This window comes from Melospiza georgiana, chromosome Z, assembly GCF_028018845.1.
Source record: "Melospiza georgiana isolate bMelGeo1 chromosome Z, bMelGeo1.pri, whole genome shotgun sequence".
Taxonomy (NCBI): Eukaryota; Metazoa; Chordata; class Aves; order Passeriformes; family Passerellidae; genus Melospiza; species Melospiza georgiana.
In genome coordinates this window covers 52,884,421-53,028,599 of record NC_080465.1, presented here as the reverse complement: position 1 = coordinate 53,028,599, position 144,179 = coordinate 52,884,421, and the positions used below count along the sequence as shown (strand labels likewise).

At 43.4% G+C, this 144,179-nt stretch overlaps 2 protein-coding genes, 2 long non-coding RNA genes and 1 pseudogene across 4 annotated transcripts in view; 4 read left to right on the top strand and 1 right to left on the bottom strand.

Annotated features, from left to right (window-relative positions):
• Nucleotides 1-34,763: 34,763 nt before the first annotated feature.
• GRIN3A (glutamate ionotropic receptor NMDA type subunit 3A) lies at nucleotides 34,764-102,475 on the top strand. Its single transcript, XM_058043541.1, has 9 exons — nucleotides 34,764-35,465; nucleotides 59,556-60,160; nucleotides 65,848-66,895; nucleotides 81,607-81,752; nucleotides 83,554-83,669; nucleotides 85,821-85,972; nucleotides 96,719-96,883; nucleotides 97,641-97,714; nucleotides 101,044-102,475. Exons 1-9 carry the CDS (start codon nucleotides 34,764-34,766, stop codon nucleotides 101,378-101,380), a joined length of 3,345 nt encoding a protein of 1,114 aa, XP_057899524.1. The 3' UTR covers nucleotides 101,381-102,475.
• Nucleotides 102,476-105,333: 2,858 nt separating this feature from the next.
• On the bottom strand, nucleotides 105,334-114,690 carry LOC131096243 (E3 ubiquitin-protein ligase BRE1A-like; annotated as a pseudogene).
• A 4,886-nt stretch (nucleotides 114,691-119,576) lies between these two features.
• LOC131096242 (heat shock factor protein 5-like) lies at nucleotides 119,577-124,814 on the top strand. The gene is made up of 6 exons (XM_058044561.1): nucleotides 119,577-119,711; nucleotides 120,117-120,885; nucleotides 121,565-121,912; nucleotides 122,743-122,909; nucleotides 123,906-124,026; nucleotides 124,662-124,814. The coding sequence occupies exons 1-6, from the start codon at nucleotides 119,577-119,579 to the stop codon at nucleotides 124,730-124,732; spliced, it is 1,611 nt and encodes a 536-aa protein (XP_057900544.1). The 3' UTR covers nucleotides 124,733-124,814.
• Nucleotides 124,815-124,893: 79 nt separating this feature from the next.
• On the top strand, nucleotides 124,894-126,977 carry LOC131095881 (uncharacterized). Its single transcript, XR_009115926.1, has 3 exons — nucleotides 124,894-125,380; nucleotides 125,737-125,854; nucleotides 126,232-126,977. It is a non-coding gene; the product is annotated as an uncharacterized LOC131095881 (long non-coding RNA).
• Nucleotides 126,978-144,127: 17,150 nt separating this feature from the next.
• LOC131095880 (uncharacterized) overlaps nucleotides 144,128-144,179 on the top strand; it is a 1,188-nt gene continuing 1,136 nt past the window's right edge. The window contains exon 1 of the long non-coding RNA XR_009115925.1: nucleotides 144,128-144,179. This exon is cut by the window's right edge and continues 186 nt beyond it. This is a non-coding gene — a long non-coding RNA (uncharacterized LOC131095880).

The following is a 144,179-nucleotide window of genomic DNA, read 5'->3' as shown; positions in this document are numbered from 1 at the left end:
GAAACACTGGGCTGGCAGCCGTGCCATGGAATTCACTGCTGCAGTGCCCAGAATTCCTGCCAGCAGAGCCGCAGCTGCTGCTTGCACTCCAAGAGAGCGGAAGAAACACCATTAATTGCATGAATTCTTTAGCGTCTTGCTAATATTGTCAGCAGACCCTTTATGTTCCCTCCAGGATATCTTTTGGGAAAGCCCCAGCTTTTTTCTTTTTTTCTTTTTTTCTTTTTTTTTTTTTTTCTTTGTGACAGATCAGTGGCCTACTTGTCTAATAATTCTTGTCTCAGCAGAATTCACTCATAATTTCCTGAACACAGGTAGATCATGGATCTTTAAAGTTCTGCACAAGACAATAAAGGGACTGATTGCTTTCATTATTATGGTACAGATTTATGGCATCTGATTCTCCAAAAAGGATATCTAGCATAAAAAGAGGGATGTGAAATTCAGTCACTGGTTTATGAGAATAACAAAATACCCAGATTTATTTCTGTGTATACCAAAGCAAGCACAGTAGTGTACTCATGAGAGCAACCTCCTTTCTCTCTCTTAAGCATGGATCTATGGCCAGACCAGACCTTCACTTTGTCTTACTACTTTCCACCTCATATGATGCCTTCGTAACAACAGCTCTAAAGAGGAATTTTCACTTTTAAATGCACCTTTCAAATTTTGCTGATTTAAACTTCTCATCCAATGTGAGCTGCAGTGTCAGTGTGTGAATACTGCTTTGCTGTACCTATTATTAACAGGCATTTTGCTAGTTTATATCCAACACTTGCTGTAGTAAAGTTTAGTTAGGAGAAAAATCAGAAATCAGACCAAAATAAGGAAAATATTTCCCTTTATTAAAAGACTATTTTAAACTGAATTTTCTGTTGTATTTCTTTCACTGTCACAATCAGAAAAAATGTTCTCATAGTTATATCTCTGGATTTATGTTTTCACTTATTTTTTTTTAATTTTAGGTTTTCACCTAAACACCATTCTTCTCTTCATCCAAAGTATATTTGGGGCAGATGAAGGTCTAACTGCTGAATTTTTATCTGATGCTTCTTTTTGCATGTCACACTTAAATTACTCAACCACCCCCCACATACCCACTACTTAAACAACTGAAGAAACATTTACCTTTTATTAAAACTGTCAAGAAAAGTGCTTGGTGTTCTTAAAAACATGAAGAGATTGATGGGATAAGGCAAACTTATTTTTTTGCTTTGTTTGACAATGAACCAGAAAAACTAGACTTTTGACTAAAGCTTTGTGATGTGCAAGTATAAAAAAACAAACAAGCAAACAAACAAAAACAGAGGAAAATAGCTAAAAATTATCAAAGATTAAAAAAAGCTACTACAGACCATCTGTAGGTGAACTACAGAAAAGAATGCGTTTTTACTAATTTATTTTTGTCTTTCCCATCCTCCTTAAACACAACTTCTAAGATTCCTGCATCTCTTGCAACAATGTCCCTTGCTGTATTAATAAATGTATCTGCACGACCTTGCAAATAGAATAATTTATGAATGTGTGTTTCTCTGTTGCTCAGCTACTCAGCAACCCACCTCCTCAGTCTGAGCCCTAATAGCAAAGATTGGAATTAATAAATCCTGATCCTGTGCTCCATTTTGCCTTCTAAGAGCCTGCCGTGTATGCACAGCAATGTCTGAACTTGTTGCAAACAGAGGGGTTTGTTATTTTAATTATGTAATTAGATTTGCCTTGGCCTGGCTGGGACTGAGGATAGTAACTCAGGAAGATAAGGAAGTGCTCTGGGTCTTGGCACATCATAAAGCAGAGAGCACAAAAAAACCCAAATTCTTCTGTGTCAGCTCAGAGTTATGGGCTGCAGGCGTGACTGCTGGGCACAGACACCCTTAGACAAAGGTGGAAACCTCTTATTATCCCCCCAGACAATTCTATTCTCAGCTGCTTTATTCATGGTAAATAAATTAAATTCTCTTTTTTCCATATAAAATCCCTATGCTAAGGGAACCATCCACATAAAAATATCTTTCCAAAAACTTGATACAATTATCTGAGTCTGCAGAAAATCTCTGCTTAGGAAAAAGGTGCAGAGACCAGCGAGATAATTTCACTTTCTGTAATTACCACTTTCGTATCTGTATTCCAGGTACTCCCCCAGAAAGGTGTACATTTGCCACCACAATGCTAATTTCTTGTTGTATAGGAAAGTGTAAAGGTCCATGAGCTCCTCCCTGCCTGAAAGGGTAAGAAAGGCTACTTAACTCCATTAAAGGAACAAAAAAGGTTTTGTTTTCAAGGAGGTTGCCAAGAGCTAAAATTCCTCTTTTTCACAGCTCTTTCCTATTTAACAAAATACGTGATCTTTTAAATCTGCCTTTAGAAGAAGATGAAAAGGTCTGATTTAACTAATAGAAGATCAAAAATTTCCTTTGTCAGTGCGGTACAAATCTGGAGTTCTTCTGAAATTAGAGCTTTTGCCTGGAAAGTTCACAGAGGAAATTCAGGTTACAAAAAAAGCAGAGCAGAAACCATTTCTGACACCTTGTCTCTTCACTGTCACTACCAAGTTAAATAAGAAAATTGAACAACTGTACATTTAAAGAGATCCAAAATCTGATTTTTTAAAAACTAGTTGAACCATACACTCTTCTACTGAAAGAGGAGCCCAACATGGAAGCAGTGCTCAAGGAGTTCATGTAGTTTACTCCTTCTGATTAACAGTTAATATTCTTTTGAAAAATGAAAAAAGAAAAAAGAAAAGCTTCAGTGAAAACAGGGGTCTCTCCAGCCCCCTCTGTGACCTGAGATACTGTTGGAGAAGTAATTTTCCTCTCCTCTATAGTGTAAACCTTAATAGAGCTGCTTTACTTTCTCTTTCTCCTGTCACCTTTTTTTTTCTTTGACAAGGGAGTTGTAATCAGAAGAAAAGCAATATTTCCCCTATGTTTTTCTCTATTTAAGCCTAAAATCCCACCATGTTGTACATGAAAATACCAATACATTCCCCATGCTCAGGAATATTCTCTGAATTTCTTATATTGGAGTCATGAAAAGATAAACATAGAATCAGTAAAACAGTAGGGCTGGAAGGGATTTCAGAGAAGTTATCCAACTGCAACCCTTTGCCTCAAGTCAAGAACATCTTTCAGGGTTTTAAAATCCATATATTAATTGTGATCTATTAAAGCAGACTTCTAAGCCACCAAAAGGGAAAAGTTAAGCTTTTTCTGCATGAAAATATTGCAGATAATGCAGAGTACAGAAGAACACAGCTGCCAAAAGATTGAATATATCTTATTTTGACAAGTCTTTGGTGAAGAAATGCAAGAATATAAAAAATGTGATGGATATAAACTGCTGTTTACAGGCTGTCTTGCCTACTACCCTCATTGTAAACATCAGCAATTTCCTAATGAAAAAGAAAATAATTTACTTTTAAAGCTATATTTATCATGTTTATCTATCTACATTTTCATTACTGTATTACTTCTGAACACCTCTACTACGTGTTTCTGACTGCCTGAATACACACTTAATACAGGAAAATATTCCTTAGAATGTAACTTATACACTCTGTCTCCAGAGAAGCTAGAAGATTTCTTGAAAGCAGGTGTCCTTTCAGAAGGACAGAGGCTATGGATCTGTACACTCAGCTTCTACTTCCCAGATCCCTAGATTTCTGCAGGAGAGTATTACTATTTCCAGGTAGTCCCTTCTCCCTCTCTCCTGAGGTATAATCTGGTAATTTTAGACTCTAAATTTAATCTACAAAATATTACTCTTATTTCTCCTTAAAGCATCCAGAAAAATATATTTCTTAACTTCCCTAGGTAGCTCCTTTTATTGATCACCCATCCTTAGTATAAAAAGTTTCACCCAGCCTCTTACCTGATCTTTTTTTTCTTTTAAACTGGAAGTTTCTTTTAACTTTCCCCAAGTAGAGGTCATGCAGAATGGTTTATTGCTGTCCCTTTTGTGAGTATTTCAGTTCTAAAAAACAGCTACCCTTCTTCTCCCTTCAGCCTCATATTGCTAAGGTGAACAGAGCTAATTCATTCAACCTTCCCTCACAGGCCCTCTTCCATAAATCTGTCCTCACTCTTTGAGTTCCCTCCTTCAGTTTACAAAAAACATCCCTGCACTCCTGTGCCTGCCCTGGGACACAGAGCCTGGCCCTGGCCTCACTGGTGCCCAGGCATTATTTCCTTCTACATCCAACTTTTGATCTTCCTTTGAAGAGGTATTTTAATTAAAAGTGCTGTCCCCTCCTCCATTGTCCCAAACAACACAGCTGCTGCAGACTCAGTCTGTGATCTCTGCTCCTCTGTCACCCAACTTTTCTTTGTTCACTTTTTTTTCTTTTAATTTATAAAAGTACACTGCATTTGCTCTTACTAGATTTCATCTTGCTGATACCATGCACTTTCTGCAATTAATCAAAATCATATTTAATTTTAAACCTATTACCCATCATGCTTGCAGCCTTTCCCAGCCCCACGCCATCTGGATAGGCACAACATTTCCATTTTATCATTTAAGTCTTTAAACAAGACATTATCTCCCTGCTACAATTGACCCTCATGACATCACTTGCAACATCTTTCCAGAATAAGACAGCAAATAGGTTGGCAGGCCCTAATTTTGCATCATGCTCGACTATGCAGTTCATGTGAATGCCCCACAGCACTGTGTCAGGAATAAATCACATTTTCTGTTTCTCTAGCACACAGCAAACTGCGTACCCTGTCAAGAAAAAGTTTTAGATTAGACCTGGTATTGTCATTTATGGGGCACATTTAGGGCTTCAGCCACAGCCCATGGAAGGCTGCAGAGAGTTTTGGAGTGACCAAACTAGCAGGGTCTGAAGTTATTGGCTTGGTCTCTGGAATGGCTTTTGTTTATTTGGTTCTTTGTGGTCCTGTATACTCAACTCCAATTTTTTTCTGCAGTTGAATTCAGAAAACTGAAACATTCTTTGCAGCTGAGACTCAAAAGGAAAGCTCAAGACAAAACTTCAGGCAGGTTCCCCAGGAGCAGGAATTTCAGTCCTTACCTCTCTTCCTCTTCACTCTTCAAAATCCTACTGAAGCTGTCAATACCAACCTGTAGTTCATGTTGTTGCTATGCTGAGTTCAGCTCCACTTTTCTACCTTCTGCTCACACATCCTTCCCACTGGATGGCAATGCAAACCTCAGCCACCTGTATTAGAGTGTGCACACAGACACACAAGCAGATCCAGAGAGTGAAGACAAATTTGAGAGGGAGGAAATTATCAAAGATGTCGTTTACCAGCCCAGCTTCCTGAGTTGTACCACTGAGAGTAAAATTAACCTTCCAACCATTGCATCTGAAACACTCTCAGGCTTCTAAATTCTCCTAGAAATTCTCCTAGGACCTGGATTTAAAAAGCCACAGCACTAGAGTAATGATGTCCTGATCTTCCACCACCAAAACCAGCATGAGAAGTGTCTGGAGTACATTTTGTGGGTTGATACTGTCACTTTCAGAGACAGGTAGCCAAACACTCATCCTGCAGCCTCTCTGTGCTGCACAAAGTGCAGGACAAAAAGGTAAATAAATGTCCAATCCAAAAACAAGCAGGAATTGGTGATTTTTTACACAGTGATGCTCCTGTGCTACTGAAGCAGAAGGACACTTGGTCTCTGCCTGAAAATTCTCTGTTCATCCCTGTCTTCTCCTGGTCTTCCTCATTCCAGTCACCTTAACACAGACCCAGACCCAGCATCTGTCACAAAATTGTGTATCCCTTTCCCCTCATCACTTTGATCCAATTACACTTTGGTGCATAGATAAGAAGCATCAGCAGGAATTGGTTTCTAATTCTGTCACTTGTGACAGAACTGCTATTTACTGCATTGCGTGCAGTAAACAGCTTTGCTTTGTTGCAGCTCCTTTTTATGATGATCTAGAGCTTTATCAACAGAACAACTAAATTCCTGTTCTGTGGCCTTTCTTCATGATCTGAAAGAAAATTGGCACTTGATATGTCTAAAATAAGTTCCATAATGGCAGGAAAACTGCCATTCACATTCAGCGTGCTGAAAATATCAGATAAATGGCAGGCTTGGCTCATGTTAACAAGCTCTGCACTTCTTGTGTTCGTTTCATCTGTGACAAAATTCAGCACTTAGAAGTCATTAAAGCTGCATTGTGCAAGTCAGAAATGCAGACAGATATTCTGAGAGAATTTTAATCATGTAATCACTGTACAAGACATTCAGATGTTGTATGTTCAGATTTATTTATTTATTTATTTATTTATTTATTTATTGTCCTCCTTACAAAACATGTACACAGACAAAATAACCAATTCTAAGAGACCAGCTTTTATTTATGCACCTCGAAGCAGCTGTTTTGAGGGTGGCAGGATGGATGCTGCTATCAGGGACCACATCAAGCCAAAAGGTCATGTCCTAAAGCAGAGAGGAAAAGACACGTTCTGATGGGATATTTTAAAGCTCCAGAAATTTACAAACAGTGCCAGAGGCCTTCGGAGCAGCAGGAGCCTGCATGGCTGTCCCTGGATAAGTCACTCTAGTTGATGGCACTCAGAACAAAGCCTACCTGAAGTGAATGCGGCCATTGTCCTCTCTTGCTTTAACTGTTCCTGTTTATCTGTTCAGTGTGGTGATAGGAAGCACCAGCACTTCATTCCCCCGGACCTGGAGAACAGGGCAGTAGTTCAACATTTCAGGGCATTTCACAGGAGAACAACAAAGCAGAACCTTTAAAACTGCTCACAGAGCCAAAATACAGGGAAAGCAGCAGAGGGGCAGCTGCAGGAGGTCAGGAGGAGCTACACACAAGGTTGCTCAGCACATCTCAGCCTCTCAGCTGCCTGCCCCTCGGTGAACTCTTCAGCTCTTCAATACTGCACCCACAAAAAACATGGGAAGGCAGAGAGGAGTGCAAGGTGAGTAGAAAAATGCCTTGTCTCCTGACATCCATCTCCAGTCTTGTAAAATTTTACCTTTACAAGGAGCAAGGCTTCACTTCTGTTTTAATCTGTCTGTCACCATACAGAAGACATAGAGGTGACATCCCCGGGTGCACAATGAAGGGATGTAAATTAAAGAAGAAGGGATCATGGCTTCCTGCTGGTATCACTTCTGCCACTTCAAGTTTTCTGTGGGTTTTTGAACCTGCCAGTTCAAGGCGAAGTTATTTCTGAAAATTTGATTCCTGAAAGACAAAAACAAAAGGAACACTTTTTCCACAGTAGCCATATTTGAAATTCAGAGCAAACAGAAACTACATTTAGGCGTGGTGAAACGTAAGAGAAAAAGAGAGAATCTTTCATGCTGTCTGCATTTTTATGCTGCAGAAACTGAAAAGACTAAACCCTCTCTGAAAAAGCAAACTCAAAAAGTTCTCAAAATCCACAGCTAAACTTCTCAATAAGCCAAAAAAACCCCAAAACAAACAAACAAACAAACAAACAAACAAACAAACAAACAAAAAATCCCCCAAAATAAACAAATGAACCAGAAAACACCAATGCTAGAAAGCTCACAAATTAGGCTACTTTTCATATCCTTTTCATTTGAACAAAAAAAAGGCAAGTAAGCTTCAGAAGAATCTTGGTTTTCAGAGCTCTCAATCTCCTGCCCCAAAGAAAGGAAGGAGCCCCAACACCAAAAAATTTCTCAGAGAATGTGTAACTTGCAGCTTTTCTTTAAAGCAGTTAAAAGGCCAGCCACTGTATCTGTTTTGAGAGCAGAGCTCCTCAGAAAGGCTTTCTAGGAAAGCTTTGGCTGCTTGCTGAGCCAAAATATGTGGTTTTAACAAAATGGCAGCTGCAACAAAAGCAAGAGCTACCTTGTGTTATAAAAATTACATTTATGAGACAAATTCCTGCTAGGGATCAGAGGGACAGAAAACCAGAACTGGACCCTGGTTCTGGTGGTGAGTTTATTTGGTTTCAGGATTATGGGTGCTTTTCATCCTAAGGTCTGAGTATTTATGAACCTTAACTGATCATTACAACCATTACAACATCCCAATACTATGACAAGGTAATATTATGAGACTCTGAAATATTGCAGGTAAAGCAGAAGTGGTGAAAAATTCCTTTTCTCCTGTGATTTCAGAAGTTATCTTTGGCTCCTGGTTGATATGAGCAGTAAGACAAAGAGACATATTATGTCTGTCGTGGGAGTGTATATCTTTTTTTTTTATCCCTGTCAAAGCACTGCAGAATTTCCTTATAGGACTGCATTTAGCCAATGGCATGGGTTATAGCAGGTGTTAGTTCCATCTTCATTTTCTTTAAACTGGATGATTTTTTTACCATAAGGATTCCTAAGAAGTCTGTTCACATTGTGACAAATGTCAGTGAACATCCATGAGTCACTGCTCATTTGCTCAGGCCAGTGGCCTCTGGCTGTCTCAGCTCCTGACATATTAGCCACATGAGAATATATGTTCCCATTCCTAGTGCATTTCTAGAAACACATCTTTGCCTGACTCTTGTGGTTAACAATCCCACATCTCGTTCAGGAGCTTCATGAAAATCATGGGAACTGAAGGAGAAAAGTTTTTATGTGGAAGGTGTATTTCAACCCTCCAACTTTGTCCAGAAAAAAGCCTAACGATAAATCTAGCCAAGATCTACAAAAAGCATATCTGAAATGAACAGTATGATGTTTTTTGTGTCTATAGCCAAAAGGGTGAGGAAATAAAGGCAGTAAATCTGTGTATTTACTTAAAATCTCATTCAACAGATAGGGGCTCTGAAACAAAGGAAACAAACTGCACCACATTTTTTAGTTTTCATTTTGCATGAAAATCCTGTCTTAAGGATCAGGCTGAAAGAATACAGGAAGTTCTATCTAGCATGCAAAAATGTGTTGTAAATTGACAGTCCAGCTTTTCCACTTAAGTCAGGCATGTGCAGGGTGTTTGTTTAAATAGACTCTAAGAAAGGAGATGCTTCTATTGTGTCTTTGCCTCAGCATGAAATCCCAATGAAGTGTCACATCAGTGGTCAGAAGTTGGTGAACCAAAGCATCTGCCTTGGAAAACTTCCAATAAATACCACCAGAAAACTCCCTAAACCACCATGGCCTTAGTTAGCTTTACCAGGATATCAGCTCAATCACAATCTTTCCTTTCCTTGATTCTTCAGAGTTTTCAACTTGCAGGTCATAAAAACATAAGGTCACATTCTCTTCTTGGTTTCCTTCAAATAACAACCAGTCTCTCTCTTGAGCCCAGTCTGGCATTTGACCTTTCACAACATGGAAAAGGTGACAAATAATTTCCACTGTTTTCTCTCTGAATGTCAGAATTTAATGTTTTCTGGTTTATTCTTTCGTGTATTGCCATCATACTTTGTTTTGCCTGATCCTGACTGAATATATACTGCATTGCTGTTTTCCCATTTGATTTGTTATGAACCCAGAAGAGTTTTCTTCAGTCCAGGTACACTTAATATATTAGGTATATGAAAGCATTTTAAAGTGTAAGAAAGGCATTTGATTCTAATAATAGATGTCACAAACAAATAGGATTTATTGTTTAGTTTCATTTTACTTTGGTTCACTATGAAGAAAATAGGGCAGGGAAACAGCAGACACAAAATTTAAGTCCAAATCTGGATGTGAATTGAGGTTCCTCGTTAACTTTTGCTGTGGTTCCTGATTTCTAAGTAAAATTCTGACACAAAAGCTGTCACCATATGCTTCCAATTGCTCATAGCAAGCTGGACCCAGAATTACCCACACAGGCATGATGTGCATCATTTCCACCAGTTTAGAGACTGCCATGGAACTTCAAACAAGTCATATTTAATTTGCATTAAAATATATTTTCCAAGCAGATCCTGGATTTACCTGCCCCCACAAAAGGAGATATTTGATTAGCAGTGGCAAGGAGGGTGGCAGAGCCCACTTTCCTGCCAGCCTGGATCAGGTGGTGGAGCAGGATCATGACAGAGAACACATGGAAACAAAAGAGTTCCCTGTCATACCAGAAGCGCACAGTTCTCATTTCCAAATCCTTACAGCTGCCCAAGTCAGATCAAAAGCCTAAAGGAAGTAACAAGACCTCAGTACCGTGGCAATCTTTTTTGTAGTCAAAGAAGACACATCCATGTGGCTAAAATACTGTACAGGAAGCATATTTCACATGTAGAATTACTGCTTTATTGTGAGGAATTCACTTTTTTTTCTAACCATGATGTTCTCAGCCAGTTCAGACATGAGGAACAAATATGTAACTGGTTATTTCATGCCCCACTTACTTAGATTTTACTAAAATTGATCAGGATAATGGTATGCTATTCAAGCAAGGAGGAAAAGGAATGCACCTTTTTACTTTAATAGTAAAGCTGGTTTGTCCCCAGATCTGTGCAAGATGCAAAAACAATATTGGATTACTGCACATCCAGATAAATGCTTTTTTGTGGAGACAGAATGGAATTATTAGGTTAGCTTCATTATTCAAGAATGAAAAAGAAACAAGAAAAGTAAAACTGGAATTATAGGCAAATTTTCAAAACCGCTGTTGTTTTAGTATTGCAAAGTGTAATATAACAAGAGAAGTCAGGTTTTCCTGGCATGGATGGTGTGCCAGCTGTATGAGGCATCAGCTAAACCAGAGCAGTGTGACAGTTACCTACAGGTCATTTATTCCATGTTTTCCTTAGCCTGCTGCTGGTGTTGACACAGTTACAAGACTGGAAATATCTCCTTGCTTTCCCATTCAAGGATCTGTATGGATCTGCTAGGAATAGTCTCAGACAGTTCCTCACTAATGCCAGTTTTGATCCTTTTATTTCTCTTACTTGGCCAGCCCAGATCCGCTGATCACCTGGGACTTGGGGAAGCTCAACCACCTGTGAGAGCTTCCAGCATGCAGCTCTTCCTGCTCTTCTGTGCTGCATGGCAGGAGCAATTTGAATAGACTCTGAGAACTCAGGGAATCCTGAGGGAATCACGGAGGTTGGAAAAGACCTTTCAGATCACTGAGTCCAACTATGAACACAGCAACGCCCAGCCTGCCACCAAACCATGCCCCCAAGAGCCACATCCATCTGCCTTTTAAATCCCTCCAGGACAGTTAAAGCTCTCCCCAGGACTCCATTCATTTTGGTCTCACCTTCTCCAGGTGCCAGCATCCGAGCTGGGGTTTATGCAGTTCAGCTCTTCATTCTTCTCACCTGCAGCCTCTTCCTACACTTGGCATAGTACAAGGCTGCAGCACTAACAAGGACTCATGTTTGCACGTGGTTCTGCCTTTCTCATCTCAAAAATTCTTCCTGGGTGTGCTTCAGAGAAAGTATCTTATGAGTGAGAATCATTCTATTTACTCTTAAACCTTACTCTTAAAGCCCACTGCTTGCTAAGAGCTGAGCAGACACAAATGTTTGACATTAAAAAACTGCACTTAATGACAGCATAAATTTTTCTTATGTGTACTAGTTTTTGTCTGCTTTGCAAATTAGCATCCTGGGCAATTGTGCCTAGGCGAGGACAGGAATATTTAGTAGTAATGTTACTAAGCCTTGAGTACCTGATATGGTTTAAAATGTATTTGGCTGGCTATTGGCTGTCTTATCTGACCAGCAGCTCAGGAAAAATGGTAGTGCATCATCACATAGGTCAATGCATTTAGGTGCATCTTATTCTTTAATGTCCTTGCCTGTTTAACTAAGGACTAACTAAGGAATTTCAGTCTTTTGCTATAAAAATGCATGGAATTGTCCCATTATATTCCAGGAAAGTTTAATTATTATTAATCGCCTCTCCATCTCCAATCTGTGAGGCCTTCCATAAATTGCTACAATTCACTAATCTTCACACATTCTGAATACTCTGGCTTTTGGAGGCAGAATCTGGGTGCAGTCAGCACTGACTGATCATAGAGGGCTCCTGCAGCCACAGCTTTCAACATGCTGCCCACTGCCCACCTTTGTGAGGTGATGAGAGAAACCCTTCATTTGGCCCAAAAAGCCAAAACCCTGTCCTCACAGTGCTCTCAAGTAACAAAGAGCAGGAAACTTGTGCCAGGGAGAAAGTACAGAAGTGGAGCATCTTCCAAAAACTAAACTCATGGCACCGGGCAGTGCTGGAAGATTAGGAGGGAGGAAAACAGAACCCATTGTGATAACTTCCTGTTCATTTTTAGTACAGAAACTGCTAATTTAAAAGATGTTTTGTCCTCTGAAACAAGTCCTTCCTAATCCGAACATATTTATAGTAGCCATTACTATCATATTAGTAATATTTTCAAGCCCCTTTTCTTATCATTGTTTAAACATCTGACTCCTCTTGAATATCAAGCCAAGCACAAAATACCCAGCATCCTTCATGAAATATCCCTGTAATGGATTAGAAGAGACAAAAAAAACCCCAAAACTATTGTAGGAGAGACATTATGAACCTGTTTATAACCACATTCTAACCAACTCAAGGAAGAATAAATGGGTCAGTAGAGAAACAACAACAAAACCTCTCAAAGGAAAGAGGGCAAACCTTGAGCTCATGTAAACTTCAGCTTCATTAAAGTCAGTGTATCCAGGCCTGTGTACACCAGGAGAAAATATGGCTCTGGATCTGCTTCTTCTGGTGGGGACCATATGGCAAACCTTCACATGACTGAGCTCTCTTCATAAATGAATGCCTGTGTCGAGCTGACTTTATACACGAGTTTCCTGTTTGTGACTTGAGTAACAGCCATGAATAATTCATAATGGAAAAATACAGATTTACAGTGCTTTTCCATCATTTTGCCACCAGGCTTGTGCTCAGCACACTCAGGCAGTACCACTTCTGGAGACTTTAGTAGGCAAGGCAGCATACTTCTTGTGGAAGAAGTACCTGTTTGGGTAGCACCTGATGTCTGCAATGCCTTTCTCACATAATTCCATGAATTGTGGCAACACAGTAAAGGACGAAATACTGAGAATGAAAACAAGGATGCCAGACCATTAAATCTACTCTGGGGGCAATTTTATTTACAAGCAGTTTTTAGCATAGTGGATGCAACAGGTCACCATCCTCTAAATTATCTGAGAGGTATTTTTCACCTGCTGTCTCACATTCAAGATCACCTATGGCACAGGGCAAACCTCAGCACTGCCCAGAGGGCTTCTCCTCTGCAACAGAACCACTTATTTCACTCAGTTAATCACAGCAGACAGAGCAATTCTCTGTCCACAGACTTGGAATAAAAAAGCAGGAGTGCCCTCCCTGCCTCTCCAGTTGCAGAGAATGGCATTCCCCTGGTGTCCATCCCTTTTGCACTGCTAGCACAGCCAAGCAGTCAACCCCATCTCTGGCTACAACAACTCCACATGCTTATTCTGAATTTTAATTGCAGTTGTTTTGGTGCTTGTCTGTTTGCAAAAAAAAAATAAATTATCTAGATTTGTCAGTGTGCTATATAATGGGAAAGTTTAAATCTTATTTTTCTTTTCTTTTTTTCTTTTTTAAATTTTTTTCTTTTGCTTTGCTTTTGGCTTTGTGGGGTTTTGTTTGTTTATGGTTTTGTTTGTTTGTTTGGGGGTCTTTTTGCTTGGTTGTGTGGTTTTAGGCCTTTTTTGGTGTATGCGTGTTTTTGTTTGATGCTTTAGTTTGGTTTTTTGGGTTTGGGATTTTTTTGGGGTTTTGGTGGGTTGTTTGGGGTTTTTTTTTTTTTTGGTGGTTGGATGGTTTTGTTTGTTTGGTGTGGTTTTTTTGTTTGGTTGGTTCTTGTTGGTTTTTTTAGGCCCTAAGATACTGGCCTTTTCAGCAAAGATCCAATTCTTCAAAATCAATTAGTAATTTTGGTCTCTCCATTTTAGTGTGTCCAACATCAGATACATCAATATTACCTCATTTTCTGAAATAGCTCAGTATTCAGACTTGGAAAATTGGACCTTCAGGTTAACCAGTCACTAATCCTCAGTTCTTATTTTACTCCCTAGCCCCTCGGCCACAAATCTCTTTTTCGATGAGAGCGAGAGAGAGAGACTGGATTTGTTTCTTCAATGACATATTCATTTACCCATCAAAGGAAAAAAAGTGGTGAATCAAGACACAAGAGAAAGAAAAAACCAAGAAGCAGCAATGAACCATGAGTCAGACTTGAGTCTGCAAGGAATGACTGTCTGGAGTTAGGGCTCCACTAAATCCAACCCATCACAGATTTATGAAGAACACCCTCATTTATTGCCTACAGGAATTTTTCTAAAAGGATTTCAATCCAAAATTCAGTTTTGAGAAGGAAAAGGAAGCTGGTGAGTCATAGGGTTGTAATGCATCAACTTTAGCTGTGTGTTCGCAGGATGATCCTACTTTCTCTTGCTGTGGATTAATGAAAGGAACTGAACTGTCCTTAACAACAGCATGTCAGGATGCTGTCACCTTTTTCACCTTCAAAAATTTCCTTAAAGTTATCTTTAAATAATGCTTTGTATTAGACAAATTAAACTAACATAGATGATTAAAAAAAAAAACTACAAAAAAAAAAAAAACAAAAAAAAAAAACTAAAACCTTTCAGATTCTGTTTTATGTCTGGCTCTGTATGATAGAGATCCTGAAACATGATCCATCACAAAAAGCAAATGTGTCTGCCTGAGTCCGACCTTGAAGGAAGAGCTGATGCTCAGAGATCAGCATCCTTTCCCTCCATTTGCCAATGTTCTACGAGGCAAAATATCAGAGAAAAAAACAGATTACATGAGAGACACATGGATATTAGAAGAATTCTGTGCAGTAGCCGTGAGGATTTCCTCCCCCAAAACAGACCTGGGAAATCACCACCTGGCAGATCCTCCCCAGAGGAAGCAGTAGAGTGCAGACAGAGTTTGAAGCAGTTGATCTGAATATTAATAGGCAGACTCCTCCTGCAGTGCCAAATCCAGACCCAATGTGGAGGAAAGAAGGATGGGAAGAAGAATCTGAGATAAGACTTCCTTAGAACAGGGCAGGGTATGAAGGAAATGGAAAACACAGAAAAGTGAAAGAGATTTGGGGTTTATCCTACAAGTTGGAGCTGTTGCAAGAACAAGGAATGAATGACCTTTCTTCAGAGTTCTCAAGAAGAAGGAAAATTATACTGATTACCTCTGAAGGCATTATAACAGCTTATGGACCAAAATTCATGGTGAATATTATATTCTCAAAACACTTTCTGATTCTCTTTGAAGACCCTGGTGTCTCTAGGGTACAATCATTGTCACAGTTCTTCAAAAGGTTAAGGCCAATTATAAGTGTTCTGAAAGAGCTCCATGTTTATGTAATCCACTAAAGCACAGTTAAATGATCCTCACATTTTGTTTGCATCTGTTGCAAGTGAGTGGTTCAGGTGACTTAAAGAAGGACAAGCAAGGGATCAACAATAGTAGGTTTAACATAATTTGCAAAAGCACAAAAAACTTGGATGGTAAAGTTCATTCCGTTACTTAATATATATGGAGAGCCCAAAGAAAAACTAGAATGAAAGCAATCTACAATGATTTATATGGATACAACACCACAAGAAATTAGTGTCAGGAGACCCAAATAAAATTAGATCTTCAGGTAATTACCACAGACCATGCTAAGTACCTTTTTTTCACTATGAACTTTCTAAGCATCAAACTCCAGCTTTAAGACAAGTTCAGTTCTTCCCACAAAAGTGTTTCTGTCAGCAGATTAAAAGGACTCCATGCAAAGAAGCATGAACCAGCTTCCCTTATTCAGAAAGTTTTATTCAGAAGTAAGTTCTGTTCAGGATCTCTTGTATCTGTCACAAACAAATAAAACAATTTATTAGTTTTCATCATCTGATGGTTTATAGTATTGAACTAGCAGAAGCTAAAGGATTACGATGATTTCCACACCTACAGGTGGAAGAAATTACTACAATAGGGATGACAAAAGGAAATAGGAGTCCATATCCTGGTTATTTACTATTCCCAAGAGAACTGAGTTCAGATAAAGGCCAAATAGTTAGATAAAGCTCCATGCAAATTACAACATAATAAATTTCCAAACTTCCTTGTTTTGTTGTTTAGAAGAGAAGAATTCAGCAATCCTCACATATTATAAAAAAAGAGAGAAATAAAAATCAACACAAATTACATGAGTGTCTCTTTAAAAGTTCCCCTCAGACTGGAAAAGAAATCCCACTTCATAACGCATTATCATGATGATTAAAATAGCTAAAACAATTTTATAAGGGGATAAAACCCTATACCCTATACAGAGGATTAGGCCATGGTTCAAAACACAAGGTTTTTAAAACTCTTCCTCTGAACACCTCCTCCCTTGGGGAGGGATTAGAGGGTGATTGAAGCCCAAAGGACTATTCATTTTCCAACTTGTTACAGGGAAAATCACCTGAGTGAGCTGAGGCTTTGGGTCCTGGCTGTGATCAAATCAGCTTTGATGGTATTTCTTGCCTATGAAATAGATACAATCCTGTGTATTTCAGGCCCTGTAAGAGCTAAATTTACTCAAATAACAAAGGAGAACCTAATTCTCAAAAAGCCCTAAATTTATACAAAGTGTATATTTAGAAGATTTCTGACTCCAGTGCTGAGCAAATCGAATCCACCCATCAAACTTTGATTCTGCCAGCAGTGCCTGTGCAGGTGGCTAGAGAAGGACTAAAGCATATGGGTTGGACAGGAGGAGAACACATGACAAATGCAAACAAAAAAAAAAGAAACCCTAGACAAAAAAAAAAAAAAAAAAAAAAAAAAAACCACAAACCAACCAAAACAGGTCTTGGGGATGGTCTTGGGGATTTGCAAGTTTTCTGGGTTTTTTTCTCAGAAGAGGAACAGTTTTGCCCTCCTTTCACTCTTCCAGCTCCAAGAGCTAAAAATTCTGGTCTTCACACGGTCACTGTGCCCTTCACCAGTACTTGTTTCATTCCTGAAGTCAGAAATGCAGCATCTGCTGCTCTTTCCTTGTCACTAGAACCAAACATCTCAGCTAAAAAAAAGGAATCAGGGTGGTCTAGAGGTCTAGATAAAATTGCTTTGCATTTCACAGTTTTCTGTTGCCCACAAGTATTTGCTGTCTTCAAGCTTAGGATAAAAAATATCAGTATTGCAGCTTTCTTAACTGGTTATATGAGGATATATACCTTTTTTTCTCACACTCATTTGTTTTGTATTTCATTTCCTTTTTGATTACAAACTTCTGTTTTCTCAGTATTGCCCCTTAATTCTTGAACTCCGGGGGGGATTCCCCTTTTTAGATTAGATGCTGAATGTTATCCCTTAGCCACACTGACACTAAACTTGAAGAGAGGAAAGTGAAATCATCAGGTCTGGAATATAAAAAGGTTGGGAATGTAAAAAGGTTGGGGAAAAGTATTATAATATGAATCCGCTACAAACCTTTCATAAGGGGGAAATCCTTCCACAAAGTGCCATAAATTAAATAGAAAACTTTTTAGTAAAAAAAAAAAAAAAAAAAAAAAAGCCAACAAAAAAACTTCCAGACTAAAAATCTTAACTCTTCTGGGTACTAAATCAAGAAGCTCTGATGTTCTGATGTTTTAAAACATTTATCTGTTATGAAATTCCAGACATTAATATTGACATTTTTTCATCTGAGTGTCTGAAAGCTGACTTTTAAGCAAAAATCTTTTAGCTTTTTGGAAGAGGTTTTATCCAATTCAGAAGCTGTTGTGAAAAGATGTGAAGTTTTCTTAGGGTTTATGTACTTAGCAGTAAATTCAAAGTGTTGCCTCGTCACACTCTCAGGCATGTAAATTCTGATTCTAGTCTCGTGGCTCAAGGCTTCCTGTTCTTATGATAAACCCTAAACTCATAAAGTAAGAGCAATGCCTAATGTTAACATTTGCAGCTCTTTTCTTGCTACCAAAGCAGGAACCTTCTAAGTCATATTCCTGCAGAGTCATCTTCCTCTAATTAATTTGCCTATTAAATAGGCCTGCTCCTATTAAATAACCCAATATCCACTATTGCTTCTCTATAATGAAGGAAAATATCTTCATCGCCCCAATACTGACACACATCAGTCATTGGTTGTTGTCATGAAAATGAGGGGGAAAATGTCATCTGGGGACATTAGAAAAGCGTTTTTGAGAATTTCAATTCAGTCCTGGCAATCATGAATAGGTGACAGTCTCTTGGTATGTGAGAGCTGCACAAGTAACTCGAGGCACCTTTGGGAATTTGATCCTCAGTCCCTTGAATAATCCAGCACAAGGAATACTCTCTCAAGCAGTTTCTGCTTGAAAATAACGAGTGAGAGAAATACATTCAAGGCATGCAATTTTCCCATTGGTTTCTATGTGAAGATCATTAAATAAAAAGAGAAACAGTGAGGCAAAGGAAAAGCACTGGAGTTTTAAAGAAGACTCTGAGACAGCATGGGGAAAATTGCTTAGGTAAGCCTAACCAGGTCCCAGAATAGGCTAGAAAATAAATAATATTTACATCAGGAATCCAATCTTTTGCCATTTTGTGAAGCAATAAGCTTGGGATCGATTTTGCTCATATATCTTTTATGGCTAACACAATGTGTTAGTAGACTGCAAATATAATTTGTGTGGTGTATTTCAGCCACAGAAATACTCCAGAACTTTTCAGGCATACCTCACAGAGCTGCAAAAATCCACTGTGCACATATTCATCTGTGCAACTTCACTCTCACATCACTTGGAGTAGAATTACTAGCTCGCTCAAGGTTTGCGGAGTGGTATAAAATGGATGTATGAATTTCAGAAAGGACAGAAAAAGAAACATTACTATCTGAGGGGTGACTGCTGATGGTGCTTGGAGGGGGCAGAAAATTTTAAGGCAAAACGCTGAAAGATCTCAGGCAGTGGAGATGTAGACAGTGACAGAACAAGGCAAGAGTGAGAAAGAAACAAGGAAAGGACACAACTGTCTGGCAAGCTCAGCTGCAGCAAGCCTCTACTGTGCGTTGACATACTTTCTATTACATGAGAAAATAATTGCCCACCACCAGGGAGTTACTGAGCTCATCTGAGTTGGGGTAAAAATAAGGCAATATTCTGAAATGCCTCTGAAACCAGAGATTGATTGATTGATTGATTGATTGACTCACTCATATCACTGTTGTTATTTCCACCACTGAACTGCAAAATCTACATGCCACATTCAGATATCTAGATGCAAAAAACTGTCAACACAAAGGAATTATAGAAGAGTTTTGGCTGGAAGGGACCTTTAATGGCCATCTAGCCCAAGCCCTCTGCCATGGGTAAGCACATCTACAAGCAGACCAGGTTGCTCAGACCCCTGTCCAACCTGACAGACCAGAAGGTTTCCAGGCATGGAATCAGCTCTCTGGGCAGCTTGTGCCAGTGTTTCTCCATTCTCTTCAGAAACAATCTAGCCTGGCTTAGATAAAAACATTAGCCTTTGTCCTAGCACTACAGGCCCTACTAAAAAGTCAGCCTCCATCTTTCTCACAGATCCTCTTATGTATTCAATGGCCTCAATAAAGCCTCTCTGGAGCTTTCTCTTCTCCTGTAGGACTTAGCAGCAGGAGACAAAGGCACAACCACCAGTAGGGAGCAAAACTACCTATTCTATTTCTGTGTGAAGAAAAACAGACAGATTAGGGGATGAGTAAATTTTTTTACTCTTTCATATTTGTGGGATTTTTCACGTGACCTTTCTCTGAGCCACATGAGCACATATCAAAGCATCAGGCTGAATCAACCAGAAAGCTGTGCATTTACCAGGTACTGCATGGCCCTTCCTCAAGGAAGCCATTCCAATTAGAAAAGAACTGACCTAAGAGCAAATTTTCCTTTAGTTTGCCATCATAGGTTTGGTTCAAGGTCATCATGGTTTGCAGCATTTGCAAACTCTTGCCCTCTAAAATCTTTATCCCCATCACTGTGAGTTTTCAAATGCAATAGCAGCCCCCAGCAGAGTCAAAGAGCCTCCCCCCCCCAAATGCCATCTGTTTTCCACAACAGTAATGTCTGCTCCAGGAAAACCTGCAGTCTTTTGGAAGCAAGTTGCTTCCAAAGCTTTTGAGAATCTTCTGAATCCCTAACAAAAGATTATTATATTTTCTAAACTCCTGATCCTCACGTGAACATAAAAATAAATCTCCACCTTATTTATAATTGTTGATTGAGTTAGAAACCTGCCCCTTATCTAACAAAAAGAAAAATGGCATTTAAATCACTCTTAATTCATTTGGCTTTATGTTCATTCATTAGCTGAATACACTTTTCACCTGTATTTTTCATTATTCACAGTAAGTCTATTTTTACAAGAGTATTTTGACAACTTTTTAGCAGCAAATGCTCACTGATTTTATGGCAGTCCTCTGCAGAATGTTCAACATTATATGCTTCCCTGGCATGGTACCAGCAGAACTCAATGTTTGCTCTTCCTTCTTAATTCAGTGTATGAATACCATTTGGAGGGTTCTAATATTTAAAACTACCCAGTCCTCAGCAGATGCCATGAATCTGTGGACCACATGGACCACAGGAGAGCAGCAAATAAACCATCATGGACTCTCCCCACTTTGCCTAATTCTGCCAGGACCCTGCTGCTAGTACAAGTTATGTGGTTGGATGACAAGGCCTTCAGCTGGGATAATTTAATGTGTTCCGTGTGATTAAAGCATTACTACACTCATAAGCTTATTCCTCCCACAGCTGATGACTTCTTGCTGGAATAGTCAAAGGGAACCTGGTTTCTACTGAATGCTCATTGGCTTTATATTCAAAAACTCATTTAGGTCTAGTATTACATTAACATATGATTCATCTGTATCCAAGCTAACTTTAAATACACAGAATAAGCTCAGTCACACTCTTTGCTTTCCTTGACTCTTCAGAATTTAACCTGCAGTTCACAAAGACACAATGATCACACACTCTGCTTGGTTTCCTTTGAGTAACACTATGGACAGCAATCTCTGGCTCATGACCAGCCTAGAATTTGACCTTTTTCCACACAGAAAATGCAATATATAACTTGCCCTAAAAATGTATTTCTGTCTTTGTTAAAAATGCTGTCAACGTGACCATTTTCATCACAACCTCAAATTTTGTGGATTAGCTCACAAAAGAATATAAGCATTGAACAAGGAACGAATAGTACTGTTTTAAACAAAAATGTGGGGTTTTTTCCCCTAAAGGACTTTTTAAAGCCAGTCTGGAGCACTGCATAAAAGCATTCATATTTTAGTATGAATAGTGCTTATTTTGGATTATGATTGTTTCCGTGGGTGTTTGGCACCACTGTACCTAACTAACGATTCCTATATTAGGCTAGAGAGATTCAACTTCTTCCTGCAGACAGGTTTAGCTCCTTGACACACTTGCAGTGCTCCCTATCAGCTGTGGGTTGTTACCAAGGCAGGGACAGCACATTCAGACAAATAATTCTGAGAGTTTTAAATTATTATTAGTCATCAGCGAATAACTCATGGCAGCCTTAGTGAATCTTGTTTCTTTCATTTTCTGCAATCAGCTTATATTTCTTTCTGGAATATTTGTTGTTGCCCAAAAAAAAATTGTCAGATGCAGTCTCAGATTGAAGATCTATCAAAAGGAGCTTCTTGTAAGTAGCTGCTGGACAGAATTCAAATTCATGGTAGGTTTCATCAGGCACACAGGGCTCAGGACAACTTTCTTATTCTATTAATTGCAAAACTGTGACTGGAAGACACGGATTTGAGTTAGAACTTATTCATTTAATTAACCAGGGGGGGATTTAGCAGGGAGACTAAGGGAATGTTAGCTTCTTCTTCCACTCTAAGAACACAGGATGCAATTGTGCAGTTTCCAGCTAATCAATATTGTTTAGGACTCTGATCACATCTGAAGTGATTAAATACTTACTTTTTAAAAATGTATTCAAAGAAGTCTAGTGTCCTTATGGAACTTTCTCTTCTTAATTTGGTAGGATATCTGCAGAACAAAGCAAACTCAAGACAAATAAACTTACATTTTTAAGTCATTTCAAGGGACAAAATACGCATAATTCACTCGGTTGGAGTACAAGAACTCTGTTACACACAACTGAATCCACATTTGTAAACAAACCACTAGCTTAGTTTAAAAAAGTCCCAACAAACAAACAAATGCTTTCTCAAAATACTAGCTGCAGAAACCACCTGTTATTTTTGGTAGATTCAGATCATGTCAATTTGTCTTGAGGCAGTTGAATATTGGGTTTCCTGTGCTCACTTTTCTCCACCCCAAAATACATACGATTCCTTATTAGACCAATATTTGATCCAAGTCACATCAGATACTTCTTTTTTAATTATTATTTCTTTAGTGGGTAAATTCCTGCATTTGTCTTCTCCCTTACTTTGACACCTAGCCAAACCAAGCAGCTGTGTACTCCCAGCTTACAGATCCATAAGAGCTATCCCCAACAGCTGGGGACTTTGGGACATTTAACTAATCTGTGTGGCTATATTATATCTCTGCTGTCATCCTTACATATTTATTCAGGTTCAGTTCATGAACAACTTGTGTGCACGTGGGAAATAATTCAGCCTGCAATTAAAGATGCCTCCTCCACAGCAAAAATGCCTCTAAGAATCTAGAACATCTTTCCCATTCATATTGAAATTCAGCAGCTAAAATAATATCTCCCCAAGTGATGTTCCTAAGGAGTTTCCTGCTGCCTGCAGAAAAAGTCTGAGGTAGGAGACCCTGAGCACTTAAATATGATCAGCATTCTGAACAGACTCCAAAATTTTTCTTTCACTTCAGCCTTTGTCAGCTATAAAAATGCTTCTGCCATTAATTTAGGAGCCAATGCCCAGGTGGCCATCTGTTAATGTCACTGACAAACTGCTTGCTCCTGTTGAGTGGTGTCTCACTCCACGCCTGCTCCCACTGAGGTCAATTTGCTGGGGGCAAGCAGTGCACAAATTCAGCAGGATTTGGCCTTCGTTGGGAATCTTTTTATGAAAACTGAGTAAAGGACTCTTCTGGTTTCCTGCCCAGTCAAAACTTTTATGTAAGGTAGAAAGGGATAAAGTTCCTGCAGCACACATTAAAAATATGCTGGGGAAAGCAGCCTGGGTGATTCCTGCCTCAGGCAAAGACAAACCATCTGTGAGATTGATTTTGCTCAAGGACCTGGCTGTACTTGGCAGGTAACTGGGGAGGACAGGGAATCCTGGTGTCTGTCTCAGTGGGGTTGATTCTGGGTGAGAATTGTCTCCTGCCAGGTCTCCAGACCTGGCACCTGGCAGTGCCCATCTCTGCCACTCCACATCTGGGGACCTGAGCGCAACCACGCTGATCAGGAATGAGCTACCAAAGCATACCATGAGGAATGAGCTGCGGCCAAACTGGACACATGCTGCAGCAGTGGAATTGGGGCTGGCTTCAGCAGGTGACAATCCACCACCACACACCACCTCTCCCGCCCTGAAAGACTGCTGGACCCTCCCAAGGGCAAGGTTTAAATCACAGAGTGTCCTGAGTTGGAAGGGACCCACAGGGATCAGGGGGGCCAACACCTCAGTGAATCCCCCAGACAGGGATCAAACCTTGGTGTTATCAGCACGAGACAATCTCAACTCGTTGCCTTCCTTCCTGAGTAAAATAATTTTTATTTCTTGCTCTAACAGCAGCCTCAGACAGAAGAAACAGCCTAAAAATTGCATGGGGGAGGGCTGACTGTGTGAAATGTTTCCTTCTCTGAAATTAAATGCTGGCTACATTGGGACCCACAGGCAGTTTTTAAATGCCCTTTGCAGACATATTTTGAAGTTTCTAGATTTTTTTGCTATAATTGTGGAGATGGAGGTGGCTCAGAACTGCACTAATAGGATGTTTGCATGTACCTTCCCCACTCTAGGTCCTGGTTGCCTTTCCATCCTCCAACTCTTCCTGTGACCCCCAAGTACTACTCAAAATCAGCCTTCTCCCACCCACTGGCACCTGTTGGGTCACAACCTGGCCAAGAGAACCCCAGGTCTGGGGTTTTGAATGCGTTTTGTGAGTGTCCCTGCAGGTACACACATTTTTAAATTAACTTTAAATTAAATTAAAGGCCAACTATGGTACAACTTAAATTGGAAAACATGGAGCAGCCTAGCCTTGCCTCCTGTAATTTTTTTGGCACTGTACTGCAGCAAAAATCCTGTGGTTTTTGATTTTGAAACCGAAATAAGCAATACACTTGTAACCTTTGTGTTCAGGGAATATCACAGAAATGGGCACTGGTAGATTTTTGAGGGTTATTGAAGATGAGAAGGATTTAACAACTACACTAAGTGAAGTAATAAAGTACAGGGGGGGGTTTACAGTGCTTTATTTATTGTGCCTATGTCATTGTCATGCTAAAACTGCACACTGCTCTGGGCATAAAGGAGGATTTTAAAAATAATTGGAAAGCTGTATAATTTCATTGCTGTGGCTGATAAGAGTTGTGAAAGTGTTGTCTTAGCCTGGAAAGCTAAAAATTTCATCATATTGCATATATTTAAACCCTGATGTTTGTCACTTTTTCCATGATTTACTGTGGTTCGGACTGGTTTTCAGCCTGAAAATTACAAGTTATTGCATTCAGTCTGCCATAGATAGACTTCCCCTAATCTGAAATAAGTGTGCTTAGTGTGAATTTTGCTTTGTGTAAAATAGCATTAAATGTGCTACAAACACAAATTTACACAGGAATAACACCAAACTGGAGCCACTAAGAGAAAAAAGAAGCCTCTGATTATCCTCTTACTGTACAAACTCTGCACCTTACTCTTGGATTTTCAGGCAGGAATGGCAATATTTTAATTACAGTAGATTAAATAAATTTGAGTAGGAATTAAATATTCTGGGCATTTTAAAAATAAACTCAGTGGACTTTTATAGAGATGGCCCATAAACTAAGGGAAAGATAGTTGTGAGAAAGTCTATCAAAAGATCAGAAAGTTAATGGTGCATTAGGAAGTGTGAGACCTGGTGTGACCTAAGTGGTGCATAAGGGATGGGAATTGTCCTGGTTTCCATAATGAAATAGGTCTCATTTCAGTCCATGAGGTGTTGGGGGATTTCCCTCCCCTGACTCTCCTTCCCATCCTACAGGGCTGGGAGTGAGCAAGGAGCTGTGTGGCCCTGGCTGCCAGCTGGGGATAAAACACAGCAAGGACAGACCATAATTTTGCTTCTCCATAAGTGAGAGAAGCAGCTAAACTAATCCAGAGTACTGGATCATCAGTAGCCTGCAATCACTTTATTCCTGGAGGCATGTAGCAGATTCACTCTCAGCTCAGTTACAGAAGCTGTGGAAATGACCAGGAAAACTTCTTTCTTCTGGGGGCCTGGCATCTAAACTCTCCACGGTCTTATCAACCCAACCAACTTCTCATATAAAAAACTTTTTAAAATACAGAAGACAAAAGAGTGAGCTCGCTGAAGAGTCTTTTTTTAATAATTACAGAACCAAGGATTAGTTTGGGTTGGAAAGGACCTTTAAATGTCATGTGGTTCTATCTCCCTGCAATGAGCAGGGACTGCTTTATCTTCCTATTCAGTACCTTTAATGAAAAGCAAAAATGCAGGTTTTTTTCCACAGCCCTTTGTCAAGGGATAGGGACACCTAAGCTTCTGATAAACACACACAAAACCATAAGTTCAATATGTTATGATTACGCCTTCATTTCTGATGCTTTGGGGGTTTCTCTGGAGGTTTACACATTAGCATCTCCATCTATAAGAGTTACAACTGACATTTAGCTTTTCTCTAGGTTTGCAAACAAGAGAGGAAAACCTTGACTTCCTTCCTCTTCATCAAAGAGCTCTCAGGTGCTTAAAGCAAATTACCAAGAGGATATTGGATTCAAGATTCTCTGGTGCTGCAAAAGTGGTGCGCTTTTTCTCAGAGGTGTTTGATTCCCAGGGTCACCCATGTGATGAGCCAGAGGAGTGTTGAGCTCTGTGTTTGAGAGCAAGAAATGGAAACTCATAAAAGACTCACAGAGTGTATAAGAGAGCTGAAAAGCCCAGGATTACATCATAAAGCCTAAGCTGTCTCTATTCTTTCTTTTCACATGATATATCTATCCTCTGCTATCCAGCACCACTTTAAAAATACCTGAGCTTGCTCTGAGAGCACACACTTGCACAACAGGAATAATTTGACACCAGCATTTGTGCTTGGAAATTCTGTGAGTGTGTTGTTAAAGGGGACTTGTGTTTTCCAAAACAGACTTTATAAAGATCAGGCTCTGTTTTCATCAGGCAGCCTGTGTAAATTCTTCAGTTCTTAGGTTGCTTCTGGAGTATGACAAAAACCATTTGTCATATTTACATGTCTAGTTGCTTCTCCTGCACCACCTTACCAGGAGAGCATCCAGCCTCACATTATTTAAAGGCTCCTTGGAACAAAAGCCACATATCCAGTTCATTTATTTCCTTCTAAAACCACAACCTTGGGTGAGTGCCAATCTCACTTGTACTTTATCTCATGTGTCAGCATTTTACAGACACTTTCCTTCTGCCAGCATAATCTCCTATGTGAGCCTAATCCCGCCAAATTTCAGAATTATTTGCCCTTCTTAGACATTTTCTTTGTCACATATGTTTTTCTGATACCACTTTGAAGGGGATTTAATTGTAATCTAGACCACAGCAGACAAAACAAATTATTGAAGTGATCAGCAGCCTGCTCCTCAATACCGCAACCAATACAGGACTCAATCCACAGGTGTGGGTACCACGTTTGGCTGGAGGCTAGAATGGACACATTGGAATCAAGGAGGTATCTTCTGCTGTTGGGAGGCTGGGAGGGAGCTCTGCACGAGGTCTGGATCCTCACAGGGACTCACATTTGTTTCAAGGTGGCACTCCTGGCAAGCTGCATTTTCTGCTGCGCAGCTCCAGACAGCGCCCAGAGGCACGAGCAAGCCCACAGACTTCCAAGAATGTGGCTGACTCCTGCCCAAATCCACTTTTGCTTGTACCAGATATCCTCATTAAAGCCAGTAATTTAGGTAAAGGCACCCCAGCTGATTTGAGGAAGGGTTTACAAAGCCAGTTTCTAAAGCAGCAAACAGAAGGGTTAAACCCACCTTGCCTCTACGCTTCTCCAAGGAGACGAGGCAATTTGCCAATTTTGCAGCCCTCAGTAAACTTGACAGAATTGTTTAGCTGGACAAATTGGGTAAATTATTTCTTAAATACGTGCTGTTGTGGCCTTTCCCTTAGCTTGCTTGTTCTGTCTTTTCCTGGGTTTTTTTTCACCACTCTTATAATTCAACTTTGATAAGCCCTTGTGATTTCTTACTATTCTCCCCCTCGTTTACCCCACCTCTAAGCCAAAGGGAGCAGAAGGGGACAAACAGTAAGAAGCCTGTGATCCTGCCAGAGTGATGCAGCAGTGGGGTGCCCTCCCAACCTTGTGGAAATTGAAGCCTTCCCCTGAAAGTTAAACAGTCTTTATTCATCTTTATTGAGTGTTTACACCAAGTGGCCTTTTGAAGCCAACCAGAGCAGTGCAAGGGCTGCACACAGCCTGTAATAATTTTATATTTGCTGCAGAATTCAGAGCAGGGGGGAGATATAATGCAGAGGCACCATGGTGCCAGCAAAGCAGTATTGATATTTTTTTCAAAATTCTGTGTATGCTCTGTGAGGTGTTTGTCTGACCTCACTACTCAAATGACATTGATGCCAGTAACAATTTTGACATTGACTTCAAACAGATTTTTTATTTTTCTCTTCCCACCTCCCTGAATTTTCACAAGCACTAAAAGTGTCATCTTGAAATAAAGAAGTAAAACATACAGGGAAAGTTGCATTAAATCCAGTCTGGTCCTACAAAGTCCGTGGAATGGCATCCTGTTTTCATGAGGGATGTCCTGAGCAGAGCCATGATAGGGGATCTCTTACTAGAACAAAAACTGGGGGAGCAACCTTTATTTTGGGAGCCTGTCTGCTGAAAAAAAATCAGGTAAAAACCTGATGTGCTCGCAGCAAAGACACAAGCACATGAGCACACCAGAACCAGCCCCATGCCCTGGGCCAGGGCGTGCCAGCTCAGGGAATGAGCAGTGGAGATGACTTTTCATCTTCAACAACTCACTGTGGATACTGGGGATAGCATCTTCCTGGCATAAAGCTGGTTCTTTGGCAGGGCTCTGGCCTGGTCTTTGCTTTACCTTCAGGTCTGGAATATCCAGACAGCTCTTCCTGTACAGTTGGTTCCGCAAGACTTCAAGACTCAAGACAGAGCTTTTAAATCCAAGCATCTCCTGGTTCCCAGATCATCACCTGCCTAAGACCAGAATCTTCTAAAGACTCTCTGTGCCTCCCACCATGACACTGCAAACTGTGCTGTGACCAATCCTGTCCACTGGAGCTGCTTCCATCACTGTCACATGAATAAACAAGACAGAAATTTTGACAGAATGGAATAGATTCACAAGTAAAAATAACTAAAGGCACTGACAGAAACTTCACATAGAGGATCAAGGTACTAGCCAGATGTTTACTAATCAACCAAGTCACTATAGTGGTTTCTCTTCCAGTTGTCCCTCTGCCTGGGATTAATTCATCTCCAAGATAAGAACAACAGGGACTATTAAAAACAACGGGCAAGGAGGAAAACATGACTAAGCATCAAACTCAAAGCACACAGCATGAACAAAATATGTGGCAAGTGGGGATCTCAAGAAGGTTTTACAGCTAGTTGTTTAGAAAAATATACACTGCCACCTCAGAGGTGGAGCAATAGAAACAATCGACTGGATCACTCACACTGACAGAGAGAGCAATGCTGTCACGTGCAGCTGAACACTTCCTCCCTCATCCTGGCAGTGGAAACAGGGCTCACAGAGTATTTGTGAGTATTTGTGTCTCCTTTAGGCATCTTCAGTCAGTCCCAGTGGTAGAATGAATCTGTGACTGAGTACTGGTGACATTCGGGGGTTTGGGGGTTTTTTTGTTTTGGGGTTTTTTGGTTTGTTGTTGTTGTTTTTGTTTTTTTTTTTTTTTGGTTGGTTGGTTGGTTTGTTTGTTTGTTTTTTGTTTTATTTATGGGTACTTGGAATGTACTGAGGTCTTTCCATGGTAGCATTAGATTTAGAGAGGAGACTATCAAAGCCAGAGGGGTGGTGAGCTCTGTGACCCTTCCTGTCAATGTTACAAGGTTCCCTGCTGCTCTTGTAGCCAAAAGGGACCACAGAGACAGTGTGGTTGACTGCCTGTTTTCCTCACCCACTTCTTGAGCATCCTCTGACAGGATCAGCCTGTCTGGATTTATACTGCCAAAAGAAACAAAGTAGAAGTTTTGTTCAGGTAACAAAAACTGCCTCGGCCTCTCCTGCAAGGCAGTAAAGTAGCACACAGCCCTTATTGGTGAAAATCCATTTGGCTTCAAAGCAGTTGTTAGGATTTGACACCAGGCCTGCCCTCCAAAGGATTTTTGCAGGCATTAAGTGTTAATACATTAATTTTGGCAGAAAATAAACCCTCTTGCAGATCAGAGGGGCTGGGTGTGCTTGGGCTTCAGTTCTGGTTAAAAGCAATTCCACACCATCAGCCTGGTCACGTTCAGTAGGAACAATCGTGATCACAGATTCACAAATAGTGCAGTTTATTGAAAGAACAGAAATAACAGACTCAGAACTACCATGGATGAACATACCAGCTATGAGAGAACTCTAATAAAAACCATAATATTGTACTAACCTGGGTAATAGTAATCCTACACAGAAGCTTACCAAGAAGGTGTCCTCCCTGAGAGAAGGAAGAACAGAGTATCCACTCATCTGTCTCTATCTGGTTTGTTTTGGGGCTCCCTCCTAGCTAGGTGAAATTTCTACCCTCCTGACAGACAGCCCAAACTTAACCCCCTCCTCCAGTTTCAAACAGCAGGATCAGGGTGGACAGTTGAGTACTTCAGTCACATATGTGATAGCACTTACCTCATGAAGATTATTAGAGAATGCAGGTATGAGAACTTTAAAAGACAGGCAAAAATCACTTTTTGCCTGTGCTGTCCTTCAAATTTTCAGTCACACAGCCTTGTTCTGTTTTTCACATCTTATCTTCACGGGACCTCCCCCCAGAGCCAGCTCAGCCTTTCGTGATGTCAGCCATGCAGATCTCCATCTGCAAAGATAACACAGAACAAGCACAGCATGTGCTGCACACAGGAAGCCTCAGCCCTTCCCTGACTCCTTCAGGATCAGCATCTATCCCACAGTAAGGCTGGAGCAGCCAGTGCACTGATGATCCACCACAGCAATGTGAAGGTTTTCAAACATAAGACTCAACATCCTTAATGCAATTTTAGATATCTGAAAGTCTTTGCAAATTTATTTTTCCTGGCTGGTGAAAGACTGTGGAGGACAGAAAGTAAGGAACATCCAGAGGACTATTTTTTTTTCCCCTTCAAGTGACAATTCAAATGAAAAACATAGCATTTTGAAATCTTGGAAACTGTGTTTAGATAAATTGGAGCATCTTAATAGAAACAAAATAGTCCATTCCTAGTAAATGAAAGGCTTAACTTTATTTGAAGTTGTTTCATTTGAAGTTATTTGAAGTTTATTTTTCCCTCTCATTTTTCATTTTCTAACTATGATTATGAAAATGGTGGGGGGGGAATCATCCCAGGCTGACCCAAAATAAGCCTCTCACCCACTCCAAGGCTAAAGAGACAGTGAGAGGAGTCCTGAAGCTCAGCTCGTGACTTGAGCCTTTCAGAAGATGTGAGCAGCCAAAAAGGAGGGAGATGAGCATGAATTTAAGTAATATCACACTCTGCAAGGCCTTGGGGTTTTTTCTCAGCAACGGGAGCAGAAGAACACACAGCTGGACAGAGGGACTGTGATAACCTATTTCCAAGCAAGCCCAGTTGCTCAGAGGAAAAAAGCTCTGTAGAAGGTCACTGTGATATACACAGGACAAATGTTCTGCAGCCCAGAAAGCAAACAAACCAACCCTACTTCAAAGAAATGACAGTGAGCCAAGCAAGCGGAAAGAGCAGCAAGAGAAATACGAGTGGTGATTTTAATCACATTTCCCTGCTGCATTTTTCGTTGCTGAAGGGCTTTCACCAACTCTAGCTGTGATGCTCAGACACAGATCAAGGAGGAATAAATTTTGTGGCCACAGCTCCCCAGCAATCAATGCCACCAGCATTGCTCTGCTCATGGTTACACAGGGTGACAACCAGCTCAGAGGAGGCGAATCCATTTGCCTGGGTCTGCCTGGTCTTGCTTCAGTTGAATAACTAACACACACACACACACACACACACAAAAAAAAAAAAATAGAGCAGAATGGACATTTCTATGGCACCGTGAGAAGGTGAAAATGAGGGAGGAGTGTTGAAGGCAGCCAGTCCTCAGCATGAAGTTGAAAAGTCAACAACTCTGTCAAAAATTATATTCTGTATTTTATTCAGCTCTGGAAGAGGGACTGCAGTACTTCTGAAAAGCACGGTGCAACTGATAGCAGTCTCCAAGTATTTTATTAGACTAAAACAATTGCGCTCTTTTGCACATGAATATTTATGAAAAAAAAAAAAAGGCAGAAAAAATAATGACACAATTTTCCAAATATATAAACTTTGGTGACATTTATATCCTTTCTCAGGGCACTTTCTGGAAATATTCCAGCCTTTCACAGAGCACTACTTAAGGAGTACTTAATGTCCTCTGAAAAACAAAGCCTGTGTTCAAGGAATTTTTTATATCAGGGACATTGCAGAGAATTTTATTAGCAGAAATATTTGAGCAAAGAGTAAAAATAAACACAAATGTCAGAGAAGACAAATCCGTAATTTATTTATTGCTATAAATAATGAAGCTGAAAAGATACTTTCAAGATGAAGAGCCGTTTGAGTCACAAGCATTACCAACAAAAGTTTGACCACTCTGTACAGTTCAGGTTTCTAACAGTGACAACTTGCTATGACTCGCTCAAAACTGAATCCAGAGCACAAATTCTTTACAGCCATAATCCCCAGAGTAGCACTGATGACCAAAAAAAATCATAGCACAAGCTGGTCATAAATTATCCACAAATGAAAAACAAACAAGCAAACAAAAACCCCAATAAACAAAACAAAACCCAAACAAATTAAAAACTGACTAGAAAAATGGCAAGCAAACAAGAAGAAAAAAAAATATACTGAATGATTTCATTTTTCTAATTGGTTTCTAGTGTAATTTTCAGAGTTCTCTCAATAATAAGGCTGATTAGCTTTTCTGAAGCATGTGCTTTTTTAAATTAGTGTCACCTGTGCCCAAGAGCCAGAGGAAGATTTTCTCATATAACAAAGCTTTAAATGAATGACAATTTAGGACACAGAAGAGTCACCATTTCTTATAAAAATAATTCCCACATGAAAACTAGTAATTATCTAGCTACAGAACAGAAAATTTATGTGCTTACCAGTTATTTTTTTTCCAACCTGACAAGCAGGATGCAGATAAAGACAAGACCTCTGGAGCTGTACAAATCTCAAATGATCTCCTTCTCACTACCTAAAGGTAACTCCTGCGGCTCAGGAAAAAAGAAAAGTTTTCTACACACTGTGTGTGAGATTTACTATACCCAAAGCCAATTCTCCCAGCCAATAATTCCTTATTGCTAACAGAGGAGACTTGGAACACCTGTGTTAACACAATCCATCCATTCCTTCAAAGAAAATGAGGAAAAGTGACAGGAAGAAGCCAGGCTGACCAGACAAGAAACAAAAATGTGATTACAAGGTTAAAAGAAAAAAGGAAAAAGAAAAGGGGAAATAGGAAATTGTTGCTAACTCAGACAAACTATCAGCTCACCCCTACACGTGGAACATGGTGCACTCTCGCCCTGCAGACCACCATGCTCTCCTCTGTACTTTTCCATGCTGGGAACCAATTTTGAAACCTTGTACCAATTTAGAGAGAGCAGCACGACAGAAGCACGAGCCTTGCAGGGCGCTGGGGTGAAGTCAGTGTGCTGGGGATGAGGACATGAAGGGGGAAAGGACTTAGAGACAGAGAAACAGCAGCACGACTGCCCAAGACCTGGGTAAGACCTTGCTTTGAAGACTTTGTACACCTCTGGTGACCCCTGCTGAAGAAAGATGAATTTAAATCAGGAAACACACAGTTCAGACGTATAGGGAGGCAGTGACCACCTCTGTCATGTAGCATGATGGGAAGTGTTTATTTCGATGCAGATTTTGTGTATATCAGTGGAAGAAAAACCAAGGGGGGACAACAGATTTTTTTCAGCAAGGGTAGTAAAACATTTTCAGAGTTTGTCCAGAGATGTGGTGACTGCCCCATCCCTGGGAGCAGTCAAAGTCAGGCTGAATGGGGCTTTGAGCAATCCCATCTACTTGAAAATGTTCCCCTCATACCAGGAGGGTTTGAGTAGATGGCCTTTTAAGGTCCTTTACAACCCCAACCATTCTGTGATTCTATTGTTTTCTTTTTCTTCATAAATATCTCTGAAGATACACCTCAAAGAAAGGGGAAAGAAAGTTAATATCCAAAGAAGGTCTTAAGTTAAAACACTGGGTCAGGGTAAACTGCTGGAGGAGGCGCCGAAAGACCTCTAACACTCCAGGAGTGAATGTCTCAAACCATCCTCCCATGCAGGGCGCTGCACTGCACCCAGGACTCAAACCCAGGGGAGAGAAGACAGCAGTCCCACGGGCAGAAAATGCACCCCGGTGTACTCAAGCTGGCAGCCTCCGCCTCGCTGCCGAGGAGAGCCGTGAGGTGATTTCCACCGCGTGGCCGAGGAGAGGGATTCCTCTGAGATCCCTGCGATCCACCACAGGAGTGGAACGCGTCAATGCCCCAAGCACAGGATCAGAGTCTCAGCCTTGGGGTCTGCACGGCTCCGACAGCCCAGGATTAAACCCATCTACCAAAACTAAAACAAGGACGGGGACTTGCCCTGATCCTTTCAGACACGCACACAAACGCCCATCTCAGCTCTGCCCTGTTTTCCTTTAGGTCAAGGGTGTCCTGTCCTAAAAGCCATGTCAGGCAGAGCCCAGGGTTTGCGGAATCACGATCTCGGGTCCCACATGTCGGAAATCGGTTCCGTTTGAAGCAGCAGCGCACGGGAAGGCACCGGGCACTGCCAGCGCTGCTTTCCACAACAAGCGGCAGCGGCAAACACGGCTCCCCCTCCATCCGAGGGGGGACCGAAGCCGCATCTTCAGTTCGCAGCCCTTGGGACACGAAAAACAGCTCCGCCGCTCCGGCGGGGAGAGGGGGGCGCCCCGCGGCAGCACCGAGGGCTCCGGAGGGGCCGTGCCAGGACGCTCCCCGGGGGTGCAGAGGGGCGGCCCCCCAAGCCCCTTCCTCCCCTGGGCGGCCCGGGGAGGAGCCGAGCGGGGCCGGCGCTCGCCGTCCCTCCCGGCGGGAGCGCAGCGCAGCCCAGCGACCGCCCGCAGCCGCACCGGCAACTTTGCCCGGCTCCGGAGCCGGCGGGGAGCGCTCCGAGGGCTGCGGGGGGACAAGGGCAGGGGGCTGGCGCGGGGAGCCGGGCCGGGATTACGGGGCGGAGACGCTGCGAGGCGGGGAGCGGAGCCGGGAGCGCGGAGCAGCGCGGGGAGCCGGGCAGGGGCGCGCCGGGGGGCGCGGAGCGGGGAGCGCGGAACGGAGCGGCGCAGAGCCCGCCCGGGCTGCGGAGGGGGGAGCCGGGCAGGGCAGCATCCCGCTCCCGGCGGGGCAGCGGGCGGGGGTCGGGTGCCGGCCGGCCCCGCGGAACCGAGGGGGGCGGTCCGGGGGCTGAGCCTCCCCGCAGCCCCGGGGCGGGGGCGAGGCGGCGGCGGCCCCATGGGCGGCGGCGGGGGCGGCTCTGCGCGGGGCTCGCCCGCCGCGGCTGATGCCGCTGTCGCCCGCCCGCGGGGCGCTTGATGCGGGCGGCGGGGCCGGGGGAGGCGGCGGCGGCAGCAGCGGGGGGCTCCCGGCCATGTGTCGGCCGGGGGTGCGCGGGGTCCTGGGCCGGGCGTGCCTGCTGCTGCTGCCGCCCTGCGCCCTGGTGCTGGCGGCGGTGCCCGGCTCCGCGTCCCACCCGCAGCCCTGCCAGATCCTGCGGCGCATCGGGCACACGGTGCGGGTGGGGGCCACCCACCTGCAGCCCCGGGCCGCCCCCGCCGCCGCCGCCTGGCCCGGGGAGGCGTCGGGCGGGCGCCCCGAGGGGCCGCGGGGCCGGCGGGCGGGGGGCGGCGGGGCACAGCGGCGGGCGCCCCCCTCGCCGCGGGACGCGCTGCTGCTGGCCGTGGCCAACCTGAACGGCGTGCCCGGGCTGCTGCCCTACAACCTGTCCCTGGAGGTGGTGATGGCGATCGAGGCGGGGCTGGGCGACCTGCCCCTCTTCCCCTTCTCTTCAGCCAGCGCCTCCTGGAGCAACGACCCCGTCTCCTTCCTGCAGAGTCTCTGCCACACCGTGGTGGTGCAGGGGGTCTCAGCCATCCTCGCCTTCCCGCAGAGCCGTGGGGAGATGCTGGAGCTGGACTTCATCTCGGCGGCGCTGAGCATCCCGGTGGTCAGCATCGTGCTGGGCGAGTTCCCCCGGCGGAGCCTGGTAAGGCGCCGGGGACACGGGGAGAAAGCGGGGGCAGGGGAAGGGGACGGGCGTCGGGGCCGGGCAGGGGTCTTGGCAGGAGGATTCTGACCGAGGGAGAAGCGCTCGGACCCCGGGGCCGCCGGCATCTCTCTTCGGTCCCTCCCTCCTTTCGCACCCTGCTCCGCTTTAGCCCCAGGTGGCCGGGGAGAAGCGTCCTCTCCGTGGAAAGGCGGGCAAGAGCTCGGTGGCACAAGCGAAGTTGCTAGCCCGAAGCCACACACTGCGATTAGTTGCAGAGCCGAGAGCAGAAGAGGGGTCCGGGACATGCTTTGCATATCAAGAAAAGGTTGTTAAGGGGGAAAGAAAAAAAAAAAATCAAACGGAAAAAACCCCGAACGGCTTTCAGAATGTTTGTTTTGGGTCTTAATGCTGTGGTCTGTGTACGGGCACTGCAGGTTGGGCACCAGGTGACACTTCTCTGGGAAGTTGTTCAGTGTGACTTGACTTTGCATCGAGCTGAGCTAAAGTGCCAGGAATTTCTGTAGTCCAGTTTCACCTCTAGTTCATGCGTTGGTACTAGATCAGATTTTTGCCAATTCGAGTTGCCTAACTAAAGTAGTGGAAACTGCAGCCCCTCCTGTTTGCTTGATTTTGTAGCACAAATAGTATAAATGGAATTCTTTGTGTTTGACAAAACTCTTAGGCACAAGCAGAAGTAGCATCAGGAGCTAAACTTTCTATCGTACAAAGACATGTAACTTAGTGTCACACACTCTGGAGGAAGGTGATAGATACAGTATTTTGGAACTGCACTTGATGTCAGGAATCATCTTCAGGTAAAAGAGCTGGAAGAAAATGCTCTGTTCTGTAAAGCCTGTGCAAAGGAAGTCATAAGTAAAATGGTACAGCTGCCTTTTAAGTACAGGATAAATAGCTGTTTGATGTAAAAAGAGGTAGCTCAACTTTGCTTTCAAAATATCATTCGAAAACACAAGTGAATTTGCTTTGCAAAAACAAATACAAACCACAGTCTGGATCTAATTTCTATGGTTTTGGGGGGTTTTTCAGCTTTTGTGTGTTTGATTTTTGACAAAAAAGGTAGAAAAAGTCTGCGTTAGGTAGTTCCTAGTCTGTAACTGAAGATGTGACTGCTGTATCCTGGTCTGAATCAGAATTGTTGGAGTCAGAAGGGACCTTAAAGAGAATCTCATTCCACCCCCTTCCACACCTTCTGCCAGACCAGGCTGCTCCGAGCCTTATCCAGCATGGCCTTGAGCATCTCCAGAGATGGGGCAGCCACAGCCTCTCTGGGCAACCTGTGCCAGGCCTTCATCACCCTCACAATCAAGGATTTCCTCCCAATATCCCATCCAGCCCTGCCCTCTGGTATTTTGAAGCTTCTGTCCCTCCTCCTGTCACTCTGTGTCCTTGTCAAAATCTCCTCTCCAGCTCTTTTGCTGCTCTTTAATTCAGCTAGGCTTCTCTACCTCAGCAAAACCCACATAACTCAGATCTCTCTAGGTTTAAGTAGAAACTCGGGGGTAATCAGTGCTGCTGAATTCTGCTGTTGATGGTGCCAGTGGCATCCAAGTTTGCTGTTGCATCTACCAGCCTTGCAGCTGCAGGCACAATGGTGCTGGAGGCAACAGCCAAAGCTCCCTGAGGGCCAAATCCTGAGCGCAGGATTTGCTCTGGCTGTTAGCATTATTTTATCTTCCATCTCAGAGAAGGGTCTAAGTTCACCCAAAGCTGCCTGAGTTCACAGGATGTGTTCAACACATGCAGCACAGGGTTAGATTTCCTTGCTGCTTTCCACAGATTTCAAAGCTCCTGCTTAACTTTCAGATTGTTCTCAGTGTGGAGCCCGAAGGATCAGTCTGTCCAAATCACGGCTTTGTTCTTAAGCAGACTTTAACTGGCATCGTCTTCAGTGACAGTGCAACCAGTGCCTGGCACTGCACCTGTGCTGCACGGACTCCATTTTTCTTTTGGGCTGAGTTTTAAAAGAATTAATTTTCAAGGATCTATGGCTTTAAAAAAACAACTCAGCCTTGCTCAAAGGCCAGCAGGCACTTGCATTCAAGTGTGCTGGTCTATCATGGTTGTCTTGGAAGGGCTGACATCTTTCTGAACACTGTTTTTTTCGTATCTTCACTTATTACATACCATTCTTAGGCTAATGCTGGAGGCAGTGCTACAGCAGCCTTGCCTTGCATACTTCTAGAGTTACAGGATTTCCAAGAGCATTTTGGACCCAGAAGTCCCTGGAGTTGTTGGCAGTCTCTGTGGCAGCCAGGAGTTTTGTGTTGCTCACGGTCCCACACCAGCACTGACATGAGATGAACACGCCACAGACCTGTCACCTTCCTGTCTCTCTAGAGCTGGAGCTGCATATTGGTTCTTCTACTGACTGGCCATCTTGGAGGAGGCAGTTATACATGACATCGTTGTGGACAGGGCAGATTTGATAGGCCCAACATGCAGATATCCAGAGAAGAAAAGAAGACTGATTTCTAACCCTGCTTCTGACTTGGCATCCCTGGGATCACCCCTCCTGCTGATGCTTGGACAGAGCATCTTCCCTCCCACAAAATCACTGCAGCATGCCCTTAGGAGTGCCTGCAGATATCTTCCTTCCACAAAGTCACAGGAGCAGACCCAAAACTTGTTTTGCCCTTGGAGGGCATTTTGTACTGTGTTCACGTGAAGACCATGCATGGCAAACATAACAAACCCAGTATTCACTAGGTGCTTTGTCATACTGCTTCTCCTTAATATTGAAATCCTTTATTAGGGTGATCTTAAGGTAGTAATGTCTAGCAAAGTCTCATTTTCCACACTACAACAGGACAGAGCATACACATGTAATGTCTTGTACTGCTGCTGAATGTTAATGTCATTATTTCATGCAGAAGTTTATAACAGGCAAATGTTCACTGTAATTGAAAAGCAAGTTGATCTTGGAGCAAATCTCCTCTAACATGGAAAAAAGCAATAGAATAAAAGGGAAGGTAAAGATCCAGAAATTAAATACATTTCAACAATACTGCCTCTTGTCTCTGTGGTGTTTGATGACAGTAATATTTCAGACGTGTAACATCAGAAGAAATACACAGCACCACAGATGGGCAGCTACAGTCACGTAAGATACCTAGACAATGTTTTCAAAAGTTCTGTCGTTGCTCAAACATATTTAAAAATCAATTTCTCATTAAATTCTACCACTCTGAGGATAAAAAAAGAGAGCAAAGTCTTTCCCCATGCCATGAACGATCACAAGACAACAGGCACCACAAGGTGTGGTACTGCACTCCTTCTCCCACAAAGCAACAGCGTATTCTAAAGGTTCAGGAGTGTGTTGGTTTCAAGGGAGGCTACATTGAGTAAAATGTGACACACTTTTTTCATTTTATATCTGTGATTTAATTGTTAATGTACACTAACAATATATCCAAGTGCTTTTGTGACCTGAAAAAATGCTGTTTACTTTTCCAACTTTACTGTCATTTCAGTAAATTTTCACACTCAATGAGCAAAAGTAACAATTTAACACTGTCATTCAGCAAGGGGAAAAAAATAGTGCTGGATTTCTTCACTACTAACACAGATGCAAATTGCAATGAAACTTTGACAGCTCATTATTTTGGAGAAGGCATCTTCATAAGCACTGATGCCACTGAGGCAAGGCTTGTCACCTTATGTATGTTTGTATCAAGAGAAGCACTTTATCTTTTGTTTCCAAGATTGCCAATGTCATTAATAATTTTCCCATGGATGGAACAGGGAAAAGATCCAGAGAACATGAAGCATAAATAAATTCAGTGATATTGCTTCTAGTAGTACAGCTCAGAGCTGAGTCTGGGAAGAATAGCCCGTAATATCCATTTTGTTGGTGATAGTATCAGAAACACAGGGGAGGTCATTTTTGCAGCAGTGTTCTCTGAATTCAAAGGAGTATTTTTAGTGGGTTTCAGATAAATCAGGACCTCTGATGTCTGTTAACATGAAAAGGAATCTTCTCAGAGTAACTAAACTGAATAAAGTAATTGCAGATCATCAGTCCCTGCCAGTCTGTGCTTTACCTAGTTTCTTAAAGGAACTGAAACTGCAGTGCTACTGATTACTGCTATGACTTCAGAAGGGGCCAAAAGAATAAATAAGCCAAATCAAAGTTCCAAATTAAACTGAATTTTCCAGTAAAAAGCAAGCTCAGCCTCAGAACAGATGCTGTCAAAAGATACTGCCTATAATATTTAATTTTTTGTTTTTAGAGGAATTAAGTGGGGTTTTTTTAACAGCTTCCTTATTTATAGATATATCAGACCAGCCTGGATGAGGAATTGCAGGCCTTTTTGGAAACAGACAGGAGTACCACTGTGAATACACTGTCCTCAGAAGTCATAATGACTGCAAGACACAGACTATGCATTGCAGTGAGGGCAAGCAGAAATTACAGCAAAGGGACAGAGATGTGGGAAAGCTTCTGCCCTACTAAATGCCCAGAGCCACTTTTTTTCTTTCCTTCTCAGAGACAGAGTTTCATTTTTGCAGAAAAGTGGGTTTGATTTTGGAGAAAGTTTTAATAATTCCATTTTCAAGGGAGAGAATGCAACACACACATTTGGCTGCAGGCTCTGGTCATTCAAACTGCCTTAGTCCAGATATTGGGAGCTTGTGCTAGTTTCTGTGTAGATGAAGAATATGTGTTCAGTCTTTCTCTGTGGCCAGCGACCCTCCTGACCCGACACTGAGTAAATAGTGTGTGGCACTTGCCTTTTGTGTACTTCAGGAGGGTTTATGAGAGGGGTCTTGAGAGGAATCGAGGACAGAAATTGAGAGGATGTGCAAACAAATGCCCAGTTGCTTCTCTTTCAGCCAGAGACCCCAGTGATATTTCCTCTATCAAAAATCTTTGCATGGAACAAAGAAAGGGAGAAAACACCCAAACTAGTCTCTTTATTGGAGTTAAAGAGTTTAAGATACAGTTAATCAAACCTGTAGAAAAAATCCCTTTTCAGAATGCAGGGAAGTGGTGAGAATGTTTAACTTCAGTTCTCCTCAGGTTTCTTAATTTTAAAGCCCTTGGCGACAGAAAGAGCCAGAAGTCTGCTGGGATAGCACTCATTCAGAGCTGGCCAGTAACAAGATTTTCTCATTCCTTATCTCATGCTGATCCTTTGATGCAGAATAGCTGAGTTAACATCAAATTCAGTGCCATACATGATATTTATTTTGGGTTTGGCTCTTTTTTTCTATTCTGGGTGTTCACAAAACAACGTCTTCCTTGCTGCTAGGTCTTTCATAACACACTGCACAAACTCCTGTCAGTGATGAGTGACTAAATTGTGACAGCGTTAAATCATTGATTGTTACTTTGCTGAAGGACAGGCATTATCAGAAGAAACATCAAAGAATACTTGGCTTAATCCACTAAGTAAAAATTATAATTTTGCCTAGAATAGACAAATTTAAAGACAACCTGTTGTCAGATTCTATATGAGTACATAAATTACTGTACTGAACAGATTGTTAACAAAGAAAAGTAAGTTGGAGTATTTAATATAATTTCCCCCAAGTATTTGTTCATGAAAGCCAGTGAAAGTAGAGCTCCAGAAACTAGAAATCAATAAAAGATCTTGTGATTTGTTATTAAATTTATTTATTGTGATTAAATTCACACACTACCTTAAAAAGTTCTCCTTTAGGGTATATTTAAGAAATTGTTTACTATTTAAACCCATGAAATATTGAAAATACATAATTTTAGGACTTAAGACTGTGCTGGATCTAGTTACTGCTGGATCTGAGTTTTAAGCCCTCAAACAAAGTGTTTATATTGTGTTGTATTATTTTCCTCTCTGGATTCCCAATCAACTTTTAAATGTGAAAGAAAACCAGGCATAACACATTGAGAATTTAACATATTTATTGTAATCAGCAGAAAACTAGAAAAAGCAGTTTCCTTTAAAAAAACCTAAATTTACCTTCCAACAAAGACTTGGACTATAAAGGCATGTTTCTGTAGCCTTTCACTGAAGGGCTTTTAAAGAGTGGAAGGGTTGTCTTCTCAATTTGATGAAATGAGAGTGCATCAAATCTCACACCAATACAAATAACTGTGCATTGCAGAGTTTGTTCTGAAGAGCTGAAAGCACCCAGAGAAAAGAGGAGGAAGAAAACAAGAAAAGGAAGCAAGAAAACTGGAAACGTCATGTGTCAGTGATGCAGGGGAAGAGAAGGAGAAAATAAGCTGAACTGAGAAGAGAAAGATGTGCCCTTCCCTATGTCTTTATATTTTGTGGTTCTAGCAGCAAAAAACAAGGGAACTGAATTTTGTAGGAAAGCACTGGATAAAAAGCTGGAATCACCAAGCACAGAGAAGAATGGCTTGCCCAAATCAGAGTTGAATTCACTGGGCTGGCTTGATCCCTGGCTAAGAATAGTTACTTACAGTGAGTAATGCTTGCCCAAAAAAGCATTCCCTCCCCCCCAAAATGCATTGTCTCTCTTGCAGATTTCTCAGGAAACTGATTAATCCGGCATCTAGGATGCAGTGATGGGAACAGGAATTAATGTCAAATGTAGATAATGGTTTATTGCTGTTGCCAGAGGGATGTCTTGCGGAAGGTGTGAGGCCTTGGTGTATTTACGTGTGATTAATGGAAGCCTTTTTGCAAACTTCATGCTGAGAGTTATGATTAGAGTCCCTCATGATGGTCTGGGACCCAGGGTCAGACCAGTTAGGATTTCAAAGCACCAGGTTACTGGGATGCATGCAGCATTATACCAGTAGGTACCCAACAGGGATTTCCTAATAAATGGGAGCAGGTTCAGGCACAGGGATTTAAGGATTGGAGCTCTGGACATTAGTGACTGTACTTTACTTCTGCTCTGGCCCTGAAAGACTCCACATTTTCCCCAAAACCCTGTCAGTCAGCCAAATTGGTTCTCACCACCACAGGGAAAGGATGTGCAGATGGTGGAAGTAGCAGGAGAACTGGGAGAAGTATTTAAGCTTGAGTAGGCAGTGCTGATGGATGATTCATTTATTAAGGGAGTCACACTCGAGCAAAGCTGCTTGTTCAAGGAGCTCCTCATCAGTGTGACTCAGAAGTTCACAGCCTGGCCCCAAGTGCTTCACAGCTGTCACAGCAAGCTGATAACACTGCTCTTGGTAATATTCTTCATGGAGGACTGAGACAGACATACCACAGCCATTGTAACGTTGCATGCTGCACTTGTGGGGCATTGCAACCAAAAGTTTGTGTGCAGTTGGCCTTGAGACTTGGACTGGGCTGCAGACAGAGTTCCAGAGCATCTCTGTGTTCAGCCTTGATGTTCACCCCTCAGACCTGAGCTCTGTGTGTCATTTCCCTGCAGTGTGGGTCCATGCAGGCACTGATGAGCATCTTGCATCCCTGGTGCACAGGAATGCCCTGCTGGTACAAGGAGAAAGCAGGTGCCATCCCCCCTGCCAGGCTGCCATCCTGTGCCTCTGCAAGCTCTGAGTGCCTTGTCAGTGAGTGGGGAGATGATGCTGAACCTGTCATATGCTCCCTGCTGCAAGAATGGTGAGGTGGGGGAGCCCTCAGAAGCTGATGGGAAGGTTTCCAGTTGGCAGCAGTTTGGAAAGGTCTGGTGTGCAGTTTAGTGCTGGATAATTAACTTTTATCTGAAATGTTTCGTCCTGGGTGGCTACAGGCTGCAGATGAGGGGGTGGAGGAGGAAGGCACAGGTGGGCACAGGTGCACCCTCAGCTGACACTGAATCAGAGGAAATGGGGAAATTACTGTGGTCACTCAGTTCTTATTATTATACAGGAAAAATCAAACACTGGGGAGCTCAGAAGAAGCAGCCACCATTTTTTCCTTTTCTTTCTACGGTATTTTTATTACTCTTTTTTCACTCACTTTCATCTATGATGATCATTTCCGGAGCCTGTTTTACAATGTGGAAAGTATTTGAAGTGGATTATAAAAATCTATGAATGTGCTGCACAGGCATATTTTAAACTCTTAGTATTTCCCTGAAGGCATGCTATCCCACTTCCAGCTTCTTTAAGACTGTGAAGGAAATTATTGCCCATGCTGTCTATATGACATTTTACAAGACTTTCTAACTCGAGACAGAGTCAAAAGACAAGACAGATCTTCAAGCATCAACTGAGATTTTAAAATGAAGTTTTGCATTTTTTGCAAAGAAAGAGCTATTAGACATAGCAAATAATAACCAGAAAGAGCAGCTGAATTATGCACCAGCCTCTCTCAATGATGATACTGATAAAGCAGTTGCATTACACTGATTTTAATGGCATACTCACTCAAACTGGCTTAAAAAGATCTTTTTATTTTGCAAACCAGATGAAAAGTTGGTATCATAGAGTTCACAGTTTGATAATTTTCCGGTGCTATTTTAGGTGAAAGCATAATTATTTATCACTTTCTGAGTGTGTAAGGCTCACTCATACATAACTGCTTTCTGTAAGGCAGCAGTTGTTTTTAAGAATTTTCTGCACTCAATGTAAGTGTCAAAAGAGAAAAAAACAAATCTGACCTCTATTTGGAGCTGCCCTCCTTTGAGAATACACTGAAAGTGTTTTAGCTGTGATTTACATTGTTTTAGTGTGCTAATGCTATAGAGCTGATTTTACCCTGCCTTAGATGGGCAACAAGATGAAAGGTTTATGTGCCTGGGTTTCTTCTCCTTAAGTTTTGTGTGTGATAGGTGATGAACTACAAAAGCAACAAATGGATACCCACTGACAGCCTTGAGGCAAACACAGGTAAATAGTTACAGCAGAAAGCAGTGGTATTTTTTGTTGAAGTGTCAAGGCATGACAATTTCAGATGTCTCATCCTCTGTCCCTAGAAGTGTTGAAGGCCAGGTTGGATGGAGCTCTGAGCAACCTGGCCTGGTGGAATGTGTCCCTGCCCATGGCAGAGGATTGGAATGGAATGCTGTCCAAGTCACTCCCAACCCAAATTATTCTGTGGTCTGTGAAAGTGTCTGCTGCAGAGTTCATGACCGGGGAAATGGTAAAACATAGCATAAGTGTTTCTTCCTCAGAGATAATGGGGAGAGAAAAAACACCTATTAATCACCTCTATAAAAGTTCCTATCTCAATGTGGCAGTACAGAAATATCCTGGGTAGCTGGTATGGTTAACAATACTCCTGTGGCATCTGATTAGGAATCTTACATCAGCAGTCAACACAGGGAAGGCAAAATTATGATTATTCAGTCATCCTTATGATCCTCTTTTTATATACATGAATTATTTACAGAGTACAGGGTGCTTACAAGCTTGTTAATTAAAACCTCCTTTTTCACTTCAGTTATACCCCTAAGATTTCTTCCAAGCATGTCATTCTTCTAAAGACTTTTATTTCATGTTCATTAAGCCATATTTTGTTTAATGTTTTCTTCCATTATCTAAACTGAAAATCCCTTAGTGTGGAGTACTCTTGGGAAAGGATTCCTTCACAATGAGAGTTAGTTTTTTGAGAGATAGATGAGTGGTGGGTCTGTTTTGGATATTGATGCCCAGAATCCCCAGGAATGCTCAAATATTTTTTTCAGGTGCTCTGTTATCTATCTACTCTTCCATTTTCAGTGTGGCATGCTCATTTCATCCTCTCTTTATCTTGCCCACTGGTCTTTGTTCTGAGGTCCTGTTTTCCTCTGTAGGATACTACAGATCCTGAACTTACAGAGTCTGTGAACTGCAGGAAAAGACTGCAAGGCTCTATTGTGATACAAATGATCAGCAACATAAATTGCTCATCACTCACTGTTCATCTGCACTGAAGAGCACCAAAAATAAGGCACTTATTTATAAATAGCTCAGCCTGCTGGATTCCAGTGAAACACAATTTTGTATCTTCCCACCATTTTGACAGTGCATATAAATATGTAACATGCAGTTATGTGGAAGTGAGCTGTGCCACGATGTCCTCCTGGGGTGTTCACAACCCTTACAGGTTTATAAGTGGCAAATTTAGACCCATGGTGGGATGCAGCAGTACCACATGATTAGCAGAAGAAAGATGCTCTGTTTGACAGGGAATAGGAGCTTGTTGACCAGCTCATACTGCCCTTGCATTCCTGCCCAGAACTGTACTTTAAGAGGAAAATGAAGTGAGAATTCACAGTGAATAATACATCTGATATAATCACAGACATTTTATTTCTCTGTCTGAAAACCACCTGAAATTTCTGGAACAAGCCAGAACAAAGGAATGGTATCCCAGAGTATCCCAGAGCCTTACAAAACATCTATGGGAGTACTACCTTTCACTTCACTAGCTTTGAGTAAGGACCAGTTTGAGATACAGTTTTGGTTGTCTAACTAAGCCCATGATTTTTTTTTCCCAGTCCAATAAACACAGGAATTGGTGATATACATGGAATCTGGAACTTGCAAATATGTCAAGTGTTTGGTTTTGCTGTGCATTTTCTATAAGCATTTGTCCTAGTGTAATTTGATTACTGAAGTGTTCATGAAAAGGGGAAAATGTTCTTGTTGAGGAGAACAAAAACAGCTGAAGTGAATATTTTCAGTTGTATGAGTGCTTGCATGCTGTTTCTGATGCAATTGGCATGATTCTTAAAAAAAAGTATCCAGACTTCATTTAAGTGGGGTATTGTTTTGCTTTGAATGAGGAACTAGTCCAATAGGATCTGTGGTTTGTTGCTGTGATAATAAAAATATATTCATAAGCAAGCTTCGGACTTCTGTCAACTCTAACCTTTAATTTTACCTGAATTTGTCTTATTTTCACCAGAGAGCTCCCACTTTGCCTAAAATCCTATAGAAGGCAATTCACTAACTATGATCAAGAATAATTCAGACAATCCATCTTTTTGTGGATCCATATTATGCAGCACTGTGAGAGCAAATGCATGTCTTCCGAGAGTCATACAAAATTATTACAATTTTATTGGAGAATAATAAGCAGCAAAATGGCTTATTATTGTCAGTAAGATGAGGAGAAATGAGTCTGCAGTCTGACCACTGAACAGGGGACTCAAAAGGGAAATTCATTCCTCTTCAATACAGTTAAAATCACAGGAAAGTACACTGGACTGAGTACTGGAATAGCTGCTGGTCTACCAGTCCCGGCATGAAGAAGTCCAGTGTATTCTTGGGCTTTGTCAGAAGTCTCCTCTGGAAGATTAAAAGTTGCCAGGGAATTACCCATGACATGTTTCCTGTCTATAAGCAATGACTGCCCAGTGTGACACTGATGTGGCTGCCACTGAAAATGTTTTGTGGTGCTGTGGCATCCTTTAACAGAAGATCCTTGTTTCTTGAGTCTCCCTTTGTTGCTTTTATTCTCACTGCTGGCTGTCTCTTTCACTCCAGTTTGCCACATACCTCACAGAGCACTTCTGGGGTATCAAAGCTTTTTGCAAAAAAATTCTATTCAGGTTATAGTTTTTCACTTTCTTTAGTTCCATCCCAGGTGACTGAAGTGTGTAATTCTGCACATTGCTCTAATAACTGTAGTACATTCCCCATCCCTGGAAGTGTTTAAGGACAGGCTGGACAGGGCTTGTAGCAAGCTGATCTAGTGGGAGAAGTCCCTGCCCTTGGGACTTCCAATCCAAACCATTCTATGATTCTGTATCTTATGCTGACCAAGACTTGCACTCAAGTGCTAACATCATGTAAGCAACGAAAGCTGAAATGTAGAAAGAAATAAAATCCCGACATTGCTGTGTCTTCAGGGAACATACTTTCTTTTTGTGGCAGTTTTTGCTGGAGGTTCTCTCTCCCTGAAGCAGTGCCGTTTCCTGCAGAGAGAGCGACAGCAGTTTGCAAGCTCTTGCCAAACTCTTAGGAGTGGTGATCTGTCATCCCTTCCTCTCAGGTTGTCTGGGGGAATTAGATACTCCTCTGCAACACTCCCCCTTGTTCGGAGCGTTAAAAAGAATCGCGGTGCCAGAAATAGTCGCTGCGAATTCCTTGTCCCCAGGCTTTGGTTCACCAGACTCTGCCGAGTCATCATGGATTATTTGCATGGGGATGGAGAGATGCAAGCATCTTGCAGAGATTAGTGAGACGTGACGCTCCCATATTTTGTCGGAGGCGCTTATCTGTGTTAAACTCCCGGGGTGCACCTCATTTTCTCTGGTTCTTACCCTCTCCTTCAGGAGGATACAATCACCCACTCAAGGAGCAGAAATAGTGCATGACTAACTATGTCACGGAACAAATGATTAACACTAAGTAGTTTGTGCAAGCTGTTTGCAAACAATCCACGTGCTGACAATTACGCTGGAGCAATTTTGTGAATACCTAACTCAGTGCGTTTTGCATAACTCAAGACTGGCTCCCAGATCATTAAATTCATAACTTCTGTCTCGTTTGCTAAATTCATGAATGTCATTATTTCTTCGAGTCCGTAGAACTTGTAGTGTTAGACTTGACTGTGTTTATTAGTCTTGGTAACACCGGACTGGCGAAGCTGTCGGAGCGATGGTGGCTCTGATGACTGAGGAGCTGTTTAAGAGGAGTAACAGTTGCTGTGTTTCTAGAGTTTCTAAGTCACTTGCAAGTTAACTTACAAGTTTTTAAGTGCACAGGAGGGCAGGCTATGCTGGCATTACTGATCTGATGCTCTCAGATTCTCAGTGACACTAATAAAGATGCTGTTTGCCCCAGCTACACCCGGAAGACCCACAAGCCCGAACACTGGCTGCCCAAGTGCATCAAAACACTCTCAGAGTTCATTTCTGAGAGCTGAGAGCCTCTTTGCCAGCTGGAATAGTTTATTAGCTGTCTTCAGGGTCAAAAAGCTGACTTGTAGAGAGCGTAGCATCCATGGATCAGGGCAGAGAGAGCTGAGCCATGAGGAAGAACGGTCTTGTACCTCTGTAGGAGTCTCAAGCACAGACAAGAGTTTGTTGATCCATTTGGTTCAGAATGTTTGGGAGCCTTTTGACTCTCAGAAATGTGCAGCCCAAGCAGATGCTAAAGCTCTTAATAAGGTAACTAAATGCCCAATGTTCTTGGGTAATTGGTGCTTTGCAATGAGTGTAGTGGCTTTTCAGCTGTCACAGGGTTTTTCAAACCCTATGTAATTCTAAGGAGGAGGTACATTAATTTTTAAGGGAGATTATAAGATATTATTTCATAATAGGAAATGGAAGCAGTGGAAATTTTAAGGAATTTCAACAGAGAAGATAAAACCAGTATCAAAGCTAGATTTCGTAGGCCTTTTTCATAATTTGCATGCTGCAAGGCATTCTTCCCATCCCTAACATCCAGGCTATTAAATTGTTGCTGTTACTTTCATTACTTTCTCATAATCAAAGCCAACCCCTGTTAACCTGCCACAACCTTTCCCCTCAAACAATGTAAGGTATCAGTACACGTAAGTTTTTACATAAATAGGTAGGTTAAAAAACTTTGTTCACAGAGAAGTTAAATTGGTATTTAATTATGTCTCAACAATTTGTCCACATTCTTCTGACTGTCTTTTTCCTACAAGTGTATTGAACTTGCCTGCCATGAAAGGCCTTGCCTGGTAAGAGCAGTATGCTGAGTTATTTATGGATGGACACATTGCTTAAAGCCTCAGTTACCACTGCTCCACTGAATCTAAACATGATTCAAAGGAGGGATTAATATGTATGATTCATATTCCATTATGACTTACAAATCTTGTGCAGTCACACATTCTTGGTCCAAATGACTATGATAGGTGCAGAGAGACCAAACTGGTAGCAGTAGTCATGCAAGTATTTGTGTGTAGTAGGGACGTGAAGGTGTTGTGTATTTTCTGTCAGGCATTTAGATGAGCCCAGAAGATTGAGTCACAAGTAGGAGCTGTAAATGCTCACTTGATGATCTTGCACATTGTAAATTCAAGAGTGAGACAGGGATGGCTGATAGTTTTTGACACATTCTCCCAAACCTTCCCATAATACTAGCTGTAAACCACTTTCTGTCCTCTGAGGCACCTACTACAGCAAGATCTTGTTTCATGGCTGTATCCAAGACTCTTTTGGAATACTGTGGACCATTAGTAACTTCCCTTTAAACTAATGAGGAAATCACAGTCACAAAATACCCATAGACATGGGGTCCTGATGAGAGGATTTTCAGTGGAATGCTGGAAGGACACACCAATGCACCAGAGCAGTATAATGGTGCAAATACCCAAATTATTTAACAACACATAAAACAAATGGCCGTTACTTCCCATAGTTTTTATATATTGAGGCAGTTGTGTCTAGCACAGCAAAGAAGTGGAGATTTCGGCCTTAGATTTTGCTTCTGGCAAAGGCTTGGTGTATTACTTAATCTGTTTTTTTCCCCTTTTTCCCTCTGATCCGTGGCTGTGTAAAAGTCTGTGGAGTATTGCTGCAAGCCTTAGGATGGGTGAGAAGCCTGGTGGTGGTGTGTTCCCCAGGGGCCCTGTGTAGGGGGTTATCCCCGCGTTACAGCAGGGTTTGCTCACTGAGATTAGGCAGGGATCTCAAACTGGATTGCTCAAGTTCTATATTCAACAGCCAGACAGTGCCTCTTCTTCCTCCTCCTCCTCCTCCTCCTCCTCCTCCTCCTCCTCTCCTGTGTGCCTGGTAACGGGCTCTGTGCAGTCACACACTTTAGTGGGTCGTTGCTATAACACTTTATTGGAAACTCAAATGCTTCTGCCTTTGGGGGCGGGCGGTGGGCGCCTCTTGATTACGGGATCTTGCCTGATTTTGTGGTTTGCATGCTCAGAAAAAGCAATTCCAAAACAGGTCCACAAAACTTCTACACGCTGGCTTATCTTTCAGGATTTTGTTTGTTTGTTTATGACAGTATTTTAAGTCAGTATTGGGAATTAAAAGTAGGGAGCAGTGGTTAAAGCATTTGTAGTGGGTAGAAGCCACTAGGCTTTGGTGCATTTTCAAAAGTTCAGATTTCTGTCTTGTGTTGAAAGGTAGTAAGTCTGCGGCTGAGGACCTAAAAACACCACAGCTCCCAGTTTATTTGGGTTTGCCCCCTGCTGAGGAAGGAACATTCACTGCCTGATTAGTGAAAGGTACCCAGCGAGCTGAGGATGCCTGTGTAGGGTGAGACCCTCTGACCCTGGCCAGCATTGTGGGCCTCAGGTCAGCAGCAAGAGGCATTTCAAGTCCACTCAGGACAGCACATTACAGTGGCCCATCCCCTTTGTCAGCGGCCTGCATCCCATCACATGGAAACTGTATTTGTTTCTAAAAGAGATGTTTGATTTTATTTTTCCCTGCTCGTCCTGTGCCCTGAGAGCCAATTTTAACTCTTTTTTTTTCTAATTTCCCATCTTTCTAATTAAATCCTTGGTGTATTAAATAAGAAACCTCAAGTGAAGCTGCTTAAATTCTGATCCTGGTTTTAAGCCAAGCCACGTACACCCAAGAATTCACCTCAGAGCCATGTTTTTAATGCCTAGCCTCAGAAAGATGAACTACTAACTTAATCTACCCTGGCCTCATTTAATAGAGTTAAGAGATCAGGCTTTGCAAGCTTAATTCTCAGCTTTCTTTCATACAAAAAAATCAATATAGTACAAAATGCCCTTGTAGCTAAAATTAATCCTGTGAAACATGCCTGGAGCAAGGCCCAGCAGAAGAGGATGCAGTGATGAGCTGGTGCTGGCTTTCTGAGGAATGGGACATGGGTCAGCATCAATTTCCCCTGCTGTATATTGCCATAGTCAGCTATCATTCCAGGGGTGCCCTGTGGATCACTGCTGGGTATTTCTTTGACAGGCAGGAGGAGGAGGAAACTATAGAGAAGAAGGAAACTTCTTCTCAGGGACACAGCTGCTGAGGGTATGGGGAATGCAAATGCTCAGGAAGCGTTGAAATCACTTTCAAGCCATGCTGTTATTGCACTAGTGAGTGAAAATGGTGCTCCATCAGATTTTATTCCTTGCTGCAGGTGTTAATGGTGAATATAATCTAATTGGATTAAATGCTGTGTGTGTACACCAAGTATATCTCAGAAAGGACAATAGCTGCTTTTGTAAGATGGGACCAGACTTCTTTTACCAACACAGCATCAGTCTTCTCCATACCCTCTCTTTTATTCTCCATTTCCTTCCAGAACTAATTTCTTCTTGTTCAGTCACTGTTTTACTTATGCCAGAAAAGTTAAGTCATACAGAAGGAGTACTCACAGCCTGTCACGCCTCTGAAAAAGCAGCACTTTCCAGCAATATGCTGCAGGATGTCCATCTTACTGATGGGAAGGTGGAAGCTGCTGAAACAGGGCAAAGATGGGGGGAGTGCTGCTTCAAGAGCCCTTGATGCTGAGGAGCCTGGCAGGGGTGACGTGCCAAGGAGCCCAGTGTGGAGCAGTGCTTGGCAATGTGCATCATAATTACAGCCCTGGTTGCCAAATTCCCTGTCAGCTCTTGTGCTGTGTTAGCAGGGGTCCTCAAGAGCAAGGCATGCGAGCAAATATTGCTCTCAGCTAATGTGAGCTTTAGAAACCCTTCCTATGTGCAAAGCCAGGGATTCATTGTTAGCCTAATCAAGGTCTCAGCACTGTTAGCAAAGTGATATTGTTTGTCTCAATGATACAGGGGAATTATGCAAGTGCCACAGCTCATTCTCATTAACAACTCAGTTCAAAATGTTGCAGTTAGAATCCCTGCATCTCTAGGATCATTCTCTGGGTTCCCAGGTCTTTAGAGAGACAGAGCACATGTGCCTACATGGTTTTGGGGGCTGGGGGTTGTGACTGGCGAGTAATCTGTGTTCCAGGATTTCTCTTCTATACACTGTCTGCATGCCTACTGTATTTACTTGCCCATTCCTCATTTACCGGCAGTTCTACCTTATGTCCACATTTGTGGCATGTGGTACCTTTCATACACTGCGCAGTTGTCCTTTGTTCTGTGTAAATCCCGTTCTACTCAGTTCTCAAGGCTGCAGTCTGCTAGTAATCAGTAGCTCACCACTGGTGAGTGTTGATTTTTAGCCCTGGCACCTCGTGGTGTCATTCTGTGCAGGCAATGGTGTTACCTTGTGATGTCACTTCTGGGGACCTTCAATATAACCCTGTTTGCTTTTTATTTCATCAGTCTTCAAACTGTTATCTCTCCATAATCCAACTCACATTTTATTCCTGCAGCCTGGTCACAGCTATATCTTTGATCTGGTGTTGGAGGGAATCACGCTAAAAGGCTAAGGAGAGTTCTTCCATTAGCAGACACACGCACACACATGCACACACACACACAAACACGCACACGCACACAGAGCAACCTTGTATCTGCCTAAATAGTTTTCTTCAAGTTAAACCAGCAGCATTAGTGTGTTACCAAAATTTCTTTTCAACAACAGAGTCTTCCTCTATCATGCCTCGGATGTGAGGAGCAAGGAGACAAATTCCAGCCAGCCCAAAGAACTTTAGTTAAAGTAGTATCTTCTTCAATGTGCTGCTGCTGGTTTGGCTCTGCTGCTGTCAAAAGCTGAATTTCTTGAACCAAAAATTTGGGGGGAAAAGCCCCTCCCCTGTGCATTGCATGAATAACAAGTGGAAAATTCAAGACTGCCTGCTTCAGAACTCTTTTGAAATGGATCCATTTGGACTGAAAGTCAGGATGTGCAAAGCACCAGTGCTTGTGAGGTGCTTCTCTACAGAAAAGCACTCAGACATCCCTAAACAGTCTGCTGAAGGCCTTTGATTCAGAAGAATGCTGTCTCTTCTTAAGGGTAGGATTAAATTCTTCTTAACACCATATTGCAGCTATCCAGTCCCATAGTGGCAATCAGAAGGAGCCCCAAAAGATGCTCTTAGTGGAACAGCCACTGTGGTTTGTATTCTTTACAGGTGTGGGAAGACTTGTAGTGGGGCAGCTCCTTCTGGCAAGTCCTCACGCCCCTCCGTAGTCCATTCTGACCTCCACACACAGCACCTGGCAGCTTTTGCTCAAATGTTTGCAAGGGCTTTTTGGACACTGATGACAATTCTAGGCAGCTAGGAGGGAACACCACAGACATGGACCCACCACTTCCTCCCACCCAAATTGTGTTGCCATTTTAAAGAAACATCATGGAGAATTAGCACAGCTCTCCCTGGTCTGTCTGTACATGCCCCCTTTTTAAACCATAAAGGGAAATTTTAGGGAAGGGAAAACTGTTCTCTCCTTTGGATCTGTATGAAATGTTCTTCACTGAACTTTGAATGTTGGATTTTTTTTTTTTTTTTTTTTTTTTTTTGCTGAAGCAAAGAACACCTTGAAGTTTTTGAAGTAATATTACTTATATTACTTAGGATAATTTATAAGTGGCTATTCAGATAAATAATGGACCCTACTTTCCAAGAGCAGCTGAAAGTTCATATTTTACATTGCCTCTATGACCTTGTAGAGAGAGCTGTACATATTCAGATTAGTCTGGAGTATTTTTGTGTAGCATTAGAGAAAGCAACCTCAAGTCATGTCTGTCTGGTCTAATAAAAGAAATAATTTTCAAGACAAACTAAGTCAAAATTTAAATTAAGCTAACTCCTGTGGTATAGTGATTTTTAAAATCAACAGTCAGTGCATTTTTAGGATTTACATGTAAGCATTGCCTGGATGGATGCCAGGCTTCTTTTACTGCAGGAATCAGGATAGCTCTGGCTAGTCTAAGAAAGCTTTTCTTTCAGAGCATTTAAACCCTCTGCAAAAAATGGTCTTTAGTGTGGGGACCAACCCTTTTTGAAATTACGGTCTTGGTCAAACAAGGGTGTATAAGGAGACAGATGGACAAGAGAAGGAAACAGGAATTTCTGACATCATCTCACAGGTTTTTGGTCCAAAGCAGGTCTGGGATTTTCTTCCCCAGAGAACCAGAAGTCTGCATAGCAGAAGCAACAAAGTTCTGAGGGCAGAGCAGGTTTTTTGCTATAAGAGGAGCTCACCTTCCCTCCGGAGCAGCCCTATGGGCTGGGCAGGGTCTGGGATGTGGTGCAGAGGGGGCACCTCGCAGCTGTCAGGAAGGGGGCAGGACTTCCCACAGTCTATCAGCTGCCAGCACAAACTCCTTCTTCAAGTATTGCCATTCCAGCAGAGGCAGCACACATAAAAAAATAAAATAGCATTTCCTAGCACCTTTTCTCATAGCATGAAATGAGGAAGTGCCCATAGACTTTAAGGAATTTGGCTTTAGGCTTAAATTTTTCTAATTTCAACCATGGAAAAAACCAGTTCTCCTGGATTGAATCTGTGGCATCAGTTTGCTCACAGCTGCTGTTGAGCTCTCTTTCAGAGCTGTGAGTCCCCACAGCAGCACTGCAAGCCAGGAGGGTTTTTTCCTTCAGTGGAGCTTTCTCTGATCTGATTATATAGCCTGTTTTCTCCTTTGTGTTTCTTATCAAAAATGTATATATTTATATATGTATGTGTGTGTGTGTGTGTGTGTGTGTGTGTAAGCACTGCCTTTTCCCCAAGAGTCAGAGGGGAATAATATTTTCTGTGTGTTGTTTACTTTTACACAGTTAGCAAAACAATGTTCACATCTATGCTTTTAACTCTGCTAATGAAGCTATTATAATGTCAAATAAAATGTCACCGTGACTATGCCTAATTAGCATTACAAATTCGGTTGAAGGGATAAATGACCAGATCCTTCAGGGTGCAAGTCAGCCCAGCTCCAGGCGCTTGTGCTCACAAGATTTACAAGGGTGGGTCTGCAGACTGATGAAATGGAGGCCTGGAAAGTGCTGCATTAATGAAATGCAAACCGTGTTTCAGCTGCTAAATGAACCTGCTCTCTCAGGTGTCTCAGGCAAAGGGAAAAACCTGTAAAAACTGCTCTGGTTGGGATACAGAAAGCAAATCAGTAGTTACGGTCTCTGTTGATGGGCAGGAGAAGAGACACATCAGACCGTGTACAGCTTAATGTTCCATGAATGGCTTGGTCCAGAGCCCACTGAAAGGCAGTGGAAAGACTGTCAGCATCTGACCCAAAGGCAGTTAGTCAGAAATTAAGGGTTCGAGGTCTTTTCTTTGCCGAGTAAACAGTGAAGTCAGGTGGTCGTGGCTGGTTTATTAAACAGGAGTTAGTGACGTCCAATAAAAAATTAAGCACTCGTGGACATAGAAGATGTTTCTGCTAATGGCGCTGTGTAAACACATTATTACAAAACAGACGGCAATTAGCATTATTCAAATAAGGTTAAATTGTGTAGTTTGAAGAAAAACTGGGGTAGATCACCAGTCTCAATGGCAGCTTAAAGTCAAAGACATTTAAACTGAATTTTCATGTGAGTTTTAATTGTCATTTTAACTGAAATAGTCAAGCTCTGCTAATTTCAAAGGGAAGTAAAGAAGGAGTTTGCCTGAGAACTTTAATAAGGGTGGAGGAGAGTTCAATATACAGATGAAATCTCATAAATCTCTGTTCTCTGTTATTACCATGAAGTTGTACACATCTAAATTATCATTTCAGTTGTCAGGAACCTTCTCTGTGAAATTACACTGTCTCAGCAATTACCACTGAATTATTTAATAAATAATTTGTAGAAGTTCTTCATTAAAAAGCAGGAATTGTTGACTTTGAAGAGAGACAAATCAACAAGAGATATGTAAAAGCATTAAGAACACTATAATATCAAAGGCTCTCTACTGAAATGTGACTTCTGTGTATTTTTCTTCAACTGCAACCTCCATACAAATGGGAAATAAACCTTTCAAAATATAATTAGGAAGGCTTAAAATCCAAATATCTCCAAAGAAGCATTCCCTTCCCTCAGTCCCAGTACAAAGGAAACCATTGATTACTTTTCCTCCCCAACACCTACAGGGATGTTCTTATGGTGTGCGGAGACAATGAGCCGAAACCTTAGCAGAAGTAATGCCTGGTGACTAAATTTTATGTATGCTATTGTATCAGAAAAATTCTGAAGACAGGTTTGCAGTCCAATACTCTTAGTAGAGAAGAGAGACTCTGCTGCTTTTTCAGGGCTGAATGTTTATCTTTCAAGCATCTTAGCAGGGAATTTAGCAGCTAATAAATCACAGTGATGATAAGTGCTTTTGCCAGTGCATCTGTGGGCTCCTGAAGGTGATGTGAGGCTGAAGCACAGATGGTCTCGCTCTGAGGAGCCCTTCTACACGCAGGCTCAGTCCAAGCCAGGTTATCCCAAATAACACCTCTGTTCAGGGAGGAGGAGTGTCTCAGCATGGGAATAGGCTGTTAGGCCGTGCTGACACATCCAGGTGTGCTGAACATAGGGCAGGGATCGCAGTGCTGGAGCTCCTGAGCACTAATGCTGTGGATGTGGTTCTGTGGGAGAGTCCAGCCCTGCAAGAACCTGAGAACTCCCAGTCAGGTGGAAACTGCATTCACCTGCATTGCTGGGTAAAATTGCTTCCATTTTTCTGGCCCTGAGGCAGAGTTCCACGTTCTCTGGACTGTGTGTGCTTGGGGGGCCCAGGGTAATGTCCAGTGATCTTTGGGTGTGGGTTTTCATCAGTTCAGAGTGTTCTAATACAGGAAGAATGGTTCAGTAGAGGAGCAGAAGCAGTCTTGCATTTGTGAAACTGCACATGTGCGCTGAGTTTGGCATGAGGACATAGAGATCTTCAAAGAGCTCACCCTGCTGGGTGAGGTGGAGAGACAGTGCTCACACAGTCTTATCCCTGCTGGGATGTTCTGGATACTCTTACTCCCCAAATGGTCTGGGTATGACAGGTGGCAAAACCAGACCCAGGATAGGGTGAGCTGTACAAAAGCTCCAGTTTGTTTTTTGTTGTCTGGGCTGTTTGGTGCAGTAGTATGGACACAGCTGTTACTGCAAACATCTGTCACTCTCTGGTTGTTTTTCTGCATCTGGTAGATGCCATAGTACTGTGCTTGAGATGTTATCCTTCTGAAATATTGAAGGTGTTTGCTGCTCCCTGCAGAGGAATGATCAGATTGTGTGCTGTCCTTTGTATGTGCACAGAGGCTGTTCTGTGTATACTGAAAAACATTTCTTCTCACTGGCATTAACACTCGGATTAACTAAAGCTTGCAGAGTTTGGCCTATGGGAGGTGAATCATTGTGTACAAAATATTTCTACTTCTCCCTAATCTTGGACAAAGAGGACAAGGCAAATCCTTTCTACTCCCATCTATTTCCAGTGAGAGACTAACTGGAGTAAATTTACATGAATATCTCATAACCTCAGAAAAGAAGTTTGCTGTGATTCAGTTTGCAGGGACTAGCTTATTCAAGCCAGCTTCCCAAACCCTCTATGCACAGTGCTTTATTTCCCTCCTAAACTTATTGTGTGTTTTAATTAGTAGGCAATGTTTTCCAGCTCAGAATTCAGAAATTCTACACAGGTGAGCTCTTTGTGCACTGAGTAACTTATCCTTTATCAAAGAGTCATCCCTCTTCTGTCTTGCTGGCAGTACATGATGTGCATCGGTTCTGTTTAATTAGCTTGTTCTTGCATCTCGGTAAAAAAAAAAAAAAAGGGCCACAGGTACTAAACCCAAGAGATAACAAAAAGAACTGAGAACATCTTCAATTACAGTGTTCTTTTTATCAAGCTCTGAATTTAAACTGTCTGGAAAACAGATTGTGAGTTCATGTAGCTGCAAGTTAACACAATGGGCCTGCTGCTTATAGCCAGTACATAGCTCTTCAGGGTTTGGGGGTTTTTTTGTGATTTCACCCCTTACATCTGTGTTGGAGTGCCCAGGGTTTTATTTAATAAAACTAGTGTAAATTGACCCATTATCATATTATTCTCAATTCAGAATGACATTTCTAAGATCCATACACACTGAAGCCTGTCATTATCATTAAAGTACTTTTAAAACCAAAATGACATTTTTTATTGAATTTGAAAAGGTTCGATCCCTCACATAATACACATTAACTACTGAGAACATAAGAGAAGGATGAACTGACCTAAAGTGTTTAGTAACATAATGGATAAAAAGATAAAATCCAGGTACCTGTGTAGGGTAATATACAATTTGAGTGGACATGAATACAGGCAGATGCTGACATAAAGTCACAACGAAGATCTCACAGACCAAAAGGTGCACTGGAACAGACATGACATTTTTTGGACAGCCTCATGGCTGGAATTGAATGCCAGTGTAAAGTGGTACAACTTCTTTAGGAAAGCTACAGGAAAGATTGTCAAGTTCTCAACTGAAAAGCAAAAGTTGGAGTAATATATAATATGCTAGCTGAAAGCCTGGTAGAAACATTTTTGTAGGGCATAGAATTTTTTCATAGCAAATGCCAGAAATTGCTTGGATTCTTTAACTTCTTTTCTTTTTTACTAAAACTGTAGATAAAAAATTATTTTTAAGACCAGGGAAAAGACAGGAATGAGAGTAAAGGAAAAGAATGATCAAATAATAACTACTCACCTTAAGAGAACAGAGGAGTTAGCCTCAAATCCCCCTTCCTTTTCTGGAAAAGATAAAGCCAAGGGCAATGGTGCTGGGAAAAATAATGGGTCCAGTTCTATAATAGCATCAATGACATGGTAAAAAATGAGTGTGAAATGCTTATTTATCAAATGTTTTCCAGCTCAGAAATCAGAGTCTGCGTATCTTAACCTCTTGTGCATTGAGTAACTTGTCCTGTGTTGTTGGTAGTACGTGATGTGCCTTGGTGGTAGACTGTGATCCATTTGATTAGGTTACTCATATGTCTGTAAAAAATCCCCCCACTACACACATAAAAAAAAGAGCCATAATAAAAAGAACTGAGGGAGTTTTTTTTTTTATTGTTTACCAATGAACCTTTCAGCATCCATTTGTAAATGGGTCACTAAATGGGCTGAACTTGAGCAGTAAGGAAATACTTTTTCGTATCACTGTTAGGGGTGCAGGGAAATCTTTGCTTGAGAATGCTTTGAAATCCAAAAGGACAAGTGGGTAGAAAGAAGATATTCTCAGAAACAGGCTCATAAATGACTGCTGCAGTTGAGTCAAACTAGCAGAGGAAGCCCATGAATCACAGTCCATTTAGGCTGGGTGGGTGTAAATTTTCCTGTTGCTCACACAGTTCTGTTGATTGGCAGGTGGTCACTTTGAACTAAAGGAGAGTATAAAAATTAATCAGACTCATTAGCTTGTGTCCAGTATATTTCTGATCATTGTCTTTCATTTTTATAACCACAGAACCCCCTTCACCTGCAGATGAGCTTAGAAAACTCACTGAGTTCTGATGCTGATGTCACTTTCTCGATCCTCGCGATGAACAACTGGTACAATTTCAGCCTGATGCTGTGCCAGGAGGAGTGGAACATCACAGATTTTCTCTTCCTCACACAACAGAGCTCCAAGTTCCACCTGGGGTCCATTATAAACATCACAGCAAACCTCACTTCAACCAGTGACCTTTTGAACTACTTGCAGTTTTACCTGGAGAGCATCAAAGACACGACGTCGACCATGGTGATGTTTGGGTGTGACATGGAGAAAACGCGGAGGATTTTTGAGATAACCACGCAGTTTGGTGTAATGCCTCCAGAGCTGCACTGGATTATTGGGGATTCACAGAACGTGGAAGAGCTGAGGACAGAAGGCTTGCCCCTCGGTCTCATCGCTCACGGCAAGACAACTCAGTCGGTCTTCGAGCACTACGTGCAGGATGCCATGGAGCTGGTGGCCAGGGCTGTGGCAGCAGCCACCATGATCCAGCCTGAGCTGGCTCTCATTCCAAGTACGATGAACTGCATGGACACGGAAGAGAGGAATATCACTTCAGGCCAGTATTTGTCAAAGTAAGTTCTGCCTTTTTTTCCCCCCTTAGGTAATATTTGCTGTATTGCAAGAAAAATAATTTTCTTCTCCCTCCCACCATTCTCTGTGGGTTAGCTATCATGCTGCTTACCCTCCCTCACAAACACATTTTTTTCAGTATTTTCTCCTGCTTCTTTACTTTTGGGCAGATAATGAAATTTTAACTTTGCCACAGTGGGAGAGAAGCCAGAACTTCGAGATTCTGGTAGAAGAAGACAATGTTCCACAGAAGTAGAAATCACATAGTCAGCATAGGCTAGCTTACAGACTGTGCTCTGAATCGTGTATTTATGTTTATTTATATAAGGTGGGCTACTGTCAAATTCTCTGAGATTTTGAGTGTACAAAACACAGAATATTTGCACTGTCTAAGCCCTCAGACAATATAAAGATGTGTAGTAGCCCTTGATAGTATGCTTCCATGGAAAAGAGAGGAAAAAAATGCACCTTCATCTCCTCAGAGGGTTTCTTTTGGTGAGAGCACTCAAAAGTACAAAGTGCTGTCTCTGCTTCATGTCACTATGTAGAAGCTATTCCAAAACTACTTGTGTGTTCCCGTTTAGAAATATTCAGTTTTTTAACGAGTGGAAAACTTACATGGTTCTTTTTGAAAACAAGCAAAAATATCTTGGGTAACTACATTAATTCATCACTTAATCTACATCCAGCAACTGTTGCATGTTTTCCCCCCTTTACATCTGGTTTTCAACTTAAAGATTTTGCTGGACAGAGTTAGGATAAAAGTTCTTGAGGCTTTTTTTGAGAAACATAATTTTTTTTTGGATATGTCTGCTCAATCATGAATACATTATTAACAGCACTGCTCAAAGCACAACCATTTGAGAACCCAACATTTCCTTAGTCCACTTGTCCATTCAGAGTCAAAAACTCTCTGTTTCCAAAGAGTGGAAGAGGGCTTGGGAAATAAACACTGGACCAACTCACAATAACCCAGTGACATGTGATGTTTATTTTGCCACATTATTCTGGATATTTTATCTGAAAAGTAAAAGCAGGAGCCTTCTTAGAGTAACAAGAGGACAGCAGTTTTATGAATTGGCTTTTTGAGGTTTGTAGAAGAGATTTTAAAAAAAGAAAACAAAAATAAAACTCTTAAATGTATTAATGAAAAATAATTCATCATTTATGCTCTCTACAGAGAACCATTAGCTTTTGTAGTGTTTTGGGAGACAATATGCAATTTCATATCTGTGAAATTTCCTTTTTTCTTCATATTGGTAAAGGTATTGTGGAAGTGAAAGAAAGAACTGTGTTCTTAGCCTTGTTTTTTTTCCCCTATACATTTGCTTGTGAACGTTATTAAAGAGAAAATAACAGGTTAGAGAAACCCTTGTGCTAAATCAGTGCAGTGGTTTTTGCAGAGTTTGAGCGAGACAGGTACTGACGGCCAGAACTGTGTTTGCGTCAGCAGCACAACTGTTAACTCTGAGTGGTGCCATTAATTTCTCAGGTGTGGCATGCTGGTGAGTGGCTTCACTGTGACCAACATGGCCCATCTCACCTGGGGGTTTAGGCGTTTTTAGCCCCCAAAGATGAAAATTTTTGTCTAGTTCTTAACTGCTTTTTAGTAATGAGTGCATTTTTCTGTCTTAATGAACCCAATTGTCTTGGTGGGAAGCCGGGAGCTGCCATGCATAGGGATGGAGAAGGGGATGAAGGAGCAGAAGCAGTGCCTTCACCTCGCCTCTCGGCAATGGGTGGATGAACAGCAGCCACACTCTCTGGCACAGCCAGAGCTTCTTCTGCCAGCACTGATCTCATACCTTGGCTGTGCAGACATTTAAGTGAACCCAGGAGCAGAATAATGAGTTAGTGCATGGCAAAGCATGCTTGTATCTGCATGGATAGGGGTATAGATGTACAACCCCCTGAAGATTTTACTGTTGTAAGTCACTGTCCATTATTCCTCTTAGAATGAGATTGATTCCCTCATCTATTCTTGCCTGCTCACAGGAGAATCCTTGTTGATGGAACAAGGCATTAAAATTTCAAAGCCCCATCTTGTCTTATAGCTTTAATTAGTCTTACAGCTTTAACTCAGCTTCTTGGGTAATTTCATCAACCTGCTATTTCATAAGTCCATAAAATCACAGAATGGTTTGGGTTGGAAGGGACCTTAAACGTGACATCATTCCACCTCCTCCTATGGGGAGGGACACCTTCCACTATCCCAGGTTGCTGCCAACAACAGGTTGCTGGTCTTGAGCTCTTCCAGGGATGGGGCAGCCACAGTTGCTTTGGGCAACCAGTGCCAGGGCCTCCCCGCCCTCACTTATTCCCAGTATCCCATCTAACCCTGCCCTCTGGCAGTTTGTAGCCATTTCTTCTTGTCCTATCAGTAAGAAGTCTCTCCAGCTCTGTTAAAGTCCCTTTAGGGACTGCAAGTTCACCCCAGAACCTCCTCTTTTTCCATGCCAGTTCTGGTTCTTGCCTCCAGTAAGCTTCCCAAAAAGAGAGGTGGAATGACCCAACCATCAAGCTTGAGAGAAAATAATTCATTAAATCATTCTTAAATATACAACAAAGATACTGCTACTGGAGAGTGATAGTGCTGCTAAAGGTCTAAGGAGCAGTTCTTGTAACAAAGCACATGAGAAACAAAGCTGAAATGAGCAAATGACACACTTTGGACTCATTGTTCAAACTGAACTGACTCTGATAAAGTCTTGATGCAGTTATCATAGACTGTCAGTGTGAACGTCAGCTCCCATATATTGACAGAGCGTCAAGAAAATTCATTCAGCTGTCAGACCTGAGGATCTGGCCCTTCACCTTCTGAAATTTGTGCAGGCTGTCTTTCTATACAGATCTGTCAGTAGCCCTTCTGAAATAGCACTGCTCAGATACTGCCAGTGTGTCTGTGCAGTACCCAGCACTTGTAATTCCCAAAGATTCACACTGGAGATTTCTAGCTTAAAAAGTGTAGTCAGAGCCTCTTATCTATTTCCTAAAGTTATTGAGTAAAGGAGTTTTCACTTGAAGTTGTTGGCATGAGTTTCACTGGTGCTGCTCACAGTGCATGCAAATGCTCAGCAGCCGCAGCTGCTTGCGTATAAAACAAAGTGCTGTTAAAATGCTTCTCCAGCATGGTTCCCATCATTTATTTTGATTCATGTTCTGTCATTACAAAAAAATACAGAACATGCAAATCAGCTGCAAAGATATGCCACCAACTCAATGAGGTGGTGAAGTTGTACATTGAAATGCTGCTAAATCTCTCTCAGGTACCCGCTCCTAATAGAACCACAGGACAGGTTCAGAGGGCTCGTTCTGCCCTCCTGGGGATGCTCACTTCTACTATACAAGTCAGGGAACAGCACGCATTAATTCCAGTGGTCTCCTTCCAGCTTCAGAAAATTAATGTAATGCATTGTTCCCTGGCTTCCGTCACGCCCAGAGCACCTGCTTTGCAGCATTCTCATGCCCAGGTCATCCTGTATTAGCAACATGGGGCCAAATTCTTGAGAACTTTGCAAGCTTATTCCACTTGAGGACTTGAGTCCCCCTGCTTTTGGCATTTTTGTGAACGGCTAAGTCTTTTGAGCACATCTCCTAAAAAAATTTTCATGCAGGTCCATCTCCATACATGGAATGGTTTTACTGTTAACTCTCACAGTGATGGCTTCTGCCTGTATGCCCAGCAAGGCTTGTAAAGAAGTTGCACAATTTTTTACAGAGACTGAGGGAGATAAAAGTAAGAGAGAGATAAAACCCAAACAAGTTTATGGGCACATAAACCTTCCTTTAGTGCTAAAGATCGCCTGCTCCTATAAACTTTGTCTTGATAGTGTTTACATACACAAAGAGGGAAGTTACACCATCAGGTAGGAAGCATGGATTAGGAGGGAAGGAGTGGGCAACCAGTTGCAGATACCACTGATTACAGGAGCTATGGTGTCCTTTAACAGTGGACTGAATGATAAAGGATTTAAAACATGAAAACTGCATTTATAGTTTATATACATTTATATTTATAAACTGTCTGCATTTTTAGGTGTTATTTCCCGACCCAAGCTAGCACATGTACAGATCATCTGCTTTTGAGAGTATTGTCTGTGTCATCTTTCTCCAAACTCAACCTACTCAAAGGAGACTGAGCAAGAGCTGTGAAGCTGCTTTAGAGAAGGCTATCAGAGACACAACCACACTCAAAACTAAAACATTTACTTTCAAAAATTTGCCTTTGCAAAGGGCTAAAATTTATATGACTTTGAGACTTAAACAGTGCAGAGTTTTAACTGCTGAAACCCCATCAAAAATCATCAAAAGTCATCAAAACAAAGTGTAGAGACCGGACAGAAGTATGGATGTACACACATTGCAACTGATTTATTGTTTTCAAATCAATTGAAGGTTATTGTTTTCCTCTGTAACTATTGATAAACAGTTAACTCTACTTAAAAGTTTATGTCTTCCTTATTGAGGCTGGAATGACAGCCTTTATACTTCTCCCAACACTTACTTTCATCCAATTCTCAGGATTAATGTGAAGTGCTATATTCTGCTACGACAGCTGAGTAGTCTGTCTTCTAAATGCCTCTTACTGAAAAAAAATGCACACGACTTGCCTTGCACCATATTAGCAACAATTTAACTTGGTTGTTTTTAATGGAACCAGTGTTTTAAGGCTTGTGCAGCCCCTGCCAAATGCATAGCAGCTCTGCTGTTAGCAGCCTGCAATTCAGCTAGGCATGGTGCTCACACTGAAAAGTATTTTCTACTTCAAACACTCAATTCCTACTGAGTTCCCAGCTCCTTTATCCATGTCGTTTTTAGCCTCTTTGATGATGGCTTGCCAGAAGCTGAATTCAACAGGCAGAGAGGACAACTACTAGCAAACACTGCCTTGCAATACAAAGGAAATACACAACTTAATTGTCAGTAACTGAAATAGTAAAAGCCCAGAATTCTCAATGCAAAATGTGCAGTCCAAAACTGGCACACTTCATGAGTTCTGCTTCAGTGGCAGCACTGCACATTTAAGAACATTACTTTTGCACATTTTTTTTAAAAACTGCTTTTTCAGTTGTTTGGTTTTTTTTTTTGTAAGAATTAAAACTGACTGTCCTAGAGCAACCATCTTTCACTTTCTTCCTTTACTTTATTCTGAAGTGTCTAACAGTGATTTACCAATGCCAAATTTGCATTTTTGAATCCAGATTGGTTCACTTGAGAGTGCTTGAAAGCTGTTGACAGCACTTCAGTAGCCCCTCTTATGTAAGCTAGATCTTACTGAGATTATAGCATTTTTCTTGGAAGGACATTTCATACATAATTTCCACTCTTCCATTTTCATATGTATTTTTATCTAGGAAAGTGACAGCAGATCTGGTGAGTTCAGCTTAGAACTAACCTGTGTTTCATTAGTTTGTGAGGCAAAGGTAACTGAAAAAATTACTGTTCTTGTACTCATTTTTTCTAGTAAGTAAAAAAATACATCTTTCCCAAGGAGTTTTCATTTGCATTAGATAGTAGGGGAGCATCCCCATATAATTTAGTCATAAATTATGTGGCTGGTTCATTGTACCACAGGATCTACGTGCTATTAATGGTCCAGGTGTTCAGCAACATCCCCGTCTACTCTCTTCAACATAAATTCATCATTCACTTGTCTGCTTCTGACTCCTCTGCTTTCTCTCTCCAACAGGTTTTTAGCCAACACAACTTTTGATGGTCTCAGTGGCCACATTAAGGTGAAGGGCTCATCCATTGTCAGCTCAGAAAATAATTTCTTCATCTGGAATCTGCAGCATGACCCCGTTGGAAACCCGATGTGGACACGCCTGGGGAGCTGGCAGGAAGGGAAGATCATCATGGACTATGGGATATGGCCAGAACAGGCACAGAGACACAAAAGTCACATGCAGCACCCCACCCGGCTGCACCTGAGGGTGGTGACTCTGATTGAGCATCCCTTTGTCTTCACAAGGGATGTAGATGATGAAGGTCTCTGCCCAGCAGGGCAGCTGTGCCTGGACCCGCTGACCAATGATTCAGGTGTGCTGGACAACCTATTTGAAACCCTCCAAGGGGGCAATGACACCGTGCCCAATGAGCTGAAGAAGTGCTGCTATGGCTACTGTATTGACCTGCTGGAGAAGCTGGCTGAGGATATGAATTTTGATTTTGACTTGTACATTGTTGGGGATGGCAAATATGGTGCCTGGAAGAATGGTCACTGGACTGGGCTGGTGGGAGACCTTCTTGCTGGTACAGCTCACATGGCAGTGACATCATTCAGCATCAACACTGCCCGAAGCCAAGTGATTGATTTCACCAGCCCTTTCTTTTCAACCAGCTTGGGGATTTTGGTGAGGACCAAAGACACTGCAGCTCCTATTGGAGCCTTTATGTGGCCACTTCACTGGACTATGTGGCTGGGGATATTTGTTGCTCTTCACATCACAGCTGTATTCCTCACCTTGTATGAGTGGAAAAGTCCTTTTGGAATGACCCCTAGGGGAAGGAACAGGAACAAAGTGTTCTCCTTCTCCTCTGCCCTCAATGTCTGCTATGCGATCCTGTTTGGAAGAACAGCTGCCATCAAACCCCCAAAGTGCTGGACTGGAAGGTTTTTAATGAATCTCTGGGCTATTTTCTGCTTGTTTTGCCTGTCGACATACACAGCCAACCTAGCTGCTGTCATGGTGGGAGAGAAGATCTATGAAGAACTTTCTGGAATACATGACCCAAAGGTAAAGCATGTCTGTTTTTATTAACTCAGCCTTTTCTTTTCTCCATTCAAAATTCACTGCTGCATAATTTATGGTTTCTAACAAAATCAGAAAGTAATCTTTGTGGAAAACTGTGGTTGCAATTACTTACAACCTGTGGCATTTCAGGAGGAAAGTTCAGTGAGATAGGACCTTGAAACACCCATAAGAATGTAGGGGGAAGGATTTAAAAGATTGAAGGTGAGGAGAAAGATGAACTATTCTGGTACTATCCACTGCAGAGAAGAATAGTTGGTTCTACATGAAGATTAAGGATTTGAGTTCAGTTCCAAGTTCTCTTTGATGGGACTTGTTTAAATCAATTGGATGACTCAGGCCATCCTAAAATCTATTCAAACAAAACAACTGCACAGAATGAGACAAAACCATTGATCCTCTCTAGGTAGGATTTTTCAAGTATTTCACTGGTCATAATGCTGCTGGCAAAGGCAGTGCTGGCAAAATTCCCCATGAATGCTAAATGAAACATAGCAGAACTGAAATATTTTTTAAAATCCTACCTTATGCTTTAAAACAGAGGAATTCACTTTACAAGTAGTCAGGCATTTGATTTGCAGTGCAGTTTCTGCTGGGGAGCCATCATGGGAGGAGATGAGCATGCTGTAGACAATCCATCTGCAAAGAGCTCAGATTTCCCAGAACTTCCTCCGCCTGCTCTCTCCCCCTTCCCAAGAGGGCTTCAGTTGGAATTTTAGTCCAGTCCTTTTCTAAGACTACTCTTAATTTATTTGTCACTAAGTAGTGATCAGGAAAACGAGGAGCAGAATGGCTTTTAGAGAGATGGCTGCAGGTGACACCTGAGCATCCTCTGCACCCAGCAGTCACTCCAGGGGACACGATGGCAGCAGCAGATTTCCCTTGCTCATGTGGCACTTCCTGCAGTGAAGGTGTGATTGTATTACCCAGTTTTATACACATGACATAACTACTGGTACAGAAACCATCCACCATGTGTTTGTCTCAAGGGACTGAACTGACAGATTGTTCCACTATAAAAAAGTAACTTTAATAACACAAGAACAGGGCATACATCTTGCTTTTGTAAACTGTGTGGACAAATGGTACATATGCCCCTCCAGACAGCAAAGGCCAGGCCCCATCTGTTCCATTAGTGGAACCTCACAGTCAGGCTGATGACCAGACAGTTTTAACTGTGCAAGTGCAGTGACTGACTCACTCTCTGCAGTGTTAACTAGATGATTTCTACCAAAAAATGTTATAAACAAAGAACAACAGTTTTGTGGCTCACACAAGGTGCTCTAAAATTGATTTATGGCTTAAAGCAAATTGCTTCTAATAATCTGCCATTCCCCTCCCAACAAAAAATATCACAAATATTGCATTAATATCTTCATCAATACAAGGCATAGAAGTCCATTATATATGATTTCCTCAAAGCATTCTGAAGAAGCAGATGAGAGCTTTCAGCTGAATTTCCCCAGCTCCAGGGATATCTCTGTTACACCGTTGTGTGAAGCCACAACGTTGGTTTGAAAATGAGTTTAGTCTTCTACTCTTTGCATGGGCATCTCCTCATCCATCAAATTGTATCAGATTACATCCTGTTTTTCAGCATCACTCCTGTGACCACATGCAGTGTTTTTAAAACAGGTGTAGGGAAATTCCTGCAGCCCCAAGGAAAATCAAATTATTCTAAATCTGTGCTGTTGAAGCTTAGTGCCGAACATTAAAGCATGTCAGGTGCTGCAGACACAGATCTTAGTCCAGAACAGAAACACTGATGACTCCTGGTTAGTAGCCTCAGTGATTCCATTACCTCAGTGGGATTACTAGCCTTTCCTAGGAAAGCACTTCCCTGCTTTACGGAATAAATCTAAGCCTCTGAGTAGTTACCACCTCCCATCATAGGAATAAGACTACACAGATTTTAGGAAAGAAGAAGATTGCCTGCCATTGCATGAGCTGCAGAGTAGTTTTGTGTGTGTCATTCATGCATTTGCCCCCAAAGTCTTAGTCTGAAAGAGTAGTTGTAATAGAAAGTGCACTGGTTTAACCTTGCTCACATGAAAGCCTGAGCTATGGCTACTCAAAGTTCTCTCTAAGAATTAAAGCTTAGGTTTAGGAAATATTTGGGCCACAGCAGTCACACATTTACAGGCATCACTTTAGTTGGTTACTTAAAGCATTTTTTATGTGACTAAAAGATGTTATGCTTGGGATTTTCTTCCCAGATATATTTACCTCTTTACTGGTGGAGACTCATTTCAAAAAGAAGGCAGCAGGAGAGAGAAATAACCTTTTTAATTTAAATATACTTCTAAACATCCTTCTGCTGCTTTCAGTATGCATGTGCCCTTTGTACTGTGCTTTTGAAATTTATTTAAGAAACAAAGCCCAAAATAGAGGAGCAGCTTTCTGGAGGTGATGTAAGACATGTAATTTCTTCAGGCTGTCAGCCATAAATGGCAAATCCCATCTAAGGTTGTGAACAGTCAGGAAGGACAGAATTAGAGCTATCTCAGTTGGACCTTTAAATGCACTAATGATATAGAAGAGAATATAGAAATATCATCAAGCTGCTGAAAGGAGGAACAGCCAGTGAGACAGGAACCAGAGCAGAAGGAAAGCAGTGTGAGGAGTGAGAATTCATTTACTGGAATGTGTCTTGAATTTGGGGAACTTGCCCTGTATTTTCTGTGTAAGAGTCTTAACCAGGGCAGGTCACTAAAGCCACACTCCTACAGTGTCCATCAAAGGTGGCTACCCCCTTTCCTAGGAGGTACAACAGGAGCCCATTGGTTGTTGAGGTCTTGAAGCAATGTTCTCACACCTTAAAATCTAATTCTTCTAAGAAAATGGGTGGCTTGGGGCCAGAGCTGCCCCCTCCCCCCTCATTTTCTAACTGTACAGGTTTTAGACATCATCTCTTGCCAGTGGAAACTGGCAAATACAGCTTTTGTGTCCACTGGAACATGTTCAGCCTCCTGTCTGAGGACAAGGAGACAGGATAGCTACAGGATTCATGTGCTGGCTGCCCAGATGGAATATGCATCCATGTCCTGAATCCTTCTTAAGAAACTCTCTACAGTATATGGCAAAGAAGTTTGAAAGCTGTCTACAGACAGAGGACATAGAGAAAAAACATTGTATTTGTATCATTTCCTCTACTTTTATCTCTTCTCTCATCTGAATCACACAGGCTCATTTCACTTTTTCTCCTAATGTCACCTCTTAGGTTGCACAAAAATATTATACCATTATTCTTTGTCAGAGTGCCTGGAAGCCAGGTGCTCAACCAGAGCTGAGTTCTTTCCAAGGTTCAGATATTCCTCCTCTGGGCTTGCAGAGCAGGAGCCTGCCTTGGGGATGGTCTGATCACAGAATTACGGAATGGTTTGTGTTGGAAGAGGTATTAAAAACCACCTGGTTCCCCCCAGCTGCCATGGGGAGGGATACCCTCCACCAAGTTGTTCATTTATATATATTTTACTCTTTGGTAAGCCATGTGTAAGCCCTAGAAAGAAGATATTTTACTCTGCTGGGCAGCTCATGGCAGGTGATTCTGCAGGATCCCCCAGAGAGTGGAGTTCTTTTGGTGGCAAAGGGACCTGAATGGCTTTTGGGTTTTTCATGCAAGAACACAGAGTGGAGATGCACCTTGATGTCCTGAGTGTGCTGGATAGTTCAGGTTATTCGAGGCAAGAGAATTCTGGAAGCCCATAGTGCAGAAGAAATATTTCAAACATGCCACAATGGAAGGAAACAGCAGCAGAAGGGAGAGGAGCTGGGCAGATTTTCCATAAGGTAGTCCAACACCTAGCCTTCCTTTCTGCAAAAAGTGTTCTTTCAACAATTTAGTGAGGGTTTTGGGTGCTATCCACCTGTTGTGACTTTAGTCACAGCTGACAATTTTTCTTTCCATCTTTACTACACACTTAAGTAGCCATTTGCTCTGGTTATGTTTTTACTACTCTGCACACTTTACCTTCGAAAACACCTCTTGGCAGTGGCAAAGTTCCTTTCTCTATTATATTTTGACATAAAATATTGAACGTATTTAGTTTCATTTTAAAAAAAAAAGGGCTACTTCTTTGGGTCCCATCACCAGCAATTTCACTGCGTTGTGTCTCCTAACTTTACATGCCCACAAAGAAGAGATAAGATATTATTAGTCTACTATACCTTTACAGTTATATTTTGTACAGGTAGACTGCTCTTAAGGAATTGGCTTCAGGACAACATCACCTAAACCATTCCCTGGAAGTGCCTCCTTCTCTCTGCCATGAATGATGGTGTTTCCAAAACTCACAAAAAAACGCAATGTGCCCCAATAACCAGACACCTACAGTCACTCTGGCAAGCTCCACCCAGCAAGTCCTCCAAACAGCCTTGGTATGCATTGGGATTAGCCTCCAGAAATCTCTGATCTTCTCCTAGTTCAGTGCCTGAAGACTTGCTCTTATGAGGTGGCCACATTTTTATTACAAAACTAAGTACTCTGAGTGATCCAGGCAAGGTATTTCTGAGGTTTTGTTAATCAGGAATTCAGTATGTGCAACCACCCAGATATTTGTTTCTAGATATACAAAATATGAGGGTGCAAGCTCTCATTTCTGATTTATGAACATCTCAGTTAATTTAGAGGCCCTATGGCCCTTATTATATCAGTTGAATACTTTGTGTTATTTGTATTAAAACTGTCCAGAAACAAAACTGGCAAGTAACTGCAGATGAGCTTTAGCAACACCAAATCACAGGAAAAGAAAGGTCAAGCCACTCTATGTGTGGTCCCTCATTAGAGGCATGATTCAAATACTCCTTCTTTTAATGATATTTTCCATCGAGTTCAGCAATTTTTAGAGTGAGGCCAGAACTGTTGTGTGTTTATTGGTAAATTTTCTTCCTGAAAAATGAATTTTTGTAGGAATTACACTAATGGAAATTACTGCTGTGGTCTTTCAGCTGCAGTCAGCAGCCTGAGATGAATCATTATAAGGGGCACCACTTGAACTGCTATGTGTTAAATAGATAATAAAGTAACATTTATTTAAATATGCATTAAATGCATTAAATAGTATAGCAAAAAATCAAGTTACAATTTCAGTGGAATTTTAAAAATCTTATTGCTGCCCATGGGGTTTAGTATTTGTACAGGACCGCAGGGTTCTTTTTACAACTAAAAGAAGAAACTACAGAACATGTTTTTCTGTGAAGGAATTACTGGGCACAGGAAGGTCATGATTCACAGCATCACAGCCTGCTAATTAATACATGGTGCTTTTCTGAGTATTAATGAGTCAGTGAAGGATTTGAACTCAAAAAGACTTTCAGTGTCACAGAGAGGAAAGTGAAAAACTCTCAGACAAAGGCAAAATTGAGAATCAAGCTCCAGCCAGAACAAAGAATTGCAAAGCTGTCTCATACAGGAATGAAAGGCACATACAATTTATGGATGTGCAATCTTGACTTCTTTAGCTTCCCCATGCAATTTGTGGTGGTGAACACTTGACTTGTTTAACTTCCCCATCACCTCATTAAAGATTTCTTGTTAAAGTTACAGCTTTGGAGGTTCAGAATCTGTCCAGCTCAGATCTACTTCGTTCTGATACCCATTTTATCAGACAATACCTGCAGTGTTCTGCAAATGAAGTTTCCTTTCCCAACTAAACACGTTTTTTTATGCCTTCTTGCCAACAATTATCTTTTTGTTATCTTTGCATATTAACCCTTACTGCTTGAGGTCTTTACCTACACACATTGCCTCACTATCACCGGCTGCCCTGGCCACTCCTCACCTCCCCTCATTGTTTCAGACAAAGAATTTAAGGGTAGGTGTGGAAGAGAGGAGATCCTGCTGTCTTCATTCCGTGTGGTGCAGGTCATGAAGGTTGTTCTTCGAGCACCAGAAGGAATTAATCTGTTTTAGCATTTTCCCATCTGTGTGGGGGTCAGTTTCTCATTCTCAAGCTAAATACCTAAATACCTTAATGTCATAATATATTTTGAAAAAAAGGAAAGTGAGCCCACCACCAGAAATAGCACCTGCATCATAGGTGGGGTTCAGACCCTTGCAAGAAATAATGCAAGTGGAGAATTACAAGAAGTTAGTGAAGTAACTGGCAAAAAGTAGCAGAGAACAGTGAAGGTGCACAAGCTGATCCTGCCACCTGAGAGGTGGAAGGTCATTGCGTAGCTGACTTAGCAGCATGGAGAATGTTTATTTCTGTTCACAAAAGTCACGGCCATGGTGATCTACAGAGGCCAGAGTGCTAGTCTGGCTCACCCTCCTGGAGCAGAAGTCCTGCCTGGTCCACTGGATTTCAGGGATGACAACTGTCCAAGTCCTCTGTAAGAAATAGTGGTTTTCATTGAGTGCATTAAGATTTGATTGAACACCAGGTGAAGTCAAATACTAATGTCTATATTTCACTGTGCAAGAAGCCAGGGTATCCAATTATGGCCATAATTTTTCATTTACACTTCATGCTTAACACATTCCTCACTGATTCCAAGAAAAAAAAAAATCCCCTTCTGTTCCCATGCTGGATCTGTCCATAACACAGGACTCCCTCTGATTAACCTTTATTTGATGCTCTTGAATCCAAAGCAAATAGCAAATAGTGTGTGTTGTAGAAATGAGGGCAGTGCAGGTAGTTCTACCACCTACAATTGGAAACCTCTGCATCCTGGTTACTCACAACCCCTTTACAACACAAACCCATTGTTTGTTCCTTTCCTGGAAAGCACAGAGAACTATTCCTGCCTTACAGGTTTAGGCAGAGGACTGTTTCCAGCCCTGGCACCCAGGGGACAGTTGCCACATGGCCAGGGGGTGGGAGGACTGACCTTCAACCAGCAACAGCTGGAGCAGAAGAAATTTGTAAGGAAAATGATTTTAAAGACAATGGTTTTGAAGATGGTAAACTACCTACTTAAAATTGCTGCCACATTAGATTTCCTCCTTCTGCCCTCAGATTTTTGTAGAAATCTGTGATAGCTTTTCATCTAGAGGCTGGAGACTCAGGATGGAAGGACAAGAGGAATTCTCCAACCAGAAATCTTCTTTGGTATCTCTTTGCTAGCTTGAACACGTTCTCAGCCACACAGCTCTTCTTCACTTGCTTGTGATTTGAAAAGGATTTCACCTGCCTGACAGTGCATTAGCCACGTTTTACAGGGAGCAAGCAGGAGAACATGCTGGATGAAGTGACTCCATCTGGAACATCTTTACAGCTGCTTTCTGATGAAGTGGAATTGGAAGCAGTGATTGGAAGCCTTTTGGGAGCTACATCCCTTCTTTTCCCTCAGTCTACTCATTTTTCTTATAATATTTTACACTTTCTACCTTACAGCACTCAGCTCTCACAGAATAAATCACAGCTTAGAGATCCCTCTGTCCAGAAAACTCTTAGAATGCTATTAAGAAAGAGGGATAAACACACCTGCAAGCTCATATTCTCCAGAGTGCTCTTCTTACAGAGCTTTTTGCACTGCCCAGCACCTGAATCATAAGGGCAGCCCTCAGAAATTTACCACAGACCTGAGTCCCCAGTCTCATCCCTTAGCTGAACAGCTTTTCCAACACACAAAGGAGCAGAGCAGATCTTACATTTAATTATCAGTGCTCACACAGGGACCATTAACACAAAGATTCACATTTTTGAGCAGAGACCTAAGTCGCAGTTTCCTTTCACATATTCCCTTGTTGCAGTGAAAAGAATAAACTGTCAGCAGTGGACTCTGCACTTGTGTCCAGATTGAAGCTGCTCATTGACTTCAGTGCAGCTGTCAGGTTTTATGGCAACTAATGACCTCTCTGAGCTGGATTCAAAGTGACAGAATTTTAAGGAAATCTGTCATTATCCTGACAAGGAAAGAATCAGCTCCACCGACACTTTTCACAGCAGAGAAGCGAAAGCGTTGATTCAAATGTATTCTGCAAACACCCTCTCCTGGAGGGCCTGGGAACCTCCCAGCTTCCGAAGCCTGAACACATAGGACAGTTCCTGATCAAAACCTCCACTTCCAGAAGTTGAGCTGTGAATTTTCATCTGCTAAAATCTGAAATTCATGTGCTTCACTGTGAATAATTTTCTTTCATCTCCCTCTGCACCCCATAAATATTCACTAGTTAGTTTCAGTAGATGGTTTTCAAAAACTCCTGCAGATACGAAGGGAAAGCCCATGAATAGTTTAATATTGGTTTGTGGTTGGGATTTTTTTTATTACTATTATTTCATTTGTTTTGTTCACTTTCCCCTGAAATTTGGCTTATCACTTCCAATTGCTTATATTTTCTCACTGGGCTTTGGGAAATCTATTGGTGGCTGGGAAATGCCTAAATGTGTGGGTTACATAAGGTGAAGTAAAATACAATTGCTTTATGTGTGAGAGACAGACATATCATTGTGAAACAGCAGATTTCTAAAACCACATCAGTCCTTTAACTAATGTTTTCTTTCTCTAGTGATTAGGAACTGAAACTGAGCAGATTTTTAAGATTCTGAAGCAGTTGCCTGGCAGAGATCATGCTGGCAATTCTGCTGATACACAAGGTGCCCATTAAACACTGCACTTGGTGTTACAACAGGTAACCAGCACTGTTGTGGAAGTGAGCTACTAAAACCTTTGGCACCATAGTTTTTCCTCAGAAGTTGTTATAAAAGTTAGGAAAGTGCTTTCAGCCATGTTTTTCATTTCTATACCCTATTTAAATTAAAAAGCACCTTTATGGGTAGTGGTAAAAGCTAAATTCACATTATCTCTGTCACTGAAGTGAGTGGTCTCTGGCACTGCCCTCAGCTACGTACTGAGTTGCCTTTTTCTCATTTCCAGCAAAAAAATAGTTCATAGAGTTGAATTTGGGCATTGAAGAGGCCAACAGAATGAATGATGAAATGCTTTTCGTGAGTTGAGATCATGATTAGAAATGGAGTTCCCAAAGCATTTTTCCTCCAATCCCATTTCACAGAACTCTTCTCAGCCAGACTCAGTAAGGCAGCAGCCCATCAATTAATTTTCTAGGTTTCAGTTACATCGATGCTTGTAGAAAATAGCCACAATTTCCCTTCCCAGTAGCTGCCCTGTTTAGATGTTCCTTGTCTCCTCACAGGTGCCAGCAAGCTCAACCTCCATGGGATCAGCAGGCAATATTGTACTGCCTACTTTTGTGGACCTGAGACCATAATTTTCTGTACCTGGGCTCTTACTGCAAAAAGAAATGGCAACTGAATGAGATGTAAACCTCAAAATGATACTAAACTAAACCAGAGCACCAAGGGGGGAAATATGCTTGAGGTAAATAATATGGTTTTGCAGCACTGAAAAGTCATAGAAAAGCCAGAACCTGCTAGAAAGATCTCAAAACCCCACAGTTCCACAGCCTTGAATGTGCCAAGGTTAACTGCTGCATTTTCAGTTTTAAATCCCAACCTGCACTGGGGATTTCTGGGCCTGTTTCCTTTCAAGTTGGCATCTAGGTGTTCTCTCCAGCTGACAGCATTGAGTGCAATGGCAATGCATTGCATAAAATGGAATGTGCCAAGTTATGCAAAACCCCTGTCATTCAGGATTGTGTTTTCCTGTTTCTGCTGCTGTGGTTTCATCACATTGATGTTTATCATGTTGGTGTTTTCATGCATAATTGGCACCCCAAGCCATAGATGTATGCAGATGCCCAATTCATCTCAACATCTCCCCAAATAAAACAAGTTCTCCACTTCCCACACAGCAGATGTTTTAACAACAGCAGACAGAAACCAAGGAGATCTGGATGTAAGGGGCCAAGCTGAGGGAACTGGTAACTGCAGTGTTTGCTTTCAGCAGCAAGAAGCACAAACATCATTTGTCTGGGAGCACCATGTTATGCAAGGCACAGAAGACTCTGAGAAGTTGCAAAGCTTGTCCTGGCACTGTCAGACAAGTTGGATGTACTGTAAAGCTCTGGTGTTTTCTTAAATACCTCGTGGCCTCCCTGTCTCAAGGGACCCAACAGCCATTTCACCTCTTCAGTGCTTGGCAGCATTCACATTTCCCTTTTTTTTCTTACAGAGTGCCTCTTGTTTGTTTCCTTACCCATGATACATTTTCTTCAGCAGTGAGACTCCTTCTTGGAAATGCTGGGCACAATCCATGTGTCCTACAATACATACTGTCCTGAGAAGTCACAGGGACAGCAGTGTTCACAGGGACACCACTTCCAGAAATCACAGCTCTTTAGCCTTTCTCCTGCATCTTCATCCTCTACTTCCCAGCAGCATGTCCTAGTCTTTCCTCTCAAGATTGCTGCCTTCACAGAAGATGGAACATTCTCCTGAGCCATCCGTCCCTGTCCTGTACAGCAAGATCCTCTGGTCTTGACATTCCACAGCTCTGAACCTGTAAAATCCAAGCACTCAGTGCTCAAGTGCTCAGGCCCCTCTGGCTCCATGTCTCACTCATCTCTTGAGTCTGCCCCAAATACTAAACCAGGTCCAAATGGGATATCACCATGTGCGTCATCACAACTTCATGTGCAACGGCTCCCTTACAGTAGAGTGTGGAGCTGGTTCTAAACTTTGGGGCGCACCTAAAGAACGGCCCCTCATGGTATACACCATTGCTTCAGGTATAAACAGTTCGCTGATAGGAAATCCATGATCTCCAGTATTTGAGATGCAAAAGCTATACTATTAGATGCTGGGGCTGTCACCCCTTTTTTGGTGAGCCACTAACCAGCAGCACTAAATAAGTTTTTAACCCCTTTTAGCTTATAACAAATAAAGTATTAAAATACATTAGCAGTTAATAGGTTTTATCATAGCTACTCAATTGACACAATCTTACCCCATGCTGTTGGACTGCCCAGGCTGTTGGTGTTTCCCTGCTGAGACTTACAGCCAGCTGCAATTGGCTGCAGTGGCCTTGCCAGATAACACTCAAAGGGCTGGTCGCTTGATAAATGCTAATGGGTCTTCAGAAGAGAGATCCAGGGAAAATTTTTTCACCAAAAGGGTTGTTGGGCATTGGAACAGGCTGCTCAGGAAAGTGGTGAAGTCATGATCTGTACAGGAATTTAAAAGACCTGTAGATGTGGCTCTTGGGGATGTGTTTTAGTGATGGGCTCAGCAGTGTTGCTTAGTGGTTGGGGGGTCTGATCTTTAGGGTCTTTTAAGCCTTAATGATTCTGTGATTCAATGATCTGATAGTCAAAGAAATTTAGATATCCTTATTTGACATTCTGTTATTTTGTAATATCTGTACCCATAACAATCCTCACATCTTGTTAAATGAATTGTCAAGCCAGGACAATTGTGGTGATGATTTTCTCGGGAGAGAGGGTGCATAAACCCCACTTCACTGTTACCTCAGAGCCTCATCCAGGTCTGAACAAACCTTGTTCTTTCCATTTCTTACAGCCACAGATGTCCGAATCTGGAGGGACTTTGTAAGGCTGTCTAAGCCAAATGCCAAGAAAACTCATGTCTGCAGATGGATCTGCAGCTATTGCATTGATTTATTTTTAATTGTGCTTGAGTCACCAGCAAACCTCCAGGCACTCTGGATACAAAAGTGTCAGCATTTCCTAGTGCTCTGTACCTGCTTTGTGGTGGTTATTCACCTCTGACACTGAATGCTGAATTGAAAAACACGGTATATACACAGAAATAGAGAATCCACATAGCAGAAATTACTCTGATTTCAACAGTTATTTCTTCCAGTAAGCTGGTCTTTTACTGGTATAAATGCAAGTAACTGCCTCCCCTGAATTATGAATAAAAAAAAATACATAAATCCATTCTTGATTCTTCAAATGCTGATTTTTCAGACTTTATGATTTCTCTGAAGCCCTAGGCATTAACATTCCATTGCTGGTTTATAGAAAACAGAAAGAATCTTTCAGTGTAGGGCTTTCAAAACATAAGACGAAAGATAGAGAGCATGAGAAACAGAAAAGATCAGAAAAAAGAGACCACTAATAAGGCAATATTCAGAGCAAGACTATGGTATTTACCTATCCTGTCAGGACACAGATATTTGTGGTTTCCATCTTGTCACATAATCTTCCCAGGAGAGGGCTACAGAAGGTAAGAAAGCAGCAATGACAAGTGATGAGTCTTGTTTCCATTCTGAAGTTTCTATCTTCTGTTGAAGCAAGTAACCCTTAGCACTCTTAACAAATCATCAGTGAAGTGCTTTTGGCAGCATTTTGCACTGTCAATCCACAGAGCTGCAAGCAGACCTTTTCTTCCTGTGGGTGAACAGCAATAAGAAGAAAAGAGAAGTCCTTGAAAGACATAGAGGGTTAAAATGTGTTAACATTTATCCTTCATAGAAGGAGTTGATCAAATACAAAGCTGCAGACACATAATGATTCTTACGAAAAAGCAGAGATTACCAGAAGCAGGTAGAGCCCTGGATACAAGGGATGGCTGAACAATTCCCTTGTACAGACTTCCCAAGTCTTCCCACCAGGCATATGGTGTTGCTAGAGACAAGCTATTAAGCCAGATGGACTTCTGATCTAATGAATAATCTGGTGTTGTCATCATTTGGGGTGAAATTTGACGGCATGCCCAACACAAAGCAAAGCGTGGGCAGTCCTCAGTAAAGGGTTTAGGATAGAAAATTGCATGGAGGTGCAGTTTACTGGTTTTGTACCAGCCTTTCTCATTCAGACTTAAAAGTTTAGCCAAATGCAGACATTGGTGAGAGTCTGAGTGAGAGATGTGTTCCAGTGAAGACTTTATCTGCAGATCAGATGTTGCACTGCAGTTGGCATCACTAGGTGGGCCACTAACTTCACAACAAGCACCTAAGTTGACTTGGAAAATGCCAATGTGGTTCAGTGTTGGGTCTTAATGGGGTTTTCAGTCTCTTCACTGAAACTGAAAAGAAATAAAACCTACAAAAATAGTTCTGACTGTGGAGATGATCTTCTTGGGATAGAGAGTGCATGAACCTCACTCCAAGTTCCTTCTTTAAGCAGGTCATCTTCAATGTCTCAAGCCTGGGGCTGGCAGCATTGTGCTGGAAGTCTCCATGATGTATTGTCACAGCCCAGCTCCTGTTATTTATGTCTTCTGGCACCTGAATGCTGCTGCCACACTCCCAGGCAAGAACATTTCCCTCTGTGCCCACAGTCCTTCTGGCACAGCACTATGGCCAGCTCCAGATGGAGGCACACCCTGCATTGCTTGTCCCACAGCCATCTACACCAGAAAACCAGAAAACATTAAAAAAAAAATAAAATATATATATATATATATAAAAAACAACCCAGACTAAAAGCAAACCCACCAAAAAAAAAAAAAAAACAGGACTCTTGGCTATACTCACAGACTTGGAATTAGTGGCCGGTCTCATTCCTGGGTTGCAATACAGGGACCAGATCAGCAGACCACAAGATGGTAAACACCTGCCCACTTTAATTTTCAATTTCAGGTAAAAATTACCAGAAATACAGAATGTTCATAGCTTCCATGACAGCAGAAACACCATTCAAAAGACCTTTTTCTGTTCCTTTTCAGACTAAACTGGGTGACAGTGAGTTTGCATCCTACCTCTGCCATTCTTAAAAAAACTACAGACACTCTTAACCATGGGGTCGTCGAAGAGAAGACTGAGAAAGGTCTTTTTATGGCTTTGTGCTGCCCTGCACTCTGTTCTGCTTAGATGGTAGTGCAGAGGCCAGATGGACTGGCAGAATGCTTCTTTGCTTGGTCTTTGCCAAGCAGAGCATGGCTGTGGTGAGATCATCTTTGCAAGCTGCTGTGATGTCCATGAGCTTCCTGGGAAGCAAATACAGCATGACTGCTTCAGCCTTAGCTCTGTTTGCCTTCGTGTGCTCTGAAAGCTTGGCCTGTCAGAGGCTGGTGGATTGCTGAAGGCTTTTAAATTAGTGTGCCTTGGCAGCACTTGGCCAGTTCAGGGAAGTGCTTGGCGTAGTGGAAGATGCTGCCTAATTTCTCCATGGCAGCTTGAGACTTCCCCCAGCAGTCTCTAAATGCTCCAAAGGCAAACAGAAACTTCAGGAAGACGGGTCTGTGAAACCCAAACTGGCCTCCTTGTGGCTGCAGACTGTGGAGTTGGTTCAGAGAAGGGCACAGAACTGCAAAAGACTGTGTTTGTGTGTATATCCATGGTTGCAGCCTGGGCCATGCAAAGGGGAATTCTCCCTCCTCACTGCCAGGGGAGTCTTTTTTGTGACCTTTCAGTCCTCAGTTTGTCTGTGAGCAATGGCAGCCAAAACTGTGATATGGTGGGTAGACTTCTAGAAATGAACAGCCTTCTGCAGCAGGCTAAATTTCACCCCTAACGACAAAGTAAAACATTCTGAAAAAACAAATCTAGGCTGTGTGTCCTTTGCTGGGTACCCAGAGCCCAGAAGGTGGATTGTAGCTAGCCCAGAGGCTTTGCATAAAGTTTCAGTTCCTGAAACATTGTCTGTTCTAGAGACAATCCCAATAAACACCTACACGTGGGTATTCAAGGTGTTTCATGGGGATTATTTTCAGTATTTGAAGAAAACCCTGCGTGTGGACAGACAGGCTATTTAGCCACCTGGTAAGTCTTTCCAGGCTTTTCCTGGGGGGAAGCTGCCTGCAGAAAAACACCCAGAGGGGCAAGTCCACACCGAAGATTTCTGAGGAACTATCAGCGCACTAGGGCCGAGACACCACATGTGATGGGAGGCAAATGGCTCTGCTAACCTTCTCCTGTGCTCCCCTCAGCTCCACCACCCGTCCCAAGGGTTCCGGTTCGGCACGGTGCGGGAGAGCAGCGCGGAGGACTACGTGAGGCAGAGCTTCCCTGAGATGCACGAGTACATGCGGCGCTACAACGTCCCTGCCACCACCGACGGCGTGGCCTACCTGAAGTGAGACCCTGCAAACAGCACCACGCCTGCCCCACTGGCTGCTTGTTATGATCTGGTTATTAAAATTGTAAAAGGAGATGCTTGGAGTAAGGGAAAATGAGGCCAAAGTCAATAGTAGGGATTTTATTTAACAGTAAATGTGTGCAAGAGAGAGAGAGAGTGAGAGAGACAGTGACAGAGAGACAGATGTAGAAAATATCACCACTCCATGGATGCCATGTCCCTCTGATCTTCTCCTTCCCAGTGTTGAGGGTCCCACAAAACATGGGAGTTCAAAGGATTAATATCCATTTATGGTATTAAAACCCTCACCACCTCTTTAGTCAACCTGTATGGCAGGTCTTGTTCTTATTTCTGCATTTGTCCATAGAGGGTAAAAATCATCAGCTTTGCTTCTGTTGGTGGTACTCTGTAGTATTGCTTGTGCCATGATACTGCTTTGTCTGGCATGAAGAAAAGTATTGATGATCTGTGCTCTGCTTGAAAAGACATAAGTGTATCCCAGCTGCTTCTTGTAGCCTTTGTTTTTGTCTACAAGGAGAACTGAGGAAAAACGCAGTGTAGACCATCACCTTGAATGGTGATGTAGAGGAATGACCTCCTGGATGTGGGAGTGCCATCAGGCCAGGGCAGTGTATAAACTCCTGGCAAGTTCCTGAGCTTGGGAGCCCTTCATCAGGCAGTGAGAAACATTCAGAAAAAGACATCCAGTCCAAGCAAAAGCTGCCAATGAGGTTCCTCAGTGTGGTAGGAGGAAAGGAGGTTCTCAGAGAGGAACCTTAATTTATCATTAAATTAATAGAAGAAACACTAGACTGGTAAAAAGTAATAAAAGTAATAATAAATTAATTACTAATGAAGTAATAAGAGCACTATGGTGTCAGTGTGCCTCAGAGACATTTGTGCTTAACAGTCTGGGAGTCACACAACTCCTCCAGGAAACATGGGAGGTGGTAATAAGCCTGAAATCATTCATTCATTTTATCTTAAAAGTTGCCTGGCACATGGCCTGAGAACTTTTCACCAGAAGTTTTTTCCTGTTGTTTCCTCTTCATATATTTTTCCCCAGATCCATCCTGTTGATAATCAAGACCCATGGCAGTTCTTGGGTCAAAGTGGAGTAAATGGATTGAAATCAATGAAGTAATCACATCAAGAGAACACCCAGACTTTTAAGGGGACAGGAAGGGAGGGTGCAGTCCTGGGGTCAGATGAGATCAGGCATTGCAGCTGTTATTTTTATCCAAACCTGCTGTTCAGATATTATTATTTTAGCAAAATTCAGTCATTGTGTTCATGAAGAAAACACAAGGAAAATATAGATTTCCCTCCTTGGGTGAAGGAAATAATTTACTTCATATTCAAGGAGAAAGGAGGAGAAATACCTTTGAATAAGTTATCCCTCTGGGTTTTTGCTATAATATCCCCCAAGTTTAACATCACAAAGAAAATAATATAGCAACAGTACTTTTTAGCAATTTTTGATCTTCTCCACTAAAGCCTTGTGCCACTTTCAATTGAGTCAAAGTCCAACATTTTGTAGTGATTTTTGTCTTTCAGAACAATAGTATTTTGTGGGAGCAAAACAAGTCCTGAACACACTGACTGCTTTTAATGCACAAAGTTTGCATTTCAAACAATTCTGTCCTTCAAAATACAAATCAGTTTTCAATTTAAGTGCAGATGTGCTAATATTAGTCCCTGTTTTCATACAGTAATTTTCCAGAAAACTGCATAGAAAATGCTCTGTGTCACTTAGACAGTGAAGTGACTGTGTTTCTGACTTTGGTGTTGAATACAGGCATGATCCAGAAAAACTTGATGCCTTCATCATGGATAAAGCACTCTTAGATTATGAAGTGTCAATAGATGCTGACTGCAAGCTCCTAACTGTGGGAAAACCCTTTGCCATTGAAGGTAATAACCTGTTTTATAACACACCACTCTGTTCCTCATGTGCTGAATTTGCTTTGTTGTGCTGTGGTATTCTCAGTGAAAATATGGAGGCGAAACTGAGGACCCCTTGAGGATTATGACAAAATCCTCAGTGACTGAGCAGAACAAAAGCTCCAGCCTTTTCTTCTGGTGGTTTTTTTTTTTTTTTTTTTTTTTTTTTTTTTTTTTTTTGAGATCTCCTATCACTTTTACCACCTGTTTCCAGGCCGGGTTAAGTGGAGCTTTGAGCAATTTGGCCTAATGGAAGATCCCCCATGGCAGGCATTGGAATGAGATGTTCTTTAAGGTCCCTTCCAACCCAAACCATACTGTGATTCTATGATCTGTTGCCATGCTCTATACAGAAATTATTCCAAGTGCCCAGGCAGTGTGTCTCCAGACAAGTAGGAGGCAGAGTCCATTTCCCTGCTCACCATGAAAAAAGAGGCCCCTGAAATGAGGCTTCTTTTCTGCCAGTTCTCTTTGTTGACATGTGTTCAAAACCCAGTTCTAACATGTTCACAATGTGGTTCTGCAGTTTCACTCTCATCTGCAACAGGCAAATACTGTTCTCATTTTAAAGGTGAGCTCAAGATTCCCACTGAATCTATAGTTAATTGAGAAGGGAGCCTCCCCTGGTGCTTGGCCTCCTGCAGCCTTGAGAAATTAGCAAGGACATCTCAGAAGGCAGCCTGGAAGCAAGGTTGGTGTGAAGCTGCTTCCAGCATGGATGAGCACATGGGCAGCAGACTTTAGAAACCACTTTTGTGATAAATGGACAGTGCAAAGGACCGGTGCTTCCACTTTCCTCCCCTCCAAGGGCAATAGCCCCAGCTGGTCCCATCACAATGTAAAACAACCTCCTTCAGAAACCTGATAAATCCCTTTCAAAAAGGTCAATTCTGCTGAAATAAAACCAGAAGCTTCCACAGTTTCAATTCAAGTAGATTAGATTTCAATATAGAAAAAGAAACAAACAAATAGACACTGAACTGTACGATTTTGGTTGAGTGGACTTCCTTCATTTCACCCAATTACAAAAAAAGTATGCTGAAAATGTGATATTTATAAGTTCTAGCTGTGCTAACTCTGAAACAAATCCTTTGATGTGAGCAAGTTTATTCAGGTGGAATTACAGGCGCAATGCAAAAACTCAGCAGCAAGGGAGAAGTATTGTAGGAACAGTTATCACCTCATCACTCATAAAAAAGTGAGCCACTGTCCTGGAAAATTCAGCCCCTCTCTGTGAGGGCTTTTTCTTTCTTCCTGTGTTGTTGTGGGTTTCTTTAAGGAGACAATCTGAAATTCTGAATTCTGAACTGAAAAACAAAAATCCACAGTGGACTAGAAATTAATCTCTGCAGGCAATTGGCATGCAACTGCATGTCTTCAAGGGATCAATTGTATTTGTTTCGAATTTCTTAAATCAAACCCCAGATTCTGGTAAAAGTACCACATTCAGAGTTACTGAATTCATTTTCACTTGCACTAAGTCCTTTACCCACACTTTAACATGGTGAAAGATAGCACAGTGGCTAAAAACTGCATTTATTAGTGTCTGAAAACCCCTGTCACTGCAACAGCAGAAGTGCGCGAACTGAAAACATAGCCCCAGGGTTTTAAATTGCTGTTTGATAAAAATGAAGATGGCTCCTGTATATATTGATGTGCGTACAGCTCCTCATCAGAAAATGCATAGAAAGAAAATGTCACATCTGACACCACAGTCACATCCACTGCTCTAACAATCCAAGGGGATCACAGAATGATTTATGTAACATTGAGGCCCTTTTGCATTGCTGAAACAATCCATGACAAGGGCATGAAAAGGTCTGTGTTTCTAGAGAAAATATTTATTAATCCATTGTCTCCATTTTAAGTTTTTGAATCTCCAATTTTAGATATTTCTTGTGTGGCCATAATAATGTTGAATTTGCTTATTCTGTTTGTATTGGGCGACTTTATTTTGCACCAAAAAAAGGTCTTGTCTCAGCATTCTCAGACCACAGTAAGCCAGGTTTGAGCTGGCTGGCTGAAAGAGATTGCCAGCTCGCTCTTCCATGCTGAAATGAACATACATCAGCAAAAACCAAACAAGAAAGAGAGAGATGATTGCACTGTTCTCCCTTCTAGGATATGGCATTGGTCTTCCCCCCAACTCTCCGCTCACCTCAAACATCTCTGACCTGATTAGCCAGTACAAATCCCACGGCTTCATGGATGTTCTGCACGACAAGTGGTACAAGGTTGTTCCCTGTGGAAAACGAAGCTTCGCCGTCACGGAGGTAAGCAATGAACTCGGGTCACCTAAGTGAGGCTTTGTGCAAGCTGACAATTATCTCCCCTCTTTCCTAATGGCATGCCCACTTGGCAGGGGTGGATGGCAGCTGAAGGGAAGGAGGAGGCATCAAAGGCAAGAGCTGCTGACCCAGGCAGCAGTCAGAGCAGAGCGGGAGGAGCGCGTCAGTGAGATTGTGCTGCTGAGTGGGCACCAGGGAGCTCCTCTGGACACAAGCAGGGCATGAGGAGGGCAGTAAAAATCGTGATCTGGTATATTTCATAGCAAACCTGTCTAATTCTGATTCCATTCAACTGTGTATGTACCACGATCCACAGAGAGAGGGGGAGCTCAGGACATCCCGAATTTTAATACATCCTGACCACTTCCAAACATGGGTGGCAGCTACCTGTACCAAAGATAGGATTTCAGGCTAGAAATGGTCTGCTAAGACACCATGCCAAGAAGAGAGGGGAAGTAGGTCTCACTTCATGTAGTTCTATGAGAAATGGAAGTAAATCTTCATGGATGTACCACCTCACAGGAGTTACACCATTCTTTATGAGGAAAAGATAACTCTTACCAGAACAGCAGTTTTTCCTCAAGTTCCCTAGACTGTCAAGTGAAAAAAAAGATAAAGTATTGAAGAATCAAAAGCACCAGCAATGTGTGAAGCTTATAGCATACTCTTTTAGCTGAAGGTCTTCCAGAAGGGATAGGTTATGTCTTCTCACAGGTACAGAACAGTTAGAACTCTGCTGTCTCCTTCTCAGACCATTCAGCCAAATGCCAAACACACACATGGTGTTCCCTGAGGAAATGGCAGCATTCTCCTATCAAAGAGAACCTCAGTTTCCTGGACTCTGACTCCCACTTTTCAATGATCAGCTGCAAACCTCTGGCAGCTAACTAAATCACTACAAAGGTAGCATTTTTTTGAGATACGACAAAGCAAATCTTTATTTGGCATTTTTAGTATATAATTTGTTGGGGTATTTCTGCAGATCTTACTACATTCTTTACTTTTTCATTACAGTTGTGTCAATAGGAAATAAATTATATTTTAACATCAGACATTCATAGAAGAAAATTCAATTTATTTTTATCCAACTTACTCATTTTTTCTTTCTTTTTTTATGTGATTAATTCAACACAAGAAAGCAAACTTAAATAGAAGTGTATATTCGCTTCTCTTTCTGATTTAGCTTATCTGAAGATTGTATTATCATCTAAAAAGGAAATTGTCTTCTTAAAATAGCAGTTTCTTCAATGACTTCTTGTTCCTCTACTTTTTAACAAGTCTTTTGAATTAAATCTCAGGAAATTACAAGGTGGTAATGCTATAAATTACCTCAACATTGCTTAAAACTGAAAACTCTTACAGCAGAGAAAACTTACTTTCCTAATAAATCCCTAGTGATGTGACAAAAGGAGCTTCCTCTGATCATGTCTTACCCCACAGCATTCATCTGGGGCTGTATGCTCTCTATTCTTAGTCATAGAATAAATTCCAGTCAAAAGTACAATTTTATCTAGTACTAGTTTACTCTCAGAACATGCGGTTCCTTCTGAAGTCTGTGGACCGAGGTGCTTAGATCCCCTGGGAGGGGCACGCGATGATACACTGGGCTGCAGAAGTATTAGAACCTGAGTACTACCTGCCTATAAAAATTATAAATAGATGTACATATATGGGGGTCCTTGTTCAAAATGTTACCAAGAGAGGTGCATGATCAACACAAGATTCCTCAGGGCCTACCAACAAAGGGAGAGGAGGTGGGGCAAAAATCTGCTCCAGTCTGAAAATAAAGTTCAGATTTTGCCCTGTGAATAGTCCCATGGAATTCCTTTGATTTTTTTTTTTTTCCACTATTGAATAGGTTTTAACCACAGGATTTATGGGAGGCCTTAAGCATGGCGTGACAGATGGAGGACATGTTGTGCTTTAACATAATTAATTCTTTTAGTATAACATCCCTGTGAAGAAAAAAGGGCAGGTGTAGCTGCTCCCAGGCTGGTTGTCTGACCATAGTCCTTATTCCATCTTCAGTTGCACTAATTCAACATCCACAACTGAGTTTTTTGTTCAGAAACTAAAGTCCAACAAGTTGGTTCAGTTGTCTGAAATTAAGGACTCAGTTCATGGAGTCCAACAAGGCCAAGTGCAAGGTCCTGCACCTGGGCTGGGGCAATGCCAAGCACAGATACAGGCAGGGCACAAGTACAGAACAGATCGAGAGCAGCCCTGGGGAGAAGGACTTGGGGCGTTGATGGATTAGAAGCTCAGGATGCCCTGGCAATGTGCTCTGGCAGCCTAGAAAGCCAAAGATGTCCTGGGCTGCATCACTAAAAGTGTGGCAGAAGGTCAAGGGAGGTGATTGTGCACCTCTGTTCCCTCTGGTGAGACCCCACCTGCAGAGCTGCATCCAGCTCCAGGATCCTCAGCATAAGAGGGACATGGCACTGTTGGAAGAAATCCAGAGGAGATCACAAAGGTGATCAGAGGGCCTCTGCTCTGGACCCAGGCTGGGAGAGCTGGGGGTGTTCACCTGGAGAAGAGAAGGCTCCAGGGAGACCTTAGAGCCCCTTCCAGTTCCTAACTGGGATCCAAGAGAGCTGAAGAGGGACTTGGACAAGAGATGGAGTAACAAATAAGTGTTTAGACTGAAAGAGGTAGGTTGAGAGGAGATAAAAGGAAGAATTGAAACATTTAGGTGGTGAGGCCCTGACAGAAGTTGCCTAGAGAAGCTGTGGATACCCCACCCCTGAAAGTGTCCAGGACTAGGTGGGACAGGGCTTGGAAGAACCTGGTCTGGTGGTTGGTATCCCTGCCCAGGACAGGGGGTTCAAACTAGATGGTCTGTAAGGTCTCTTCAAAACCACAGTGTTCTAGGATTCTGTGAATCTAAAAAGTCACTGAAAGACCCTTATGCAATCAGAAAGTGAGCAGAAGCAGAATACCACTTGCAAGTCTGTGCCATTTGTGGGTAAGCTCTGCTAAGTCTAGATCTTCATTTTCCTGAGTTGCCTCACTTTTAATGTATCTCCCACATGCATCCCCCCTTTTTCATCCATTCCTTTTGGCCAAGAACTTGCAGATTTTAGAATGTGTGATTTCTTAGTTGGGAGAAATTTATTAAACTTAACAGCCAAGCAGCAAACACTCTCCAAAGTACAGGTTCCCCACTGTTACAGCAAGAAGCAAGGGAATTAGTCTTGGACTTACCTGTATGTTGGTTTGTATCATTTACTCCTGTACAGCCCAAAACTCTCTGTAACTTTACTCCCTGCACTCAGTCACAGTAGTATTCTGCAGATTCACTGAAGAGCGGACAGCGTTCAACAGAGAAGCAGATTATTCATTTTTTGAAAAAGTCTCAACTTCTCAGTGGGTAGTCATTCAAATGGACTATTTACCAAAGCAATTGCCTTTTGACAGCAAGAGTAAGGCTTTGTATTCTTCTATGCCGATTTGATAAATTTGGTCTGTGACATGCTGCACCTGTTCACCAAGAGTAATGATGCCAAAATGGGAATATATGTAGGTGAAATACTGATCAGTATAGCCTTTAAATTGGTGGGATATCCATCATCCATTTTGGTCATTACCTCTTTAGCTGTGCCTGATTCATATCCACCTGCCACTCCTGCCCACTGAAGTTAATTTTTCTATAGATTTGTTTTGAGATCCATCTTCCTACTCACCATTTTTTAGTAATCTTACACTGGGAAATTATATTTCCTGTGGCAGAACTCAATGCTAGCTCTTTCCATCTCTCTCTCTCTCTGGCAGTGGATGAGCACTTTGCTTATTCTAAACTGCATTTCAAAACAAAGGTGTCCTGGAAAGAAATTATTCAGTCTGGGGCTGGAAGATTTGCAGTGAAAACCTTGCAGCTCTTCAAGCTGGGAAACCAATAAAGATGGTTTATTTTCTGATATTGCAGAGGTCAGAAGTGCTTGACTGTGCTGTTTTGTATCAACCTCTTCAGCAAAAACACTTACCCAAGGTATCTGACCCTGACCAGAACCCACTGGATCATTTATGGGGCAAGCAGCTAACTCAGGCTTGGAAAGGACACTGCAGTGAATTGCACTTTACCCTCTCCACTGCAGGTAATTGTGGATGGCAGTGGCTGTTCTTGGTGAGTGCTAGCCTCTAGCAATATTGCCTGAGTACTCTTGGTTTAAAATTGTAATGTTTTAGTTTCAATGGAATGCCTATGTGGCCAAATTGCTGAGTCCCCTACTTAGGCTGAAACATGGTGCAGGAGGGATAAGGGATTGACAGAGTTATATTTGCACATCATATCTGGGCATAATCAATGTAATTTGTTTTTATTTTTGCATAAAGTACACTCAGCTTCTTCTCTGCCCTACTGTTATTCTCACTGATGCCTCTTCAGAAGGAGCCAGGCTCTTGGGACTTGCCTTTCCATCCCATTAGCTCCACCCAAGCTCAGAACAGACTACAGAGAGAAGGTTTTAACAAAGAAAGTGGAAAATCAGAAAGTGAGCAGAATGTTTTCCAGAGGGTGGTGGATGCCCCCTCCGTGAAAGTGTTCAACCATCCGTGGAGTTATCCAAGGCTCCAAGCAAGCTGTTCTAATTGAATATGGCCCTGCTTACTGTGGGGCAGTTGGACAAGGTAGCCTTGAAAGATCCCTTTCAACTCAAACCAGCCTATGATTCTGTGATTTTGGGGAACCAAAAATTTTGCAATTTTCTACTCCTGGCAGCAAAGCAGCTCTGGAACTCAGCCAGAAGGGCAGCAGGCCGGGGTATCCCTGAAAGGCAAAGTGCCCGCAATCAGTGGGTTTGGCTGCTCAGGCCAGGCAGTGATGACCAGGGCAGGGTTTATCAAGACAGTTCAAAAAAGAAGAGCCCTACCTGGTCCATGCTTTGGGAAAAGCTAATTAAGTGTATACAATCTTTCACAGCTTTTTAGCTATGTTTTTAAAAATGTTACTGTTGAAACTGTATCTCCTGTTTCACTTGAAAAGTTTGTATTTATCCTTTTATATTCATAATGATCACAGGACAGCTAGAACTCTAGAACTTAGACTGATTTCCCTGTTGACTGGCAGTTCAGTCAGATAACAACCAACACATGGAATAAAAAATTATATATTGCTGCATGCCATTATCCCAGCTATTAATATCAAGAACTTGCTGATGCTTCACACAAATGGTATCTAACCTGACATTTAAAATAACAATGTACGAAAGCACACAGACCTTGCAGCCCAAACTGACCCTGACAGTGGTGATGCTGGGGAAGGCAAAGTACTGTGAACCTCCTCCCAGTGTCTGAGGGACAGGTCCATGCTAGCAGTGGGGATTGGTCCTTGACCACAGCCTTCCATCTGATCCAGATGGAAGCCACACAGAAAAAAAAAATCCTTTCATCTTTGAATCATGGAATAATTTAGGTAGGCAAAGACCTCTACGATCAATTAATCCAGCCATTAATGCAGCACTGCCAAGTCCACCACTAAACTGTGTCCCTAAGTGCCACATCTGTAGGTCTTTTAAATCCCTTCAGGAATGGTAACTAATCCTCTTTTCATCTCCCATCAGTGGTGAGATCCGTTGATGGTTGTTAGCTCTCAAGTTTCTGAAGGAACTTGCTCAAACTCACCGGTCTTTTGCCTGAATTTATGATCTTCGGCCTCAGCATCACTCAAGAGGCACTATCAGACAGTACCTCATTCATCTTGCCATGATTTCACCCAGTTGTCATCCAGAAAATTGTGCCTTTCTGCTCTGTCCTCTTGCTAGTCCCCTTAAAGGTCAACCAATAGTTTCCTTTTTTGTTACACCCATCGCCTGACAACTCAACAGTGACTTTTCCAACCTTGAAGTTCTGGTTTATGTTTGTCCCTGGTGCACTGCAGGTGTCAAGGAAAGGCCATGCAGACACTTCCAAAAAGGAAACAAACTGCAATGTGCTCATAAATAGCAGCTGCCCATCAGTCACCTTTCACAGCACCTTGTCGTGAGAGCATGAAAAACAAACACAAAGAACAGGGAAAAAAGTTTCTGCTGTACCAACACACTTTTCTCAGTCTGCACGTATGCTGTCTAGGGGGGGAGAGGTGGCCCCTGCCCACAGGAGGAACTGGGAATGTTTCCAGAAAGGGTCTCACAAAGTGACAGATGTTGCATTGAAAAGGGGTCATCTCAGTGTGGGAAGAAACAGTGGGTTCTGGACTTGCACTGTGGAAAAAAATACTTTGCACAACAGTCCTGCAGAAGGGAGTGAATGAGTATTGACTCTGTCAACAGAGTCAGGAGAAGATGTGTCCTGCAAATGAGTAAAAGATTTAGATTCATCCATTGAAACTGAAAACAAACAAAAAGAAAAAGGTGACTGTCTGAAGAGGTACTGACAGGGCTTGGAAAATTGATGAGTAGAAAATAAAATATTTATTACAAAACAATGTTTTTCCAGCTCTGTGCAAAACCCTCACAACAAGGAGGGAAAGGAACTTGTCTTGCCAGTATGAGACAGTATTTACAGTATCTTAAAATTCGTCACTCGAAACTCTAAAGCCATGGTCATCAGTCTTTGGGGGGGATAATCTCCCTGAAGAGATTAAATATGTATTATTTTTAAGCTGCTACTTCTTTGAGAGCACAGAAAGCCATAAGAATGAAAATCAAGTCTAAAAATAAGTCTCTCTGCAGCTGCAAAAAATGCCACAACATGGAGAGGGGGACATGTTTTAATAACACTTAGCTGACTAAATAAAAGTATCAGCATCAGTAGGATTTTGCAAGCCTACTGAGATATGTAAATGAGTTTAGAATTCTACCCTTCATATCCATTTATCCCTACTAATTCCTTATCAGCACAGGTGCTGCAAAACTGAACTTCCAAAGATCAGCAAACCTTTTAAAGGGAAAATGCAATCAAGAAAATACAGTTTATTATTATACTTAACATACACATGATACCCATATTTAGTGTTTGGGTTCAGCAGTGTGTAGCACCAATATCTGTTATGCACTGCCAACTTGCAGATTATCCATAAGAATCTTTACAAGCTTCTAATTAGTCAAAGTTGGACCACAGGAGTATTTGATGACTTATTCAGTGCAGCCAGGGAGAGTAAAGCACTTACAGTCTCCTGTGGTAGGGAGTAAAACAGGAGTTCTTCCCATGAAAACAAATGCTGAAATCATTAAGTGCCATTTTTGTCTCTATTGCCTGCTCCAAAGTGAACACAAATGTCAGACTGGCTTCTCTGCATCCCCTTACTTCTCTTCAGGGTTAAAAAAAAGAAAAAAAGGCACACAACTAGAGTGGAAAAAACAGGAAGTATTCAGATAGCAACTGCATATATGGGTTGATAAAATGGAAAAGTGTCTTCAAGGATGTATTGTAAAGAAAAAGCACATATCTTCTGTTGTATTTGTTGGTGTCTAGAAAATGCCAATTTCCCAATTTGCCAGTGGGAAACAACTTGGAGGCTGTTGCAACTGTTGTGGTTAGCACCCATTAGCAGTAATTATCACAGGATTGACTACACAGCCTATTGCTCCAGAAGAATTACATGACCATAACTGAGTTCATTCTCCTAAAATGCAGGAAGCTACCTCCTGGATTTATGATTACAAACTTGGAGCAAGGACTGCATTTTTATCCTGGCTTAATACAGAATACACCACATGGTGGGTTTTTATTCCTTAGGAAAAAATAAAATAAAATAAAAGGAAATAAAAATAATATATTGCAGTAGAGAAATCCACCAGTTTGTTTTCTGTTGCCACCCCCAACCCACATACCCACTCCCCTGGCCCCTAACCCTTGAGCAGAGAGGAATGCAGTAATGCAGAGAAACTGGTTTTTTCCTGCTCTTTCCATGTATATTCCATGTATGCACCTAAAAATACATAAAAGAGCAACAAAATAAGTATTTGAGCTTGCTCCTCTAATTAGAGAAGCCTCTATTAGAGGCTGAAAATGAGACCTGCCTCTATTATATGGTTTCCTTTACTATTTAACGTGTGTCTCTACAGTAATTACAGACAGCTGATAAATAGCCAATTTACAATGGTTTGTGAATATGCTGATACTGCTATGTATAATCACTCCACACTGCATTAATTATTTCTACCCTACCTTGTTTTCCCCCTTAAATTAGTCTCAAAAATATCCTTCTACTCTGCAGCCTTTATCATGCAGCTCTTCCAATGTATTACCTTCTTCATTGCTAGATGAAATATTATTGATGCTTTGTTTTGGCACTTCTTTGCTAGGAAAAGATGTCTTGTTTGGGACAATTTCAAAAGCCATCCATTACAGGTGAAAAACTCATCTGGGATGACAGTGCTGGAATTTCTTTCACCTGCTTCCAGGGAAGGTAGAAAACAATTCTGCAGAGCTGACAGGACAGGGAGCCAGACCCTCATCAGCATAAATCAGAGAGGCTTTGCTGAAGACGAGGGAGTTATTTTTCACGTAAGGAGCTAGCCAAGTGTGCTTTCTGTAGCAGTGCTGGAGTGGCATCAAACACTGACCCCAGGCATTCAGGAACCCCCACTGCAATAGGGCTTTTTATTATTGTTTTGAATGGCTAGGGTTTTATGATGTTACATTAAACCCAGTTCCCATGGCAAGAACCACCCACAGGCTGTTACTCTCTGTGACATCCAACAGCTGGAGCCTGGGAGCAGTGGTAGATAAGTGTATTCATCAGATGACTCAGCAAACACATAACCTTTTCATTATTGTTCTGTTTGTTCTCATGTTTACTGTTAGCTCTGCATCTCTTAAGTTGTTGCATACTTGCCTTTGAACACCCTTTCTGGGAAGGGAGTGATTTGCATTAGAGCTTCCTGGAGAACTGGCAAAAGCAGCATTAACCAGCATGTTCCACTATTTGGGATAGCAGGTTTTTTGCTTCTTACAGATACTTAGATATGTGTCAAATTCAAAGGTGAGCCATACTGAGGCCTTAGCTCTGAGACTTCTGAGAAAAAGGTCAGACATGAGACCTCATTCTTATTTTATTCTACCTGGGCTAAAAGTTGGGCTTTACTGCCAGACCTACAGTCTGCTTGAGCAGTGTAAAGCATTACCACCTGTAATCTCTGTGTCACCCTCCTATGCCCCCAACTGAAAGGACAAACTGTCGTAAGAAATTGTGATGTGGAGAGGCAAGTTTTGCCTTGAGGTTGAATTGATGCAGTTTCCATAACAAAAAAATCCTTGTGCCAAAATTTTGACACACTTCTACCCCAGAGCCATTTTGCTATGTCTTTCTTATGGTTTCCAGCTTCTTTAGAAATTGCTTTTACACCTCCATTAGACCCTTCAACACCCTAGAAGTGTTTATTCACTAGTACAAAAATTCTTGTCTCGAAAGTTCTGCTCAGTGTGCTTCGGGACAAGGAGGCTGATCTTGGCAGAGGATCCCCAAAACACGAATCCATTGCCAGTGCCAGTATGGGAAAGTTCTCACTCTGCTAGATTGCAGAAGCTCTCTTCTTGTAAAAAACCTGCGATATGCTATCTCATACCATTGTGTTCTAAAGAGCAGAAATCAAAATGCAAACCAGAAGAGAGAAATACAGCTCACAGTCACCCAAGCAAAGTACACAGAGGGACTTCCAAGCCCTCAGCTTCAGTGGACTCATCAGTTACGAACTCTGTGGCTTAAAACGACCTTAGAACAAGACTTCACAAATATTCTGTGATGCATCTTCTCACTAATTCCAGTTTCTTTTTCCAATTTATGGAAATACTCATAACAAAGCACAATCCCCACCCCCACCCATGGAGCAAATGAACACAAGGAACACAACAGGTCCAGGGTAGCAGCATCACAGATGACACACAACCCTTCCCAAACTCTGCTCCTCTTTTTTTTTTTTTTCCATTCATTTACTTGGTGAGCAACATTGTTTAATAGAAAGACACAACTGGACTTTGTGTTCCTGGAAATATTTCCATAATAATCTGTGAGCAGTAATTTTTTGCAAGGGATTTTAGTTATTCATAAACTTAGTTATGGAGGCCTGAGAACAGAGGTACGACATGCATACCTCACCCACACATTGCAGTACAGGTATCTGTAGTACAGATTTCTGCTCTACACAGTTTCTTGGTATTCAAACATGATTAATGCAAATAAGACAAATTATTAAAGGCTTTCTATCCTACATGAAAAGGGTGGGTTGGCAGAAAAAGGTGTATGTGTTCCTGTTTTCCATAGCTGTAGTCAGAGTTCCTAACACAGTTTCAGTCCTGTTAATGTAAGGAGTGGAAAGGTGCCATGTTTGTGCTACTTACTTCATATTTTCTCCATGACCCTCCATCAAGGGCAAAGCACAAAAAGGGAAAGTTCACAATCAATTCCCTGAAAATATGAACACTTATAGAGCAGTAGCTCACTGCTGATGAAGGACTTGCTTTACAGCTCATTGACTACATTCTATCAAGCAGTACTTGCTTTTACAAATGCAAAGACACTGCAAACACCGTATTCTTGTACATTTAACACTCCACCTCATTAGGGGAATGGCTCAGTTTCCCTGGTGTTTGGCTGATTCTCTTCCCATGACAGAGCCTTTGCTCTGGCTGAACACCAAGCAGCACAGAAAGGCTTTGCTGTGAACTCTATCCATACTATTCTGCATTATTTCACCACTCTGTATTCAGAGCACCCACATGAGAAAACAAAGCATCTGCTCCAGCACACTAACAACCTCCTGCCTTAACTTTTCCTTTTGATTTTATTCACAGACACTGCAGATGGGGATAAAGCATTTCTCAGGGCTCTTCGTGATGTTGTGCGTTGGCTTTGGTTTGTCCATTCTCACCACCATTGGGGAGCACATCGTGTACAGACTGGTCCTGCCACGAATCAAGAAAAAATCCAAGATGAAGTACTGGCTCCATACCAGTCAGGTATGTTCTTCAGGTGTTCTGAAGGGACCCTGTGGAAGTTGTGTGGCTGACCAAGAAAGCCTGAACAAGAACTAGTTATGAAATGTTGTAAGAGCACTGACAGTTGGAATTTGAATGGTGTCAGCAGCTTCTGGAGTTTGAAGAGGCTGACCTAAGGATGGAATGGGAAACACAGAGGAAATTTGAATATTATTTAAATATTTCGTTGCAAAGCTTATGGAGGGACACCTCCATTTGCGCTTGTAGTCTCACAGCTCAGCTCTTTTGGATGATGGAAGCAACAGTGTTGTTATCCTGAACTGGCAAACCAGAACATTCCACCTCACTGTTACAGGTTCCCAAACCTGTGAGGCATGCAGGAAATGCTGGTTAACCTCCCTCATTATTCTAGAGAAACTAATGGGACAGAATTGCTCTGGGTGTTTGCTCTAAAGGAAGAAGTTACTTTACAACAAAAGGCAGAAAAGGGAAGAACTTCCATTGCTTTAAAGCAGCACAGAGGAAGAAATCTTTTAAAACTAATTTAACACCAAGGATTGTTCCCAAACTATTAATCAACTCTTCAGCTTGCCTTTCTTTGGGAAAGTACAGGAAAATAAATCTGTTGTAATGACAAAGCACAGACAATTGCTTGTATCCTTCAATGTGCTAAATAATTTATGCTCAGGTCCATCATACAAAGCCCAAATTGTTTACCTATTTGTGGAGCCATTTTTAATCTTACTTCTACTAATTTATGTTCCTCTTTTTCCTCTAGAGATTACATCGTGCTCTAAACAGTTCATTTATTGAGGAAAAACATCAGCCTAAGAAAAAACGAGTAGAAAAGAGGTAGGAAGCTATCCATGCCTTAAAACACAAACTATAAAAATAACTTTGAAATTAAATGCCTTCTGTTTGGATATACAGTTATGCCCCAAAGGTAATAGCAAAAAAAAAAAAAAAAAGGAAACAAGATAGAAGTGACAAATGAAGAAGGCAGAAATTAATTCTTTTTTATAGTATTAAATCTAGAAATCTTGTTCTTTCATGATTTTAAATGCAGCTAATAAAAAAACCTCCCACTGCAAAGAGATGCTTTGCAGTTGAAGTCCACTTGTGTTTAGGGAATGGAGTTTAGGGAATGAATGACTCCCACGCCAAAGCACCGGCAGGTAACCGGGGCTCTGAGAGGCAGAGCCTTTAGAGGCAAAGAGAGATCAGGCACTCACATGCCTGAAACTCCTTCAGCTCTCTTCTTTAAATAAGAAAGCTGAGGAGAGGCAAATGCAGTCCTTTGAAAATTATTGCATCCAACAAGTGTTGTTGGAGAAAAACATAGGTAACAGCTTGGCTTTGTTTTCATAGCTTGTGTCTTCTGCAGAGGAGACAATGGGATGTACAGCTTCCAGGAACACAAGGCATTGCATGGAACTGTGCATGTGCTCAGCAACTCAACTCTACTGGTGCACTTTGTAAGGACATAGACAGCAGAACTGCTTTTCTACAGAGAAGTTCAGGCACAGAGTATAGAATACAAAAGGGCTTTCAGAATGTTACTGGATGTTTGGCCTGACTGAAACCTACAGAGGTCAATGTATGTTGTGTTTCTTTAATAATCCTCTGCTAAAGGCAGCAAATATAAATAGTAAGCATCTCTAAGCTCCTAACCTGCCTTTATACACACAAGTGTCTAAAAATGCCTGCAATTGATCTCCTTTGTTCATTCCTTAATCTTATCAAAGAACACCATATATGGAACCAGCTTTCACACATCCGCTCCTGGCTTTTGATCTGTGAGCAGCAGGAGAGGCCATGAGTGCTGCAAAATGTTTCCTTCTGCTGCACCCTCCTTATTTGGTGGAACAGGAGGAGATGGTGCATAAGCCCCCCAGGCAATGGCTTAGAAAAAGATCCATGCAAATAATCTTCCAACTTGGGAGAGTGAAGATGTACAGCGGTCCAAAACCTTCTGCCCACACAGCAGTCATCCCTCAGGTGTGTGCATGTACACCCACCCACTGTGCTTGCTCTTCTCAGCTTCTCGGGGCTGCTGTTTGCACAGAACTGGGATGAATTTAGAGCCACGAGTGGGATGTCCAGATTGTCATGAACACTCATGTGGCAAGGCACTGATGCCTTGTGAAAGCTGACCTAGATCAGAGACTAGACAGAGCTAAAGAATAAAGTAGGTATTTATTAAGAGGCCTCAAATAGATCCACCTTGGGCAGCACAACCCAAAATGGCCAGAAAAATGGACGACAGGTCATGGGGTCTCATACTTTTATAAGTTTTGGTCCGTTAGCATATTGGAGCTAATTGTCCAATTACAGCTTTAGCCCATGAAGTCCCATCCTTCTTGTTTTCTCTCTTCAGTCCAGCAGTGTTCATGCTCCGGGGCAGGAGATCTGGATTGGCTGTCTTTGGTCCCCAGCTAGAGAAAGAATTGTTTTGCCTACCTATTCTGTGAAGAGAGCTTACAATCCCCTAATATGAGGCTCAACACTACACAATAAAGCAGAATAGAATCTGAAAAATATGAAAGCTAAAACCTGAGCCATCAGCACAACACAGAGTTCTCAAATCACTGACATTATCACACGTGCTTTCATTCCTGCTGGGCCCTGAAGAACTCTTAAAAGCACCAAAGATACAGAAAAGAGGTGTTAAAAATTGGCATCATGCTACTGCAGGTATTCTCCTGAAGGAAAATCTGTTGGGTTTCTTAAGGTCACCAAAACTACAAAAGCTGCTCAGCATCAGTACCAAATTTTAAATGGTTTTATTGACTTGGTGAAACTGGAGTGCTAACAGTGTGGACTGGCATTTGTTAAGATCAACTGCCCAGTCTTGGAGTCTTCCCATCTTTTATTTTGAAATATGAGAATATAGCTGATCTGCACAAAAATAAGCAACTCTACATACACATCCCTGCTGGGATTCCCTGATCTCTCTGGAGCATGATCCAGGCAGGGGTTGCTGCTCCTGCCTGACACCTCCCCTCCAGTCTCTTCTCTCTGCCAGCCCATCTCTTAGAAAACACCCCCAGTCACCACCTCCTTGAACAAAATTTTCACTTTCCAAGTTCCTTTACTGCAGTCAGATGAGAAAAGTATCCATCCCTTAAACCAACTGCTTTCAGCAGTCACAACCCTGAAATATCAATCTCCTTCCTTAACCTGCCACATAGAGCTCACATCAAGAGGCCTTTTGTCCAAGGATACCCACAGAAGAGCTTGAGAAGGGAGCAGTTTGAAACACAACTGCTTCAGAGTTTAAACCTGCCTTTATCAAATGAGCACACACCAACCTGTCCCAAACGGAAAGCAGGCAGGAAAGAGAAGCCCCTCTCCCACAACAGCAAGCTCTGTGCTTCCTTCTGTTCCAGCTGGAGAGTGGAGGCCATGGGCTACACCTCACTTTGGGAAGGAGCCCTGGGAATTGGCCTGATCTGGGAGGGCACCAAAAGGAATTCCCCAAAAACTAGGAAAAAGCTCTCTAGAATCAAAATATTATGGAAGTATTTCTGGAGGGAAAAAAAATTGAAGCATTTCAAAAAGTTCCCAGACTGAAATTTGTGCTCCAATTTGACAGCCTTTAAGTCTCTGTGGTGTGTCAGGAAGCTCAGGAATGAACCTGCAAGGCTTGGATAAACATCACTGGTTTAAACATCATCCCCCAGAGCACAGGCAGCTCCCCAACAAGACTTCAAGACTAAAGGACAAAGCTTCTCCCTTCACCTCTCCACAGCAGCTCTGGGGAGTCTCTTTCCTTCTCCATGAGAGCAAATGCCCAAGTCAGAACTGACTAGTAACACACAAAGGACTAACACTGTAATAAACTTGCACATTGCAACCACAAAAGCTTTCAGAGGCTTTGAAGGACTCAGATTTTCCTGAGCTGCAGCTGAGTAATTTCATAACTGAAAAAAAGTTTTGGGAAAAATTACATTCAGGGTTCTGTTCTAGCCTCTGCTATGGTTAAATCACAAAAATTTTGTCATTTAAATTCATGATTTGTGCTTTGCAAGAAAACATAATTTCAGGGATAAAGGAATAATATTTCTATGTAACATGCAACGGCAGCCTTATATTTTTCCAGTAGGATGGCCCACAGTGGAGGTCTGCACACAGACAAGAGCAGGCCCTGATGTGGTGTTAACTCTCTTCTCTCTGTTCAGGGCCCATGTGGGGAACAGCCAGCATGCAGTGTGGAACACAGCCAACCTGGGCAACTGCCACCGAAAAAAATACATCTGCACTGATGAGGGGCAAAACGAAGTGACAATCCATCAGCACCAGGACATCCCCCTGCCACAGGGGAGGAGAGAGACTCCGCCTTCCTTAACCACCAACGGGAAAGCAGAGTCCCTCAACACTGCGAGGACCTCAGTGCTGCAAGAGCTGACAGAGCTGGAGAAGCAGATCGAAATCATCAAGCAGGAGCTGCAACTTGCCATGGACAGGAAATCAGAGCTGGAAGAGTATGCACGGACAAACAGAACTGCAGAGCCCTAGGCCAGCTTATCTGTGCCCTTCCCCTTTTCTTCCTTTCTCCCCTTCCTCTGTAAAATTTGTAACACACTTTTGTAATGCCAGAAAGGGGTGCAAAAATAAACCAGGCAATAAGCTCTTCAGGAGAGCAGAATTGCAGCAGCCCACAGCCACTGCCACCCTCCTGAGTTCTCCTTTCACAGCAAGTTTCTTATTCTCCTGGAAAACACCAGCCATTCCCAAGGGACTGGAGAGACAAGGAGCATCCCAATGAGAGTTCCTCGTTTCTCCACTTGACAGTACATTGAGGTTTTACTTTTTTAGCCCTTTCTGTGCATTAATTAAGGGGAAAAAAAAGAAAAAGAAACCAAAAAAAGGTTTAAACTGTTCATTGGCAGTATGTCCCTTTGTTGGTACATTTTTGTTGTGTTCTGTGTGGGTCTAGTCTCTGTTCATGTGAAGGCTCCTCACGGATGCCTCTTTATGGCAGGTGCTGTTCTGTGTTGGCAGTCCCTTCCCTCCTGGCACAGGCTCACAAGACAAATTCCTGGCGGCAAACCCACCACACACCATTCCCTCAGCTCTGTCACACAAATGGAGGTGTGGCTGCTCTGAGGCTGTGATGAGGGAACTCACCCAGCTTAAAATAACTTGGCAAAAACCAAACCACCACTTCTGTCTGTCTGTGAGCCTAGGCTGGGCTTCCACTCCCTCCCAGGGAGAAGCCGTGCAAACACTGCACTGACAGGTGAAGGGATGGATTCACAGTGGCACAGGACAACGATGAGAAGGGAGAGGGGGCACTACTGTAAATCAGTATTTACCTCAACAAGTGAAATATTTGCCAGTGTGAAACTACTCCCTTAATATTCTCTGTCTTAAGATGACAATAAGGTCCTTTCTCACAGATGAGGTGACTAAAGGGGCTCTGGACCATGACTTATTCAGATACCAAGGTCCAGTAAAAACCAAAAGGAGTCACCAAAACCACCCTGTGAATGAAGAATGAGAATTGTGGTTTCAGAGGCAATGTACTGAATGGAGCTCTCTCCCTTCTGGGTGATAAGGGGAAGGAAGGGTAAGCTGTTCAGCATCTGAATAAACACTGCATCAACCCAACTGATTGTGTTTTTTAAATAGGGTTTCTACCAATTTTTAAAAATCACTTCCACTTCCCAGCACATCCCCTATTACAGAGAAAAAGAGTTGATAATTATGTCTCTTAACTGTGGTCTCCCAGATAAATCACCAAAGTAATTTTTACTCTCCCTCTATCTCCAGTCACCTGTAGGGGTTGCCTGGGGTGTTCTTGTTAGGTGGAGTTCAAAGGCTGCAGGCAGACTGAGGAATGCATTATTCTACCTATCTGCATCTCTAACCTTTGAAGAGCCCTTGTACATGAAAACCTCTGCAACAGCACTAAAAGCTGATCACAGTGAGACCCAGACTAATTAGCCTCAAGAGGTGATTGTCTGTTCCCTGCTCAGGGCTTGTTCTCTGCTTTTGTGTGTCTGCTCCTTCCAATGCAGTAACATGGGGAAGAGAAATTAGGACATAAAACAGAGAAGTGGGATCCACAGGTCTGCACCTCGGTAGGTCTAATAGATCTGGGATATCCCCACATTTCTGACAAACTTGATGGATCCTTAACCACTCAGATTACTTTTGTTGCCTTCCCTTGCCCCTCCCTCTCCCCTTTAGATAATCAGATTTCTAGAAAGAGCTTTTTTGTTGTGTAGCACCTGGTACCTCACAACATCAATGGTTTTTCAACAGATGAATATTGTTCTTTTCATTAAACACTAGGAAAGAAGTATTTCAGTCCAATTTTTAAGTATTTTTATCAAGGCTTTTATGTCCTTATCTCTACAGACATGAGCCCAGAAACAGATTAAAAAAAAAAAAAAAAAAAAAAAAAAAAACCTGAAAATGTTAATCATATCTTAAACAAAAATGTTTTGCTTCAGAGCTCTAAACACCAAATCCTTCAACAAATCTGACTTCATTTAAAAGCAAAAATATAAATGGAAAAACGTTAACCACCTAATAACTACTGTTAAGCAAGCGTTATTTCTCGTGGTTGTCTGAGGAGCTTCTTTTTTACCCCAATACTTACTCGTCCTGAAAAATTTTAATTATTTCCATATATTCTGTTTCTCAGAATGTATGGAAATGGTTTAATTAAAAGCAGAGAAAAACTCAGTTATTTCAGAAATTAGCTTGAAATAAGCTATTACTTTAGAACAAAACCAACACATTTTTCTTGCTAAGGGAGGACAGGAGTTTCCAAAACTCCTCTGTGAAACTAATGCAGATTGTTTGAAGTATCCATTTCCTGCCAGGAGCAGAGGGATGCCAACCTGGGCAGAGTGCACACAAAGCTCATTTCAGTAGGAAGGTGATACAAGAGACACTGGGGATGGACAGAGGGGCTTTGCAGCTCTGCTGGGGCTGTTCAGTTCAGGGTGCTGTTCTCAGCTGTAAAAGGAACTCTTGCTGCTGTAGCAAAGTTGTTTGAAGATGCAGACAGTTTGCTCATGAGCCAGGTCCTGGTCGAAGAAGCATTTGTACCCCAAAATCTACCGGCAGCATTACCACCCCATTCTTTAGCCAACTTGCTGCCAGAACCTGTAATCCCAGGAGCAACTTCCAAGGAAAGGGGAGTGGGTTCTACTCTCATTGCTCCTAACGGCTCTTATACCATGGCAGGAACTCCCAGCAGCCCAGGTTCCCCTTGGAAAGACAGGATGCCGTGTTCCTTTTCACTTTTCAGGATCCCTCATCATTTACAAGCTTTACTCATACATTCTGAATGTTTTCAGTAAGATAATGAATAGTGTAAGAGCCTGTGATGAACTCCTTTCACTTTGTATCTGGTATGTCCTGCAGGGAGGGGATGGAAGAAGGCAGGAGAGTCCCTGCTTCAGGGAAGGGACACCCATGAGACAAACCTCTGACAGGTGCACCTTCCATGCAAATTAGGCTTACAGGAAAACACTACACCCTAGGAAGAAACATCACAAATCAACAACTTCCCATTTTGAGTTTAGGAGCAGACTTCAAATGAAGCCCCCAAGTACAGGGAGCACTGACACTCTAAGCCACACGACATCTGTGCCAAAATTCCCAGCAGCCACAACAAAATGGCTGCAGAAATAATGCAGCATCCTGGTCCTCCTGTTGTGTCAGGAATAAGCCACTGGGGATACAGCCACAGGGACAAAAGTTGCTCTAGCTGAGCATATTTTGAAAGGAGAGGAAGGAAGAAATCACATCTCTACTGCAGTTTAAAGCTTGTGAGAAATGTTTCCAAGAACTGGACAAAGGAAGGATGGGAGAACAGACAGTACCAAAGGCAGGAGTACCAGGAAAATAAACTAAACAACAGCTTTAATAAGAATTTGTGCATAACAAGGTTAATCTTTGTGGTAAAGCTGCAGCAAAGGGACCCTGAAAGCCCTTTTCTGAGAAGGACAGTAACAGCAATGCCTCAGCCTAGGGGAAGGTGAGCACATCAATCAGGACTCGTCAGTGGAATGCTATTTCTAAGGGTCTCCAAGATCTCTCCTTTCTCCTCTTCTGGATATTTCGATGCGTTTGTTTGGGGCTAGGGTTTCGTAGTGCATCAGCCCTCTGGGGTTCTTGCCTTGGCTCAGGAAGATCACAGGTACCTAAGGAGTTGTTCCACTGAGTGCACAGATTAATTTCCTTGGCCTCTATTGGGCCTAGTAATTGGGAAACTCTTCCCTCCCAGGAGCAGTGCCATCCCTTGATGGGATTTAATTAGCAGAGTGGAAGCAAGGGATGGCAAATTTCCTCTCAGGCACAAAGAACACACAAAAATCGAGGGCAAGACCAAGGGACAGGGCCAAGAAAGGAAGCAAGATCCAGAGTGTGTTTCTTTCCAGACCCTGAAGGGTGCTCCCAGGAGACGCTGCAGCCTGGGCAGCAGAAGCTGGGAGGGAGGGAGGGAGGCCTCAGCCAATGTAGATCCTGTGGGAGTTGCTGGCCCCAAAGGCCGCGCTGCACTTGGGGCGCTTGCGCTGCCGGGGGCCGTAGCGCGGCCGCACGTACTCCAAGCAGAAAACGTGGAAGCACTTGGTGAGCACCGCATCCTTCTTGTGGGTGCTGCAGCACGGGCACGTCAGGCAGGCCTGCAACACACACACAGACACAGACAGACACACACAGAGACAGACAGACACACAGACACAGACAGACACACACACAGACACAGACACACAGAGACACCCTCAGACACAGACACACAGACAGACACACACACAGACACATGCAGACACACAGACACACAGCACACACACACAGACCCCCCCACACACACACACACAGACCCCCCCACACACACACACACAGACACACAGCTTTGAGGGGCACTGCAGCCCAGCTTCTGTGCTCAGAGATGTCTCAACATGAAGGTCCTTCCATTCCTCAGAAGGACAATGTGGTTTCTCCAGTGCCAGAGTACAGACGAGAGATGTCAGATACTGGAAGTGTGCCTGCACACCTTCTAACTGAGGTAAAAAGGGAAGCTGAGGGACACATACTCACCTTGCAATCCTTGATTTCCTCCATCAGGATCTCATCACAGCTGGGAACCATGTCAGGCTTCTTTGTGGTCTCCAGCTTCCTGCACAACCCAGAAATATCTTCCTGCACAAAAACAGGAGACCAAGAGAAGGAGCAGCACATTCCCTGTCAGCTTCTTCAGGGACCAAAGAGAACATGCAGCCGGCTAAGTCATGCCACCCATAGTTTCATCCCCTGGATTGGAAGGGACCTTAAAGATCCTCTAGTCCCAGCCTCCCTGGGATAACTTCCACATTATCCCAACAACCAGAAAAATGCATTCCCTACAAGTCTGCACCTTTGAAGGTGCAAAGAAAGGATGGTCACCTGTCACTTGTCTGGCAGAATCAGGTTTGACACAGTCGTTCCCAGAGCTGGGCAGAAACTAACACCCAATTCCCAGCAGCTGAACAGCTGTCAGATACACCAGGGCAAAAATTCTACATGTGGACAGCTTGACACCTCCAACTAACAGGCTGCCAAGCTCCTTAAACTCATTTTGGCCACTTCAGCTTTGACAAGGTAGAGCAGTTCTGTTCTACAATAACAAGAATCCAAATACAATAACAGGAACCACCTCCAGGAAGATCAGCAGGGACTTTGTAACTGATGACACTGTAAAGCAGGAATGGCTCCTGAACTGGAACAGCTGTGGCAATCAAGAGCTGCTCAAATCCAGAAGCAATGTGCAGGGAAATGGAGACCAAGGATGAACAAATTTGGGTTAGACAGAGAAGGGTATAAAAGGAGCCAGTCTCATGGGAAATATGGGCAGTCAGTACGCAGTTGTCTGGCTCAGCCTTGCCCACAGTCATCACAGCCTGTCCTGTCCTAGCTTCTTGTATATTTTACTAAGTATTGCCATGTAATCTAACTCTTTACCCCATGTGTGTGTGCTGCACAGAGGAAGTGCTGCCTATAGGTGAGACCAGCTTGTGAACAAGGCAAGAGAGGGTAGGCACCACAGGGGTCCCCCAAAGAGAGGGACATGCTGGAACTGAAGGAATCTGCAAATGGGTCTGTGCTTATGAACCTAGAGATTGGTGTGTGTGTGTGTGCCTGCACTAGCAACTAGTCCCCGTTTATGTCCAGACCATTCCAATCTCTAAGTGACCAAGCCGAGAAGACAAACAATCCTCAGTTCTGAGGAGAGAAACAACACAGTTCTGCTGCAGAGTATCTGAAAAGAAGTTTAAGTAACACGTTAAAAAGAAAAGAGGAAGAGAAATTAGGAATACCTCAGCTTTTGCCTTCTCAGCTGCCATCAGCTGCACTTTGTTTCTCTGCTCTTCGGGGACAGAGCAGCATATATCTCGCAAGAGTTTCATCTCCTTCTGACTCTCCTGAGTCTTCCTGGAGAAAGGGAGACAGACCACAGTGAGAACACAGCAGCAAAGCCACTGTTACACAGCCAGCACCACAGCCTGGCAATATTCTCTCATCTCCCACATGGATATGGAGTCAACCTGGGGTCATCTTATCCTGGTAACATAAAACAGCAGCTGAATACAGGCTGGAAATAAAATATGTTCAGGCACATAGGTTGAAATGCAAGAAGTGGGCTGAAGAAAGGTACCCTAACAATAAGCTACAAACTATCCACCTCTGCTTTGGGAACCATATAGGAGTGGGAACACAGATGTGTCCTCTATTAATAACCTGCTGCTGTGAACTTCTATGCTATTGTTATGACAGCAACAAATCAACATTACTTGACCCACACCATGAAGTATCTTCTTTGGTAATTCATGCTTTAGGCTACTGCACTGACCACATCATAATCAGACACAGAGAATGTCAAGAAACTGTCTTGGTTCCAAATTCCAGTGATGCTGATCCCGTAAAAGCAAGAACACGTGAACACCCCAGGGCTGGGCACTGCTCACACAGGAAAGGGAGAAACAGCAACTCTTACTTGAGCTCAGCTTCAGCTGCTTGATCACTTCAGCCTCCTTCTTTCTTCTATCTTCATGCTTCCCTTTCTCCTTCTCTTTGGACTTTCTCTCCTTCTTTCATTCCTTCTGCTTCTGCTTTTCCCACTCACACTCCTTTTCCTTCTCTTTCTCTTTTTTCTCGTTCTCTCTCTTTCTCCTTCTCATTTTCCTTCTCTTGCTCCCTCTCCCTTTCGCATCTCTCCTGCTCCCATTCCTCTTCATCTCGCCTGGCCTTCATCTCATTAACATCTCCAGAAGCAGCCCTGGGAACAGTCACTTGGGCAGAAGGATCATCAGGCTCCTGCTTGATCTCTGCAGGTTCCTCCTTTGTGCCTTCAATGCTGCACTGGGACTGGAGGAGAGCACTGCCACTGCAAGAGTGGATCTGGCATGGAACAGCAAGAGAGATGACCAAGAAAACAAATATTAAAGTTCTTAGCCAGGAGTCTTCCTCATCCCCTTCTCCCTTGTCTTCCCAAATCCATGCTTCCACGCCTCCTTTTCATGGAGCACTACACAGCTACAAAGGAAGAGCATTCGTTTGGTCAAAGGAAGCAGCAGAGTGCAGAGTTCCACAGAAAATTTCACCGCATCCTGCACAGCGTATCAGAAAGGTTGGTATTCCTGGCAAGGGTGACAGCATTCCCCCTTCTCATAAGCCTTTCCCCTCTTTTCTGGCATTTCCTTCTGTGTTACCTTGCTCAGGTCAGACTGGGCCTCTCTCAGTTTGCACTTGTATCTCAGCACCTCTCCCTTTAGCTGTGGTTGTGATTCTGGAGGCTGTTGATGAGATGACGCATCTCCCGATTAATGGGGCCTGCAAAAACAGAAACACCTCTGCAACAAACCACACTTCTGCCAACCTTCTTGAGGACTTTCATGGAGATGGAGAACAAGCTAAATGACAAAGAACAAAATACGACTGTTATCATTCTGCCACATAACAGAGCAACACTTTTGTCTGAAAAGAAGTCATGCCAGTTTTACACCCAACCATGGCCTCCCAATAGAACAGGTGAAGAGCTTTGGTTTCTGAGATGAAGAGACATGCCAGAACAAGTATTTAACAGTAACAAAGAATCAACCCAGATGTTCTAGTGCACTGTAGCCCCTAAAGGGCAGTGTGGGGGAGGTCGTGGTCATTTTTAGGCACAGCACAACTCCATGCCTTCTTGCTCATTGACAGCCTTGGACTTGCCATAAACAATAATCACCTCATCAACAAAGACGGACACATAGAAAAGTGAGAGAATAGAGAAAGTGCACATGTAAGTAGGGATTATGATAGCCTTCTACCAGTAAGACATAATGACTGAAAGGAAATGTAAAAAAAAAGAAGTACAGAATCCGAATCCTCCTTATAAAGACAGTTAGCAAATGATTGTGACTAGCAGCAGAGAAACAGACACAAATATACATGCATTCAGCTTAAAAGTAATTAGAAGGAAAAAAAAAAGTTATAAACTAAAGACCACTTATCTCTAAACAGACTCATATGGATAAACAGAATTCAGAGGTGCCTCAAGACAGCTCCCAGCATCAGATTTAGGTTATCGAGACAGGCATTTCCTATAATTGGCACTAAGATGAAATTTGGATTATTCCCCCACCATATAGTCATCTATCACAGAACCACAGCTTCTTGTGCTACCACCTTTAAAACATCACAGACTCACAGGCTGTTTCCTGTTTCCTTTCCCACACAGTGGGTAAGACAGAAATTCTTTAACTCTTTCAAGAGCCTCTCTCCCCACACAAATTCCCTTATTGTTTCTGTTCTCTGGTTTCCACTTGCACAGGGCATGGGGAAGGTGGAGGAGGGATCACCAGCAGAGGTGAAAACCGTTTTAACCAGAAATGGTTAAAATGGACTCAAAGATCAGAACGGGACACGGGCAGGAAACCATTACAATTTCCAACGGTGGCCACGCGGTGTCACCAACGCACTGAGCTGCAAGTCGAGACACAGACCAGCTCAACTGTACCTGGAGCAAAGTGTACCACAGCTAAAGAGCAGGCTCAGAACAGACACTGCAATGAGGTTTTCTGCACACACAGCACCGCAAAGCTGAGGGCAGTCCATCCCACAGAACACCTTCGTCCTCACACAGGTACAGATGTCTTACCTTGAGCTTTTCATTCTGTCTTGTTACTTCCTCGAGGCCCTGATATAGTTCCTCCAATTCATTAAGGTGATTCCCAGCTCTCTCTTCCAGCTCTGCATGCATCTCCTCAAACTGTTGGGATAAACTCCTTGCAAATACTACTGTTAATATGTCTCCCGAGAGTGCTAATGAACTATCTGTTCATGCAGTAACAGTAGTTACAGACTGAGCAGTCAGGTAACTTGACCAAGTGAGACAGAGTCTAATTCCACCAGGTGCTTCTTCAGTCATTTTGTCATACACAGACAAAATGGCTTGCCCAGAGTCACCCAGCTTTGTGGCACAGGATCTAAAAATTATCTAAAATAAGTATCAAATTCTGTTCAAAGTGGCCCTTGTTCTTCTTGACTGTATTCTTCCCCTTGCCCACAGCCAAGCCCCTGGCCTTCTTACCCTGAGGCCATGAATTGTGATTATTCCCCCATAGAGGCTGCTCCCAGCTGCTCCATACACCTTGTGGCCTTTGGAATTTACCTGCAAAACATGTAAGGGATTCCTTCAAGACCCAGTGAAATACTGACAAGAGTGATGCAGCAGAAATACTGGCAAGAAAGAACACTGCAGGTTCTCAGCTCTCCCAGCAAAGTCCCAGAGAGAATGTCACACACCCATCTGTCTTGGTTTCAAAAGACAGGTGTCTGCTAAGGAAGGCAGGAGCCTCCCCAGAAATGGAAAATGTAAACCCCCTCCCTCCAAATTGCTATAAATTTTAAATTAAGGGGCTCTCAGGCAAAAAAAGATATGAGAGCAGGAATAATAGTTCTTTACTAGGGAAGAAAATAAAAAATAAAATGAACAATGAAGTAAACTAAAACAACACTGACAGAGTCAGAACATAACCTGACACATCAGGGTGCTGGTAGCAGTCCACAATTGGAATTGTGGCTGCAGTCCTCCTGGAGTGTCAGGTGTGGTTCTGTTGGAGCAGTGATCCTGTGGAAAAGAGTGTAGTCTTCCTCTGAAGATCCAGTGGAAGAGGCAGCTGTTCCTCTGGGAAAATCCAGTGGAGAAGCTGTGCTTCCAGAATCTCAGGTAGGAATGCCTGGCTTTTCCCTCTGGGTGGAGCATCTCACACTGGGATGCTATAGTTCTTATCAGTCATGCAGTGACATTCAGTAGCCTGTTATCAGCAGATGCCTCCTCAGGGAAAGAAGTGGTTGTGGAAGAGATAAGGAAAACTACCCACTTAACAGAAAAGAACTGCCACAGAGATGGCAAATAGAATACAATTTGCTTGGCAATCTAGGACACCATCCAACATCCTTCCCACTTCCCAGGTCTCCTGGCCAGCGCTTACTCAGTCGTTCCAGGATGTTGCCAGGTGGCAGCTGAGCCTCTGCTCTCTCTTGTGGATCTTGTCAATGTCCCACTGAAGGTCAACAATCATGGTCTCCAGGACAGACACCTGGGATTCTGCTGTCTCCACCCTCTCCTGCAGCTTGGAGAACTGCAACCAAAGGAGTGCTTCAGCCAGCACATTGCATTGGGCCAACTTTTCCTGACACTGCTGAGGAGTCATTTTTCTCTTATTCATCATGTGCTTTTCATCTTTGCTGTGGTGACAGACTATTCCATGAACTGTCCTGAATTTAATACTGGCCAAATCCCAAGACAGCAATAAAAATAAGACAAAACTGAAAATAGAGAAAGAGCAGGAAGCTGGTAATATCTGGCAGAATACAGAGGCAGCCACCTCAGCTGATTCAAAGGCTTTTTTTGATTTTAATCTTTCAATCCCTATGTCCATCTACTCAACAGAGCATCTAAGTGCTCAGAGGTCTAATGCTGAGCAAGACCACCATAAACACAAACTTTAAATGAACTGAAATCTCTCAAACAAATGCTGCTACTAATGTGAATCCTTTAACAACTGGGAACATCTTGTAATTGATATCATTACACTATCAAAAAACACAGATAAACCAAGGAACTGAGAATGACAGGGATGTCACCTCAACAGTTCCAGGTGTCTATACAGCCAACTCAGCATCATATGCCCCCAATTTCTCTGCTCTCCTTTTCTTTAAAAGTTAAATCCATTCAGTTCACTGACTTGCTTATATCTTTTCCATTAGTCATGTAACAAGCAAATCCATCTGATTTATACAGAAAATTTATGTACAGATCTCCACAATCCTTTTTCACAACTTTCAAACCATGCTCCTCCTGTGCTTCTCCAAGGAAATGAGCTGCTTTCCAATCTATGGGAACCATAAATTATGCTAAACAGGCCCTCAAAGCAGATTCCTTTCTCTCTCCTTTTTATACCTCCTGAGACATGACTCTATGCTTCTGCTGAAGAACAGCAAACAGGTCCTGCAGCCATCCATTGTCATGTGACAGGTAGGTATTCAGCTCCACTACTGCTTCTTCCATCAGTGAAATATCTGAAAGATGCACAAAGAAAAGGAAATTAACAGAAATCAACGAACACTGATTTTAATTCCTGAAGAGCATAGAGAGAAATAAGAAAACAGAAAAGGAGATATCTGGATCTAAGTTCAGTTTAATTTACCTTTGCCACGGGTGGTTCCTGAGGGCCTGATCTCCATCCACAGGTAGCTTTGACCTGCACTCCATAAGCAAAAGGCTCTGCAGTTTAACAGTGCTGCCCATTTCTGACCTGGGGACCATCCCCTCACACCAGACATCACTTCAGCTGTGTCTGTGCCAGCAGCCCAGAGCATGTCCTTGGAACCAGGGACATCCAAATGCTGCCCAAATTCATAAATCTGCTGCAACAGGTGGCCCAGGGTGACACACCAGGCCAACACACCATGACACCATGTGACAACCACAGCACCAGGGTGACGGGTGAAACTAGAGCACCTGAGAGCAGGCTCACATAGCACCAGTGTCAAAACTACTACAGTTTATGACTGCCAGTCAAGGACAGCAAGACTCTCCTGCACCAATACCAGACTTGGTCAGAGCACACAGAAGCATGAGCTGATATTTCACCCAAGGTTTCTTTCAAAAGATTAAAAATCTAACCTTAAGCTAATGATGTTTTTTCAAGTCATCTGAATCTAAAGTGAATCTGCTACTTTAATTTTTAGAAGATGGTCATTTGGCATTCTCTGCAGAACTCTGCTATGTTCAAAACTGACAGCAACACTAAGCACACCCCACCATTAGATGGGTACAATTTTGCTCAGGACTCAGTGGAAACTGAGCAGCTTGTTATTGCTACACCTTCTACTAAGCTGCAAAGGAGAAGGAGTCCACCATCAGACCACAATGCTGATTTCACTTCTTTACCTGTAAGCGCGAAACCTTCTATGTGGTGGCTGAGAACAGGTGGCTGAGGAGGTTCAGCCGTGCTCTCTGACTTCTCAGGCACATGAACAGAGTACTGGCAGAAACAAGCTGCTTCTTAGCCCAACACACTGAGCAGAGCCCTCAGCACTCAAATACAGAGGTAGATACAATGCACTTCCAGCATATTGTCCTTTGGAAGAGGTTTTGATAACAAGAGTTTGGAAAGGTAAACAAATTCATTTTAGAAAATAAATGCACATGAGAAGGACTAGACCTTAATGTCTACAAGGCAGGATCAGGTCTAAGGTGGGGACAGATAAGCATTCTTGAATACCTGCCACCTTTGTCATACCTCCACTATTCAGCTTGTGAGACAGCACATCCACCTTCTCCTGCAACTTGTCATACATTGTCACAATCTGGGCAACAGCACTTCGGGAGGACTCCACACGCTCCTGCAGCTGAGATTTTATCTCCTCACTGGTATTGCTGGTCAGAGTAGCCAGGATGGAGAATGCCAGCTTCAATCATCCCCTGAGAACATAAAGAGGTGAAAAAAAGTGTGTTCTAGAAGGTAGCATATCACTGCTCTTTACAGTCACAAAAAAAAAAAAAGTCTGTCAGCACTTAGAAGTAGAAATCAGCATTGTCCACAGCTGAAATCCACCTTTCCCATTGTCCCCAGATAGGTGCCTCACCTCATTCCCTCTCATCTTTACACTCCTGATTACTGTCAGAGTCTGGATCAGGTTCTGGCACCACCAGTCCTTTTCTTTCAGACAAAAGGTCTCCAAGACCTTTGTCCAGGTCGAAGCATTTAAGGATGATGTGGATATTTTCATCAAACTGAATGATGGGACAGGCAAGGCAAGACAAGGTAAAGAATGGATGTGAACAGTAGGAGTGCAGTGGTACAGGGGAGACAAGAAAACTGTATATGAAGTAACAAAAGTTGTTCCCAACCTGATTCCAGTAGCAGTTGAAGATCACTAGAGAGGCATCGTCAGTGGCCTGCTGACACTCCAGCTTCTCCATGTGCTCCCACAGCTCATCTTCCATTGCTTGGTGCTGGTCAAGCATCTCTGCCAGCTTCCAGTTCTTGGTCTGCAGCGTCCAGATGTCCAGTTCCTCCTGGGCACAGGCACACAGGCCAGGTCACAGAAGGGCTCACCATGACCCCAGAGACATTTCTGCCTCCAGATGAAAACAAACCAAAAGGTGGAGTAGGGGTATGCAAGGAAGACATACTGTTGAAGAAACACCACCAAGTTTAATGGTCTCCACAGTGCCCAAAAATGGTGCCCAAATTTTCAATCCCTGACTTCTTTTCCGGAGGTGCAGAAGGGCCAGGCTCTCCAGCCGTCCTTTTATTGCCAATTCCAGACATGGTGGCTGAAGTGTACAGATTCCCACCTTCTCCAAGTTCTTCCTGAACATTAAAGAATACTATCAAAAAAACACCAAATACACATCCATGTGGTCAATTTCATTTGGGGTTTTTAACATACTGAGGCATCATGGTAACAAAATGCCCAAAACAGAGAAGATCATGGAACCAAAAAGATTTTGGAAAATATTTGTTGGGAGGAATAGATTAAAAATGGAAGACAGGTAAGGAGGACTGTAAATCACTGAAGTGATTTTGCAGCTGGAATAACCCTTGACAAGCCTGTGATCCTCTGGCTAACTTTAAGAGTGCTCACATGTCTAATCCTGCACCTCTGCCCAGGCTCTTGCTTCAGGGATCCCACAAGGAGCAAGGTAACAGAAACAAATCTACTCCTTGTGGTCTAACTGGGAGTTTGTACCAGCCTGTGCTCACACATTCTGGTCCAACACTAAGCCGTAAAAGACACCAGCAGGATCTCCACTGCAAGCAGAAAGTTCATGGGGAAAATGTCCACTGCTCTGTAAGATTAAAATGGAAGCACCGCACCTTATCACCCTCTTCACAAAAAAAATCTTCATCTTCCAGGTGAAATCCTCCATCTCTGCTTTTCAGTATTAACAAAAAAGAACCAGGTTAGACTTTAGCAAACAACTGAGACAGTGTGTATGTGCACCAGTTCACTGCACAACAACCAAACTGTTCCTATTGAATCTACACACAAAGCCAGTCAAGGCTGAGGGCAGCAACACCCTGGAAATAAATAAGCCCTGTACACAGAGAGCTCACAAATCCTATGGAACTGAAAAGCAGCTCAGACTCAAGGCTTGTAAAGATCCATTCCAAGAGTTTTGCTATGTACCAGGAGAGATGCAAACATGTTTGATGAGAACCTATTCCTAACTCAAAGCAGTCTGAAAAGCTCTGGACTAACAGAGAATCACAGAACAGCTGGGGCTGTGAGGGAGGACTGGACATCACCTGCCCTGTGCTCCTGCCTGAAGCAGGCTCAGCCAAAGCAGGTTGCCAAGGATCCTGTCTAGGCAGCCTGAGCATCTCCAGGCACAGAAACTCAGCCATGGCTCTGGGCAGCCTCTCTAGAGCTTGATCACCCTCAACATTAAAACAGGCTTTTCTCCTGTTTGAACAGTATTTCCTGTAGCTCTCTAAAATATTATTGAGCAAAGCTACAAGAATCTCCTTAAAGACTTTGCAAAGTGAACGAGCAGCTGGAGATGAATAATGGAACCAATCAGATCGTCACTAGACATGAGCTGCATTCTTCTCCTGCAGCCACTGAGGCTTGTGCCAGACTGAATGAAACCAGAAGTGAATGAAGTGCAGACCATACCAGTAAAACCCGACCTGTTCCATTTAAGCCTATAATGCCATTTACAGTCAAACCAGGGGTTGGGAACTGAACCTTCTGGTTCGTATCTGCTTTAATTGAGCAGTTCTGCTGAAAGCAACAAGGCCGCTAACCTTTTGAAGATGCTACTTTGCCAAACTGCAGCATTTCACAAGCATTTCAGCTTGGCAGTCCCCTTTAGCGTATAGTATGGTATACAGTATAGTATACAGCATATTGTACAGTATAAAGATTATTTCTAAGTGAGTTATTGAAACAGCACATATGGGCATCCTGTGAGGTTTCTTTTAACAGAAACATTAAATTACACCTCAAATTTAAAAAGATAACTGTCATGGAACCATTTTCCTTCTCTTAGCAGCAGCACTGACTTTAGCTGGAATTCTAAACTCAAGTTAGCTTGATAGTAGAATATTTACAGATTCCAAGCATGCTTGTGGGTTTTACATGCATTTGGAAAGCTGGGAGGAGTAAGGATTGTTAACTTGGAAGGGAAAAACGTTCCCGCCTTCCCTCCCGAGAGCTCAATTACTCACTTGTTGAAGGGAGTGAATTTGCCTAAAGAGGTAGAAATAAGAGCAGTTAAGGGACATCAGGCGGGGGATTCAGAAGAGACAACAGGTAATCAACTGTTCAATGGAGATGTTCAGAAAGCAGTGCTTCTGCCAAAGGTCTCTGGGATCCCCCCTCTGCCCCCTGTGACTGAGCTACTGCCTGAGGGGGAGGGGGGAAGTGGTGGTGCTGGTGCTGTCTTTTCCACCAGAGGAGTTGGAGATAATTAAAGGTAGTAGGGCACAAGAAACAGGGGAGAACTTATTAATAAAGGACAGTAAACAGTGGATGCCAGGAGCTTTGACCCTGAGGGTGTTGGGACAGCTCCATGGAGTGAGTCATTGGGACTTTTGAGGACTGGCAATGCTCTTCAAGATCTACTGCATTGGGTCTTTTTGTTTTAGCAAAACGTGCTAATGAGAGGTGCCCGGCTAAAGTTAATAGTCAGACTACAAAGGAAATTGTAAGGCAGGGAAATGACCCTGGGCTCTATGTCGTTTCCAGGCATAAGACATATTTTACCGAGATTCCCTAGGCAACAGGGCTTAGATATCCTCTGGTAGAGTATGCCGGCTGGCTGGCAAAGTGGCCAGACGAGTTTCTAGATGCTTCAGCAACTATTTGATCATTGTGAGAAACAAGGCTCACTCTTTAAAAATTTTAAAGGTTTTATAAGAGATAATAAGCGATAAAGCAAAAGTAACAGCACTGGGTGCATAGCCAGATGCACATGGTTAACAACTCTTATATACTTTTTCATTGCATTAGTCAAATGCATATTTATGACAATTACAAATATTCAAACATTCCTTTGAGTTTACATGTTCCAGGAATTCTTTATCTTAGTTCAACCCCTGACCTCAACTTCTTAAGATTACATGCCACAAATCAGATGTAATTTTGAGAGTCTTGTATTTTATTAATTTCCTCAAGAGGCCCCCTGGTGTGTGGTTATAGTCATTGATAGCCGAAGGGTCAGTGGTAGATTTTTCCTTCCTCTTTCAGCATTATTTGCCTGGTTCTTCTCAGTTATCTTATCACACAGACATTGTAGCCATTTTTACAAATACTTCCTATCAACATTAGCTTTACTACTCTTCAGTTAGTTACAAAAGTAAAGCTGCAATTACTTCTGCAAAAGTTAATGTTATAATACACATTACACAGCCTCTATTTTAATATTTTGTCAAAACCTAAACTATATCACACCAAGATATACAATCTACACAGGGATTAGGGTATTAACATAAAAGGCTGATAAATTCTACTGTATCAAAGGCAGTTAAATAGAGATTACAAACTGTACTGTATGAAAATAGTTTACCAAAGTCAATAATAGCAAAAGCCAATAACTACATAAATTATTCCTAACAATCAGTTAACAAATGGTTTCTGAATATGGGATTGTGAAGGCAGTGGACTTGGATGGGGGAAGCTCATTTTACAGGGGGATCCTTCAAGGTATTATGGCTGCTTTGAGATTTCAGTGGGACCTCCAAATTCCCTGGCACCCTGAGAATTTAGCTCAAGTAGAAAGGATGAATGGAGGAATAAACACCCTTTGAAGCTGTTAACAGAAACTAAGATGCCATGGGTACAGCTTTTGCCATTATGTTTGGCAAGATAAGAGCCAAAGCCGAGGGAATATTCAATTATTGACCTTTTAATTGTTTGGGATTCTTACCTTGTTCATTTTCAAGGTAGCAGTGAGGAGATGTATATTTAAACTAGTGTGTGGCCAGGATACCATGTCTTGTGAAATCTCTTTTGACATGAAGCCCAGTTAGCACAGATGCTGCCTTCGGACTTTGCTGTTCATAAAATCCAACTGGGACTGCAGAGAGAGCAGCCAGGAGAGCTAAGCACGGATGGACCAATCCCACTTGAGTCAAGGTCACGAAAGCCCTGGAGATTTGAACTTCTCACCTGGAAGAAAAGGATGGGAGACTTTGGCTATTGGTAGCCATGTACAAGGACTTCTAGTGACTAATGGGGTAATATAAACTGTTATTATCTACTTCATTCTCTGTATTTATTTGCCACACCTAGTGCAGGGAACAGACATGAAAAAGTCAGCAGGGGGTGTTTCAAATGCTCCATGTTGTGAAAAAGGGTTAATAATAACTAGGGTTTGTAAAGACAAATTGAGAAATAAGAAGAGGAGGAACTGAGAGAAAAGATCTGTGCTAATGTCTTTACAATTAACTGAAATGGGTCTTAATGTCTCTACTGACTTTGGGCAGCAGGTTTGTTGCAGAGCTCAGTTTGGCTCCTGAGACAGACAAGTGGGTTTGTACAAGCCTGAACTTCAACACTTTGGGGTAGAACAGGAGTTTTAAGGGGGGATATAGGGTAGGCGGTTGAGGAAGGCTGTACCTCAGCCAAAGGGGAAAGGCGGAGGGAAACATGCGGCCAGGAGCTCAGGATGAAAGGAGGCTGCGCCCTCCAAAAGCCTGAGAGAAAACCCCACGGCCAGGTGCCCCGTGGACTCCTTTCCTTTATTCGAATAAAGGCGAAAGACTCCTCTGTCTCCTTTTTGGACATAAACGCTAACGTTTGTGGATTTTCCTGACACCAGGAAAGCGTGGAGCTTCCCCATCTGGAGACATCCCAAACCCACCTGAATGTGTTCCTCTGTCACCGGCTCCACGTAACTGCCTTGGCAGGGGGATTGCACAGGGTGATCTCCACTCGACCAATTCCGTGATTCAGCTTCCCATACACACCAGCCGCTCCCACACCTCCTCCGCTCTCCCATATCCCGCGGGGTTCCTGCCCCTATCCCCGGCACCTTCCCTCCAGCCCCCATCGACTGCTCCGATCTCCACACAGCCACCTCCCGGCTCTCCCTGACCCCGACCGTCCCCACAGACCCCCATCACCTCCCCGTCCGGCCGCCCTTCCGCCCTCACCCGTCAGGGGGGCAGAGCTTTGCCCTCGCCCGGCGCCGGCACTCGCACCAAAGATGGCGCGGGCGGAGCCGCCCCCGCCCACAGGCGGTCCCGGCAGAGCGGCCGCCTCCCTGCGCGCCGCTGGGTGGAGCCGTGTCCCGGCCGGAGCGGGCGGGAACGGCGTCGGAGATGGTGAATGTGGTAACATGGTCTGTGCCAGCCATGGTGTGGCAGCAGGGCCAGGGCAGTGATTGTCCCCCTGCATTCGGCACTGGAGAGGCCACGCCTCGAGTGCTGTGTCCAGTTCTGGGCCCCTCAATTCAGGAAGGACACTGAGGGGTAAGGTGTGTCCAAAAGAAGGTCTTCAAGTCTCTTCATCATTTCCCCTTCTCCCATTTGACCTGTCTGGTTGGAAATGAGGAACTGTTTGTAACCCCAACCAAAACAGAGAAGCTATTTAGACTAAGACGTTTTTCCTGACTTCGGCTATGCAGACCACACTGTGATTTTCCTTTCACTGAACAAAGAGCAAGAGTTTCCGATGGGATTCCTCAGTTTCGACCTTTCTGAAAGTTACTGTGCTTGCCTTGGTGCTTTGGGGCTGTGCCGCAAAGCCAAGGCAGAAGGATGACTGCAGCCACAGAAAGAGGGGGTTCGCACCGAGCCCGGCCAGCCCGGAGCCGCCCCGCCCGCGCTGCGCCCTCAGCCCCGGCTCTGCCGGGCTCGTCCCCGCCAAGGCCGGCCCGAGCCGGGGCGCGCTGGGCGCGCGGGCCCGAGCACAGCGCCCCCTCAGGCCGCTCGCCGCAGACGAAGCCGCAGCCGCGGCCGTTGCGCTGCGGGCGTTGTGGCCACAGTCGGCGATCGACGCAATGGCGGAGCTGCCGCTGCCCGCTGGGCTCAGCTCCAGCACCTTCCCCGCCAAGCTGTGGCGCCTGGTGAACAGCCCCCGCGTCCGCTCCGTGCGCTGGGACAGCCGAGCCCAGGGACTGCTCATCGACCGCTCCCTCTTCGAGCAGGAGCTGCTCAACTCGGGCGACGCCCACGGGGCGGGCACTGAGGGGGCGGTACCAGCCCCCGACTCCTTTCAGGCCACGCACTTCGGCAGCTTCGTGCGGCAGCTCAACCTCTATGGCTTCCGCAAAGTGCCGGGCTGGGTTGGCTCAGATGAGCCGGGCGATGCCGGGGGCTGGCTCCACTTCAGGAACCCCAACTTTCGTCGCGACCGCCCCGACCTCCTGCTCCGCATCAAGCGCCTGACCAGGGCCAACAGGCAGCGGCTGGCAGCGGGGCTGGAGGTGCGCAGCCGCCAGCCCAGCCGCTTCCAGCAGCTCCACACGGAGCGGGCGGTGCCCTCCTTCCCCGCCGGGCAGCCGCCCAGAGCCGGTGAGACGGGGTGGGAGCTACGGGCGAGGACGGTGGCGTGGGCTGTGGCCGTGAGCACTGCCCGGCGGGGCAGGAGCGGGCCCTGCCCGTGCTGGGGCTGCTCAGCGCAGCTGCCCCGGCTGGCACAGGGGCTGTCCTGGGGCAAGGCAGCTGTGCCGGCAGGGCCCGGGAGCTGTGCCGGCTCTGCCGGGCTGCGGGACAGTCCCGCCGCGGCTGCGCTCACCACAGCCTGGCCCGCTCGGCTGCAGCTGGCCCAGCCGTGCGCCGTGGCTGGCGCTGCTCCATGCCCTGCCCTGGGATGCTTGAGGAGCTCTCTGTGAGTGCGTGTGAGCCGAGGGCTTGGGCCCAGCTGGAGGGAGCCTCCTGTCCCTCCGGGGCAGCGGGGAAAAGACCTGCCAGTTGGGTTTCTGGCAGTTGCCTCCTGCCAGGGTAGGGCAGCAGGACAGTTTTCCCAGACAGTTGAACGAACAGGGGAGAACTCAGTAGACGAGGAACTGCTAGTTGAATAGCTCCAGAACATCTTTGGTTCTTTTTTCTTCTTTCTCACTCTGCTTGGGAGGATGGGAGTTTTTGTTTTCCCTGACAGAAGTACAGTTGCTGCCAAGGGAAACACACCTGAAGACCAAAAGTGACCCAGTCTTCCCTTTGCTTCCTTTCTTCTTCTCTCACTGATACCCAGTGCTCTCATACCAAGACCTCGCTGCTGCCTCATCTGAGGGTTTAGAGCTGCTTCCAGGCCCTTCCAGGCTAAGTGCAGGTGCTCAGAAGGCTGATGTTTTCCTAAGATCACCCAAGAAAGTCTTTGCCACATCTGGACTTCTTGGGATTTCATCGCAGCAACCAGGCACAGGCAAATTTCAATTTAGCCATGAGCTCATCATTCCACTGGTTCCCATGGAGCTTAAATGCCAACCTGAGCTCATCATTCCGCTGGTTCCTGTAGACCATCACAACCCTTCCATGGCCTCTCCAGAGAGGAGCAGCTGCACATCTTCAGAGCAGCAGTTGCCAGCCTGCAGCCCATCAGGTAAGGAAAGAGCTTCTACCTTTGCTTTCCAAGCAGGTCCTGGTTAATGACCCTTTAAAGTGTTTTCCTGCAGTGCTCTATCATGGATAGATCGCAGGTGAGAATCAGGTAGAAAGTGTCAAGTTGCCTAGGAAGGGGGACCTTGAAAACAGAAAGATTCTCTGCCTGCTTTTCCTGCCCTTGCTGCAGATTTGGAGGGTGTTCTGGGCATTTGGCAGACAGCCTCTGTAGGGATACAAGGGCAAGGTGAAAGATATTGCCTAACAAGTGGTCAGTGTTAGGTGCACTCTCCTCTTTCTTTGAATGAAGCCAGACTAGGACTCTGATATGATATTGCAGATGTTTAAGACTGTCTGCCCTGCAAATCAAGCCGTGCCATTGAAATGAGCTCTGTGTGCCCCACAACAGCTGCAGCTGCAGAATATGTTCTCACCCACAAGGCTGGTTTTAGAAAAAACTCACAGTTTCATTTCAGTGTGTGTGTGCAGATCTGGCCTCTTCCTGACCACTTTCTGTGGTCCATTGTGATGAGAAACTCAAGCAGCCAAATCCCAAAGCTGCTGGGAAAATGCAAAAAGCTGTGATTATAAGGTGTTTCTGTGTGTCTATATCAGATTTCCAGTCCATGCTTTAATCTATGTACATGTCAACTAGGATAAATATTTTTAAGAGGAAGAACTCACTCCTCCAATGCCCTGGGAAGTCTGAGCACATTTCTGGAATGGGGGTTTGCTGTGTGCTTCCTGTGATGTTTGATGCAAGGCAACACTAGAGCTCTGTGTCCCAAAGACACATTGTGGAGCCTGACCAGTGTGTTTGGATTCTTGCAGCCATCCCAGACACTTCAGCCCCCAGCACTCCAGCTGGCAGTGCAGGCTGTGCAGCATGGACAGCCCCCAGCTGGCTATGGAATACTCCTGGGGAAGAGGAATTGCCACCACCGGATCTGGACATGGTGCTTGAGACGCTGGAGGAGATGTTTTCTCCCTCTGCTCAGGTAACTGCATTGGACAGGGAAGAAGGGGGCTGGACTGAGAGCTTGTGAATGTTGTTGCATGGCTGAGAAGGAAAAGCTCCTTGAGTTCAGCTGTGAATGGACAAGGAAGGCTTTGCTTGCTGAAAGAAGATTTCCAGAAGAAAAGGGAATGAAAAAGGGGGACAGCCCTTAAATGAGCATGAAGGGTGTTCACCGGGTTTGGTTGCTCCTACTGGGAAGCATCCCTGGTGCAGGGGCATTTGTGGTGAGGAAGTGGAAGCTTTGTAGGTTCTAAGTGGCTCTGTTTGATGGGAAAGAAGAGTGTTTGGAGAAGTGGCACTGAAGGCCAAGTGTCCCGTGCAGGGAGGGGAATGCCAGAGGTGCCTCTGTTGCAGCAGCAGATTTGGGCTGTGCCTCTTTTGGGTGGGAAGGCCAAGGCAAAGCAAGGGCTGGGCTGCAGCTGCTGCTGCTGTGTGAGCCCTGCCGTGGTGTGGGCGCTCCCAGAGCCGTGGCTGGGGCTGGGCTGCAGCTGCAGCTTTCTTGTCCTCTCAGAAAGCTGCTGCCTGCAGTCCAGTTTCCATTGGGAAATCCTCAGCTGGGCAAACTGGCCAGTCGTGCTGTCCATGCTGCAGAGCTCAGTCCCCTTGCTCTTGGGCATCTCTGTGGGAAGAGATGTGTGTTCCCATGCTGTCCCTGCCAAGCTGCAGCCTGGATGAGGCTGCTGTGCTCAGGGCAGTGGAGGGAAGAGCACATCCCTGTGCCAGGAGCTGGCAGGACTCCTCCTTAGCAGCCATTCCATGTGTTCAGTGTCACGCCCATGTTCAACACTGTCCCTGTCAGCTTTGACAGCTTTTGGACTGTGTTTGAGAAGTCAAATCTTTTTGACTGTTGAAGGGCTTTGAGGCCCAAAGTTCTTGTTAGGAGCAAGGGATTAAGTGTGTGAGCCATGGAGGTGTTGGACCAGGTGTTTTGTGTAAGTGGTGAGAAGGGTTTCTTCCTTTCTGTTTCTCTTTCAAGGGGAAAATTAATGTTGCCCCTGAGTCTTCAAGAGGGGAGCCTGTGGACAGAGCTGCAGCAGAGGGAGCTCTGCCTGGCACCAAGAGCTGCGGGAACAATTCCCAGGAGCCCGAGGAGCTTGGTAAGGACAGAGCCCCCACTGGTTTAGAGAGGGGTGAGATGGCTGCTCTGAGCCTGCCTCTGGCAGGAAGGGAGATGAGAAGGGTTGAGTTCCTGTCTGCAGGCTTGGTGCTTCCTGGTGCCTTGAGTTCAAATCCTGCACGGGCACAACCTGCCTGAGCCCTGCTCTCCACGCTTCTGCAGAGGCTCTGACACTGAGTCCTCTGCTGGGGCAAGAGAGCAGGGAATAAACCTGCCCTTGTGGGAGTTGTGTCACCAAGCCGGGTGTCCAAAATTGGTTCATGACTCAGCTCCCAGCACCTTCAGCTTCAGCCATTTCAGTGAGGACTGAGGTCTCTGTCAGCACAGAGAAAGAACAAGCCTGGGCTTCTCTGTGGCAGCTGGGACTGTCTGTGTTTCAAGCTCTCCTGGGTGCCATTTGCACTGGAAGCGCTGAGACTTTACTGGGACTCTTCAAAACTTCAGAAGTTTTGAAAACTTGGAAGGATCCCTGTTCTTTAAAGAGCAGATCTGAAATTGTCAAATAAGAGTCTGCATTTCAGGCCATTTTTTCAGTCTTTGATGGAAGTACAGTTACTTCAAAAGGGAAAGATGCACAGAGGCCAATACTGACCCAATGTTCCCTTTGTTTCCCAGATATCCACCTGATCTACCTCGCCAGGAGGGCTGCCCTGCGTGAGAAGAAGAATCAGAGGGAGAGCCTGTAACCATCGAGCAGGTGGAATCTCTCCATTTATATACAGATTTCTATAAGTCTATTTGTATATCCCTATAGTTATATTTGTAGATTTATACAGGTGTGATAATATAGTAAATCATTATATATAATTTTAATATATATTTATTTTTAAATATACATATTATAAATATATATATTCATATATATTTATATTATATATAGTTATAGATTTATACAGTTGTGTTTATATAGTTAGATCAGTATATATATTTTTTTAATAATTGCATCTCATTTATACATGTTACGGAATTATATTTATATGTATGTAGTTCCATTCATAGATTTTGAGATTTATTTTTATATGTGTATAGAGTAACATATATATATTTATATATATGTATTAAAGTGCATAGCTATTTAGTTAGAGGTTTGTGGCAACTTAGATGCATAGATTGAGCTGTGTAGGCCTAGGCTGCATTTGTACCTCTTTCCCCCCTCGGCTGCCTTTTTCACCTCTTGCTTTTCCCCCGGTGCCCCCTGTGTCCCCTGTCCCTGTGCTGGGTCCGAGCTGGCGGCTGGGCCGGGCGGAGCAGCACTTCCAGCCCCGGCTGTCCCTGGAGCGGTGGGAGCTGCCGCTGGCCCCAGGCACTGGCCCCTGAGGAGCTGCTGAAGGACGGTGAGACTGAGGGGGCTGAGGGGGCTGAGGGGGCGGTGGCGCCCAAGGGACGGTGACCCTGAGCTGCTGCTGGGGCTGAGGGCTGTGGGGCAGCCGAGGGCCATGGTGGCACTGAGGTGACAGGGAAGTGGCACAGGCTGAGGGGTGGCGGGTCTAAGGGGACGGAATGGCTCAGAAGGGACTGAGGGGGGTGAGAGGACTGTGAGGGGCTGAAGAAACTGAAGGGGGCTGGGGCTTCACCGAGAGCATGGCGGGGCTGAGGGGATGGAGGGGGCCAGCAGGGAGCACAGAGGGCTCCGGGACTGCAGCTCTGCCAGGCCTTGGAAGCAATTCCAGAGCCTCCACTTTTGCCCCAGCTTCAAGGAAGACCTTGAGGACAGCCAGAGACTGACGGGAGGCAGCAGGGAGGAGCTGAAGGCCAGCAGCAAGAGCAGTGAACGGGGACCTGCTGCTGCCAGCCTGGAGAGAGCCCGGGTGAGGCCACAGGCCCGGGCAGGCAGGCTGGGGCTGAGGCTGCCGTGGGCTGCGGCCGTGGGCACTGCCCGGCGGGGCAGGAGCGGGCCCTGCCCGTGCTGGGGCTGCTCAGCGCAGCTGCCCCGGCTGGCACAGGGGCTGTCCTTGGGCAAGGCAGCTGTGCCGGCAGGGCCCGGGAGCTGTGCCGGCTCTGCCGGGCTGCCGGGGCTGCGGGACAGTCCCGCCGCGGCTGCGCTCACCACAGCCTGGCCCGCTCGGCTGCTTTCTCTTTCCGACTCTCCTGGGAAGGCTCTGACATTTCCTCTTCACTGATGGAAGTGCAGCTGCTGCCAAGGGAAACGTCCCCATACTCACTCAGTGTTCCCTTTGCTTCCCAGATGTCCCATCTGCTGTCACTGTCCAGGAGAGCTGCTCTGCACGGGAGGAGGAGACCGAGGGAGAGGCTTTGAAGATGGGGCAGCTGGGATCCCTCTGCTTGGAGTGCTGTTTAAAGATACATGGACTTTCATACGTGGACAGGGGTTATTTCATGTGTATTTCCATATGTGGGTTGCTATTTGTATAGGTATATTTCTATTTATATGTAATTATATGTATGGATGTATGCTATGTCTATGTATATTGTTCCATTTCTGTCTATTGATATTTACATATGTGTCCAGATGTATAGCTCTGTGTTTGTATTCATGCAGCTGGATGGATATTTAGCTTGGCAGAGTGATATTGGTATATATACTGATATATTTATTTTTTAATATGTATATTTTATGTAGTACGTGATGTTTAATCTGTATTTACATCTGTAGATTGTTATAGTTATGTATGTATTTATATATGTGCATATACATATGTATTTAAGTCTATTTAAAGATGTATGCAGGGTATAGTTGTGTAATTCTATTGAATTCTTAGTGTGGGGCTATTTAGAGAGGGAATGTGTATTTTTGTATTTCTCTATGGGCTCTACATTTGTAGCAATAGGTAATAAATTAAGTTGTTAAACACGTAATTGATCTTTGTGTATAGTGAGTTGTGTATAGTAGAGGTTGGCAATAAATTAAGTTTTGTTAAGTGAATTTGGTATTTGTATATTTTTACATGGACTGGTTATAATAATCTAATAAACTCCTGGTTTTTACCTAAATTGAGATTTGTATAGTTCTATATTGTCAGTGTGGGTGTAGCAATTGCAATTTGTAATAAATGACATTTTCTAACTGAAATTGATTCTCGTGTATTTGTGGCTCAGCAGTGTGGCTCTAGCAATCTGCAAGAAATGCCATTTGTCAGCTGCAATGAGTGTTCTGTGATTTGTGCTACCCAAAGCCACGAGCAGATGTAAATGCTGGAGGATTTTGGCCATGCAAATCTCCAGCCATGCCCAGCACATGCCCCACCTGCACTCAGGCTGGGCAAGGGAAGCGCAGATTTGGGCTGGCAGCAGAGCCCCACGTTGGCTCAGAACTCACTGCAGAGGCTGCTGAGAAAACTCCGAGACTCTGCTGAGAGCACAACTCCTCTGTGGATATGCAGATAATTCAGTCCATGTTTGGTTCTTTACATACAGACACACACAGATATACGTAGGCAGCACTTAGAAACCTGTAACATAATTATGGGAGCTGAAATGGATTTTTCTCTGTTTATATAAAGGGTCAGCAGAGTTGTGCCATTCTGTAGCCATCCTGTAACAGGCAGTGATCACTGTGTCTAAGCAGTGCAGCAATCCATAATAAATTTCCCTTTTAAACTGAGATTAGCTTTGGGGCACTTCTCATTTCCATGCTGAGTTACCACATCAATGTTTGTCCCTATTTCTTCACTGATCCTGAAGCTCTGACGAGTGTAGGACAGGCCCTGGCACCCAGTTCCTCACAGGCCTGTCCAGCTGTGGGCAATAGACCTGTCTTGTCTGTGAAACATCCATCTGAGGTTATTTGTCTGAGAGCCGTGTCCATATCTAGAATCTCCTCAGGCAGCACCGTGCCTGGGGAGGGGAAAAATGTAAGGGGATTCTGGCATTTAATCCTTTTTAACACGTATTTGCACTCAGCTGTAGCCTAAACTTAGTAAGGAAAAGGACAGACTTTCTTTAGTCATGCAGTGTGGGATAAACAGTGTGGGAACAGCCACAAACCAAGCTGCAGGAGCAGCTTCTTCTTGGTCTTAACAGGACATTGTGTACAGGAAAGCATTACCACCTTAATGATTCACCTCTTAGGTAAAGCCACAATGGTTCACCGTGTAAAACTACCTGGGATGGAAATAACGAACGTCCCTGGGCTGGGGCAGAAGCCTGGGAGTCAAACACTTGGGAAAAGAGACCTGGCAAAGCCAGCCCAAGGCACAGGCACGCATTTGGCTCCAGGCAAGAGGGAGATTGTACTGCCAGCACGGGAAGGGACTCCAGGCAGAGGAGCTGGCCGGCAGCAGGGAGCAGCTCCTGCTGTCAGGACTCGCAGGACACAGGAGCAGCGGGCACATGGCAGATGGACAGCGGAGCCGCTCCTGAGCCACCAAGGTGACTCCTCCTGGGGCTGCAGTCACAGCGCAGTCACCTGTCCTGCACGCTCCCTTTGGCTTCTTGAGCTCCAACCACTCCAACAAAGCAGGCCTGATCATAAATTATAAAAATTATAAGACATCAGAACTAGTTGGCCACTGCTAATAGTGGATTTTTAATTTCTTTGACTGTCTCTGCATTAGTACCATCTGTGTTTCCAAAGGCAGTGCTCAGCATTTAGAGCCAAGCTTCCTCTGCTTTAGCAGATTTATATACATACATATATATATGTTTGTAATTTTATATGTTTGTAACATTCATCTGTGTGAAGAAAGGGTAACCTTAAGAAAGTGTACTTGTTTAACAACATCATGGTTCCATAGAAATTTATTTCAAATTCTTTTCTGAGGTTCCTATACTAGAAAGACACTTTGCTAAAACTGTTAAGGATGAGAATTGCAGGGCTGGCTTAAAATATAATCCAAATTTTATTTCATTCTGTGTACTATTTCCATTAAATCTGATTAATATCCAGGAATAAAAGACTAGAAAACTAGATTTCTCTTTTCTTCTCTTTTTTTTTTTTTCCTAGGAAACAAGACGTGTATAATTTTGATTTTTATTTTAGAGACAGTAATCCACTGGACTAATTGACACCTTGGAACTTTACCATTTACAAATACCCATGGCTCTCAGGAATAGAAAGGTTAAAGGAAGGGAAGAGAGCAAATCTTTTAAAGCAGTGACCTGAGAGTTATTTTACATCACTTTATAATCACCTGGTTAAATACACCATTACCTAAAAACCATGTATATATGTACTTGGTACGAAGTATCAGCTGAATAAATGCTATACAAAAACAAGTTCTCATCTATATTTTTTGCTAAACTCGTGTTCTGTTCTTTCTCAGTAAAATCAGGAAGAGAAACATTGCTGCTCTTTGAAAAATTAATCCATTAAAATACTGGCAATCCTGAAGTTTGATTTAGGAGTGTACAAACAATAATTTTAATTGTCACCAAAGAGAAAAAAAAGTGACACGTCATCTGTGGTAAACGCATCTGTCATCTGTAGAATGTTGTATAGCAGTTAATATGAAGATCTCATGAATGATGGGGATAAGAGACACTGACCCTTGAGGATTCAAAGAATCATTTCATAACAATAAAAAGAGTTTATCTTGCTCACCTTAGTTATACTTAAAATGCATTTTATATGGATTAGATTTATACTGATTAAAAACTCATCACTTCTTGTATGCTGCTGAATAATTAATGCTGACTATTTTAGTCTCAGCCCACAGATTTAAAAGACAAACATTGCCACAGCTTGCAGCATGGAACCAGTACCACTTGATTTGTCACTGAAGTATCAGAAAGTGTTGTAAATGACACAGACTGCCATCGTGAGGAATTCCCAGGACCTGTTCAACATTGCTAGTAAACACAGGTCTGATTTGCAGTCTGTCAGCAAATTTGCTGAGAGCAAAACAAATCTCTGAAATTACCATGTCTATAAAGAAGAAAATGTGCCAGTAGTAAAAAACCTGATTAACAGATTCTGTAAGTAATCATAAAATGACAATTAAGCAACATGATGCAGAATTGTAAGCACAAGTGGCCAGTATCATCATATCCTGTTTAGAAAGGCAGAAAAAGTCAGTAAATTACAAAGTTGATTGTTGTACTCATTCGTTTGAGGGTTGCTGAGGCAGCAGCAATGCAGTTCAATATGAAAGCTTTGTTATTGCTCAGACCAAGTTATAAAATCTCTTGATAATCCATGTGCAGCATGATTTATTCCTTCAGCTAATATTTGTGCTCTTGATAATAGGGTAGTGCAGCCATGGACTGCAAGAGACAGTTTAGATCACAGACTTTATGGTTTACATCTAGGAAAAGCAATGCTAAAAAAGCTTTAATATTCTTCACATTTTATTATTTTAAGCCATCTAAACCAAGAATCATTTTTGCCTAAGTTTTTGTCTTTGCTCTTCTGGGCTGCTCCGAGATTGTATATGAAGGCTTGTCAAGTCTCTGATAACCAGGTATCTAGAATTAGTTCTGTCGTCTCAGCACAGCCATCTAATACTGTTTTAAATGTAAAATGTCCATAAAGAGCCTACAGATACCACCCAAGACCTGTAGAACACTCATGTCCTTTTGGACAGGCAAATAAAAAATGGCATCTCCCCTTAAAAATGCTCTCAAACACTCTTAGGCAGCTACATAAAGTTTCTGTAGTAGGACTGCATGGTATTTGCAGTCATTACTTCCCCCAGTAAAAATGAGGTGTATTACAGTTGATATTTAATAATTTCAGGCTGTACTTTAGTTTCCCATGTACCTGTGCCTTCATGGGAGCTGGGTGTCCAAACTGCCTGTAGAGCTGGTGGAGATCTCATCCTTGGTTCAGGTGCCTTCAAGAGGGCACCTTGATCAATTTAATCGACCTGTGGGATCTATTGTGCCTCATTTGCTGCTCCAGAAAAAAAAGGGTCTCCCATACAGACATGGACCCTACAGACATGGGGTGCAGGGCAGGGGTCTCGGGTACAGGAGATGAGCTGCTGAGGTGGAAGGTACACTCATCTTCTTAGATAGATAGATAGATAGATAGATAGATAGATAGATAGATAGATAGATAGATAGATAGATAGATAGATAGATAGATAGATGTGAAAATCTAGCTCAGCTTGGAGGCATGAGGGGCTGCAGGAGATTTTGGCAGCTGCAGACGTGCTCAGCTGGCACTTCTGCTCGTAACTCCCGGGGTAAAACCAGGAGGCTTTGTTGAGGAGGTCTCTTTTGATGGGAACACAGCTTCATGGAGGGCACTGACTTTAGAAGTCTGACTTTTGAAACAAATTAATCCTTTGCTGAATGACTGTGATATTTGGCAGATATGAATAATTATAGTGAAATTCACTTAAGGGGAGGGTGACACATGTATGTCACATAGCAATAAAAACCAAAAAAAATCACACCAGTGGGATGCACTTTCTGACTCTTTGCTGTGAGCTGTCAGCATTTTTGTCCTTACTCGTGTGACTGCTAGCAGAATAGAAAGGAGAACAGCAAATTCAATTTTAAGAGTGGTGTGAAATACAAAATAAGACTTACAGAGAGCAGAGGAATGGTTGTGATTTATAAGCACGTATCTCACTTTAATTGGAGAAAACAGAGACTGATTAAAAAGGATATACAGATCAGTTTAATGTTTTCTCTCTCATCTTTTCACAAAGTATGCATCTTCCAGCCCACGGCAGGCAGCAAGAATCCTTTCCCTGACCTGAACTGAAGAAACTTTTTTATCATAATAGAAGGTAGTTATGCATGGATATTTATTAAAGATGTGATGGCTAGTCTTGTCTTTTTTTACATTTATTCTGGTTTTTCTATCATTCCTTTCAGTCATTGACTTACCAGCAGACTTCAGACGCCTTCAGAAATTCCTTGACATGGTTTGGCACTATTTGATTCTGCCTGTATTTAACATCACTCTTTGGAAAGTATTAACTGTACCTCATGCTTTTCCTTACTTTCTTTATACAGTCTTACTTAAAAATAAATGTGAGGAAAATATACATGAAAATGTGTACAGCTTGAAATAAAAGTTACAGAGTCGTAGCCATTCAGTGTATCAAATGGGTTAATAATTGTAATGTGTGTTTCTGTGTTTTTACTCTCAGCTCTAAGCTAAGTTTTTTGTTGATCCCTATATTGCTTCATTGCCTTCTCTGAAGTGCAACCTCCTCAAGCAGGTCTAGGGAATTCCTCAATGTAAATATTCTTTTTCTTTTTGGAAAACCAACATTTTTTCTTACCTGCAAATCACAGATCAAGTCAGGAGAGGATGTTTTTCCAGTATCCCTTAACTGCTTTATTAAACACTGCTCAGAGCATGGAAGGATTACCATCTAACACGTGAAATGCAAGTTGGTCCCTTCAGGCTTTAGTCACTTTGCAGCTCTTGAGGCTTAGAGAGGGATTTTCCACCAGTTCCTGAGGAAAGCAGCTCTTGACCACACCACCTGCCAGACCAAACAGCACTGTGTAAAATCATGTTCTCCTGTGTGTTTGGTACGTCTTCTTCCTCTGGAAGACAAAAGTAAAAACTTATCTTTTAAGAGTTAAGCTATAATAGAACTGAAGAGTTGTTTATATTGTTTATTGCTACTTTTGTCCATTCATTCAGGATGGTAAGAGGAACGACTTGGAGCTACTTGAGAGCATTCAGCTATTTATTGCAACTTGCAGAATGAGTCGTGAGATGAGAGAGCAAATGTGTTTATGTACACAGACAGGTACAACAGGCCTTTGCTGCATTTTGTACCTTAACAACTCAGCTTACAACTATTTCCTGTTATATATTTTTAGTCTGTGTTTAATGGAACCTGAAGAGAAAACATGGATTACTAATACGGTTGTAACATTACTCGTAAGATATTCCCTATGGAGAAAAAAAGACAGCTATCCTAGTTTGTGAGAGGTTTATCTCCTCAAAAATTCCAATGCAAAAATTGATTTGGGATATAGGTAAGTGTGGAGAAATGGCTCCATGACAGAGGTCACGTAGACATTTGCTTGTTAGCCGACCAGGAGCTGGGAAAGTACCGAACACAGCTAGTTTGAGTCCTGCACCTGCAAGATAGCGTGTCCTTGGGCCTAGCTGGGTATAATAGCAAGTAGACAGAGAGACATGGGAAATAGGGAATGTAGACCCAAAAGAATGAAGAAGAATTGATGGTATAGTTTAACCAATAGATTGCCTGGCTTACAAAATATTCATAAACTTATTATTTGCTGTATAAGTGTCTGATGCTCTCTTCAATAAATGGAACTTGCTTATCACTCATATTGAGTGTCTGAGTCTCCCCTCACCGACAAATAGCTCATCCCCGACAAAATCCTCATTCTGCAACAGGAAAGTTGTTGTAATGTAACTGTTTTAAATTCTTACTCTAATTTTTAATTTTTTAAACCTTAAAATCAATGATCAATTTACTGATTGACTGCAGAAACCTTTAAAATGCTTGTCAGGCTGGCTGAGAATTCACAAGCACACTGCTCTGCAATGGTGTACAACCACGGCTGCTGAGGCTGCTGTGAATGCGCAGCAGTTTTTCACAGGTGTGGGACTCCTCCTATCCAGCACAGGCGCTGGCACAGAGGAATTGCGGATCGGATGTTTTGACGGCCTGTTTTGCAGCAGTCTCCGGCCTGGACGAGCCCTGCTCCGACTGACAGGTCCCTGCAATGAGCCGATGCCCGCAGGCGGCGAGGAGAGACCCGGGCCCCTTTGGCAGCGCTCCCAAAAGGCCGCAGCACGGACGGGAAGGTCGCTGTGCCCCAGGCGGCCTCTCCCGCGGCCTCTGGATTCGGGCACGGCAGGGATCCCTGGAGCAGATCCCGCCCTTCTCGCGGCCGGCCCGGAGCTTTGCTGAGGGCGCGGCGCTGCCGGGGCCGGGCCGAGCCCTGCCCGGGCCGGGCCCCGCAGCCCCCGAGGCTGCCCGGCTGCCCGGCAGGAGCTGCTCCCGCTGCCCGGGGCTGCTCCGGCCCCGCAGGAGCTCTCGGGAGCCCCGAGCGGAGCACACGGCATCGAGCCCGAGCTGCTGAGCTCCCATCCCTGCTCCTGACGCTCCGGGACGGGCTCGGATCCGCGGGCCGGAATGAGCTGGGCAGGTGAGACGCCGCTTGCATCCGCGCTTGGGGCACTGGGGACCGCAGGAGAAGTGTCATCGGCAGCTGTCATTGGTTTGGCCATTTGTATGGCGAGGAAGGCATTTGTGTCTGAGTTCGGCCTTATTTGTCTGTGCCATATCTGGGAGCACAAAAACTATTTTTCATGAAGGTAAGAAAATGGTTTGATTGTTATCCTATGTGCGCATGATGCTAAATGTAAACACTCTCTATTTTACATACCAGAGGCCTGCCTTAAAGAACCTATGACTTTGCAGATATTATTTCCATAATTGTATATCTTTCAGAGGAAGCAGCACAGTTCATCTGAACTAAGTCCTTCCTTACACTTAAGAGAAAAAACAGGCTGTGTGAGAGCTCTGCTAGCTGGGAATGCATGAATGGAAGAATTTTAGGACATTGCTATGGAAAGTGCAGATGTTTAACCACAATTTAGGGAAAAGAGCTAGTAGGTATGCTCATTTATGAAGGTGAGTACCAAAATCTGAATTTTTCCTGTATTATACTGAGCCCTCGATATGTTTTGTAATTGCACTTTTCTCTGTATTTTTTCATGCTGATGTCACTGGCAGTGACATGCTCTGTGCTAAGTGCTGGATTGGATGGTTGGCTGGGAGATGCCTTTAGTTTTATGGCACACAGGGGTCTAAGGAGGGTGTGCGGCTGTCCCTGTGCCCTGGCACCAGCTGAGGTGCAGGAGCTCTTCCAGGCCTGCCTCCAGGCATGATGAGCTGGAGTTAAAGCTGTGCCTTCTGCTGAGCAGCTGATACCGCCTCTGACCGTGAACAGCTGGGCCTGATATAATAAATACAGCTTTCTTCCTTTCTTACTAAGAGCCAGAGTCTGATAAAATGGATTCTTCATCCTGCTCTGACCAGTGAATACCAGGGTTCATTTCCACAAATTTCCTGCTTTATCTGCTTTGTACCTGCCAGCTACGTGAGCCATAATGTCCTGCTGCTCAGCTTCCTTGAGAGAAGCAAGCATTTCTTTGGAAAAGAGCTCTTCACTAACAGTTGGACTCACAAGTGGCTCATTGATGTCCCTCTAATTCCCAAGTTGTTCCACATCTACAGTTGCCTTTTAGGGATAGACCGTGATGCTCCTCTGATTTCTGTGGGATCCTCTTTGCCTAACGCTTTCAAGAATGAGCTAGAAGAGGCAAGTCGAGGTTCAAGGGAAGGACTTGTGTTTCCTACTTCATCCTGGATCATTTAATTTGAAAAGTTTTAGACTTCGATTTTCAACAGTGAATTGTCATCGGCCCAGACTTCGAAATCTCTAGCACATTCATGTTTTCAACATTAAAATTTTTACATGCTAAAACAGTATCTTTTACTGAATTTGAGTAAAAAATTAAATGGGTGAAGATCCCTCCACTTAGTGTTTTGCTTAGTGAAAATTCCATATTGATACAGAATAAAGTGGATTTATTTGGATACTCCTGAAAACTCCCTGCCTTTCTTCTCCCCTTCCTTTGCTCAGTGCAAGGAATAGCAACATTTCTTATGTCATTATATATGTTTGCCACTTTGCCAAACATTTTGGAACAAGCAAAACTGAGTCACGCCTTTTTTCACCAAAACATGCAAGCACTTGTGCGAATGTTTCAAATTTCCAAAAGTCAAGCTAAGGCTATCATCAGTACTTGCCCTGACTGTCAGCTTGTGCAGCCTCCTGTTTCTACAGGAGCAGTCAACCCACGATGTTTGCAGTTATGGCAAACAGATATCACTAAATACCCTTCCTTTGGTAAATTTAAAAATATTCATGTTTCAGTAGACATGTTCTCTGGTGCAATTTTTGCTTCTCTTCACACAGGTGAAATAAGTAATCATGTAATGAGACTGATGCTGAAAAATAAACAGCTCAACGCACTTTCCCAGCAGCCCCATCTCGTTCATAGTCTGTAAATAAACCCCCTTGCCAGTGTAAGTTTGAAGATCATGCATTTAGTAATGCAAGGTAGTTAAAATCATTTGTTCTGGAATCCCTTCCCAACTTCAAAACCCACACACTTAATTTTTTACTCCAGCTACAGCAAACCTAGACATCTTTCCCCTGCTTTCTCTGTTGTAATTGACCAGTCCTTTCTCTCTTTGATCACTGAATTGGTCAAATAAGACTAAAATGCAATGATCCCTTAAAGCATAGTGATCTAGTCAGCATATTTCCTATTTTCCCATTTATTAGGCAACAAGATTTAATTCTGACAGGTAATAAATACATGCAGCGAGGGGTGGTCTTAATTTAGGAGTCCAGCTAGCAGGAGGGGCGACCAACAACCCACTGCAACAGGACGAGCGCCCCTCGGCGTCTATGGCCTCGGGCTGCACTCGTGGCACATGGATTCGCTGCTGATGAGGCAGAAGAGTCTAGACACTCACTGGGGACTATCAGATTTACTGTAGAACTCAACATGTCAACCAGGGAGTGACCCTGAACAAGCGGTGCGAAAGGGTTATAAAGGGGGAGGAATTCAAGGGAGGGGTTTACAGAGATCCAATAGGGGAAGGTGAAGGAGTGGGCTTAAGATAATACACATAAGGGTAGAACCAATAGATACAATGTAAGGGAGGGGCCCCAGAACCACAGCCAATCATACCTCCCTAAGTGGAGAAGATTCTGGCAAGAGAGGAGGAGTGGGGGAGTGATTGACTGGGCCCAGGGAGGAGAAACAAGTCTACAAAAAAGGGACTGAGGGGAGGGGAAATTATATAACAGAAGGGATTGACAGAAACAGTGGCGGGAGTTACTAGGGCAACCAATTAATTGACAACACAATGGCGGGAAAACTGGTGAGGGCAGAACCATTACAGAAAATGGGGGAGCAATACAGAAAATGGGGGAGCAATTAAACAAACTAACAGAACACACTACAACAAATACAGACCTTCAGCTTTAAGAGGCAGAGGACATGAATTCCATTCAAATTGGCTCCTTAATATTTATTTTATCTTCAGAGTGACTCATGAACCCTTTCAAGTTCAGATAAGAAATTAATGCATCAGTGACTGTAACAGACAAGGAAGAGATGATGGTGAGCAAGCAAATAATGCCTTGCTTAGCCACACAGCAGGCTCTGCAGTTTTAAAAGAGAATTTAATTACATTTTGTGAGTTTTAAAGAAGCAAACAGAGAGCAAAAATCTTTAAATGTTTGGAAGTATCATATATAATTATGCAAGTGTTAATGTGAGAATCTACAGAGTATCATTGATGCATGTGGTTGTGCAGGTTTTTTGTTCATGGGTATGTTTGTGTAAATAACCACATGTAAAGGAATTTTTCTAACTCCTTGCAGGAATATTTAAATGGGATATATATTCATGCTCTAAGCTCTGTGTGCTGTGGCAAGAACACTAATGCCTATATAGCAAGGTTTCCTTTTACAAAACTCTTTTTTCCTACTCATTTCCAGCTTGTTCCCTGCTCTCCTTGGGTCAGCAGAGCAGTGCCACTCTGCCTCCACCTGGAATTTGTCTGTCCCTTTCTTCTTCCTGTTCCAAAATCACCCTTAATCCCTGCCTCCCACAGCTCTGCCCACTGACAAATAAGTGCAGCACCAACCAGTTCATGGTCTCCACACCTGTGCATTATTTGCTGACATTCCGCAGAACCCACTGGAGATGTGTGGGCTGTGCTACCATTGGTGGATTTATGTATTTTCACATCTCCACAACTGTCATGGATTTAATGCTGCTTCTGCTCCTGAAGTCTCTCTATGTCCATTTATCTACTGCTATTGCTCAGGGTACCTGGTGCTTTTCAGCTGGAGCAGAATTGTTTTAGCAGACATCTATGTGAATGCTCGTGCAGATACAGTGTAATAGGGGCTTAAGAGAGCTGCATCGTACAAAACAACATCAGTGGGCATTTTCAGGAGAATCTGAAGAGGAGGGGATGTAGTTCTTACACACTGGACAACAGCTCCTAGTGCCTGTTGTCACAGAGCACCCTGCAGATCATTCTGTGCTCCTTTGTGCTCGGCCCGAGGTGCCAGTGCTGCTCTCTGGGCTTGTGCAGAGCCAAGGAGATCCCCATGGAGGCCAGTCTACAGCCTCATGGATGCACAAGAACTTTAGGACACATTTAAGCCTCACACACATGCAAAAAACCCAAACCAAACTAAAACACCACAACAAGCCAAAAAACTCCCATGCAAACAAAAAACCCATGGAAATTTGTTTACAAGTTATAATTGATTGTCTCGTGTCACCTGCATTCTGTTTTCCAAAGCACTGTCAATGTTCAGACAGGACAGACAGGTTTTAGCAGGACTGACCAAGTTTTGGTAGGGATGGAGCCTGCTCTCCCCCATCAGAGCCTGCTGGCTCTGCCTTTCTGTCTGGATGGGTGGCACAGCCCCGGCTGTGGCAGAGCAGCTCCGGTGCCCCTGCAGTGGGGCTCAGCAGCACTTTAAGCCACTCTCACCCTGCATTGCCCAAGGGCTGCTCTGGCAGCGCCCTCAGCTCCCTCTTGGCCCTTTCCCTCCGTGCTTCCCTGGCAGCTGAAAGCCCAGGGGGTGTCTGGGCTCTCAGCCACAGTTGGGTTCTGCTGCTCCAAGCCTGGAGCTGCCACGCTGGGGAACCCACAGCTGAGAGCTTCCCTGGAGTGCAGCAAACAGAGGGCCTGGCAGGAGGGGAAAGGGCCCTGAGGTCAGGCCAGAGATGAAGGAAAAGGGGAATGGGAAAGGAGTGAAGAGAAAATTCACAGGGCTTGAGAGCTGAATCTTCCCTGCAAACTTTGCATCCAAGTATTGTCCTGGATTCCCAAAAGATCAATGGTGTCTGAGTTTATTATTAAATAAAAGAGATGAAAAAGAATACTGATTAGTTGTTCATTGGCTATTCTGATTACTGATTATTTTGGGATCTGAAGGAAATTGGAGTGTGTGACCATGATACTAAAAAAAGATACATATGCATATAAAAATGTAGGAATCAGAAACACAACATAAAAAATCAAAGATCAAATAAATTCTGGCATTTCCTCATTTTGAAAGTAAGGAATCTGAGCTGCAGGTTTGCTAAAATTCTTGCAGGTACTTTTATATGTAATACAAGCATACAAAACTTCAGAATGGCATTTTCAAAAACACTTTGTCTTCACCATGTTCTAACAGTTTTCCAAACAGTTGGAGACAACAAAAATATCAAAGTTCTGGAAGCTCGAAAGTCCTTTCATCTCAGTCTAATCCTGAAAGAAAATCCTAAGTTATGTGTCTTCTGAAAAATAGGCATAATTATATTCTATTAAGGAGACTTTTGTCTTGTTTTATTTTTAAATCAGCTGTTCAGTACTCAGTACTGAAAAGAAAACAAGATCTTTATTGTGGCCTAGAATGGTAGCAGAAAGAAGAATTTAATAGACTCTATTTAGAGCTTCATTTTTCTTACTGGTTATTTTTGCTGGAATTGCCTAACTAAAAACAGCCAGAATTCCTTTAATAGGGTGATTTCTTCCAAGAGAGTAAGAAGGACAGGAAAATACAGGTCAGTCAGCCTTGCCTCTGTCCCCTGACAGGTGGTGGAGTAGCTAATCCTGAAAACCATTCCAAACAAGTGGAGAAGTCGATTGGGAGTAATGGTTACCTACCTGATACCCATGATAGGGCAGCCAAACGGATGGATATGGAGCAATGGATGATGTCTACCCCAGCTTTACCCAAGCCTTTGAGACAATCTCCTACAGCATCCTTAAACACAAACTGCCAAAATGCCCAGTGAAGGAGGCTGAAAAATGGATGAGGACTGTCATCAGTGGCACAAAGTAGAGCTGGAGGCAAGTCACGACCCCCAGGGGCTGATGCTTGGGCAGATACTCTTTAATGTCTTCATTCATGGCTGAGCTGGAGGAGCAGTTCACCCTCAGCAAGTCTGCAGACAATGCAAACCTGGCAGGAGCAGCTGATAGCCCAAATGTTTGTGCCATTCAGAGGGGCGTCAGCAGCTAAAGAATTGGCCTGAGGGGAATCTGATGGAGTTAAAAGAAGGGAAATGAGAAGTCTTGGACCTGGGCAGGAATAACCCCAGGCATCAAGAGCTGCAGTAGGCTGACTGCCAGGAAAGCAGCTTTTATATTTTCGGTGCCTTGGTGCTTTGGGGCTGTGCCGCAAAGCCGAGGCAGAGGGATGACTGCAGCCACAGAAAGAGGGGGTTCGCACCGAGCCCGGCCAGCCCGGAGCCGCCCCCCTCCGCGCTGTGCCCTCAGCCCCGGCTCTGCCGCGCTCGTCCCCGCCAAGGCCGGCCCACACCGGGCCGCGCTGGGCACACGTGGGCCCGAGAGCAGCGCCCCTTCAGGCCGTGCTCTGCCGGTGCAGCCGCGGCTGTTGCGCTGCGGGCGTTGTGGCCACAGTCGGCGATCAACACCATGGTGGAGCTGCTGCTGCCCACCAGGCTCAGCGTATTGTGAAATACGAACGTGTCTCTGACCACACACTGCCTGAAGCAGATGTCTATTCAAACTCTGAGATTCCCAGAGACAGCTAGATAAAGATCAACACTTTAGCATAAGAACAGACGCTGCTAGCACGATGATTGCCAGATCTCAAGTCATCGGAAACCGCCTAAGAACGATCATTGTCCTACAGATAACATCAGCCAGGGATACCAGAAACATACATGTGAATACATGACTTCCCCGAACTCAATCAACACTGGCTATCAACCAGGAGACGGCCTTTGTCCAGCTCTGCACAGTGAAAGAACCAACTATGAATGTGAAGAGTTACAAAAGAAATTGGGACTCCTTTGCCTCAGGCACAATAAGCTGTATAAAATCTCGTTGCTAGAAGTGGCTTGCATGAACAGAAGAGAATTTGATGCAATAGAGGTCGGATCCAGGTTCACCCAGCGCCGATCCTAGGCTGGACGATGTTTCCTTGGCTGTGGTGGTTTCCAGGATCATATTTTAGTCACGCAAAAAGATAAATCTTTTCACATTTTTGATAATTTGGCTTTCAACTGATCATTTATAACACCCGCCAAGCTGAGGAGCCTGGTGAACAGCCCCTGCGTCCACTCCACGTGCTGGGACAGCCGGGCCCAGGGGCTGCTCATTGACCGCTCCCTCTTCGAGCAGGAGCTGCTCAACTCAGGCGACGCCCACAGGGGCCGTGGCCATGGGCTGGCCCCGGTCCCGCACACCTTCAGGGCCACCGCAGTTCTGCAGCTTCATGCAGCAGCTCTACCGCTACGGCTTCCGCAAGGTGCTGGGCTGGGTCGATTCGGCTGCGCCGGGCGATGCCGGGGCCTGGCTCCACTATAGGAACCCCTGCTTTCGCCGCGACCGTCCCAACCTCCTGCTGCGCATGAAGCGCTGAAGCGCGGCCAACAGGCAGCGGCCGGCGGCAGGCTGGGAGGGCAGCAGGCGCTCGCCCTGTGGCTCCCAGCAGCTCCCCAGGGCACGGCCTCTGCCGGACAGGTGCCCGCCCAGCAGCATCCTCCTGCTGCACAGGAGCGGGCGCTGCCGGCCCGGCGGGAGGGGCTGAACCGCTTCCAGGAGCTCTACGGGGGCGGCCACTGCCACTTGGGTGAGAGGGACCTTGCAGCCACTTGCAGGAGCTCTATGGGGAGCAGCTGCCTCCGGCCGAACGGGAGGTGCTTGGGATCCAGCCCTGCAGCTTCCAGCAGCTCCACAGGGAGCAGCAGCCCCCAGCCTATGACCCCCGAGGTAGGAAAAGAGTTGTAGCCTTGTTTTTCCAAAAGGTCATGAAAAGTGACCGTTTGAAGTAGTTTTCCACAAGGCTCTGTCATTCTCAACCAGAAGTTGTCAAGCCTACTAGGAAGGGGCACCTAGGAGGCCAAAAGATTCTCTGGCTGGTTTTCCTGTGTGTTTCCCATGATGTTTGATCCACAGCAGCACTAGGGCTCTGTGTCCTACAGCCACGTTGTGGAGCCTGACCAATGTGTTTGGATTCTTGCAGCCACCCCGGGCACTTCAGGGCCCAGCGCTCCCGCTGGCAGTACAGTCTGTGCAGCACGGACGGCCTCCAGCTCAGCACAGAACGCACCTGGGGAGGAGGAATGGCCACCAGCACATCTAGGCCTTGCCATAGAGAAAATGATTTGGGAGATCAGCAGGTCCCTGTCTGAAAGATCTCCCTCTGCTCAGGTAATTCCATTGGATGGGGATAAAAGGGGCTGGACTGAGAGCTTTTGAACCTTGTTACATGCCTGAGAAGCAAAGGCTTCTTTAATTGAACTTATTTCATCATTATTTAGTTATTGAATTATTCTTGGTAAAGAAAGATTTCTAAAAGAGGAAATGAAGAATAAATGAAGAAGAGGTTTTACTTGCTGGGAAAGAGGAGAAGAGTGTTTGAAGACCTGGCACTGAAGACCAAGTGTCCTGTGCACATCCCCTCACTTGATGTGTTCTGGTTTTCTGTGTTCCCCTTTTGTCTCAAAGGTCATTTTGTAAGAGCTTCAGTTTCACCTTGGCCCCCTGAATCCTGAGTTTAAAAGGCTTGTCATGTGAACCGTGGGGGCAGTGTTCCCTCCTCTGTGCTCCATGTCCTTTGGGAGTGGAGAAGGACAATTATTGTATCCCTGATATGATTCCAGCAAAATAGTGAGTGATCTTTGGGTTCCTTTCTTTCTGTTTATCTGCTCAGGGCAATGTTGGTGTTGCCCCTGATTCTTCAGGAGGGGAGCCTGTGAACACAGCTGCAGCAGAGGAAGCTTCATCTGGCACCGAGAGCTGCAGGAACAATTCCCAGGAGCCCAAGGAGCCTGGTAAGGACAGAGCCCACACTGGTTTAGAGAGCTGTGAGATGGCTGCTCTGAGCAGGCTTGGTGCTTCCTGGTGCCTTGAATTCAAATCCTGCACGGGCACAACCTGCCTGAGCCCTGCCCTCCACACTTCTCCAGAGGCTCTGACACTGAGTCTTCTGCTGAGGCAAGAGAGCAGGGAATAAACCTGACCTTGTGGGAGTTGTGTCACCAAGCCGGGTATCCCAGATTTGTGCTGAAGTTGGTGGATAAATTTGCTGCAGGGTGCTAGGGGAGGTCAGGCTGAGTGACTCTTGAAGGACAAGGAGCACAACATGAGAGGCCAACCAATTGAAAAATCACAGTAACTCCAGTAACAAAAGGAAAAGCTTGAATGACCCCTGATTAGAGAGGCCTAAGAGGAGAGAGAGAGCACTGTGGATCCATTCCTTAGCCAAGCTGGTGCTGCCTGCAGGCCTTGTGGGGAGCTCTGTCCCTCCCAGCCCTTCCTGCCAGAGCTGATGGTCGAGTTGCAGCAGCTGCTGCTCACTGCAGAGGGCAGTTTGTAGATGCCAGGTAATGGAGCTGGTTCATGACTCAGCTTCCAGCACCTTCAGCTTCAGCCATTTCAGTGAGGACTGAGGTCTCTGTCAGCACAGAGAAAGAACAAGGCTGGGCTTCCTTGTGGCAGTTGGGACTGTCTGTGTTTCAAGCTCTCCTGAGTGCCATTTACTCTGTGAGTGCTGAGACTTTATCAAGATACTTCAGTGTTTTGAAACACACTTTTGAACACTTGGAATGGTCCCTGTTCTTTTAAGGGCAGATTGCTTCCAATTGCCAAGTGAGAGTCTGCCTTTCAGGCCATCTTTGACAGCCCCTGGTAGAAGAACAATTGCTGCCCAAGGGAAAGGTACAGAAGGGCCAATATTGACTGAGCGTTCCCTTTGCTTCCCAGATGCCATCTGACCAACATCTCCAGGAGGGCTGCCCTGCATGGCAGGAAGAGACAGGGGAGAGCCTGTGACCATCGGGCAGGTAGAAGTCCTCTGTTTGTAGATATGTTTAGAGATTTCTATGGTTCTATTTATTAGTGGTTATAGTTCCATTTATAGATAATAGTGTTCTGTTTATATGGGCATATATTGATAGATCTGTATAGTTAAATGTGAATATGTATACAGTTAGAGAAGTGATATATTTTATTATAAATTTACATTTATAGATTTTCAGAGTTAGATTTTTATATCTGTAGAGTAAAATATATATACATATATATCTCTATATGTAAATGAAGTTAGATTTATAAATGTGTATAGTTATATAGTAAGAGGAATAGGAATGTTTAGATGGAGAGATTGATGGATAGATTGATGTTTGTGTAGGCCTAGGCTGCATTTGTACCTCTT

Excerpts from the sequence above, each read along its gene's own strand:
- GRIN3A (XM_058043541.1), top strand. The coding sequence starts at position 34,764 with ATGCCGCTGTCGCCCGCCCGCGGGGCGCTTGATGCGGGCGGCGGGGCC. Across the intron at positions 35,466-59,555 it reads AGTTCCCCCGGCGGAGCCTG|AACCCCCTTCACCTGCAGAT; the intron begins GTAAGGCGCCGG and ends TTATAACCACAG. Across the intron at positions 83,670-85,820 it reads AAAACCCTTTGCCATTGAAG|GATATGGCATTGGTCTTCCC; the intron begins GTAATAACCTGT and ends TCTCCCTTCTAG.
- LOC131096242 (XM_058044561.1), top strand. The coding sequence starts at position 119,577 with ATGGCGCGGGCGGAGCCGCCCCCGCCCACAGGCGGTCCCGGCAGAGCG. Across the intron at positions 120,886-121,564 it reads CGGGCAGCCGCCCAGAGCCG|TGCTCTCATACCAAGACCTC; the intron begins GTGAGACGGGGT and ends ACTGATACCCAG. Across the intron at positions 121,913-122,742 it reads GCCAGCCTGCAGCCCATCAG|CCATCCCAGACACTTCAGCC; the intron begins GTAAGGAAAGAG and ends GGATTCTTGCAG.